The sequence below is a fragment of the Mytilus trossulus genome, chromosome 4, assembly GCF_036588685.1.
Source record: "Mytilus trossulus isolate FHL-02 chromosome 4, PNRI_Mtr1.1.1.hap1, whole genome shotgun sequence".
Lineage (NCBI taxonomy): Eukaryota > Metazoa > Mollusca > Bivalvia > Mytilida > Mytilidae > Mytilus > Mytilus trossulus.
Genome location: NC_086376.1, coordinates 88,723,688 through 88,867,866, shown reverse-complemented (window position 1 = coordinate 88,867,866; position 144,179 = coordinate 88,723,688). Strand labels below are relative to the sequence as shown.

Sequence of the window (144,179 nt, the reverse complement as noted above, 5' to 3'; positions counted from 1 at the left end):
AAAATACTTTAATTGTTCTGTTGTTTCTTAAATCAGATTGATCATTGCACTAACAATGTCATTGTGATGCAGTGCTTTGTTATTCAAAATGGGTATGCACGAAAATGCTGAACTCCACGATACATGTTAATCACAAATTAGGAAGTTTGAAAAACCTTACAGCAAAACAAAACACGTTAAAACTTAGAAATGTCCATTTCGTTAGTTATATATGCGATTAAATATGGCTATATAATAAAACAGTACACCGGAAATTTCACTCTACATACCTTACTTCATGCAGAATTTTCCTATTGTTTTAAATGTTTTTTTGTCGTAGATTTGCATAAATTATTGTTGGTTGCATAACATCCAGTGGTAAATGTTACATGAAGGTTCGGGAATATGATAAAATACATCAGGATAGTCCTGTCATAAAGGTCGCCCCAAACGAAAGTTTGACATATTTGGTCTGCAACTGAACAATGAGGGCAAATTTAATGTGGACAGCAATTTTACATTGCTACACGCCACTTACTGACCCATCAGAGGTGTTGCAGTTTAGGGTCACAAGTGTCCGGAATATGGCGGTTGTTTTCAAATAGTTCGTTTCTATTTATGTTTGCGTTTTTTTCAGTCTTTCTGTAGTTTTCCTGTTATAGTTGATTTGTTTCCCCTTATTTAGTTTGATACCCTGATTTATTTCTCTTACTCGATTTATTTCCTTTGAACAGCGGTTTACTACTGTTACCTTAACTTAAAGTCATATGATTTTTTTTTATTTTTTTTTAGATAAATGGATAGTTTTTTTTATTTTTTAACCTGTAAACATATATTTCTTTCTGGAGAATCACATTTAAAAGACAATGACTTTTTTTTAATTGCTTGCTTCCAGGAAGCAATTCGCAGACATATTTTACGTGTGCATGTGACCATAGCGTGACCCTCCTCGTAAAAATCGTTTGATCGCAATATGCAAGTGCAAAGGGGAAAACCAACATTGCAGAGTTAGTCAACAAAAGTGGAAGGAAATGTATACTTACTGACAAAGACATAAAGTACAGTCAAATGTAAGATTCTAGGATCTCTTTTGGAAGCGAGTTAAGTCGATGGAACGAGCTGAAAGCTGCACTTCGTTTGCAAACGAATGCCGAAGTAGCTTAGATTCTCCTAGACTTTGTAAGTTTCATTCAGCAGTTCAATGCTGTTATTAATGTTGTTTAATATAACCTTTTTTAATTGAATACACGACTTATATTGAACCAAAAAATAAGGAATTTTTTTTTTGAAGAATTAGTTGTTTTAAAAGATTTTTTCACTGGTCAAACAAGTAAAACTTATGTGTACATTCCTTTTTTGTGAACGAGCCGGAAACACCGAAAATGGGTATTTGAGAAAAGTATATTGGGAACAAGTAGAAAGTTTGCGCATTTAACGTATTAATCTGATTTTTGTTGTTGATGGTATATAATGTTTTATTTCTTTTTGCAAAGCATAGTAAAAATACGTAGGTGTATTATTTATATAAAAAATGAACGCAAAACAAATATGTAACACGTGAACAAACGACAACCATTGAATTACAGCCTCCTGACTTTGGAAAGGCACCTACATACATAATGTGGCGTACCATATAGTTATCATGTATAAGTTCATAAAAAATTCTTACCACCATTTATATAAAATAAAAGAATATAGATGAATTTTCTAATAGAATGTGCTACATACTTTTAAAAATAGAATTTCGTTGTTCATATACTATTATGGATCATTTGAAACGTAAACGTTTTGATATTATTATAGTAAAATCTTTATCACGAAGACTTGCAATACATAATCAAATATGGTCAGTTTAACACACCAGGTATTTCAGAATGTGTACTCTTGATTTTAACTCAGTACAGAACCTGTTCAGTCTTACAAAGTCACTCCATTAAAAGATTTCTGTTGTGGCCATATTTTATAGAAATGTTAGATGAGAACAGAAAAAAAAAACCAAATAATTAAATCGGGTTGAAATTTGATGAGGAACGTGGTGTAAATTGTTTGAAATGGAAAAAGATAATAAATTAAGTCATATGTACATGTTATTGAAATACAGTGGAGATCACTTCTAACCTCTCATTAGAACTGTCAGAATAATCTGTCATAGAACTGTTCTAACCTGTCCTAGAACAGTTCTAGCTAGAACTGTTCTAGGTAGAACTGTCAGGATCAGTTCTAGGTAGAACTGACTAAATCAGTTCTAGGTAGAACTGTCAGGATCAGTTCTAGGGTAGAACTGTCTAAAACTGTTCTAGGTAGAACTGTCCAAATCAGTTCTAACCGTAGAACTGTCAGCAGAACTGACTAAATCAGTCAGGACTGCAGAACAGTTCTAAATGTCGTCACTACAGTAAGGGCACTTTAGAATTTAGAAGAAATAAATCACTTCCAATTACTTTGCTATTTAATAGCAGATTTTCTATATTTTTTACTAATCAAACGTTACATGTACAAATATAGAAGTGAATTGAAGGTTATCCAACTCATCGGAGAAACATTTTTATAAGATTGCATAGAAAACATCATTGTTTAGGTGTCTTCGTTCCCCGTCTTTAACAGTCTCTTCATAAAACTCTGCATTTGATTCATGAAAGTTTAATCTTAATTTACCTTGATTACCTTGGATTTACATTCATGATTTAAGATTCTGTTTTGACAAATGTTCAAACGAAAATTGTACAGTGGATGAATAATGGGATATTATTTTAACGAAAAAAGTGTTGTTAAACGTAAAAAAACTATGTAGGCTACATTTGCATTATACATGTAAATAATCTGGGAGTGTGGAAGTTGGAACGTCAGAAAAATATACTCAATGTGAACATGAATGAAACATTTGCCACTGGACTTTAGGCTACAAACAAAACCAATCATGTTCCTCCTTCAAATTATTCCAAGAAGAGAACTTCTCATACATGTACTTTTCATTTTAAAATAAAGTATATGAATCAGTCATGTAGTGTTGGATGATGCCGTTAAATAGTTTTGTTTTAAAAAAAACCATCATGAACTACACTGACTTAAAAAAGTCACTTTTGTGACGATTCATTATTTAATAATTTAATTTTGGATGTAACAGGTCTCTGATTGGCTGACGTTATTTTGTTATCAGCCCATAGATAAAAGTTAGTCATGTGACTGTATCGTCATCAACGTTTTTTCATGGTTTGCCAAGGTTTAAATTGGAAGTTAGAATTAAATTTGAAAATATATTTGAAATAACATAAAAAAATGTGGTGCATGCACACTGTTAAAAAAACCTGCTACCCGCTTTATTCAGTGTGCACCAAATTTTTTATGTTATTTCTTCATAGACAGAAAAAATATTACAGTCATTTCTTTAATAAATAATAATATTATCGATACAGAGAGGAAATAAGGGCGCGCTTAAAATCTATTTTGAAATTTGGTATTGTCTTTATCATGCAGTATCTATCCTGACATAGAAATATTATTGGTTTACGATGAGGCCATACATGTATATATTTACATGATAAAGTATATATGTTCAGTTTTGGTTGATGCGGTCAAATAATGTTGTTATTAAAACAACTCAGTCTGATATATCAAAACTACTGAAATTTGTTAGCAATTCAATATTTTGAATATAAAGAGGACATGCTGTCATTTGAATTATACTATCCATCGTGATTGGTTGTTGTCTGCTCTTTGGTCGTGTTGTTGTCGCTTTGACACCTTTTGCCATTTCCTTTCTCAATTTTATAAGTGATTTACAATGCAGCTATATAATTATCTATATATTAAGATTTACATAATAAAGTGTAAATATGGTCAGTTTTGGTTGCTGCAGACACACAATTTTGTTATACCAGTTTGTCTTCGGTATGAAAACTACTGAAATTTGTTTATGATGCAATATTTTTATTAAAAAGAGGACACGCTGACACTGTTAATTGATGCAAAAGAAATTAGGTGTTCCAATATTTCTATCATTTGTATTATACAATCAATTCTTATATAACAATATAACAGATTTACTATGCAACTAAAAGAGTTACATAAAAAAGAGAAAATATGGTCAGTTTTGGCTGATGTAGTCATATATGGTCAGTTTTGGTTGATGCTGTCAAATATGGTCAGGTTTGATTGATGCAGACAAATAATTTCAGATATGAAATCTAACGATGTTTGTTTCTGATGCTATATTTTGAATAAAAGTAGGAAATGCTGGCACTCTCAATCGATGATTTTTTTTTTGTGGTCTTTAATTTCCAATATTGCAGTTATTTATATACTACAGTCCCTCTTGACCTAATTTAAAATTACAACTGAAGTACTGTGCAGCTATATAGACTTGCATAAAAAAGCAGATATGGTCAGTTTTAGTTGATGCGGTCAGTAGATTTTATTACACAACTCAGTCTAAAGTATGAAAACTACTGATATTTGTTTACGATTAAATACTTTGAATAAAAAGAGGACATGCTGGCACTATAAATTCAAGCGAACAAAGTTTTGAGGTCATTGTTTTCCAATATTGCTGTAACTTGTATATTCCAGTCCCTCTTGACCTAAAATTATATCTGAATTACTGTGCAGCTATATAGATTTGCAGAAAAAAAAGAGCAAATAAGGTCAGTTTAGATTGATGTGGTCAAAAGATTTTATTACATGACCCAGTCTGAAGTATGAAAACTACTGATATTTGTTTACAATTCAATACTTTGAATAAAAAGAGGACATGCTGGCACTTTAAATTCATGCGAACAAAATTTTGAGGTCATTGTTTTCCAATATTGCTGTAACTTGTATATTACAGTCCCTCTTGACCTAAAATTATAACTGAATTACTGTGCAGCTATATAGCTTTGCAGAAAGAAAGAGCAAATAAGGTCAGTTTATATATAAAAAAGAAGATGTGGTATGATTACCAATGAGAAAACTATCCACAAAAGACCAAAATGACACTAACATTAACAACTATAGGTCACTGTACGGCCTTCAACAATGAGCAGAGCCCATACCGCATAGTCAGCTTAGATTGATGCGGTCAAAAGATTTTATAACCCGACTCAGTCTGAAGTATGAAAACTACTGATATTTGTTAACGATTCAATACTTTGAATAAAAAGTCTTAAAAGAGGACATGCTGGCACTTTAAATTCATGCGAACAAAATTTCGAGGTCATTTTTTTCCAATATTGCTGTAACTTGTATATTCCAGTCCCTCTTGACCTAAAATTATAACTGAATTACTGTGCAGCTATATAGATTTGCAGATAGAAAGAGCAAATAAGGTCAGTTTAGATTGATGCGGTCAAAAAATTTTGGATAACAGGTCCGTCCAAGGTATGAAAACTACTCGTAAACAGATATCACATTTGTTTAAGATTCATTATTTTAAATTAAAAGATGACATGCTAGTATTATAAATTGATTGCAAATAAAATTTTGAAATCATTTAATGTTTGCCAATATAATTGGTATCCTTGCCTAAAGATAAACTGGATTCCTGCAGTGTGCAGCTAAATGTATATAGATTTATATGAAGAAATCAAATATGGTCAGTTTAAGTTTATAGTGGATCGATGGCAGATCCAGAGGGGGCGACCCCTTTTTTTGAAGATCAATGCATTTGAATGAGGACATATAGTTGGACCCCCCTTTTTTCCTGGGTTGGGACCCCCAACCCCCACCCCCTTTTAAAACTGCTGGATCCGCCGGAACAACGTATTAGTATTACATTATAGATGGTCAGATAATTTTGTTATTTAAAACGAGCCATCCTGACTCCCGGAATGACAAATGTAAAACAATTGAAATAACAATGCCCCCGCATATTAACGGCCTAATTTATCTTCAAAAATGAAAGAAAAACAAATAATTTATGTAATACATCAACAAAAGAAAATCACTGAATAACAGGCTCCTGACTTGGAACAGTCACATAAATCAATTCTAGCCGTAGAATTTATAAATCAATTTTAGCCGTAGAATTTATTAATCAGTTCAGTCAGTTCAGTTTCTTGCCGTAGAATTTTTAAATCAATTCTAGCCGTAGAATTTGTAATCAATTCTAACCGCAGAACTGTTCTAGAAGTAGAACTGACCAAAGATTTGGTCAGTTCTAGGTAGAACTGTCAGGATCAGTTCTAGGGTAGAACTGTCAGAATCAGTTCTAGGTAGAACTGTCCAAATCAGTTCTAGCTAGAACTGACCAAGTCAGTTCTAGCTAGAACAGTTCTAACCTAGAACTGACTAAAAGGTGTCAGGCTGACAGTTCTACGTACTGTTCTAGAACAGTTCTCCTGACAGATTCTGACAGATTTAATGAGAGGTTAGAACTGATCTCCACTGTACAATCCGGTTAACTCTATACTTGTAGAAAAGATCAAAACCTTACATTTAAAATTGATACTGATCTAGAAAGTGATGGAGATCCTGATATTGAAAATATATCAACTTATAGATACCAGAACCAAATTTTGTAGTAACGCCAGACACGCATTTCGTCTACAAAAGTCTCGTCAGTGACGCTGGAATCAATAAAAGGTTAAAAAGGCAAAATAAAGTACGAAGTTTAGCAATGAGGACCAAAATTCATAAAATTTTTGCCAAATATAGCTGAGGTAAAAAAGCCTTCAGCTAGTACTTCAAAAAAGTTAATCTATAAATATGACAATATACCAATGAATAGAAAAGAGGGACAGTCAAACTCATAGATCGAAAATAAACTGACAATGCCATGTCTAAAAATAAAAAGACAAATAAAAGTACAGAAGACACAACAAAGAAAACTTGAGACTAAGCAACACGAATCCAACCAAAAACTGGAATGATCTCAGGTGTTCCGGAAGGGTAACCAGATCCTTACCAGCCAGAAGATAAGTTAGGTACACACCCTACACGAGTTAAGACATATATAAACAACTTGTTAGAAGACACACCTTTCCACTTTCCAGTTTTTTCACAGTAGTTAAAGCAGCTTGCAAACACTTATGTCAATGCATTATTGATTGATTGTTGTTTGCTTAACGTCCAGTGGCAAATATGTCATGCATATACTGGACGAGAACAAGTTCACAATAAATACAATAGGTAGATCTTGTCACAATAGTGGACATCTGGGATGATAGTCGGTGAAATTTGAACTGCCAGACATTTTGCCTTCCAACAGGCCACCTACGGACCCCTCAAAGAGATTCCCCAGTCACTCTTCGGGGGTCAATGAATTATTAACTGTAAAGGGATGTCAACAAGAACTGTCAATAAAAACAGAAGTGATGTCGTCAGCATTATATTTGAATTTATTGCATACATGTATCAAAGAGCTACACAAATTATATATTCCTATATGATTAAAATTTTTTGTCAAAAGCAACATGGCAACATTTGTGTAATTTATTTTTCTTCATTTCTTATTACATTAAGATGCAGGTGGTGGTATATTACATGTGCGTGCGTTCCTGTTAATAAACTGTTAATTTTTTTTTTCTTTTTCTTTCATCAAACCTATTTTCAAAGTACAATGTTTTTAAATTTTGCTTATTTAATCTTATATCATTCTCTGTGTAACACCTTGGAAAATGAAATCTTGTTTAGCCTCCCTGTTTAATAATTTCAGATATGTACAAGGAACCCATCAGCCCACAGTTGGTGCTCACAGCCTATTCGAAAGGGAGGCTTGTTGTTTACCTCAACCTGTTACAGTCGGGAAGTAATTATCAGAAGATAAACCTGTTTGCCAAATTTCTGAAACATCCAATTTCTTTATTAGTTTCATATTTGAAGATTCAAAGATCATAGCTGATTCCAACAATTGATGAAATTTGGGTAAATGAACAAAATCAACTTTTTAAACATTTCCATAATAAGATTTTGTTTTATTATGCAAGTTCTTAATGTGAACATAAACAAATATAAAGAGACAGCAGACCAACAAAATAAAAAAGTAAAAAATATGATGATGATGAAAATTTCTTTGATTTTCTTTCATGTAATATATTACTTTACATTTTCATTTCTAGTTTTATGCGCCATACATGGATATTATGTTTTTTTGCCTGCTCTGTCTGCTCGTTGTCTGTCAAGCTATATGCTTAAGTTTTTGGTCAAGGTATTTGTTTATGAAGTTGAAGTCGTATAAAGCTTTCTGATTTAAATGCTACATTAAGAGATCTTACCCAAATTCCAGGGTCCACTAAACATCGAAAATGAAATATATTTCATAGATATCAATTGACGTAAAATTTCATTAGCTCGGTACTTTTCATACACCTTCATGGACATGGTATCCCAGATGATCCTCTGTGTTATCACTATGGACTTCAACTTCATCAAAAACTACATTGACCAGATACTTGAACTTGAACCTGAAGCGGAACAGAAACACTTCCTGACCTACACCACCTCATATCAACCTTAGTCAAACCTTTGCCATATATTGAACATATAAACAGTCTTTGGGACTTAAGAAAATTGTCAACATATAACTCACACTGTGACTTAAAAGATATTCACCATTTTGTATTTAGCAAGCAGATGAGAGAGTGCCAGAAATTTAAGAGCTAGCCACTGCAGTCTGAGCGATACCTGACCTGGATGTTACAGATGCCATACCTGACCTGGAAGTCCCATCAATAGTGGAAGGCATATCCCAAAGTTCAGCTCAATCGGGACTAACATAAGTGGAGATATTGAGAAGTGGATGTCGACTGGAAGGTATGCACCATTAAATTTTCAGTACAGTTCCTTATTCTGTTGATATTTTATAAATTAGGGGAATATTGAATGTAACTTGATATCAGCAACTTGTTTAATTTCAATAGAAAAAGAAACAAGCCTTTGACAAATATAATTATCATTTAATTAAATAAGAAGGGTTGATATACCATCCAATTTTTCTCACTACAAAATAATGGGGTATATAGAACGAACGGGCACACAGACCAGAACACATAATGCCCCTCTACTGTCATAGTTAGGGCATAAAAATCTTTTTCAGCTTCTGTTGCAAGGCAAGTTTATTTAATCAGCTTGTGTACATAATTAATACCTGCATTTCGTGGAACAGAACACCGATATTCATTTTAATGCAGTCTTGGTCGATATTTTTCTTCAGTTGTCATTCAAGTCAAAATTTAGTTTCAAACATAACTTTAACCTTCAAACGTAATCCCCCTCCCACCCAAACTCAAAATGTCATTGATTGAAGCTAGTATTTAATATTTAATAGTATTCTGTATAATTAAAATTCTGTTTGCTCAATAAACTTGTATTTTAGTATTGTTTAACTTATATTCAGAAACTTATGATGTTTTTTGGTGCAGATAAATATCCTTAACAAAATAGCCCTGATACACTATAATGGCCTAAAAGAAAATTGATGGAGCAGAACAGTTTACATTCAAAGAAAACAGGCAGAAACATTGTAGATGAACTACAGACGTATTGTTAAGTTTCCCCAGATCTATTGCGATCAACAAGCAGATTCAGTTCTACTAATAAACTAATATTAAAATTAACAGTACCTGAACTAACATTAAAATTAACAGTACCCCGATGGAGATATTTACCATCATTCAAAGGGTGATTTTGAATTGTTTTTCCCCGAGAAATCTCCTTTAAGAGAAACACACATAAAAAGGGTCATCTGTTTGAATCTGAATTGTATTAGTACGCTGACGAATTTTTATAGATGATTAATATAAGTATACATAAATATAAGAAGACGTGGTATGAGTGGTAATGAGACAACTCTCCATTCAAGTCATAATTTGTAAAAGTAAACCATTACAGATTAATGTATGGTCTTCAACACGGAGACTTGCCTCACACAGAATAACAAGATTTAAAAAGAAAAACAAATATGCAACACATAACCAAACGACAAACACTGAATTACAGACTCCTGACTTGGGACAGGCACACACCTAAATAATGTGGCGGTGTTAAACATGTAAGCGGGATCCCAACCCCCCCCCCTAACATGGGACAGTGGTATAACAGTACAACATAAACATAAAAATCTGTTGAAAAACTCATCAGATGGACAAAAATAAAAGTGGACGTGGCCGGGTACTTGTACATCCCGACGAAAAAGACACTAGGAACATATTTGAGAGTGCTCGCAGTTATCTGACTGCTAGTGCAAAGCTACTAACAACTAATAAAACAAATCATGCATCAAAACTAAACTATCAATCCGTACACATACAACATCCAATGGATTTAGTGCAAAGACGTCATAAACAGCTAGAGAAAAACATGACCTAGTGCAATGCCAAGTTACAGGTATCGACAGATTGTAGATCCATGAATGTGTATATGTATATATCATACTAGTTATATTTAGTTTACTTTTAATTCGCTGATAATATTGATTGATTGATTGTTGGTTGCTTAACGTCCAGTGGCAATTATTTCATGCATATTCAGGACGAGAACAAGTTCACAATAAATACAATAGGTAGGTTGATACAATAGAGGCCATCTGGGGCATGGGATGATGGTCGGAGAAATTTTGACTGCCACCGGAAAAGGAGGGTATATTGGATAGGGACAGACATTTTGACTCGCAACAGGCCACCTACGGACCCCTCAAAGAGTTGTTGCAAGGGTTCTTAACGTGCAAAAAGAGGCATCGGATTTAACGTCCCCCTTCTGACCGGACGTGACTGCGAACTTGATACATCCCGCACAGCCAAACGGACGCCCCACTTCGGCAAGCGTTTAACTGCCGGTCGGGAGAAGACCAAGTGACCATATTTCTATACCCCAGCCACCCTTGGGGATCGCTGATAATAAAATCAATATTTATACCAATAAAAATAATATTCAATGATCTTATTACAGTGTTGAATTGGTAAACTTTTAGAATAAGTTTATTTAAAGGAGAGAAAAGCCCATACCACATAGTTAGCTCTAAAAGGTCCAGAAATTAAAAATGTAAAACAATAAAACGAGATAACAAACGGACTAGTGCATGCATATAATGATGAACGAACAACAAATATGTAACACAACCAACGACACTCACTGAATTACAGGCTCTTGACTTGAGACAGTCACATACAGAATGTGGTGGGGTTCAACATGTTACTTGACGCCCAACCCTTCCCTAACCTTGGACAATGGTGTTATTGTAGAATCTTTATAAAACGGTTGAAAAAGTCTCAATTCGTCCGAAAGATACAAATAATAAAAAAGACTTAATTTTACATTCATATTGCATGGAAGTATTTAAGTCATGATTTCTCTTTAATTTAATTTAATTACCAATGCAAGTACGGCAAATTTGTTTGGGTATTTAAAATTGATTATTGACATAAACATCTTTAATTAATTTTTTTAAATTCTGTACTGAATAATATACTTTACTGGAAAGTATATATATATTAGATAGAAATAAAGTCTTTGCTATCAAAAATTAACTGTCAAGTTGATTTCTAATGTGTTTATGATTCTACCCTCATTAATTTGTTTAAAATTCAGGCGGTATGTTATTATCATCCGAAACACTTCAACAAAATCCCTGATAAGAGAAGCTCACGGTTACAATAATACCTTCAATGAGAGAATATTAAATTTCGAGTTCGTTTGGTTGTGCGGAATGTACAAGTATGCAGACACGACCGGTCATACTGTACAGGTACAGGATAATTTAAGAGTAATATATCGTTTAATGACAATACAGTACAATCAAAGTGAAGAACAGACAGCAGAGAGACATTTTATTTGTAAATAATATAAAAGTACATTACAACATGTAAACCGTAGATAATTAACAAAGGATATTTGAGTTTCATGACTCCTTCTGTGCCCTGTGAATTACGGAATTCTAAAACTGCAATAGTCTTCAAGGAGAAAAGACATTGAAAAATAAAGAATGACCATTTGGTACATTTACCATGGGGAATGTTTGTGCAAAGCATAATTTAATTTATACTGTTCTTGCCTTTAGTAGAAAAAGAGAATTTGGTAAAAATAAAACCAAGAGTTTCGTAGAAAAACCAGACTTTAATATAGACATTTTAGTAATGAAATTGTAAATAAATTTCTCACTTGGTAGTGCTAGAGTTTATTTAAAAAAAAAATCCTAAACAACCTTTTAATTCCAAAACACCTCGTGGTGAGTCACTAAAGTCGAGCACACCTTAGCAGGTGTAATCTAACTGGTCCATATTTATAAATGTTTCAACCAATATTTCAATTTACAAACTCGTTTTTAAGGACAGAATTGCTAGCACTGCATGTACTTATCTTCGATGTATCACGCATCGAATTGCCAAATATGAGAGTTGACGGTAAAAAGGCTGTTGATTTTCTATAAAATTTACATATGTTTAGCAGTGAATCTTCTTCTGGTATTCTTTTTCCGTCCACGTTGGGACAACCTCAATTGAGTACAGTTTTTTCTTTAGTCAATATCTACAGACAACAGTAATCCGTCATCACAATAATGTCAATAATATCCATCACCGAATTTATATACACTATATATATACAACATATATATACACAATATCAATCACGGTAAAATTAGCACTAAATGTTCCCCGCACACTAACAATATACTTATTTCCTGTTAAAGACGCACAACTATCTCTTCTTAATGTCCAACGTTCTATATCTAGCAACGTGAAGAGCATAAATCAACTGTCTTGATAAATCTTCTATCCTTTGAAGCAATGTATTATCATTTGTATACCGAGAAAGTAACACCGTGACGGTGCAGTCCAAGATAATTTGAAGTTGGTCATCAGTTGGTATGTCCCTCATTCTAAAGTTCAAGAAATCGGAGATAATTTCATCAATTTGGTTGAGATATCTTTCTCTAATGCATTGGAGTATTTTACACGTAAGCAAGAAATGAGAACGATCTTCGATATCTGTATCACATAATTTACAAGTAGGAGTTTCATTTAGATTATATCTTGATCTATGAGATTGTAAAATGTAGGTATCAGTAATAACCTTTAGTTTCACAGATATTCGGACAGCTTCTCTAGTTGGGTCACTTGTATTTCCAATGGATAATAATGTATGGCATTTTCCCGGTGAAATGTTCAAGGTTCTAAGGTATTTCAGCGATTTATAAGTACAGCTCTTTTGTACTAATACATTTTTCCAGTAATTGTCAATTGCTAAACGAACGGATTTCTTCCAAGAATATTTTGTTGGTGGATCGTTCAGAAGTACGATTGGTGATTGTAGATCGTATTTGAATAGTACTCTCTTGATCGCTATGAACCAGCTATTGCTTTCTTGATTTTTTGCGTTTAATTGCCTCCTTGCTATTTTCTTTTCTAAATGTTCTTCATTTTGGTTACAGATGTTGTTGAATAAATTTAATGATTTTTGATCAATTTGAGCTTCTATAGGTAGAATGCCAGACATGATGTAAATGCTTGGATCAGGAGCTGATATAGGTATGGATAAAATTTGTTTTAATATTTTCTTCTGAAATTTTTCCAATTTAAGTAGATTTTTTGAAGTTGGTAGTATAACTTCGAGACCATAAGTTAAGATGGGTTGTACAAAGGTTTTAAAAAGTTGAATAGCAGTACTAGGATCAAGTCCATTTTCTCCATGCATACCGGCTGACATTAAGCTGTACGCAGCTCTTCTTGATTTGGTGATGTTCTGTTCGACAGTAGCATTTTGTGTTTTTTGACTGGTTGTTGATCTTAAAATTCCCAGGTGTGGAGATTTGTCTGAAATTGGCATTGCATTGTTGTTTATAAATATGCTTACTGGATCCTCAGATTTTTTCCAGAATAAACACAAGGGTCAAAATCCTCAACGATACATAGAATCTTGAAATTTATACAATTGTATGGAACCCGATCCGAACATTAAATTTTTTCACAATACTAGTTCAAATAATTATGTTATAATGACAGTCTCTACATTCACTAAAGGCGGTTTAAAGTTTTTGTTGGGAGGACGTCATAAATATTTGGACTAACGAGGAAAATGAAAATTAATTCGAATATACAAATATTTCTATTGAGATCGTACCTATTCGTAATGGTGTAAAATTGAATTTTCGGAGTGTCAGTTTTTATTCTTTCTTCTTCGTACACTATTGTTCGAGCAGTTATGCGTAAGGAGGACACTCTTGTATCTGAAGTCCGTATAGCGTGACATGCACGAACAGAACGCACCAATTTAGAGTACATAAAAACTATTCGACGGAACAGAGGGTATGTTAATGCTGAGAAAATGCAAATTGATAATTTGGAAGTTGAATTCAGTCCGTTTTGTAATAGCTTTTCATCTTTTATATAAGCTGTTGATTTCAAATATTTTAGTTTAAGACGCTCTAGACTATACATGGCATAGTGCGTTTGGAACCCAAAATTAATATTTTGCATTAAATTTTTAGAATCTGATCAAATATTGGGAACTGGTTTGTGATAGTAAACAACGAGATTTGATTAAAAATGGACACAACATCTTATAATTTTCGTACTTCCGAACCGCTTTTCGGGATTAACATTTGTCAGAAAGGCACGGATGTTTAAAATTTGAAACATTTGTCGAGATTTACGAAAAAGGACCTAACTCTTATAATAACCAAATTCATGTAAGGTCAACTTTGCAAAAAGGGAATGGAATGCTTAAGCGTCTTGATAATTTTCAGATTTAGAAACGAGCAATTTAAGAAAGGTTTGTTAACAATATAACAGTGCCGAAGCCTGTCTTTTGAGCTGATTACACCTCCGGAAACTGTCATTCATGTTGATAATTGACTTGATAAAAGCCAGACCTCTTGATAATGTGTAGAGATTACACAGCCGCTTTGTCATTTTTTACAATAATATATATTAATGGATTTAAATATCTCATTTTTTTATAAATAAATAAAGACATCAGTACAAGGATTACAATAAGTTCGTCAGACGCAAAGTTAAAGAGCATTGAGGACCAATATTCCTTAAATAGTTATCAAAGGTACCAGGATTATAATTTAGTACGCCAGACGCGCGCCTCATCAGTGACGCTCATATCAAAATATTTATAAAGCCAAACAAGTACAAATACACTCATCATAGATACCAGGATTAAATTCTATACTATGTTTCAGACCAAAGAAGTATAGTTGTAACAAGCAATATTTAGAATAAAGAATATATGTGTTATTAAAAAAAAAGAACTTACATCATAGGTTTATTCCTTGCATCATAAAGTAGATCTGAATATATATATATATATATATTACCAAATCAGCCCAAGTTGTACATTGAATTAAAGAGAGACATCATTAATGCATGATGGAAAACCGATTAATCAGAAAATAGCTGGTTTCTTTCGTCTTATTTGACATTTAGAAATAGCACTGTATATTCCTAAACTGATGCATACATAAGATCGAAAACAGATAAAACCCCAGATGGGATTTTGCCAATGTGAATTTAGATTAAATTTGAATATCCTGTTCTTTGTCTGACCTATTGCAGCCAGTTTGTTCATTTGTATTTCTATAGCTGTATTCATAATGCCGAAAATCATATAAACTATAGAGCTAATGTATCGAGGGAATTTAAGTATGTTCTTTTCTGTGCACAATAATAAAGTTCAATTTTGAAATGAGAAAGAGAAAAGCCACAATCGTTGCGTTTATAATGACAAATATTACACTTAATGCGCAACTTTTGTCACTGCTGAGAGCTTTGTAATATCTCTTATATTCCCTGTTGTATTGAGTAGAAATAGTGGGAGCGGAAATGATATATGTAAAAGTATACAAACGAATGCTATACAATGATTATTGATCTAACTACTTTCGATCAATAGTTGTGCATGATGGTGTTTTTTTCTCAATTATTTGAATGACAAAGATTATCTGGTGCAGTAATTATGATTCAGTTAATGTAAATTCACAGTCAAATAGCACATATTTTAATATATTTTAAGTTAAGCCATGTATCTTCAGTCACGGTTCATAGACTTTGAATATTTGCACAACTTACATGTTAAAAAACAAAGGCGAAAGATACCAGAGAGACAGTCAACAGTTAAATAAAATTGTACAAAAATTGTTACTTTAATTTGAAATTTAATTTTCATTATCAACATTACAAGGCGAATAATCACTATGAAAACAGTTTATTTTGGCTAATCTTAATTTTTTTAAGGGGGGTCTGTTCCTTGTCAAATGGAAAGGATGTTTACTTTATGAAACAACTTGGGAACCAAGGAAGTATATTCATATTGAACAACTATCAATCCATCTATAAGTGACGAGTGTTTGAAGATTTGTGGTCAACTTTTTTAGGAAGCTATCAACACTATATTTACCTCGATTTAATGTATGGCAATAGTAGCATTTCCAACAGATGTAAATCAAAACCTGTTTGGATGTTTAAAGACAAAAAGTGTCGAAAAAACCGGCTTTAACAAATAACAATTATCTTGCCACTGTGAGAAAAAGCTGAATGTTCATGTTCAGGGTATTATATTAGAGTTTTCGCGCTAAGTTCAACCAACTGTAACATTCAAAAAGGTGTTCCTGCCAGATATCAACAGTGTAAAAGTATCAGCAAATAGATTCATATAGAGAGGATAGTTATCACATCATAATAAATCTCTTTCATCTTAGAAATAATAAACATTATATTGTGGCCAGAAACCCCATGCTTTGCTTTACACTTTGGTTCATCATTAACTTTTCAACTTAGTAGTACATTTATATTGAGATTGCTTGATACTGCTGAAGATACGGGATTGTCACTCATAGCAATAATTAACGCTCAATTGATATTAGTTCTCAAGTGTTTGCCTAAGTGATATAGGTGAGATACGTATAAATCGCCTCTCTTCAAATGTTTATACTGCCTACACGCGAAAATATCACAGTGGTTCAAAGAGATACCAGTTTGTCGGCAAATTGCACAAAATTACCATTTTTAAGTGTGAAGTCGAAAATGTATCGTCTTAAATTGCCGAACTCAAATTATTAAAAAGGTGGAACTTGACAAAAAATACAAAGATCTTTTTGAATTATTGTTAAGTGAACAAAATCAGAGTGCAGACATCGCTGACAATTTAAACACATGAATGACCATACAGAATACATTTTGAAGAGAATTTCAACACTGAACACGCATATCGATAACATCGCAAAAACAGCAGTACTCAAATAGTTGAAAAAAGGTTTGATCGAGTTAAAAACAAAGAAATCCTAATGTTGAAAACATTAAAAAGATATTTTGAAAAGGGCATCGAGTTTTGTGGCCACTTTTGATTTTTAAAAATTCTACGTAATATAATAAAACTGTATATATCAGATGCTAAAATATTTCAAATGAAAAAGAAAATCTGAGACAATTAGCAATTTTGTTAAAATAAATTTTGTGTTAGTAATATAGCGTATCTTGAATTTTCAATGTTGATTGATAACATGATTTGAAAATATATTGTTATGCATCGTGAAATGAAATAAAGAAAATTTTCACTTCGAGAGGTTACCCGAAAACATGCGACGGGAAATTGAATCGAGTCATGAAAAAAGCAAAATTTTCAGAATTTATCAAATGTTAACAAATAGATATTAAATTTTCAGGTGATGGTGCTCGTATAACATGTGTGAGCAGAATTTCAAACTTTCTATTTTTTTCGGTTCAGGTTTTATCAAGTGATAGTGCATGTAGCATGTTATATTTGTTATTCTCGTGGTGTTTTGTCTGATGCTTGGTCCGTTTCGGTGTTGTGTCGTTGTTCTCCTCTTATATTTAATGCGTTTCCCTCGGTTTTAGTTTGTTACCCCGATTTTGTTTTTTGTCCATGGATTTATGAGTTTTGAACAGCGGTATACTACTGTTGCCTTTATTTGTAATGATTTAAATAGATACTTTATTTAAATGAGCGAAAACCTAAGGTAAACTAGGAAACCTCTTTTTGAGTAGCTTAGTGTTTGTGTTAAGAAAAAAGTCATTTCAGCTGATGATCACAATTTCGATTGAAACATTTTAGTAGGTGGGGAAATGACTTTATTCTTAAATTTAAGGTCAACTGGTAATGTTGCCTGTCCCTTATGTAAAGTTCACAAATACAACAGATGTTTCTAAAGTAGGAGATTGTTTCCATGATGTCTATGTTTTGATCAATTAATGAAATTGTTACCCTGAGAAGTCATGTTTCGTTCAAAAGATGAAATTATAACACTGAGAAGTCAGAGTATAAGTCGGATGGTGTCAAGCATACACCATTATTAGACATTGGTGTTGATCATTATGTACCAGATGAAGTGTATCTAATTTTAAGGTAAATTGACATTTTGTTAAGAAATTTGAAAGATGATTGTAAAAACAAAGTAAAGATGAAGATCAGAAAAGAAAAAAAAATCAAAAGTGGTTGGACACCAGTAAATATTTGCAATATTGACGATTTGGTACAAATTTTTTTTCTTTCATATTTAGACACCGAATGATAGCAATGGATTTAGAATGGACCAGCTTATCTTCTTATAATATTGTTAAAAAAATTGCCAGAAAAAAAGTGAAATTCAGATGTTCTGAACACTGATACAATAGAAAAGGTTGTAAAGGTATGGCAGGATATGTGTTCCATTTATTTATATGTATGTTGCAAAGAATGTTAACATGTAACTGGATTAAATATATATTTTGTAAAATTGAGAGTTTGATGGATCTTTTTTGTCTATTGAAAGAAAAGGTTATCTAAAGTGTTATTCACACCTTATATGCACTGTATAATCTTCCATATACCTTATTTTATTTCAAGGTATGGTTTTTTAAAAAGGATTTTGGAACCAATAAGAAGAATAATGACGTTATTAAGACAATTCATCAACGTAAATTTTTCAAATGGGACGGTCCTTTTGAGGCTTTGCAAGTTAGAAAGAGGTTAGAGTTTAATCATGCAGTAACGAAGCTAGGCCTAAACGACAATATGTTTAAAATCAGAATGGTTGGAACATTTTATTCTCACTAGTAGACATGATAACAAATAGACGATATTTAACCTGCCGGTCATTTAGAAATGTCTAGTACTGTAAATTAGTTAAGATCTTGAGAATCTTAGTGATAATGATAATAAAGAATTGATTTTTAAGAAGAAAAAAAGAAATTTGTAGATATCTTGAAAAGTCTTATTTGATCAGTAACAGTTGACTTATTTTGTGTTATTGATGATTATGCCAACAATTTTTTTTTTAAGAAAATCCATTTTAATATATATATTTGACAGAAAACTATAATTGTTTAGAAATTTGTGTAAATGGTATCAGTGTTAATTTTTTTTTATGTATATTATTTGCATAAAACTTCGAACACTAGACGACGGGTGTATGCTACTCTCTGGACGCAACTGTCAATCAAAATTATCTAACACGTACAAGGTATGAGAGAAATCAGGATTCAAAATACTTTTTTGGGTCATCTGGTTAACCAGAATATTTTTTGTAATCAAATTTGGGATCAGAAAAAAATAAATCTCCTTTTAAAAGGTTAAATGATTTTCCCCTTCATGCTATTTTTCTTGGAAACCTGTTTGGATTAATAATCATTTAAACAATATACAGCACTTGATATTTAGTAGTTTTCTTTATTTCATGTTTTCTTCAGCTTTAGAGAATTCTACTCAATCATCAATATCATCTGCAAGACGAGGAACAAATTTCACAGATGATCCAACTGATTCTTCTGACATTATATCTAACAGCATTGTCCAGCATATTGTTGCAAGCCCAGATTTAGCACGTCTTCTACAGAGTATTATGTAGGACAACATAAACACAGCACGATCTTGTCAAATGGTACACCGCTGCAGTTGCCTTGACAGAACTGAGACGAAGACAGTGAGTGAAGTTCTTAAAGTATTGATATCCGTACAGTCTCTCAATCCTGTACATATTCAGGTTGTTGACGTTATGACAAGTAACACATATTCTATTCATTGATTGATTGATTGTTGGTTGCTTTACGCCTCATTAGCACAAAAAGGCTATATCGCGGCGAGAGCTTATTCGACTATTTTTACAATTTAAAGCATATTTTTAAAATAAGACAAATATACTAAAATTCTTGACTAAAGCAAATTGAGTATATACAAATAAAAATCAACAGTAAAATAACGTGATAAAAATTAAAATCGATTTAAATATAATAACAATTTTATGTTCTATAATAATTTCCAATTTCTTTTAAAAAAGCAACAATATTTGTAAATGGAACATTATTATATAAATCATGCATATTATTGACATTGAAATGCTTCTTACGAATATCAGCAAAGTCAATACAATTAATTAAAACATGTTTAATAGTATATTTGCAGTTGCAAGGAACACATTGTGGTTCATCTTCATTTTTTAAAAGATACTCGTGTGTTATTCTAGTATGACCAATACGGCATCTAGTAATAACACACTGATCTTTTCTGCACATAATATTATTAAAAGGTTTGCCTAAATTAGGTTTAATTTCATGCAATTTATTATCATCTTTTTTACTCCATTTATTTTTCAATATATTAAAAACATATTCCCTAATATTAGATTTAAAATCAGTATATGGTATATCACAGTTCGATAGAGGGTCACCCAGGGCATTCTTTGCCTCAAGGTCTACAGCTGTGTTTCCAAGGATTCCAACATGACTCGGAACCCATAGAAATATTATTTCTTTCAGAAGAATTTTTAAATTCCTCATTACATATAAAATTTTCAGGATTGTTGGGTTTTTAATTTTAGTATTTCGTATAGCTTGTAAACATGAAAGTGAATCCGAACATATAATAAATTTGGATTTATCTGAAGAAGCAATAAATTTCAAAGCCAAAATTATTGCTTCTGCTTCAGCAGTAAAGATGGATGCATCAGATGGCAAACGGAGGGTTGCAGCTCTGTCCCTGAAGACAGCAGCAGATGCAACTCTAACACCATCTTTTGATCCATCAGTATAGACAGTTGAAAAATCTAGATAATCGGCTTTAATTTCAGCATAGTGTTGCTGAATTAAAAGAGGATTTGTTTTATTTTTATTGTGTTCACGGAGATCAAATATCATTTTTGGTTTGGAAAGTTCCCATGGAGGACATTTGCAAGTTTGAACTTGAGCAACAGATTTTAAATCAAAAGAAGCTAAATGTGGTTTTAAACGTGAACCTAACGGAGGAATTTTATTTTCATGTTTTGCAAAAATATCTTCATAAATCGGATTAAAAACACAGCTGTAGGCAGGATTATCTGAATGGGCTTTTAGTTTGACAGCATATTGAAGTCCAAGCTTCAAACGTCTGTCAGTGAGTGAGTGCTCATCAGCCTCTACATACAGACTCTCAACTGGTGAGGTTTTAAATGCGCCAAGACAGAGACGCAAACCTTGGTGATGCACAGCATCGAGAATCTGTATGTAGGACTTCCTTGTAGAGCCATACACTATAGAACCATAATCTAGTTTAGATCTAACAAGAGATCTATATAAATTGAGTAAAATGTTGCGATCAGCACCCCAGTCAGTGCTGCCGACAACTTTTAAAATATCTAAAGCTTTTAAACATCTCGCTTTTAACATTTTGATATGGGGTAGAAAGGTTAACTTTTTATCGAAAAGTAAACCAAGAAATTTGGTTTCATCAACCTTTTAATTGGGTTGCCGTACAAAGTTAGTTCTGGATCAAGATGCAATTTTCTTTTGTTACAAAAATGCATCCCGACCGTTTTTGAAGTAGAAAATTTAAAACCATTTTCCTAGGCCCATTTTTCATTTCTTCCAAGACCTAATTGTAATTGTCTTTCAATGTTATTCATATTTTTGCCTCTGTAACATATTAAAAAATCATCAACGTACAATGAACCTTCAATATTACTTTTTAAAACTTCAACAAGGCTGTTGATTTTAAGACTAAATAATGTAACAGATAAAATACTGCCCTGAGGGACACCCATCTCTTGATCATACAGATCAGACATGGTCGAATTAACTCTAACATTAAATTGTCTATTAGAGAGAAAATTAGAAATAAAATTAGGCATATTGCCTTTCAACCCCATATCAAATAGATCTTTTAAAATACCAAATTTCCATGCAGTATCATAGGCCTTCTCAAGGTCGAAAAAGACCGACACCACATGTTCATTTTTCGCAAAACCATTACGGACAAATGATTCGAATCGAACAAGATGATGAAGAGTACTGCGACCCTGTCGGAATCCACACTGGATATTGGCTAATAGTCCATTGGATTCCAGGAACCAAACAAGGCGATCATTGACCATCCGTTCGAGTGTTTTACAGACACAACTGGTAAGAGCAATTGGTCGATAATTAATAGGATCCGTATGATCTTTACTTGGTTTTGGAATAGGCACGACGGTTGCAAGCTTCCAGATTGATGGTAAATCACCAGATTCCCAGATGTTATTCATGAGCTGCAAGAGAGCTTCTAGCGAGGAATCTGGCAAGTGTTTTAAGAGTTGGTAGTGAATATTATCAGGCCCACAAGCTGTATCATGGGCTTTTGACAGAGATGTTTTAAGTTCTTCAAGAGAAAATAGTTGATTATAATTTTCACCATTTTTTGATTTAAAGTTTAATTTATTTTTTTCTTTTTGTTTTTTAACTTTTTTAAAGTCTTCCCTGTAGTTGTTACAAGAAGAAGACTTCGCAAAAGTTTCACCAAGTTTGTTGGCAATATCCTTTTCAGATGTTAATAAATTTTTGCCGTCTTTCAAATGTTTTACAGTGGCTTTAGAATTTTTACCTTTAATTTTATTTACCATATTCCAAACTTTTGTCATCGGAGTGCGAGATGTAATCCCTGAGACAAATTTTTTCCAGGATGTTCGTCGGGCTTGCCTACAAGTCCGCCGTGCCTTGGCGCGAAAAATACGGAAATTACTCAAGTTGGTTGTTGATTGAACCGTCTTTCAGATTTTTTACGGTCACCAATGGCTTGATCACATGCGTCATCAAACCATGGTTTACTGGGATGTTTTGGATTTGCCGAGGTCTTAGGAATAGTTCTGTCAGCAATTGTCGTTAGAACTGTATTAAAAGTTAAAATTTGATCTTGCACAGTCTCAAACATCTTTGACTGAAGTTCCGCTCGACAGAGATTCTCAAACAAGGACCAGTCCGCCTTGTCAAGTTTCCAACGTGGTACTCTCTGTTGGGCAGAATTAAAAAGATGTTCAAGTACTATAGGAAAATGATCACTTCCACATAGATCATCATGAACACGCCATGAATAATCCAGAAGCAGAGAGGGATCGCATATAGTGATATCAATAGAAGAATAAGACCCGTTTCCAGGATGAAGATACGTATTAGATCCATCATTAAAAATGCATAATCCTTCTTGAGAGACAAAGTCCTCAATGATCTTACCTTTGGCATTATGAGTCTTGCTACCCCATAATGGATTGTGGGCATTGAAGTCGCCCATAAGTATAAATGGTGAGGGTAATTGATCAGTGAATTTTTGAGTTTTGCTTTATCGATAATTGAATTAGGTGGAATATATATCGAACATAATGTAATTGTTTTGTCTAATGATAAACGAATTGCAACTGCTTGCAGATCCGTTGTGAGTTGGACTGTGCTATGAATGACGTTGTCCTTCACAAAAATGGATGATCCGCCTGCAGCACGTTCATCTACCTTAGAAAATGTACTATACATGTTGTATCCTTTTAAAGATACGTTGTCACTTTCTTTTAGATGAGTTTCTTGAAGACAAAATGCAATAGGTAAAAAAGACTGAACTAGAAGTGTTAACTCAAGAAGATTTATTTTAAGACCTCGGCAATTCCATTGGATTATATTTGTCATTATTTAATAAAAGAAGGGGGAATGCTGTCGAGTTTGCCAGCATTCTTATTTCGCTCACCCTGAGATCGTGATCTTTCGGGTGGCGGAACACTTTCAGTTTCCATTTCAGTTTCGATGATAAGTGTTGAAAATCTGTTGTGCGAGGAGAGTCGTCGATTTCCAGGACTACGCGCAGCTGGTGTTACTCCGCCTCGACCCCTACCCCGCGACCTCGAATCAGAAGACTTCTGAGAGGATGTATTTCCTGGCTTCTTTTGGACATCCTTCTTTTCTTGAGAACAAAGAGGAGATGGGGCTCTGGTAGACTGTGTACTGGACGAAGAAGATACCTTCTTGGATGCAGATGAAGGAAGACTTTTGGAGGTGGAAGAATCATCTATGTCACTGGGAAGATCCTAGACAGATTCACCGCTCCAATTGTGTATTTCTACTGTTTCTTTTTTCTTTTTATTTTTTTTCTCATTTTTTTTTGGTGATGATAGTGAGCTCTGTAGGGAAGATTGAGTTGACTGAGTACTGGTTTGGAAGATATTGGTTTTCTTGGAATTAATATTCTATCGGTAGGTTCTGTTTCAACAGGCAGCATTTTAAAATTGTCCGCATCAATTGGCCAAGTCATGCGAGTTTGTGTATTCTCGTGACTGAATGAGCGGACAACTTTGCTGGCGTACGATGGTCTGTTTGAAACAAGGAGATCATTCGAAACAGAAGCTATCTGTTTAGCTTCTGGGTAACTAATGTTTCTTTCTGTTTTAATTTTAATAATATTTTTTTCTTTAAGGTAAACAGGGCAGTCCCTAGACGATGAAAAATGAGATTCACCAGTTTACACATTTAGAAGATTCAGAGTGACAGTTTGTTCCCTCGTGTCCTTCGTCAGAACACTTGAAGCATCTCTGCTTACCACGACATTGTTTGCTTCCATGACCAAACTTTTGACAAGTAAAGCATCGAATTGGGTTTGGGATAAACATGTCAACTCTGATTCCGAAGCAACCTAAAGTAATAGATGGAGGAGGAGTTGGAGTTCTAAAGGTCAAAAGATAAGTATTTAATTTGATTATATTTCCATTCTTTTTAATTTGAAATCTAATAACATTAGTTACACCTTGGCTTGAAAGTTCCTCACCGATTTCTTCCACGGTAAGGTCACCAAGGTATTGACTTCTGTCTCGAATGATCCCCTTACAGCTGTTCAAACTGTTATGAGGAGAGGCAGAAACAGGAAAGTTTGATATTGTAGACATTGTAAGTAAATTTGTTGATTGACTTTTGTTGTAACATTCAACCAACAAATTGCCAGATCTCATTTTTGAAACTTTTTTAACAGTACCAGCAACGCTTTGAATTTGTTTGTGAATTACAAAGGGCGATATTTTTGAAATTGGTTTTTCTTCTGTTCCTTTTATTACAATAAATCTGGGCCAACTGTCATCTTCCCGACAAGGCTCTGAATCATCACATTTTCTTTTCTTATGTATTAAAGCTGATTTAGAGGGTTTGTTTTGTTGTGCCATATGAAAGGAGAAAGATTCACCATTCTTGCCATCCACCCACCTCGGAGTGTCTACAAGGGCGATGCTGTGTTTCCGTGTCGAACCGGGATCGAGTGCTAATGCTGAAAACGAGCTCCAAATATAATGTAGCTGGTCCTCAAAATCAGCACCCAAGATCCACTGCGGAAAGCACCAGATGTTCCAAGAATAGTATACTCAAGCAGAGCGTATCCATCAAGCGAAAAAGAAAGCGTACCACTTGATTGACCCATGAGCCATCGCCTTCTTCAGTTATCCAAAATATAAATAGCTTAATTTAAAATACATGTGTATATTATGAAAATTGTTACAAGAAAGCTTATTGTTGAGGATTAACTGAAGGGCTCGACATGACCAGCCGATTGATCTAACCGGGTCCATCCGACCTCCCGTTTAGATGATTTCGAAGCCAAAGCAGCTTATTGAACTATAGTCTCGTCCGTCCGGGTATTTTCTGACCGTAAGGAGTCTGGCTATAGCCCTCATCCACAAGGATCTCGTCAACCACCGACACGGGTAGCAACCCACGGCAAACGGGTTGGAGAGCCTATATTATTTAAAACATCGGGCATCTCACGATGTTCGGATCACTTTAGTCTGGTCTCTACCCTTCGACCTGTCCAGCATGGGACCTGTCCAGCATGGGTAACCCTACCAGGAGATTAAGCTCCAGCTGGCATAGCTCTTGGGGTCACTGAGACACGCAAGCCCTCCGACCACGGCAAGGATAGCGATCCACCGGAGGGCATATTCTATTCATCCGCAGTCATTAAGTGCTCCAACATCAACAGAGACAAATCAAGTATTTCCTTTAGTACAATCTTCAGTTGAAAGCTGTATTCCAGAGTCAATATACAATACAAATATCAACAGGTATCTGCCGTCAACTATCGCTCATAAACAAACTAAACAACAAGTAAGAAATTCAAAACTATCATTGCTATCAGCTACAAATAGCAACATATTGTCAAGAGACATTTTAGCCGAACTGAACTGCCAGATGAACATTCCAGATATAGAACTAGTTGCACCATTATTCTCCACATTAGGACTGATTGACCCACAATTTTTATCTTTGAGTTTAACAAAAATTCTGCAACAACACCAACTTGCGGTTGTTTCAACCAGAACCTACCATTTCATCGTATAATCAGATCCCAGACAACGATCTGCAAGATGCCAAACTATCTTCAGATGATTCAAGTAGACGATTTGCAGTAAACCTTTTCAGAAATATTTGTTCATCGGAAGATGTTATCAACAAAAATGTTAAAGGGAAAGTTTTTCAAAGGAAAGCTTCATTTAAGGGACAGATATCCACTGTGAAAATAAATGCAATTCGATTTGCCTGTAAGAGTCATTATCCCTCATAACCATCAATTGCTGCGAAGAACTGGTCACATAAAATCTTAATTTTTTTCATTGATATTTCCTGACCCTATGTAATTCGAAAAAGTAATCAAACATTTTATTTTCGTGGGCCAAAACCAGGCGTTAATGCCCTATCATCATTTGAGGAAATTCATTCCAACCTTTTAAACTGTTTAAAGCACGAATCATTCAAATTGTTCCCAAGTTTCCAATTAAAACTTGTATTGATTTTGTTTTGTGCTTCTTTGCATTAAAATTGAATAAACGTTTAAAAGTTTGAATTGTAATTTTAGTAAGAAACTTGTTTTTAGATGGTGGGATACATTTAGACAATAATATGTTTTTGTTGTTGCAAATACTATTTAAGTTTTGAGGTGTGAATGTACTTTGGATCATGTTAACTTTATCATGACTCAAACCAAAGTTTACTTTTAATTTTATAAGAACAGGTCTGGTTTGACTGTTCATAGCAGACCTGTTAATAATAAAATTGAGAATGGAAATGGGGAATGTATCAAAGAGACAACTACCCGACCATAAAAAAAAACAACAGCAGAAGGTCACCAACGGGTCTTCAGTGTAACGAGAAATTCCTACACCTGGAGGCGTCCTTCAGCTGGCCCCTAAACAAATATATACTAGTTCAGTGATAATGAACGCCATACTAATTTCCAAATTGTACACAAGGCACTAAAATTAAAATAATACAAGACTAACAAAGACCAGCGGCTCCTTACTTGGGACAGGCGCAAAAATGAGGCGGGGTTAAACATGTTTATGAGATCTCACTCCTCCCCTATACCTCTAGCCAATGTAGAAAAGTAAATGCATAACAATACGTACATTTAAAATTCAATTCAAGAGAAGTCCGAGTCTGATGTCAGAAGATGTAACCAACGAAAATAAACAAAATGACAATTATACATAAATAACAACAGGCTACTAGCAGTTAACTGACATGCCAGCTCCAGACTTCAATTAAACTGATTGAAAGATTATGATTTCATCATTTGAATATCAGGCACAAGCCCTCCCATTAGAGGTTAACTTTTGTGTAGGAATGCTTGTGGCAAAGTTAACTTCGTCCAAAGTTAACTTAAATATTGGTCATGAACTTGTCCTGAAGTTAACTTTTTGAGCAATCATTTAACAGTCCTATTTCAAAGTCTGCTTTTTTTTGTTTAGGTTAAAACAAAGGACCGAAGTTTCCTAAGTTAACTTAAACCAGTTATGAATTAATTCGTGAATTAAATAAATCAGTTCGTAAATTCTGGCTATATAGAAGTCTATAAAAAAGACCTACAAGCATATTTAATATTTACCAAATCGTTGAGACTGCTTTTAATGATCAAGAATGTGTCCAAAGTACACGGATGCCCAACTCGCACTGTCATTTTCATTGTTCAATGGACCATGAAATTGGATAAAAAATATAATTAGGCATTAAAATTAAAAAAAAGATAATATCATAGGGAACATGTGTACTAAGTTTCAAGTTGATTTGACTTCAACTTCATAAAAAACTACCTTGACCAAAAACTTTAACCTGAAGCGGGACAGAAGGACGAACGAACAGACGGACCAACGAACGGACAGACAGACGGACGGACGCACAGGTCAGAAATCAATATGACCATCTACTATCGTAGGTGGGGCATAAAAATCATATAAGTCTAAAGATTTGCATAACGGGACTAATCTAATATTAGATGGTGATAAACAAAGATGATGTAACAGTTATCAAATGGTGTTTAAAGATATTTTGGCTTAACAAATAGCTTTCGTCAGTGTCAATACTTTACCATGACTGATTGTATGTGTAAACTAGCTCAGTAATACAGGTCAGTTTTGATTTATTGATTATCTTAAAATCTTGAATATCATAATATCCAAGAATACTCGATACTCATATATACGTGTATATTTACATCCTAAACGAGTGAACATAAAATTTGGTATTTCTTATTGATGTCGTTTGGATGATGTACATCTAGTTCCATTATCTAAAAGCTACTCCGAACCTGTCGCTGGGTATTACTCCAGTGAATGTTCTTTATATTCACTAGGATTTTCATACAGTTAAGATCATCAAATTTGTGATCCGACTGTCTGAAATCCTGTAAAATTTGGAGAAGTGGCTTCTTAGAGATATCAGTCGTATGACCATTAAGGCGTTTGTGTAACGTATACGTATGTTTTGACTCGTCAACATATTGGAGGCCTAAAACCGAACATTTTAAAATGTTAATAACATTCATTCTTTTGCAGCGTAAATTGCAAAATATCCTATAGTTATTTTCGGTTTTCTAATTACTGAGAAAAGTTAATGAATGATGCAGCATTTGAAGCGTTTGTCATCACACGAACGACATTCATCCAGTTTTTGGACAATAACTAACTGCTTAGACCGGTTTTCTTAAAGTTTTGGTGACTAGTTTATATCTATTAAAATAACCTCCCGTTTTTTTTATAATTTCTGATATGTCTTGGAGAAGTTATTAAATTGTTTAAAAAACCGATTGATTGATTGATTGATTGTTGTTTTCTTTACGTCAAATGTCAAATATTTCATGCATAATCAGGATGTGAACAAGTTCACAATAAATACTATAGGTAATCCCGTCATATTAGAGGCCATTGGGGATAATGGTCGGGGAGAAATTTGGGCTGCCACTGGAAAATGAGGGTATATTGGATAAGGACAGAAACTTTGCATTGCAACAGGTCACCTACGGGCCCTCAAAGAGCGTGGTACTCTCTTTACACGAAACATCAGATTTAACGTGACTTCGAACTTGATACATCCTGCACAGCCAAACGGACGCCCAACTTCGGCAAGCGACTTACTGCCGGTCAGGAGAAGACCAAGTAAAATTGACAATGAAAATGGGACAAGTACCCGACCTAAGAAAAGGTCGGGTACTTGTCCCATTATCCTAGGGGTTTAGTATTATACCATATATGAGAAGAACATAACCCGTGTCATGCCAACAACTGTTTTTTTTGAATAAATGTGTTTAGTTCCGATGCAAAGATCCTATAAGTGAATCAATATTAACGCCAAAATATGCAATCTTTAATGACTTGACAACAGTATCTTAACTATATCCCTTCTTAATAAGCCCATTTAAATGTTTTGTTAGTTTCTGCGATGAATACTGACATTTTTGTGCTTTATAAAGAATATTTCCATACAAAATTGAATCTGAAAAGAAGTCTGCATGTTGAGCTATATTTCTATTCCCCAGTTACTCTTTGGGGTAAAAAGCGACGGTCGTATCATGCTCTCATGGTACAGCTGTGTTGTTTATGTTTATAATTGTTGTCAAATTCCTTTCTTTGTAATTTAATTTGGAGTATCTATTTGTGCAAAATCATCCTTCGTATCAATGTTCCTGTCAAAGTCCTAAACTATTCATCTCCTAAGAATACCTCATTTACTTTTTTACATAACTTTTTGGAATTATCACTTAAAGCTTTATTCTTAGAATCGATGTCTGATCTTATTACTTCGGTCTAAATCCTTCTATAAAAGACTCAGACTGAATTGGTTCGCACTTTACATGTGTTTGAAATAGAAAAAAAATCGTGTATGCTGTCTTTAAATATCTGTTTGTTGACTTACTTTGACAATTAAAGCGTCATTGAAATCCTTTTAAGAGTCTAAAGTTAAACCTACAAAAGTTCAGCTGGTCATATTTCTAGTTTTAACATGTTTACCCCGGTGATTTAAGCTTCCAGTTTTCTAGTTAATTATATTATTTGGCTACCACGTATATTACCCATATATAGCTATCTGTTTTAGTGATAACATTTTTGTTCAAATTTTATACCAATTATAATTAAATAAAGTCGTCTCGCAGGCCTGCAGATTTTTTGGAAAATTTAGTGTTAATCCCAAGAACCGGTTTGGCCACCACATAACAGTTTCAAGTTCTTTTTACAATGTAAAGTGTGTATTTGTTAAGTATGTTTAAATGAACATATGTTCCCCTAGTTTATGACTTTATTCGTTATAGGTTGAAACATACAGCCAAAGTTTAGATGTTTATGAAGTGTCCTATATTTTGATTTTAGTGGAACCTTAAACTGTAAAAAAAATGAGCCTACCTAGCACTTGTCCGACCAAAACTAGAATATGCTTGTTCGGTTTGGAACCCTCATACTGCCGAACAATGCAATAAACTTGAGGTGATTTAACGTCGGGCAGCTAGGTATGCCTGCAAACGTTATCGCAACACCAGTATCGTTACAGACATGCTCAATACCTTAAATGGGCCTACCTTACAACAACGCAGACTTAAAACTAGACTCGTAATGTTCTATAAAATTATTCACCATATTGTCGCCGTACCATCAGACAAAAGAACTCGACAATTTCATCCACAAACTTACAGAAACATACATTCATTTACAGACTGTTACAAATATTCCTTTTTCATGTTAGTATTTTCGTATTTTTGGCACTATTCTTTTGTAAAAAAATATTTACTATTATCCTACGCATGTGCATCAGTTAATAATCATCAAAAATCTGATTGATAACTGGATACCACCAAAAGAAGAAGAAGAGGGTTGACTCAATAAACATGTAAAAGTACAAAGAATGGTTGATATAAATCACAAATTAAGCTTTAAGTTATAATTTCATCAACCGGTCACAGCTTGAATATACTTTGTCCGGTAAATATTATTTTGCTTTAATACTCATTTGATTTTGTTACGCCTATGTTATATAGACATAGTTGTTCAAATTTTCTTTGGTTGAGTTGTAGCACAATGTTGAGAAGAACAGACAGGAAGCGTAAAGTCAGAGGACAAGAACTTACTTTTTCAAGAAACACCACCACAATTGCCGAAATGCTCACAACTGCACACCAGACACATACATCAATCCAAACGGCACTTCATTCCATCACTTACTGAACCGACTTAGGATCTGTCATATCACAACATTTAGGCGCCATTTATGCAACTGTTAACCCATAGAGCTCTACATCAGCATATACAAACACAGTGTCAAGCTACCCGCACCACACAGTCAATAATGTACACGTGCATTATACAGGTAATCATTTCAGTTATTTGAAACCTACATGTACACCTAATACTAGTATACATACAAATGTATATTCCACAGCAAATGTACGGTATAAATACTGATATTGCTATTAATGTACCACAAAAAGATATAAAGTATAAAATTTATTCAAGTGATTAAGATATAGATATGGTTGTATTGTTAGCACTAAACATTCCATCAGATCCAAACACTCCAAACATAAGTGGTACAAAATGGGCAGCTTGTCTTGCAGTCTGCTCCAACCCAGTCAAGAATATTTGGTATTGAGGTGTGTACAACCGCTTTTACAATATTTACAATTATTTATTGTAATCTTCATTCCGGAAAATTTCAGGAGTATTATACGCTTAGGTGCAAAGCGTTGTAATGATTTAGGCTGGAAGCATTATGACAAACAATTTCGTTGCATGAAAATCCTAGTGAATGAAAAGAGGAGTGATGCCCAGAGACAGGTTCGGGGAAACTTTTGGATTAGGTACAAAATGTACATTATCCAAATCGATAAGCAATGCAACAGTTTTAGGCAATACTATTTTATGGTGCAAAAAAAAATTACAGCACAGGAGAATTTACTTTAGGTAACTGATATTACTTTCAGTTTATGTAAAAGAAAACAAATGTGGTATGTCATATCTTTAATCTGACATAAGATCCACATTCTACGGTGCATAGATTTAAAATAAAATTGTTTTAAGTAATACACCTGGCTATACGTAAGTGAATGTGCTTTGATTTAACCGTGTTAAATAAAAAGAGTCTGAACAATGATGAACAGGAAGTGTCAGTGAAAAAGTAAAATCACAAAAATACTGAACTAAGCATAAAATTGAAAAACGTAAAGGCCCTTACATAATGGCAAAATCATATGATAAATCACATCAAACGAATGGACAATAACTTTTATATAGCTGACTTGGTAAGGCAATTTTAAATAAAAAAAGAAAATTGTGGCTTGAATCTGGTTTTATAGCGCTAAACCTCTCACTTGTATGACACGCGTGATAAAAACCCTCACAAATAGGGTTATAACAACAACACGGACCCCACCAAAACAAGGGAAAGTTTCAGGTGCTCCAATAAGGAACGCAAACCCAGCTCCACATGTGGGACATGTTATGTTGCTGATTGGTTACAAAGCATGTAATTAGTCTAATTCTGTTGATCACAAATAGGAGTCCAACAACAACACAGACCCACCAAAATATAAACCTAAACTGTGTGCAGGCTTTGCATGATTTCAATTATAAAAAAATGGAAAGTTCATATTTTAAGATTTTCTATGTGTTCTGTCATATGATTTAGTTGTGAACTGTGAACATATTCAAGGTATCATAAAATTGATTAAAAATATGGGAAAGAAATGAAAATCAGCCAGTGGTAAATATTTCGTGCATATTCATGACAATACCGGATGCACACTTAGTATTATTATTATATGAGAATTACCAAACATATGCTTTGCAGGATTAAAAGTGATATTAAGAGGGAAAGCAGACGAATACGTTAAAGCGACAATAGATATGGTCAATGAGGCTTCAACCACTAATGAATTTGTTGGGAAATTAACAAACTGCATGACAGACAGGATTGCGACCGAGTTGAAATCCAACAAGCTACTTAGTGAACTAAAATCCGAGGAACTGCCAAATGACAGTGAACTGAATGAGTCGCAATGAGTATGATGGGAAGTTTAAGAATTTATTCCGAAATAAAGGCGAATTGTACTCTCATAATTTGATACGGTGTGTTTCGAAGTTATTTCATGGCTACAAATTTGGAGACCCCCTTTTTTGTAGAACATTTAACGTGAAAATGATATAGCGCATGTCCCTTTATTAGACTTTGTGTGCAATAGGTCCAATACTCTATTTTATAATGCTTGTGGTACGTTTTGCCTTAAAGATCTTCTGACCAAATACATAACTTCTTCAAAAGATAAAACGAATTTTATGCTCACATCTATTCTGCAACTATTTGAGAATGAAGTCATCACAGCAATAATACAATCTATTGGAATCATCTACATCAAAATTACTACTCCTTATTTATTTTTTTGGCATCTCAGAACAAATCTGCACTGGAAATGGCAACTACTTACAACACTTTGGTTGATGAATTAGAAAAAAACGTTAAAAATCCCGCTTTACACTTAGATACAGAATATATAATGTTTCCAGGTCATCATTCTGAAATTTTTACTTTTAATATGGCAGTTTTTAAACAACTGGTAGTATATTCTACAGTCATAGAATGCCATTGTCATTGTCTATCTTAAGTAAATGTCGGAATTTTTTCACAAATTATTTTCAAGGAGGAAAATTTAATAATCCATCTCTAAAAACAATTCATGAGTCATCAACATGTCCGTTTAATAATATTTCTTTAGAGAGATTGATGGGACAACTTGACCACCAAAAAATCGTTTGACCACAATTAATGCGAAGTTGATGTTAAAAAACAACAAGACAATGGCTTGGCTAGGGGGGAGGGGAAGATATGCGCATCCTAGGATATTGAGAAAATTCTTTGATCTGTCTCATTCCAACCTTTTGAACTGTATATTTAAGCACGAATCATGCAAATTGTTTCCCAGTTTCCAATTAAAACTTGTATTGATCTTGTTTTGGGCTTCTGTGCAGTAAAACTGGATAAACGTTTAAAAGTTTGAATTTTAATATTAGTAAGAAATTTGTTTTTGAGATGGTGTGATACATTTAGAGGTGGTAATGTACTTTGGGTCATGTTAACTTTATCATTACTCAAACCGAACTATACTTTTAATTTTATAAGAACAGATCTGGTTAGACTTTTGATAGCAAACCTACTCATAAGTTAACTTGTGTGTAGGAATGCTGGTGGCAAAGCTAACTTCGTCCAAAGTTAACTTTAATATTGGTCATGAACTTGTCCTGAAATTAACTTTTATAGCACTCATTTAACAGTCCTAGTACAAAGTCAGCTTTTTTTTTAACATATTTAAGTTAACACAAATTATGTCTAAGTACCGGTCACAGCAGTTAAACAACTGTTTTTAAGTTAACTTTAACAAGTCATGAATTAATTCGTAAATTAAATACATGAATTCCTAAAAGTCTGGCTATATAAGAGTATATAAAAAAGACCAATAAGCATATTTAATATGAACCGGATCGTCGAGAATATACGATACTGCACTGATAATGAAAAAATGAAAAAAACATATAAGTCTGAAGATTTGCACAACGGGACTTATATATGATGGTGAATAACGACGACGATAAAGAAACAGTTATAAAATGGTGTTTAAAAATATTTTGGCTTAACAAATAGCTTTCGTCAGTGTCAATACTTATACATTACTGATTGTATGTGTAAACTAGCTCACTAATACAGATAAGTTTTGATTTAATGATTATCTTAAAATCTTGAATATCATAATATCCAACAATACTCGATACTCAAATATACGTGTATATTTACATCCTTAATGAGTGAAAATAAAATTTTGTATTTCTTATTGATGTCGTTTGGATGATGTACATCTAGGTCCTATATCCAAAAGCTAATCCGAGCCAGTCGCTGGACATTACTTCTTCTTCTTCTTTTCTGTATCTTCCTCCTGCTAATGAGGAGCACATCCAAACGGATTATAAGAATTAATTGGCTTATTTACACGGGCACAAATATCAATATAGAATGTGAGGCTTATGTTACACGGCACAATATAATCCATTTTAAAAGTATTCCATGAAACTTTATTTTAAAACTTCTATCATAAGTTTTAAATGTTAATATATACAGATTAAAAATTTCAGACTGAAATCTTTAAAAGTTAAAAAGGTATCATATAAATGGTTTTGTAATCAGCATAACACAGCAAGACAAGGCCACTATATTTGCTACTGTTATTCTAGCAAGCAAGCCAAGCCATACAGATTAAGCCATTCAATAATGCTATAGTTAAGCATGCTAAAGTCCAAGCACACAGATGATATATAAACGATAGCTATTGATTAGTCACTATGGTTAATACTGAGTATATACATGTTCACTGTTGTTAATCTATGTTCATTGTGTTCAGACGCTTCACATGCATATCATAGCACATTTTGCGAGATGTTGATTCTATATTGTTCATAAGTTCTACATCATAAGGTAGATATTCTCCGGTGAGTTTCCTACAGTCTGTTATCAACTGGCATATAATGTCTCTATCACGAAACTTGCTATTCCACTGGGATCTTCCAATTTTGTTCACTATCTCTTGCTTGATAGTTCCATAGTGTTTTCTGCGGATACCTTCAAGAACAGGACATCTTGTCATTACTCCAGTGAATGTTCTTTATGTTCACTAGAATTTTCATGCGGTTAAGATTATCAAGTTTGACTGTCTAAAATCTTGTAAAAATTTGGAGAAGTGGCTCCCTAGAGATGTCACTCATATGACCATTGAGGAGTTTGTGGAAAGGTTGTTTTGACTCGACAACATATTGGAGGCCAAAAACCGAACATTTTAAAATGTAAATAACATTCATTCTTTTGGAGCGTAAATTGCAAAATATCCTATTGTTATTTTCCGTTTTCTAATTACTGAGAAAAATTGATGAATGATGATTTGAAGCGTTTGTCATCAAACGAACGACATTCATTCAGTTTTTGGACAATAACTCGCTGCTTAGAGTGGTTTTCTTAAAGTTTTGGTGACTGGTTTATATCTATTTAAATAACCTTCCGGTTTTTTTTTTAATTTCTGATATGAAATTGAGTTATTAAACCCTAAAAAAATCGATTGATTGATCGAATGTTGGTTGCTTAACGTCCAGTGGCAAATATTTTATGCGAGTTCAAGACAAGAACAACTTCACAATAAATACCTTAGGTAGGTCTTGTCACAATAGAGTCCATCGACGATGGTGGTCGGGGAAATTTGAACTGCCACTAGAAAATGAGGGTATATTGGAAAGGGAGAGAAATTTTGTCTTGCAACAGGCCACCTACGGACCCCTCATAGAGTTGTTGCAAGGGTTCTTAACGTGCAAAGAGTGTGGTACTCTCTGTACACGAGGCATCGGATTTAACGTCCCCATTCTGAACGTACGTGACTGCGAACTTGATACATCCCGCACAGCAAAACGGACGACCCATTTCGGCAAACGTTTTACTGCCGGTCGGGAGAAAACCAAGTGACCATATTTCTATTCCCCAGTCACCCTTGGGGATTACAGTGCTAGACAAAGCGTTGGTATATAAAGAAAAATCACTGTGTAAATTGTATAGTTATTGTAATTAATGGTATTTTTTGTTCTGAAACAAAAGGATATTTGTCTATAGGGAAAACGGTAGTATTACATTTTCCCAGCATTAGTTTGGCCTTTTGTGTACCCAAGACAGGTGAAGGAAGTCAACTTATGAGCGCTGTGATTGGATGTAAGGGTACAATATATTTTTTATTTATCTATGAATAACTGCAGTTTGTTTATTTACAATATAAATTTTAAAACCTATTGAAATATTTTCTAGAGAATTATTCGAAAAGGCTTCCAAAATTTCATAAATTTGGTGCAAAATGACGGTGGGCATGGATAACATAAACCAGCTCCGTTGGAAATTTGTCATAATACTATTTGGCTTCAATTTTTAGAATACAGTAATAAAGTACAAACACCACACATAACTGTTTTATCCAAGTTTTTAATATAAAAACTGGTAAATTTAGAAAATGTTAGAATTGTCGCCTATGGCAGAATAAATAGTACCGTTTTCCCTATAAGCATGATGAATGTCCTCATTCCTTTTTTTTTTTAATTATACACGTATATTATACCAGCCCGGTTGTCAGCCCTTCTGTATTGACATACATTATCATTGATATGGTCATACTGATAAATTAACTATTAACAAAACTTTGGTCTTCATATACTTTTGGTACAGACACATTGGTACCATTAATTTTATTGTACGAATTCATTTTGTAACAACAAACAAGGATGTAAAAACTAGTGAACTTTGAGTTATGTCTCTTTTAACGACAAACACAACTATTTATAATCTCAACTGCTTTGGTGACGCTGTTAGTATATGATACAGCATTTTACAATAGATCCATTTTGTAAGTTCGAACACGGACTTTGAAGGAGCAAAGGCTAAAATCTTCATTAATTGTAAATAGTATTTATGTTCTTGCTCGTCAACTCAAACGAACATAAACTAGTTATAAATAAACAAACAAACACCATTTTGGATATCAGCTCGCCTGGATAGTACAGTTAGCATGTTTATTCATTTTATTTGCAATATATGAATACTTGTCTGAACTCCCGTAGCCGCTGCTTCAAAATATCATTTTTCAATTATACACAACCTACAAAAGAAATATATTTGTTAACAATTTTTTCAAGCATGTATAATCTTAAAAAACATCCACATTAATCATAAGCATGAGTACATCAATTTACAATATTGACAAAATAAAAAGTGGGTGGGTTGGGTCCAATGACTAGACTGAATTGTCCGAAATACAAGCGTCGAATGACACATAATTACACACAGATTTACCGTTACAATTCTTCCTGCTTATATTAGCTCGTGAAATACTCATTGCTTTTATAGAGTATGCCTTAAAGCGGTATATCTAGTCATGTGACAAATGTCCCAACAAATACACGTGTTCTTTATAACATTGATCAACACATTGCTTAATGTATGTTTCTCAGTAAACTCTCTATCTACACCAAAAACAACTGGTGCTGAAAGTGGCGATAAAATAAATAATATGTTAAAACAAGAATCTTCGTATCTGAAAAATGGTCGCTAAAAATAAAAAAAAACATTTCAGGTAGAGCACTCTGAGTTTTTTTTTTGCCATGATGTTGTTAGTCTTTGACTTTTTAGTTTCCATATATCCCTTTAAAATCTTCTGACTCTCTTTTTCAATATTTGCAAATAAAGACTACAGTAGTATATCGATGTTCAAAACTCATAAATCGATAAAAAAAAAAAAAAAAACAAGTCCGGGTACCAAACCAAAACCTAGGGAAACGCATTAAATATTAGAGGAGAATGTCGACACAACATTAAAATGTAACACACAATGACGGAAGTTTGATGATTGTTCAGAGAAAGAATCTTGAAACTGATATGAGATTACCAAAAGGCAACACGGGTACATGTATATTAGACATATTGTTGTTATTTTCCCTTTAAAGATCGTTGTTATCATTAAAAGAAATTACATTAATTGTTTTTTTTTTGGTTTTGTCCGAAATTTCTTAATTAGGTTTCTCCAATGTCATGGAATAATTGTTGCAACGGTAACAAATTCAAAGGAGTAGGTCCAGTAAGACCCTGTTTTGGCCCCAAAATATAGCAGTTTTACAAAATTGTTAAAATGTAAATATTTAGTTATTTATTGGCCAGAAGAATGCTTTTGCTACATAAACATGGACGTTTTTTTTTTACAATAAAATGGACATATATCGGGTAGTATACGTAGCACCATTAAGTCATGCTAAATTACTGAAATCTTTACAATTCTAGCATTTTAGTTAAAAATTTAGACGGTTTCCATGTGAAACGAAAGTGGCCGCATTCGTGTTCATCCTTAATATTGAAATGTTAGTTGTACTTGATGATGAAACATAACATATATAAAGATTGAGGATGAACACGGATGCGGCCACTTTCATTTTTGACAAAAAAAAACCATCAGAAAAGTGACATTTTTCTGCATATTTGATAGATTTTTCATATTCGAACTTGAATCGGATCGTTTTTAATGAGTGTAATGAATTTAGTGTTTAAAAGTGGCCAAAATCTTTCGTCATATGAATCTGAAATTTGAGGCAAAAATCTGTCCTTACCTGACCTCCTCATTTGTGATACTTTCGAAATATAAGTCAAAAACTTTTTATTTTGATCTTTAAACCTTAGTAAAGTGAAGTCTCTTTTCAACAACGTGATCAGGGTGCTAATGTTGGAGGCTGAAAGGTCAAATTTCTGCCGTTATCGGGAATGTCACCTTTCTTAATAATATATGACGCTGGATAAACAATGAGTCGACCAAAACCTTGAAAAACACATTAAAAAATGAATTACAACATGTGAATAAACTCATCATAGATACCTGGACTTAATTTTGTATATACGCCAGACGCGCGTTTCGTCTACAAAAGACTCATTAGTGACGCTCTTATCCAAAAACATTAAAAGAACCAAATAAAGTACGAAGTTAAAGACCATTACGGTCCAAAATTCCTAAAAGTTTTGCCAAATACAGTTTAAGTAAACTAAACTATGCCTATGGTAGAAAAGCACAAGTTTTTCACAAATTTAAAATTGAAAATTCTTCTTCACTGACGTAGTTTGGTTAACGGTTTCCATTAATTGTTTTATTCTAAAAATCAAAGTAATACGTTGCCTGGGATTCTATTACCCTATTTAAAGTAGTGGGGAGAAATATTTATGTAAACTGCTGACAATATGAAAATATATACTACCTATGGTGTCCGCTTATATACTTGTATTTTTCAGAACAAAAAAAACAATTTTCTTGTTCGGGACTGGTATTACAAACTGGAGTTGCTGCTCTTAGGTCTAGTATTCAAATGATTTTTGTCGCAGCTGTATATATATAAATTTCCTATTCCTTATGGATTATATATTGAACTGTTGCTTTCTTAACATTCCTCCCTCCGATGGATCGCTATCCTTGCCGTGGTCGGAGGGCTTGCATGTCTCAGTGACCCCAAGAGCTATGCCAGCTGGAGCTTCGTCTCCTGGTAGGGTTACCCATGCTGGACAGGTCGAAGGGTAGAGACCAGACTAAAGTGATCCGAACATCGTGAGATGCCCGATGTTTTAAATAAAATAGGCTCTCCAACCCGTTTGCCGTGGGTTGCTACCCGTGTCGGTGGTTGACTAGATCCTTGTGGATGAGGGCTATAGCCAGACTCCTTACGGTCAGAAAATACCCGGACGGACGAGACTATAGTTCAATAAGCTGCTTTGGCTTCGAAATCATCTAAACGGGAGGTCGGATGGACCCGGTTCGATCAATCGGCTGGTCATGTCGAGCCCTTCAGTTAATCCTCAACAATAAGCTTTCTTGTAACAATTTTCATAATATACACATGTATTTTAAATTAAGCAATTTATATTTTGGATAACTGAAGAAGGCGATGGTTCATGGGTCAATCAAGTGGTACGCTTTATTTTTCGCTTGATGGATACGCTCTGCTTGAGTATACTATTCTTGGAACATCTGGTGCTTTCCGCAGTGGATCTTGGGTGCTGATTTTGAGGACCAGCTACATTATATTTGGAGCTCGTTTTCAGCATTAGCACTCGATCCCGGTTTGACACGGAAACACAGAATCGCCTTTGTAGGCACTCCGAGGTGGGTGGATGGCAAGAATGGTGAATCTTTCTCCTTTCATATGGCACAACAAAACAAACCCTCTAAATCAGCTGTAATACATAAGAAAAGAAAATGTGATGATTCAGAGCCCTGTCGGGAAGATGACAGTTGGCCCAGATTTATTGTAATAAAAGGAACAGAAGAAAAACCAATTTAAAAAATATCGCCCTTTGTAATTCACAAACAAATTCAAAGCGTTGCTGGTACTGTTAAAAAAGTTTCAAAAATGAGATCTGGCAATTTATTGGTTGAATGTTCCAACAAAAGTCAATCACAAAATATACTTCAATGTCTACAATATCAAACTTTTCTGTTTCTGCCTCTCCTCATAACAGTTTGAACAGCTGTAAGGGGATCATTCGAGACAGAAGTCAATACCTTGGTGACCTTACCGTGGAAGAAATCGGTGAGGAACTTTCAAGCCAAGGTGTAACTAATGTTATTAAATTTCAAATTAAAAAGAATGGAAATATAATCAAATTAAATACTTATCTTTTGACCTTTAGAACTCCAACTCCTCCTCCATCTATTACTTTAGGTTGCTTCGGAATCAGAGTTGACATGTTTATCCCTAACCCAATTCGATGCTTTACTTGTCAAAAGTTTGGTCATGGTAGCAAACAATGTCGTGGTAAGCAGAGATGCTTCAAGTGTTCTCACGAAGGACACGAGGGAACAAACTGTAGCTCTGAATCTTCTAAATGCGAAAACTGTAGTGAATCCCATTTTTCATCGTCTAGGGATTGTCCTGTTTACCTTAAAGAAAAAAATATTATGAAAATTAAAACAGAAAGAAACATTAGTTACCCAGAAGCTAAACAGATAGCTTCTGTTTCGAATGATCTCCTTGTTTCAAACAGACCATCGTACGCCAGCAAAGTTGTCCTCTCATTCAGTCACAAGAATACACAAACTCGCATGACTTGGCCAATTGATGCGGACAATTTTAAAATGCTGCCTGTTGAAACAGAACCTACCGATAAAATAATACTTCCAAGAAAACCAAAATCTTCCAAAACCAGTACTCAGTCAACTCAATCTTCCTTACAGAGCTCACTATCATCACAAAAACAAAAATGAGAAAAAAAAATCAAATAAAAAAGAAACAGTAGAAATACACAATTGGTGCGGTGAATCTGTCTGGGATCTTCCCAGTGACATAGATGATTCTTCCACCTCAAATAGTCTTCCTTCAACTGCATCCAAAAAGTTATCTTCTTCGTCCAGTGCAAAGTCTACTAGAGCCCCATCTCCTGTTCGTTCTCCAGAAAAGAAGGATGTCCAAAAGAATACATCCTCTCAGAAGTCTTCTGATTCGAGGTCGCGGGGTAGGGGTCGAGGCGGAGTAAAACCAGCTGCGTGCGGTCCTGGAGATCGACGACTCTCCTCGCACAACAGATTTTCAACACTTATCGACGAAACTGAAATGGATATCGAAAGTGTTCCGCCACCCGAAAGATCCAAATCTCAGGGTGAGCGAAATAAGAATGCTGGCAAACTCGACAGCATTCGCCCTTCATTTATTAAATAATGACAAATATCATTCAATGGAATTGCCGAGGTCTTAAAATAAATCTTTTCGAGTTAACACTTCTAGTTCAGTCATTTTTACCTATTGCACTTTGTCTTCAAGAAACTCATTTAAAAGAAAGTGACAATGTATCTTTAAAAGGATACAACATGTATAGCACATTTTCTAAAGTAGATGAACGCGCTGCAGTCGGATCATCCATTTTTGTTTAGGACAACGTCATTCATAGCACAGTCCAACTCACCACTGATCTGCAAGCAGTTGCAATTCGTTTATCATTAGACAAAACAATTACATTATGTTCGATATATATTCCACCCAATTCAATTATAGATAAAGCAAAACTCAAAAACCTCACTGATCAATTACCCTCACCATTTATACTTATGGGCGACTTCAATGCTCACTATCCATTATGGGGTAGCAAGACTCATAATGCCAAAGGTAAGATCATTGAGGACTTTGTCTCTCAAGAAGGATTATGCATTTTTAATGATGGATCTAATACGTATCTTCATCCTGGAAACGGGTCTTATTCTTCTATTGATATCACTATATGCGATCCCTCTCTGCTCCTGGATTATTCATGGCGTGTTCATGATGATCTATGTGGAAGTGATCACTTTCCAATAGTGCTTGAACATCTTTTTACTTCTGCCCAACAGAGAGTTCCACGTTGGAAACTTGACAAAGCGGACTGGTCCTTGTTTGAGAATCTCTGTCAAGCGGAACTTCAGTCAAAGATGTTTGATACTGTACATGATTCAATTTTAACTTTTAATACAGTTTTAACGTCAATAGCTGACAGAACTATTCCTAAGACCTCGGCAAATCCTAGACATCCCAGCAAACCATGGTTTGATGACGCTTGTGATCAAGCCATAGGTAACCGTAAAAAATCTGAAAGACGGTTCAGTCAACAACCAACGACGGAAAACTTGAGTAATTTCCGTATTTTTCGCGCTAAGGCACGGCGGACTTGTAGGCAAGCCCGACGAACATCCTGGAAAAAATTTGTCTCGGGGATTACATCTCGCACTCCGATGACAAAAGTTTGGAATATGGTAAATAAAATAAAAGGTAAAAATTCTAAAGCCACTGTAAAACATTTGAAAGACGGCAATGATTTATTAACATCTGAAAAGGATATTGCCAACAAGCTTGGTGAAACTTTTGCGAAATCTTCTTCTTGTAACAACTACAGAGAAGACTTTAAAAAAGTTAAAAAACAAAAAGAAAAAATTAAATTAAACTTTAAATCAAAAAATGGTGAAAATTATAATAAACTATTTTCTCTTGAAGAACTTATAACATCTCTGTCAAAAGCCCATGATACAGCTTGTGGGCCTGATAATATTCACTACCAACTCTTAAAACACTTGCCAGATTCCTCACTAGACGCTCTCTTGCAGCTCATGAATAACATCTGGGAATCTGGTGATTTACCATCAATCTGGAAGCTTGCAACCGTCGTGCCTATTCCAAAACCAAGTAAAGATCATACGGATCCTATTAATCATCGACCAATTGCCTTACCAGTTGTGTCTGTAAAACAATCGAACGGATGGTCAATGATCGCCTTGTTTGGTTCCTTGAATCCAATGGGCTATTAGCCAATATCCAGTGTGGATTCCGACAGGGCCGCAGTACTCTTGATCATCTTGTTCGATTCGAATCATTTGTCCGTAATGGTTTTGCGAAAAAGGAACATGTAGTGTCGGTCTTTTTCGACCTTGAGAAGGCCTATGATACTGCATGGAAATATGGTATTTTAAAAGATCTATTTGATTTGGGGTTGAAAGGCAATATGCCTAATTTTATTTCTAATTTTCTCTCTAACAGACAATTTAATGTTAGAGTTAATTCGACCATGTCTGATCTGTATGATCAAGAGATGGGTGTCCCTCAGGGCAGTATTTTATCTGTTACATTATTTAGTCTTAAAATCAACAGCCTTGTTGAAGTTTTAAAAAGTAATATTGAAGGTTCATTGTACGTTGATGATTTTTTAATATGTTACAGAGGCAAACATATGAATAACATTGAAAGACAATTACAATTATGTCTTGGAAGAATTGAAAAATGGGCCTCGGAAAATGGTTTTAAATTGTCCACGTCAAAAACGGTCGGGATGCATTTTTGTAACAAAAGAAAATTGCATCTTGATCCAGAACTAACTTTGTACGGCAACCCAATTAAAATGGTTGATGAAACCAAATTTCTTGGTTTACTTTTCGATAAAAAGTTAACCTTTCTACCCCATATCAAAATGTTAAAAGCGAGATGTTTCAAAGCTTTAGATATTTTAAAAGTTGTCGGCAGCACCGACTGGGGTGCTGATCGCAACATTTTACTCAATTATATAGATCTCTAGTAAGATTTAAAATAGATTATGGCTCTATAGTGTATGGCTCTGCAAGGAAGTCCTACATACAGATTATCGATGCTGTGCATCACCAAGGTTTGCGTCTCTGTCTTGGCAAATTTAAAACCTCACCAGTTGAGAGTCTGTATGTAGAGGCTGATGAGCACTCACTCTCTGACAGACGTTTGAAGCTTGGACTTCAATATGCTGTTAAACTAAAAGCCCATTCAGATAATCCTGTCTACAGCTGTGTTTTTAATCCGATTTATGAAGATATTTTTGTAAAACATGAAAATAAAATTCCTCCGTTAGGTATACGTTTAAAACACATTTAGCTTCTTTTGATTTAAAATCTGTTGCTCAAGTTAAAACTTGCAAATGTCCTCCATGGGAACTTCCCAAACCAAAAATGATATTTGATCTCCGTGAACACAATAAAAATAAAACAAATTCTCTTTTAATTCAGCAACACTTATCTGAAATTAAAGCCGATTATCTAGATTTTTCAACTGTTTATACTGATGGATCAAAAGATGGTGATAGAGTTGCATCTGCTGCTGTCTTCAGGGACAGAGCTGCAACCCTCCGTTTGCCATCTGATGCAGTCTTCAGGGACAGAGCTGCAACCCTCCGTTTGCCATCTGATGCATCCATCTTTACTGCTGAAGCAGAAGCAATAATTTTGGCTTTAAATTTATTGCTTCTTCAGATAAATCCAAATTTATTATATGTTCGGATTCACTTTCATGCTTACAAGCTATACGAAATACTAAAATTAAAAACCCAACAATCCTGAAAATTTTATATGTAATGAGGAATTTAAAAATTCTTCTGAAAGAAATAATATTTCTATGGGTTCCGAGTCATGTTGGAATCCTTAGAAACACAGCTGTAAACCTTGAGGCAAAGAATGCCCTGGGTGACCCTCTATCTAACTGTGATATACCATATACTGATTTTAAATCTAATATTAGAGAATATGTTTTTAATTTATTGAAAAATAAATGGAGTAAAAAGATGATAATAAATTGCATGAAATTAAACCTAATTTAGGCAAACCTTTTAATAATATTATGTGCAGAAAAGATCAGTGTGTTATTACTAGATGTCGTATTGGTCATACTAGAATAACACACGAGTATCTTTTAAAAAATGAAGATGAACCACAATGTGTTCCTTGCAACTGCAAGTATACTATTAAACATGTTTTAATTAATTGTATCGACTTTGCTGATATTCGTAAGAAGCATTTCAATGTCAATAATATGTATGATTTATTTAATAATGTTCCATTTACAAATATTGTTGCTTTTTTAAAAGAATTTGGAATTTATTATAGAATATAAAAATGTTATTATATTTAAATCGATTTAAATTTTTATCACGTTATTTTACTGTTGATTTTTATTTGTATATACTCAATTTGCTTTAGTCAAGAATTTTAGTATATTGAAGGACTTTTTGTCTTATTTTAAAAATATGCTTTAAATTGTAAAAATATACGAATTAGCTCTCGCCGCGATATAGCCTTTTTGTGCTAATGCGGCGTAAAGCAACCAACATTCCTAAGCATTTGTTGTACTCATGCAGGACCGTAATACATACATGTGCAATATATCTGTAAGGTAGGTTGTGATAAGTAGATGTAGTAATGTAAGTTTTAACACGAATTTTATTAGTAATATAGTTTGAAAGTATCTAAACTATTAGCTAATCAAGTTGGTTGCTATAACGGTAAAACTAAATGATTCATTTTACAACAAGCCTTGTACATCTCTTTATGATTTTAGTATCAAATTCAAATTCAGGAATTTATCAAGAATCTGATATATGTACATGAAATATACTTATGTCTATTGTCGGTGAATGCAAGCTGCCTTCGCGAGGACTTTAAAAGGTCATAAGCTGTAAGGCGACCTATAGTTGTTAATTTCTGTGTCTATTGGTCTCATATGGAGTGTTGTCTCAATGGCAATTATATAGCACTTCGGTGTTGACATGTATATCAATTATGTGGTCATTTGTATAAATTTTCTGTTACAAAACTAAGGATTTTCTTATCCCAGGAAAAAGGATTGGCATTTCGGGTCCTCAATGCTCTAACTATTTTGATCTGAGGGTCACTGATGAGTCTTGTGTAGACGAAACGCGCGTCTGGCGTATTAAAATATAATCCTGGTACCTTTGATAACTACTAATACCACATCTTCATTGTTTTGTAATCAATGAATTTTTGTAAAAAAAAGATTTAATGACTGGAGAATTTCATAAAAGGTACCAAATTCATAGGTACTTTGGGACAGGACAATTGTTTTTCTTGTCCGGCTCCTCCTTTTTTTTTTTTTTTTTTAAAGTTACCATTTTTCTATCAATTTTAATAACAAATGAATAATTTTAGCGCTTATCTGTATATAATAAACATTCAATACTATAAATAAAGTGTATTGCATTTTTACTTTCAGTTCTCAGTTCACAAATCGATCCACGGCGGTCATTGATTAATTAATTGTAGATAGTAGATGTTTTTGTGTTCTTTTAAATTGTTCCTTTTAAAATTGTTATACAATGATGACTGATGTACCCATATTTTGAATATTTTTTTTTATTGTGTCTGTTTAGTTAACGCATCAATGTAAATATAACGGAATTTGATGAGACTGTCATTACAGTGAGAAGGTTAGCGCTATAAAACCAAGTGTTATCCACCATTTTCTACATTTGGAAATGCCTGTACCAAGTCAGGAATATGACAGTTCTTGACCATTCGTTTTTGATGCGTTTTGTTATTTGATTTTGCCATGTGATTATGGACTTTCCGAGTTGATTTTCCTCTAAGTTCAGTATTTTTGTGATTTGACTTTTTATACAGACCCTCTCTGTTCAATTAACTCTGTGACCGCCATGCATAGTTAGTTACCTTGAAAATGATAGCAGTTAAAAAATACACTCTATTTGTAGTATATGTATGTCAAAGTATACAAAAAAACGCAAACCGGAAATCTAACCTGATTAAAAATTTCGTCGAATGACGGCTTTTTTTTCGTTTGTCTCCTAAAATAACTCAATCTGAACAATCTTGAATTGATGACAAATGCAACTATGCACTATGAATATAGGACAAAGAGGCATGATGATTACTTTATTGTGGAAAGAAGAGAAGCGACACACAAAATAAGGTCTTCTCGTTTAATAGTATAGATAGCTACTCCACATACATAAGAGACGTTTTTTTTAGATTTGAATTTCCAATAAACTGCTGCAACAATAATTAAATGTATCACTCTTGAATCTGCACAAGACTACAGTAATAAAATATTGAAGTAAGAAAAATCTGGTATTCATTAAAAAACTTGTATAACTGCTTCAAATAAACATAAGGACTGTGTGATATCAAAAATTTTCTATAACATTGATGCAGAAAAAGACTGAGTATTAAAATATAAATACCCATCACGTTAAACGCATTGCAAATTAAATTAAATTCTAAATGAAGAAAAATATTCCTTTATGTTTACCGAGTTTCTGTGTTCCTAGTAACCCAATTAAATGGAGGCACGAGTTATGCATCATAAATCAGTTGTATTTTTTTTTTTATCAAAAGGGATTATTCATAATGTAAACTTGATGAGCATTCTTTCAAAGCTAGTTTTTTTTAATAAAATATTCCAATGGATTTTTTATATAAACTTTTTGAATGTCTAACTTTGTACATACTTGCTAACAGCTCCCATGACGTTTTGTTTTATTTATCACATTAAGTTGACGTTAAGAAGACAAAACTCGTTAGCTTGAAAAGCAACTGATGTGTGAACTAGTTCCCTTTAGTAGAACATTATTAAATTTATTTCTTTGAGCAGGACCTGCAATTTCCCTGAAGATTTCAATATGCTGTAAAATATTTCAATATAGACAGAAACTTAAAAGTTACGGTCCAGAGTGTGCAAAAAAACACAATCGATGCGTCCTTAACAAAGCAAGTGCAGAAGAGAGACATTTGACACAACGTGTACACATTATGATCATGCACAACCATTGCACAATAAATATTTACTGTTGTTTGTCTATTGATCGTTTTCTGTTGTCCAATGACGTTGTCATTTTATTTTCAGTTTCTTAGTTTGAATGTTCCTATGGTATCTTGCGCCTCTCATTTGCACAATAAGTACATAAAGGCGATTGAAACTGCTTAATCTTAAATTCAGTTAGATTAATACTTCAAATCTGTTGAGTTCAGTCTTTGTTTTAGAAATATGTTAGCATAACAAACATAATAGAAAACATTGTAACGATTGCTATGTTATAATAGAATTTTAAATATTCAGATTTTTTCCCTCTCCATTAAAGTTAAAATAAAACCTCAAAAGAGTTGTTGCAAGGGTTCTTAACGTGCAAAGAGAGTGGCACTCTCTTTACACGAGGTATCGGATTTTACGTCCCCCTTCTGACCGGACGTGACTGCGAACTTGATACATCCCGCACAGCCAAACGGACGCCCCTCTTCGGCAAGCGTTTTACTGCCGGTCGGGAGAAGACCAGCCATCTAGTTAGAAAAGTTATTGTTAGAACGAACAGCATCCGTCTGAAATGAAAGTGTACATATGCGATGAATAACATGCAATCACAAGTGCATCAATACATTGATCATTTAATAACATTTGATTAGTTTTATTTTCGAAATCAATGTGTCGTTATTGTTAACGGATGCCCCACTCGCACTATAATTTTCCATGTTCAATGGACCGTGAAATTGGGTAAAAAATCTAGTTTGCCAATAAAATTAGACAGATCATATCATAAGGAACATGTGTACTAAGTTTCAAGATGATTGGACTTCAGCTTCATCAAAAACTACCTTGACCAAAAACTTTAACCTGAAGCGGGACAGACGGACGGACGAACGGACGCACTGACCAGAAAACATTATGCCCCTCTACTATCGTAGGTGGGGCATAAAAATTGTCATAATAATTGTCAATACTGAAGTGCTAACTACTGGTCTGTTTATACCATGGGGACGAACCGTCCACCAGCAGTGGCATTGACCCAGTGGTGTAAACAGTTATCAAGGGTACCAAGCTTAGAACTTAATACGCCAGACGCCCGTTTTGTCTACATAATGCCGGCGTCACCCATTGCCATATAGACCGAAGTGTATCAGAAGTACAGAGAAAATTTACCGCATACGTAAGGTGCATGTAAGAGAAATGCTAAGTAATCGATAAACTCGAGTTGCATTAGTTTGAAGTACGTCGAAATGCAAAGTAAAGCGCTTGGTGAACTCCAGGAAAGTTTTAAACAGCAGATCAATTGTCATCTAGCTCTAGCGTTTGTCGAGCGTATACCTGTTCGCTACACGCACGTAATATATACGCTACAAGCTCGTTAAACGATATATATAAGTTTAAGACCTGTTTAGAACTATACACCTCAAGATTGTTCAACCTTTACTTGGAAGTACCACGAGCGTGTTTTAACAAACACCCTATAGTAACACGTACCAGACAGGCACGGATAATCGTCCAAGATAAGACCGGGACGCGTCTCAAATACGTTCAATGGGCGTTTTTTCTTCGTAGCGTTCTTTTCAACTACGTTAGACATACGCCAACAAACGTTACTTGAACGCTAGATAAACACTTATGCACGCTTCTCGTACGCCCTAAAGCTCGTTGTGCACACGATACAGCTATGATTAACAAGTTGAATATGTTCAAAATTACTAGCGTATTTGACAGCATACACGTATACATTTGACCACGCCCGGCGTACGTCGGTACTATTCGCTGATGTGTGACGCTTGTACAAGATTCTCCAGAATTTCTTAATGTTTAGCCAAACACATCTTAGGTAATCTTTTCCTAATAAAGTTAAGCTTAAAAATTTCTAAAATTCAAAAGTTTTATAAACAGTTAATTTAAAATTATGACCATATCAATGATAATTTATGATAACACAAAAGTGCTGACTACTGGAAAATACTTCTTTTGAGGGTATTTGATTGATGATATATATACTTATTGTAGTAAAGCTGGTCGCCGAAATTGTTGTTTTTTTTTTAGACCCCTATATATTTGAATGCAGCTAGTCAGCGAAACATATCTCATGAATGGTGTCGAAATGAAAAACAATGTCGTGAATATTAACATCTTCCACATATAAATCTTGAAAACACAACGTACAAATTGTATACATATATATACTGAATAAGTATGTGTCCTGAAAAAGACAGGATGAAAGCATACTTCTGTTAAATAATTTATAACATGATGCAGCTTTTTTGTTCAAAACAAACAGCATAGAATGAGTTGATGATATCATTATTATCTTTCTATAGAGAATAAATGAAGTTTGACTGAAAAGTAGCTGCGAATCAGATAACATTGATATTATATCTTTTGATCCGTAAATGGTGTTTACATGTAACGTTTGTAATATAATATGTTAAAATGTAAGCACTGTGACATAATGTTGTGAACATTACTCTTTTTTCTCCATGGATGACACTAACATAATTTGATCAATATCGACCTGAATTATACAATATGAATTTATTACAATCATAACATCAAAGTCAATCCTGGAATTTTTTTTTCTGATAGTGATCTCAACCTTTGCTGCTATTATCTTACATGTATACGTTTGTTTTAAAATGACTCTTAATCGTGTATTTTTAAAAGTGTTTTAATTACACCGTATAACCTAAAACTTTCTATAACATACATATTCGTATGCTAATGAATTGACAGTTCTAATGTAATTAACTGTTCATGCTAACATGTGCTTACGAATAACAAATAAGCAAAATTTTCACATTTTGATGATTCAAAAACCATCATGTTTCCTTTAGTTGTGCTTTGTATAGTTCTGGTAAACCTTTTGAACTACAATATAAGTACATTAATTTTGTGTTTGCATATTATGTAACCATATAAATGATAATGGTAACTGAAACTAGAGGCTCTAAAGAGTCTGTGTCGCTCACCTTGGTCTATGTGAATATTTAACAAAGGACACAGATGAATTCATGACAAAATTGTGTTTTGGTGATATTGATGTGTTTGTTGATCTTACTTTACTAAACATTTTTGCTGCTTACAATTATCTCCATCTATAATGAACTTGGCCCAGTTAGTTTCAGTGGAAAATGTTAGTGAAAATTTACAATTTTTATGAAAATTGCAAAAAATTGACTATAAAGGGCAATAACTCCTTAGGGGTCAATTGACCATTTTAGTTATGTTGACTTATATTTAGGTCTTATTATGCTGTACATTATTGCTGTTTACAGTTTATCTCTATCTATAATAATACTCAGGATAATAAAAAAAACAGCAAAAAATCCTTAAAATAACCAATTCAGGGGCAGCAACCCAACAACGGGTTGACCTGATAAACAATTTTATCTCATGTCAGATTTGCTCTAAATGCTTTGTTTTTTTAGTTATAAGCCAAAAACTGCATTTTACCCCTATGTTTTATTTTAAGCAATGGCGGCCATCTTGGATGGTTGGCCGGGTCACCGAACACATTTTTTAAACTAAATACCTCAATGATGATTGTGGCCAAGTTTGGTTAAATTTGGCCCTGTAGTTTCAGAGGAGAAGATTTTTGTAAAAGCTAACGAAGACGACGGACGACGGACGCCAAGTGATGAGAAAAGCTCACTTGGCCCTGTGGGCCAGGTGAGCTAAAAATGAAACGGAAACGTGGGTGGTTTGAATGGAAACATGAGCACACAAAACCATGCTGTAGCACCTTATTCCATTATGGAAACCACAGATAAAACTAAAATAACATACCTACATGTATACAGTTCGTTTAACAAATTGAAATATTGTTCAATTCTGTTAGATATGCACCGTTTATTAAAATGTTACTTTCTTAATCATATTAGTTCAGGTTGTATAAATGATTTTGAAATGTTGGTTTTGAATTATTTAAACATTTTTTTACATTTTTCAGTATTGCTATTCAATAATTCAACAGCTACAGTTGTACATCAGCTAACACCTCTTATAATGACTATTTAAATATTTAGAATAACTCACGTTGCTTTAAGTACACTGTTTTTCAGGTGATTTATTTAGAAATTTGTTTTATACCTTGAATTTATAATATGCATTTCCACTGTGATAAATGACCCCTAAATAATTGACTGATGTGACAATAACCCCATTTAAAAGATCCTTCCAGTATAAATATGGATGGAAATTAACTGAAAACATCTTTTCAACTACCAATGTATTGTTCAATCAATGGATTGTATTGTGTCAATAATTATTTCATATATAAATACTTCAAATAAAGTTGACATATCATGTTTGTTTTTTTGTAAAAGTGGTGATGCAGACAAATAATTACGTTAACGATCATGCTTACCTTTCAACGCACGTGGGCTTGTGTTATGGGAACGCCATACTTTTTTTTTAATGATGATATAAATTGACTCACAAAAAAGATTATCGGTTTTCTACATTCTAAACTAGAATATTAGAATAAGTTTCCGAGCTAAAAAAAGGTGATAAAACAAAAAATAATGTTGTCTATTTAAAAGGCATTAAGCACTTAAATCGATAAGACATACATTTCCCTAACTGTGATTTCAACATTGCTGATGTATATGTAAATAGAATTTACACAAGTTCAATATCGTATTTGCGCTAATGTGAGCTTCAATTTACATATTGACCACTATCAAATACAATCTTTGCTGGCCGAAGGTCAAATTCAGTAAATAAATATATATTGGTCATCTCTTAAGCCGGAAATTTGATTTCAACATGGGAATGTGCATTTATATGAACGAAAGATATTTAATCATATTATCGAAATTGATGCCTTTGTAAAATCAAAAGTACCGCAGACTGTCTAAGAAAATAATTATTTAAGTAACATAGACAGACTATGATTTTTGTAAATTAAGAAGATGAGAAAAAGTTCATGAGTGGGTCATCTGCAACTCACTTAATAAGAAATAATTACCTCAGAAGATCCGACATGGCATTTTATCAAAATTGACATTTCCCGTAAATTAAAAGCATTATAGGTCTTTCCAGAAGTGCTATAGCTGGTCATTTTCATACATTTACATAGCAGACACATTGATATTTAGAAAGAAAAGTATCAAATGGTTATTAAGTTATTAATGCAATGTTGAAATGTCAAATAAAAAAAATCATAGGTTTTTTTTCTTCAGTTTATCAACATCTTAAGGCAATTACAATATCTTACCCTTATCATGGATATGTATGATACAATAGGATTTAATACTTTTACTCAATCGAGATTTTAACCCAGAGTGTACAAATGTATAAGCACAAAAGTGACTGGTGATTGTCACACAGTGGCGGATCCAGAACTTTTAGTAAAGGGAGGCTCACTAACTAACTGCAAAGGGTGGCACCAGTCATGCTTTAGTGATTCTATATAAACAACCATTTGTTTTAACACATGGCCGGGGGACACCAATGCCTCCCTGAATCTACCTATGTCAAACATGTCCGACATGATTTAAACCTTACAGAGAGGGTTAAGATAGATACCAAAGAAATATTCAAACTCATAAATTGACAATACAATGCAATGCCGAAAACAAACGACAACAAAAAATAAGACAAAACATTACACAACATATGGAGCTTCATGTTTCCATTTACACCAAAAACTTTGAATAATCAGTTATTAAATCTTATACAGTATATTCAAAAGATTTATGTGTTATATCATGTAGTGACTGTTCCAATTCCTGATTCGTAGGGTTAGGTAGTGATGTTATTCCATGTCTGTCAACCAAGTGGGACGGGGTGAGCGATTCATCTAACGCGTCAGATGATACTTATTAAGGTCTGTCGTTGGGTATAGCTTCACCTTCCGTAAAGATAATTCTGAGAAGTTCAATCTGAATTAATAAAAAAAAATCATGCCTCTAAGACTAAACAATCAATCCGTACACATCCAACATACAATGGATTTAGTGTAAAGACGCTATAAACAGCCAGAGAAAAACATGACCTTGTGCAATGCCAAGTTGTGTCCATATGTGGTTTTAACATTCAAGAAACCAGTTTAACCTACTCCGGTTACTGTTAACGGGTTGCTTCTATAAGTCGGTCTTTAGGAGAAGGAGGTTGATCTGGAGCTGATAATAGTCGACCAGCAAATCTCTTGCAGATCACGCATTTATGTATATTGCTCTTGATAACTTATCCTGTCAATGGTATTCAAAAGGTTAGTTGGAGTAATGTTACGGTTCTCGATAAACCTAAATGAAAATAAGTTACATGTGCGTTCAATAGTTGTGTCAATTTGTCCTTTGTGGGTAAGCAAAATCGGAATTTTTTTATATTCTTCAAAAGGTGCGTTATGAATGCGTCCGTCGCAGTGAATGTATTTGTCTTTCGCAATAATTTGAGTTTTTTTATACAAGGTTGTGTTTTTTTCCCTCTCCCGGTTTCGAATCTTGAATGATCCATAACAACAGCCATACTATTACAAATCATACGAAAATCTTTAATCCAAATCTACAAAATTGGCTTAACTAAATCTACCAAAAAATGGCTTATCTTAATCTATAACAATTGGTTTATCTGGAAAAAAACAAAAAATAATAATGAAGTACAATATGTGCATCATACATAACGTTACAGTACCCAAACTGCACCTATCATAAAGTGGAAGATAGGAATAAAAGACATATCGACTATTTGATAGATGTATTAGAGAGCCATAGCAACACGTCAAGGTGACTTGACGTTACATAAAGCGCGGTACATAGTTGACGTCAAGTGTATTTACGACAGTGTAAAGATGTCAGAAACGAAGTTGGTTGAAAACCTTTTTTTTTTTTGTAATTATTTTTAAAATGGATATAGTTGGAAATTATCCTCTAACTGCTGGCTCAAAAAACTTTGTTTTGTCTTCCATGAATTCTTTACCACCAGTGTACCTTGCAAAACCATTGCATTGCTGAGTTGCTTCTCTTTCTAGATTATATTTCGTCTTCTCCATAACCATTGCCGTACTAATACAAATCATACGAAACATCATTAACATCAGTCTACAAAAATTGGTTTATCTTTAATCTTAATCGACTACAATTGATTTATCTAAAAAAAATCTTTGTTTGGATTCTAACAAAATATTGAAGAACAGATTTACCACGAACACGCGTGCATGGTTATGGACTAATTTTGTAAGTGTATTATTAATTTTCTTTATTGATCAGTAATACATGTTTAAGTATTAAATGACTGAAATTTGAGTGATAAATGTGTTTTCTGTCTTTCGAGGATGCATCTAAATATAGCAACGTTTGAAGCATGTTGCGAGAATAATTCCTTTCTGCCAGAGCATAAACTAATTTCCAAAATGTTAGTCGAATTTGATAATATAGAGTAAAAAAGGATATCAGAAAAGCTTTCACCTGTCAGGTCTTTTGTATCAATCACCCCTTTACCTTATGATTACTCTTCAGTTTTCTAAAGCATGACGAAAAAATATAGTCGATTAATTATTGACAAGCAAGAGTGCTGAAAGAAATATGAACCAACCCATTACATTATAATAAAACAACAGCTAAAAACCAATCCTTCAATATTTCCGACTCTGTGACTACTACTGTTCCGTAGGTTTTATACCACTGTCTCCCCTATCACACAAGTTTAATTCAGTTATCTCTAATTTGTGTCATGTTTTTCGACGTTTACCGAAATATCTGATTTTAATTAAGATGCCGAATGCCATCATATCATCCTCATGAAATACTATCCAATATTTTTTTAAACAAAGTACAAAACAGTGTTATTAACATGCGATTTGAAGTGTGAAATGTAATTTAATTCCACTCCAGTAACTGTCAGACATCCTGACTTTTTGTTAGAATTTTTCTGCCGTAGGCTCGTATCGCTGATGATCATCCTAGGTAATAGAACGCGACAATATACTGTAATATTTCTAAAGTTTATCAAAAAAATACTACAAAAATACAATTGGATTACGACGCAAAAGATAAGACATTGACTTCTATGTACGGAACTAACATCAGTATATAAAGGTTCTGCTTATAACTAAATGATAAACATGGTTACCATATCAAACCTGTAAATACCTAAACATTTTACTTACTACCAAAAGCGAAGAAGGAACAGGAAGGGAATTCTTTTCACAAAAAGACAAATAAGATGTTAATATTAGAGCACTAAATTGATACTTTACTATGCCCAAATTAACTATAATAATTGGTCGTTCTTGTATGATGAGGGGATACGAGATTTCATGTTATGATAATGAGGGAAAGTGAAAGAGAGAAAGAAGTTAAGAGGTTTCTTAATAATAAGGATTGAAAGGACCTCCTCTTGACACACAATTTGCTGTCATTTTTTCCACGGTATGAAATGGGGAATACGCCCAGTGTGAAGTGTGCATATGTATGATAGTCTATCTGCTTTTAAATAATCTAGCAAATCATTAATAAATTTCCAACAGTGGTTAAAAAAATAAACCTTCCATTTTTTAAATATCTGTCGGACAAAACAGACATTTTAGAAAGTAATGATAGAAATGTAAACAGGTCTGGAAATGGAAAATTAATTTATTTTTAAAATATTATGTAATTACCTTATATATAATTGGTTTGATTATCTTTCATGCTCTATTGTCGACAAATTTGTTAATCCATTTCGTCAATTGCAACTTTGCAAGGAACTTCATACTTCACAATTTGATTCAACTGGTGAAAATTCAGTCAAACTGTTAGAATCATGGCTATATTGTCTGATAGCGGATTACATTGAAATCATTCGATGAATTGAGATGTAAAACATACACAAGAAAACAATAAGTCGTGTTTACAAAATATTATAAATTATTATAAATTAAGGAATGTATCTCTCTCATGCAAAGCTCTGATTCCTTTCACGCATTTGGCTATACTTTTTGGACCTTTCGGATTATAGCTCTTCATCTTTTATATAAGCTTAGGATTTCAAATATTTTGGTCACGAGCATCACTGAAAAGACATGTAGTGTCGAAACGCGCATCTGGTGCAAGACAATTGGTACCGTTAATTTTATTACATGTAACTGTTAAAATATCAGGTGATACTGAAAATATGAAATTTGGAAGGGGTTTAATTCAAATATAAGTTTAAACGGAACATGTATGTATTAGAAGTCGATTTAAGTTTCATTGGCCTTTCAGCATGCATGATGTGCGTTCGACTATAATCTTAATTGACAAGGATTATCAGTTTTCAAACCGGAGGTCTGTGTTTCTCTTTTATCTAGCAAACCACCATCCTCCACCAATAACACCGCCAGTCACGACATACCACACTTGTGCTGAAAGTTGCGTTTAACACCAATCAATACAGAACAACAATCTTTTGATACATGTGATCAAAGGTTCAAAACAAACGGTTATATGATACCAGCATGTTTCCATTTAAACTCAACAATTAATAATGGCTTAGAAATACAGCTGTTTTAAAAAGTAAACTTTATATTTATTGTAAAATTATTTTCCCATCATTAATATACATAGAATCAATATTTACAAATCAGTTAAAATATCTGTTTAATATTTTGTTATATGTAAAATTATGATAGTAATATTATATAACTTACAATAAACCCAATAGTAAGAAGTAACAGTATGGAAATACAATGCATGATTACTGGTTTAGGATATGAGCGCTTCAGGGATAGCACTTGAGACTTTGGCAACGGTAGCCCACAGCTTAAATTGTGTAGCCCCCATATATATAGTCCTATACCATAAAAGCAGAAATTTAAGTAGCCCACACCAAATTTTAGGGGTCAATAACCTGTGGACCCCTGCTGATTTCATACCCTGCTCAAGATATCGTATCTCTTTTATACATATTGATTGTTTGAATGAGGAAAAACAGGGATCATTTAGTCCAATATTTCTTAAACTAAGGGGTATGTCTCACAACTTGGGACTTGTCTTAATTCTTAGTTTGTTTCCCAAACCCTTCTCAACAAGTAATGTTAATGTATACATAGGTCCCTTATTTCATCATTATGATGTACTGTTCAAATAGTTAACCAAAATATATCTGCATTATAAAATTACATTTGACCAAAATCGAGGTATAAAATTAATTGTGAAAATTAAATTAACAGAGTATACGAACGAAACAGTTGTGTTCTGGTTCTTAATGAAATTGTTATCTTTTTTAGTTACATGTAAAATTTGTAGGCTTTTTTTTAACATTAAACTTAATGTACTGACATGATAAGATGTTATGAAAAAAAATATTTTTGTTTATCAATGATTCTCAAATATATATACAAAATGGATACTATACGTTACTAAGAGTTTAGTCAAAACCAGAAACTTCCATTCCAATTTAGTTTTTAACAAACGTATTCATTAAAAGCAGCTCTATGCATAATTCTGATGACTATCTTTCTCTTAAAAATGATCGATTTAACCTTACAGAACTGAAATACACTTATAGAAAACAACATCCTTTGAAATGTCTTTTTTTATTTACAAACGCTGAACAGTTTAAAGAAACGTCAATGGTACCTGTCAATGCATTCCATTTAAAGTAGATACAGCTTCTATCAATGTTTAATTTTTATTGTATGTATAAAAACATTATCAAATAATCAACTTAAAAATATAAACATTGACAGCAGAAAATTGCTTTGAAAACTCCTTTCGTTTGAAGTACAAAATATAGCATATTGATCCAATCACCAATTACAATGTAATCTACGAATCCTGACAATCATTTCTATTAATGGAATGCTATAACAGTAGAAATAAACAGAACTCGACAGATAAATAACGTATTACGAATGGTCGTATTCAAACAATTCCAAACCTGGTCCTCACAAATGCGCGCGATTTATTTTCTGCTTTGTTTTGTTATATAATGGCTCTAAAACAAAACTTCAATTAGCAAATTGTTTTCATTTTTCACCACAAAACACATGTTTTAAAAAACTTCCCTCATAAGGCACAAAACTGTTTATCCTGTTTAAATACGTCAGCTAAATATCTGAAATATTATAGCGAGTAACACTACATAGTAGCATCCTTGTATTCGGATTGTCCTGTTCCTATGGCCTTTCATCAGTTCATTTGCTACCTTCGTATGTCCTCCACCTAAAAGACAAAAAAATTATTTAAATAAAAAAACAACTAACATAATTAACCAGCACTAACGTACCCGCGTCAATTTAAACACGTATTGTTAAAGGCATTTCTAAAAATAGCTGTAGATAGAGCAAATAGAAATTAAAAACCATATAGTTTCTACAACATGTGTATTTCCATTGAAGTTTCATTAATATGGGTGAAATCAAACAAATAGGATGGATAAGAAATTTCTGCTGAACTTGCAGCCGTGGTAAGAAACTAAGGTTTTTTTCGTTGATATAAGAAAAATAACCTCTTAAAGTTATATGAAACTTCAAATTAAAACAGTTTTTATTTTAAAAACAAATTCAGTTTATCCAAATTTAGAAGAAATGAACTTTTTTTTAATTACTGGCTTTCTAAAAAAATAATTTGCCGTCATATTTTCCGTATGCAGAAACATTATTTTGACCTTTCTTGTAAAGGTCCAGTGATAGCAATACGTAAGAACGAAGGGTAAACCCAACGTGGCAGAAAGAGTCAACAAATGTAAACATTGCCTAGTCATCGAAATAAACAACACTAATTGTTACAGTAAAAAATGAAGATGTGGTATGATTACCAATGAGACAACTCTCCACAAGAGACCACAATGACACAGAAATTAATAACTATAGGTCACAGTACGGCCTTCCACATTGAGTAAAGCCAAAACCGCATAGTCAGCTATAAAAGGCCCCGAAATGACAAATGTAAAAAAAATTAAACAAGAAAACATACGGCTAAATTTTTATACAAAAATGAACGGAAAACAAATATGTAAATGATATACAATGTTTATCTTAGTATCCATGTTTTTTTGTTCATAATTGCTTACCAAGATAACAATCGGTAAACGTCGGCTTCAAAACACCACAATTAATTAGCTATCATAATTTCACATCAACACTGACCGAGTGAAATATTTTTTAGACGATTATACGATATGTATGGGTAAAACATGTAAAACATTGTGCACAGTTTATGATATATGCTTGCATTGGTTTTAGAATTGAATAAACATTATTATTCTACGTTCAATCGTTCCATATGACTTCAAATCACATCATTCTATTGTTTTAAAAACAGTGCCACTTGGCTTACTGCTGTAAAAAATAGAGGTTTTAAGACTGCCGCATCAAAATTGGGAGGTATAAATCATGTAGTGCTTATAAAAGTTCATGACAACAATTTACTGATAGACGAGTATTTGAGAAACTGAATTTTGAGCATTCGATGCTTATAGAAAACCGTATTTGTTAACTTGTAATTATTGCTTTAGATAAAAAAAAAAAAAAAAAACATTATTTAGGGCAGTATGCTGGTGCTTAAATAAGCGAAAGTACAAATGATTTATCGAGTAAACTACAGGCTGAAATGCTATTGTACTACTCACCTTCTCTTTTCTTCATGTGATCTTTTTCTGCTGCGAAATAAAATTAAAAAAGAATCAATATGAAATTCTAATTTGACATTTTGAGTACTATGGGTTTACTGGAATAGGAACGTTTGAGTATTATCAGGTTAACTGGAATAGGAACGTTTGAGTACCTATCAGATTTACTAAAATAGGAACATTTGAGTACAATTAGGTTTACTGAAATAGGAACGTTTGAGTACCTATCAGGTTTACTGAAATAGGAACGTTTAAGTACTATCAGGTTTACTGAAATAGTAACGTTTGAGTACTATAAGGTTTACTGAAATAGGAACATTTGAGTACTTTTAGGTTTACTAAACATCGGTATACTACTGTTACCTTTATTCACTGAAATAGGAACGTTTGAGTACTATCAGGTTTACTGAAATATGATCGTTTTGAATACTATCTTGCTTTTTGAAAGAGGAATATTAAATTAAAAAAGTCTTTAACTTGAAACACTTACTAATGAAAGCTAACATTCACATTGAGTATAAATTAGCACATTTGAAACAAATTATTAAAAAGATCAATGCATATATTGGCACTCACACCACATCTTCTTATATCTATATTTACGAATAAGTTATCATAGGCTGTGATGTATCAGTAACGTATTACATATTTGGGGTTGATAAATAACTATCTTAATTTTCAAGTCTATAGTAATCAACTCAACCAAACATATTAAGTATATTTTTATCGAACTTATAGTCTCTTTACGTATTTTGTTAATGATAATATTTAGCAAAATACGCTCAACATCTATAACGAATACAAGTAATACATATTTTTTTGTTTGAATGGAAAGGGCAATGCAATTCCTTATGTAGATGCTAATTTCCAACCAGAACGCACTAAATGTATATTATGTATGGTATATATATACCTGTAAGGTTGCAATTTGTTAAAAATCAAATATTTTCCTGAACTCGTTGGCTTTATACAACCTAGGAGTTCTTATAGTTTTTTTTTCGTTCAGTCCCAATCATTAAAAAGGACACAGAAACACTGACAATTTACCCATCGGTGCCATGGCAAAAAATATGATAATTTGACGCCTAGGTAATTTGTTTTCATTTTTTTTAATGCACGTGACGGATATAAGCAGATTACCTTTAAAAGCAACCAACATTTACTTTTAAAATTATAATTGTCTCATATTATCACTCAATAAACATTTAGATAAAATCATTATAGATACCAGGATTGAAATTTTGTTTGCGCCAGACGGACGTTTCGTCTACAAAAGACTCATATGTGGCATTCGAATAAAAAAAGTAAAAAATGCCTAGTTGAGTACTTAACTAAACAGCATTGCGGACCGAAAATTCAAAAAGTTTTGCCAAATGACGCTTAAGCCTGAGGTACAGAGTAACACCTTATTTGTTTTTTTAATTCAAAGTTTTGTAAACAATTAAACTATAATTATTTCCATATCAATGATTATATTCCTGTCAACACAAGAAGTGCTGACTACTGGGCTGGGGATGAACTCGGGAAATATAAACTTCATCAGTCATAAACATAATTTTAAAATTGATGCAACTTTCAGATACTGGTACATGGACGTTTCATTTAGTAAATCTTCGTCGAACAATAATCTCATTCCGAAGCCTTCATCTCAATCTAAATATCTAATTTATACTGTCAAAGTTTTAAAACATGCTATTAAATCTGCACTACAATTAAAATCAAATAACAGTTATTCGATTTAATTTGACTGGCAAACAGTTTTGTTATAATGAATATGTCAGTGATCTGATTGTAATCACGCAAGGCATATCGTGATATCACTACATTTAGTAAGAATTCTTGATCTTTAAAGAACCTCCTTAAAATTTTATGATTCTCAAATGTCCTTTTGATTTCAACATTTTACTTTTTATATGAAAGTCTTAATTAAGGTACAGCTTACAAGTTTTGTATGTTTTTTTATGAATTGATCAATTGTTTGAATAAAATTTCCTCTGTTTCACAATATTTCTTAGCATTCCAGAAAAGAAGACTTTTATTTTTTAATTTTAATAAAAATAAAATTAAAATATTTAAATTTAACTCCGATTAGACACCAATGTTTCACCTTTATCAAACACATTTTCAAACCTAGTACATACACAATTATTTTTTCAATTACAATGTATCGTGTTATGCTTTATTCATGTTTTAAACGAAGATGCTCGAATCTTTTAACTGAAAGAGAATACACTCAAATCTGATTCAACACATAAACGCTCAATACTATAGATGGATTGCGAATTGTGTACATATATACATTTTTTAACAGTGATTGATAGATGTTCAGTATGATTAGACATGTTCGAAAACGTTACAGCTTCGTTTCTGATGAACAAAAAGAATGTGACACTATTGGATACACATTTATTAAAACCAACAATACCAAATTTCGTTACCGAAAACTATTTGTCCGTTTGAACTTATAAAATTTAGAATGAAAGGGAATGTGTCAAAGAGACAACAACGTTAACCTGATCATAGAGCAGACAACAGCTTATGTCTATAACATATACCATAAAGCATTGTTCATTATAAAAACTATGTTCATCTAAATATATTCAAATGTAGATCAGGAACAAATATCACGCAGACTTCGCTACTGAAAAACAACATACATATTTTATGTAACAGTTTCCTGGTTTCTATGATGAGTTTATTTACAACCACTTGGTCGATTCCACTGCTGGTGAAGTTTTATTTTCCCGAGGTTATCACCAGCCAGTAGTCAGCACTGCACTTTGGTGCTAACATGAATTATGATTGATATGGTCATAATTATAAATTAACTGTTTACAAAACTTTTGATTTTTTTTATATACAAAGGCGTTTTTACTTCAGGAATAGATTACCTTGGCTGTATTTGGCAAACCTTTTATGAATTTTAGTCCTCATTGCTCTCCAACTTCGTACTTAATTTGGCCTTTTAAACTTTTTTTGTATTCGAGCGTCACTGGTGAGTCTTTTGTAGACGACACGCGCGTCTGGCGTAATATAAAATTTTAATCCTGGTATCTAGAATGAGTTTTACTTTTTATTAACACGAGGGAACCATACATTAATTCAACGAATTAAAAAAAATCCTTATAATTTGTATTTTATTGATCATCAATATTTACGACTCTTAAATAAGTAATAATACAAATCATGCAATCAATGTTAATACTGCGAAGGCATTGAGTTGCATGTTAAGTTAAAACGTACAGGATGGGTTTTTTTTTGTCGCTGCGTTGAAGACCTATTGGTCATTCCGCGTTTCCATTCTCAATTTTGATTTTGGTAATTGTTAATGTATATAAAAAAAAGAAAATTAGGGAAAATTGCTATTTGTAAAATTATAGTACTAACAATATATAATAATACGGTAATTGTACATACCATTTAAAATATGTACATTGAGGCTTGTTGTATCAACACCACTGTTGACACTAGGGGTCATACTACGACAAACGTATACACCGGCATCTTCAATTAGAACATGTTCAATTGTCAGTTGACTAATAAGTGAACGTCCAGGAACCTCTGGTTTAAAATTAAAAATCTGTGCTCTGTTTCTCCAAGGTTTTTTTCGCTCATCGATGAGATTCCCGTTATGAAACCAGTCTATAAATTCGGGGGCACGGCTTGAGCCAGTAGCATTACAAGTTAAGTTTAGTCGTTGTTTTGGACTTAGGTACTCTGATCCGCCAAGATGTATAGCTGTGAATAGAAATATAAATATTGAAATTTTTTTAATACAAAGTAGTAAACTTTGTCACTAGCCTTAATGCGTGTAATACGACAGTGAAAACGACCAATCGGAATCGAAAAGGAAGTAAAGAATTAAAAACATGTATTTGTCCCGTTTGCGATATTTATATGTTCTACCCCATTCACAGATTCCAGTTAATTGCTGTTATTTCACCCACTTATTACCCTAATTTAAATTGTCTTCAGCTTAAAAATGAGAATCGCTAGCGGAACAGGCCTTACCCTATTAGAGTATCACCAAATGTGGAAAGATTTACTGTTGACCAATCTTCGTTTTTACATTATCAATTTAATTTATTTACCTTATCTCCTTATAGAAATTCGAGAAGAAGCTATGTATTCCAACATGTAAGTCATGTACCTAACTCGTACAAATATATGAAATAAGCGTCGTACTAGGTTGCACTTTGTAAATACAGCTGTTTCTAAAACCACGCCTCTTTTGGGAGATTTAGAATATTCAAAGAAAATAATTTTGTTTACATACTGGTTCCCAGTTCGGACTTCTGCGTTCCATCTCATAGAGATATAACGTGGGAATATTACCAATAAATATATATGTGCAATTTGTTTATATTGAAATCTGTGGTAACCTTTTATTCTAGGTAGGAGTAGTTAAGAAAATTAGTGTTGTTTAAACTGTGAGAATTAAGTTCAGGGAATATAAACGTTGATAAAATGCCGCACTACTCTATATTTTGAATTTTGAAAAAAATGTATTGCATATGAATTTTCAATTCTAGGATAAGATTTTATTCAGTGTTTAATTCTTTGGGAAATTGCATTGTCAATATTTACAGAAATGCAACCTAAAAGTTCATACTGCCATATGGTTCTCAGTACTATAAATAAATCGTTGGTCGCGTTAAGCTACATGTATTTTCTGTCAAATACTTATGTATACACATAAATTTAATTATATCTACAATGCAGAATCACACGAACGTGTATACCTTATAGGTTGGTGTAATAATCATTAAAAATAAACATCTACAAACAATTGACAATCGACAACAGGACGATACTGTCTTCGTTCTCCTATTTTCGTCATCCACTATCACGTATTTGTACCAGAGCACTTTAATTTATAACGCAAAGTTTTTTTTTCTTTTCTGAGAAAAAAAAACAACTCCTCAGGAAAAAATTTACTTGAAAAGAGACGAATACACAAAGAACATCTAAAAGACAGCGCATTAAGCTTATTTTGATAAATTATACTTACACTCCTTAAACACAGGCCGTTTCTCTAAAATAAAAATCAACACTATTGATATTATTTTTTAAGTCATAAACATCGGTTTTTATTCTATAACACAAATTAAATTATTAGTGTATTGCATCTTAGATGTTAACAATCTGTGTGATAGAAATGGGAAGATGTGGTACGAGACGGAGTGCCAATGAGACAACTCGCAAACCAAGTCATAATTTATAAAAGTAAACCATCATAGGCCAATGTGCGGTTTTAAACACGGAACCTATGCTCACACCGAACAGCAAGCTATAAAGGGCCTCAAAAATATATTTTACTTTTAAAAATAAAAAAATAAATATAATCTATTTTTAGGCCTGAACAATGTATATAAGTTGAACTATAGATAATTCAATAAAATAATTTAATTAAAAGACGGAGAATAACAAGCGACAGGCACAAACCTCATGTATACAACATTAAGACTTAAACAAAAAGTACTTACTAAGAACAGTTAGAGACACGTGTTGAAGCTTAATTTCCGATGAAATTAGTTGACATTCATATTTTCCGGAATGGGATGGGAGTGTCTTTTTTATTACTAAATTTACATAAGTCATTTGACCATCCTGCTTATAATCTATGCTCATTTCATCATTTGGAGCATACATCATTCTGCCAACGGATATTGGGAAGTCTTCCGAAACCTTGCGCCAAGCTACCTTTAGAATAGCAAAAACGAAGAAATAAAGCTAAATGTCGAGAAATTAAACAATAGAAACTTATGATTATATACATTTGTCTTTAAATTTGTAAATAATATTTGTAATGCAATATTGTGTAAGTGATAATCACTGTAACTAAGCCTTAAACTAACGATTTTTATATTACTTTAGGGATTATAAAATAATTCCTGGTCATTAACTATTTCATCAGATTTGCAGTAATACATAACGAAAAGGAGATGTGTAAACTGTTGCAACTATTTTAAAAACAATCGATTTAATATAAACAAGAATATTTAACACCAACGCAAATGTCGTTTGATTAATATTAGTTGCTTAACAGCATGCTTCATTTGCACAACCATCCATAAGCGTTCGTTTAAAACATACAAAACATTCTTAAATGTTATATTTTATTGAATTTCTTGTTACACATTTTGCTGTGATGTGTTAATTCGCTGTATACATCTGTACATTAAATGATCATTTTTGATTGTTTTGTTTTGTTTAGTTTAAATTTGAATATAGTCATTTTTATTTTATGGTCCCTCTCTCCCTTTAAGTGATTAAGTTATACAATCATAACTTAGATTTTGTTTCTTAATTGCTCAAAGTCTTAGCGGGATAACCAGTTGAGACTTCTGGAACCAAAATGCCAATCGAAATCGTTAGTTTTATCAACCCAACAAACAGCTTATCTAGAATTTAAACTGACCACGCGCACGGTACACGTAGGACAAAACACGCATGCAGAATGTGCGTATGCAATATATCTGAAGATTATCATATTATTGTTTTGCTTGTAACTACCACTGTTTGTAATATGCTTGTTTTATCATCAAACAAATGAACTTTATGAAATGTTAACTACCAGACTGAGTGTGTTTATCAATTCCTATAAAGGATATCAAGCGTACAAGATGTTTGTTTATCACAGTTACAAAACATTCTGCACGCTACAACACCATTAAAATTAGATTACAAACGTAGGTTTCATAGGGTTCATTGTTTATCGGTTATTTTTGTGTCATTTCTTCATCCATTTTATGTCTGCATGAATTCGACCCCGACTTCAACCGTTACAATGTTCAATATTAGGATTTTTATATCAAATGCTATTAAACAAGTTTCACAATATCAAAGTACTTAAAGTATAATAAAATCATTGGCATGAACGTTACAGATAGCTTCAAAGAAGGAATAGTCACTAACAAAGGACACTGTGCAGCGCTTGCACTATCAAATTTTAATGTTCGGAGGACATCGAAATATGGAAAAACACAAAATCTTTATGCAAATAAAAGTTCACAAAACAGTGAACATGTGTTATTAAGTTCGATTTGGTTGACCACTACTTATTAAAAAATATCCTTATCAAAACTTAAGCCTGGTACCTCGGACTTATGAATAGACGAATTTTCGCACAGACTTGAAATCATTATCTTTTATCGTAAGTGATGCACAAACAATTAATGTTTTAAACTTTGATTTTGAATATAGCCTTATTAAATGTGTTAATATGTTGATCCCATTTTGATTTCTTGTGTGCAAACATATTCACTTATAAATACTAAACTCCTTTAATTGTAAAAACATTACAGTGTAATTGCTCTTAGTCGCTCGATATACGTAGTTGCTGTGTCTACTTACTGTCTTTGGGCCCAAATTTTGAATTCTACATGTAAGTACAGCTGTTTCTCCTTTATACACTGTCACGTGCTTGTTCTGTTCAGGTGTAAATGTTGTTTGACGATGCCTTTGAAACAGCTCACCTGAAACTTTAAAACATCGTTTGTCATTTATCATAAAGTAATCACTATAACAAATATTTTTTTCTTTAATGAAAATCAGCGAGCAAGTTAAGCAATCAAGTTTCTTGAAATCCCAAACAAGAAGAGCTCTAACTTTTCAAAATATTTGAAGTTCTTGAAGTAGGGTTTCAATTTAATTTTGTTTAACGTTAGTAAAAATATAAAAGTCTTCGTAATCACAGCATACGTTCAAATAAAATAAAATATCATAATTCAGCTAAGTTTAAATGAACGAATAACAGCTATATATCAAGCAACATATAACGTCAACAAAGTTGTACATATTTATGTGAAGTACATTGTACCATAAATATTTCTACACCGATGTATTTCTTTGTTGTTGCTTGCATGGTTAACATCAAGAGACAGAACATGTAAGTACCAACATAATTGTAACTCTACAATCATCATGATCATATGTACCAATAAATCGGCTGGTACATTAATCCGCAGCTTCGTTTAAATATCAGAATTTCTACATATAAGCTATCATCAGGTTTGTTCCACCTATTGATTATAAGATATACTCGATATTTAATAACCGGTTCTGATTGATGTTTGTCCTTATTAACTTCTATATAAGACGGAAAGTACAACTTTATAATGTACTTTACGTTCATTGAAGGAAACATGTTAACATGCTTTAAACGCTAAAAGGATTCCTGAAGAAATCAGATAGAATTGATTAAAACAAAATCTTCTCGTCTGATTCTCCTAGTTTTAAATGGGTAGCAAGGGAACTTGGTAACCGATACCATCAATTTATCAAACACATTTGGAAAACAACCGCTATTTGTTGAATTTGCAATATTACACGTGGAATTTGACTTCACTTCTCTAAGTGCAACAACACTTTAAAATTGTAAACAACTGTAATTGCGCATTGACACGTTTGTCTCCATGTGAATACATGTCATATCTCTTACATGTTTACGTTAGGCTTCGGAATTAATAAACTTTAACTTTGAAGATACTCTCTAGGGTATGCTGTAACTAGAGGAACCCGTAATAATTGGTTAATATAAGATGACAATGAGAAAGCCAGAAAGATCAAAATGAAAAGTCAATTTTACTGACGGAACATTAAGGTAATATACATTGAGGACTTCTAAGTTATATGCAAATGTTTAAAGTTATCTTATGTCTACTCAACATTCTTGCTTGGAAAATTAAGAATTTGTATAAGTATATCTCACATAAACTGGTTTTTTTAAGACAATAAAATTATCAAATATTATATAAGTATAACATCAAAAGAATTTTCATGAAAATGTATCTCAGAAGAAAAAAAAGAAATAAACTGAAAATCATTGTAAACAAACATTGACTGTTGCACGAACCGAAATTAATGATCGTTTCAAATGTAGCTATAGAAATGGCAAAGTGTGTTTCATAATATTTTCATTTAAATATAATCAAACTGATGTATCGATAACAAGCTTTGGCTATTTGACTTCAAAATACAATTCAGATAAGATCAATTTTACGTAAAATAGAATAATTATGATATTCTCTGTTGAGAATAATGACACAGCAAGATTAAACATTTGTAAGTGAAAATGGCACTAAAAGCAGTGTTCCATATAGGGGGGTTTCATTTATTATTTACTAACTCATTCCCCAAACTAGTTATTCTAACTTGTTCATTGTATTACTCCCAGTGCTTATATGTTGATGGATCAGTAATGTCAAATCAAGTATACATGTCAACTGTTCTAGTCATATGAACACATACATTTTTAACAATGTTTAAACCCAAACTATGTTTGGATCAATGGAGTGTCAAATCATGCATATCAATTCTTCGACTGAAATAAGCATTTTAACAATGTTTTCAAACTATTTGTGTGTCCTTACGTTGCATTACACATATAAGCCATTTCATGTTATTCATAAGATAGAATACTACATTAATACTGTAGATTCATTTATTTTCGTTGGTACCAAATTTCAAGGAATGAGGGAAACTTACTTTTTCGTGGTCATTTGATGTCGTGGTTTGGCAAAAGTTTGCATAAATTTTTATAGAAAATTTGTCATTCCTTGGAATTTGGATTGCATGGTACCGGGGTTTCCACGAAGTTCATGAAATTTGAAATCCAATGAATACTAATGAATCAACAGTAAGATTCGAAATAGAATCAACAGTTAGAAAATGAAAACAGTTTGAATTGATCAGACAATTTAAGACAGATACCGTGGTATATTTTCTGGTCCATAATACATCTGATTATTTCTATTTATTCTTGTAAAATTAAAATTCGCAGTCGTAAATAGCCAGTCATTAAAGTTAAAATGATTTCCATTGTGCTCACGATTTGCATATTGCATCCGGTTGTTATTGCAAATTATTTCCTGACCATGAAGGTGCAGCTTCTCTAAATAATATTTTAGGTATAGATATACTTGAGAAACTTAAGAACTCACGTAATTTGGATTTTGAACGATTGAATGAGAATCAAGTCTTAATACCATACATTTAACCAAACAAAAACAAACAACATCGGGGCTTAAATTACTGGGAATATTTCGATAAGCTTGTTTTAATGTGTATTGAAAATTAATATTTGGAACTGAATGTGCCCTCAACATGAATCAAAATCATAACTGTGTCGTGTTGACTCCATGAATATTCACTTTAAACAACACTTTAAGTCTAACGTGAGATCAGGAGAGCTTGAAAGTTAAGACAATCCTTGTACATATAAAATCAGAAGATGTGGTATGATTGCCAAATGAGATAACTATCCATCGGAGACTAATTGACGCTTTTATTATCAGCTAAAGGTCACTGTATGGTCTTTGAAAATGAATAAATTCACTTACACATATAGCAAGCTACCAGTTAAGTCTCGAAATGACAAAGTGTAAAAACTTCAAACGAGAAAACCCATGGGCTAATTATATACAAAACATTAAAACAAAAACAAAGTTTTGAACAACAACCGCTTAAGGATGTACACCTCTGAGGAGCCAAAAATTTCTAGAATTAAACTTTTTTTCTTAACCTGATTTTTGGGTTTATAAGATTGTAACAAAATAATTGGTGAAGAGAAAATCATATGGTGGTGCACTTCTTTTTTTGCTACGGTCTTTTGAAAATGCCCAATTTTGATGATTTTCCCATTTTTTATCGATTTTTACCTATTTTTGGGCTATTATCGTGAAAATATCACAGTTCCACAATTGAAACTTTTTTTCATACTTTCTATAAAGATGAAGTGGACCAATCTGAATAATTTTTACTTACAAAAACTATAGGTAGGTGTTAATATAAGAAAGTTTTATCAAATTTTGACGTTTTTTTGTGTAAAATTCACCATGCTGTCAATTTTGTATTTTTGTGATTTTTCTCAGTTTTAAGAACAAAATGCATATTATTTCAACTTTTTTTGTCATAAATGATTGAAAAGATACATATCTAAGAAATTAGAAAGACCAAAATGATATGGGATGAACATGATTCTTGTAAAATCATTTTTTGTATCCCTCACCCAGTTTCTCAAAATTGTGGCTAAAAATATTGACTTGATTGGTCGTAAAATTTTAAAACTGGATTACTCAAAAACCATTCATTGTACATACACAATTTTTTCACAGATTCATGTTTGATTATAATATTTTTAAAATTCATTGATATTTTCCACTTCTATCACATGTTTTGGAAATAATTCAAGAACGAGATTTCAACGGGACTGAACGAGACTGAAAAGTCAGAAGAATACATCCTTAATAACAGGCTCCTGACTTTGAACAGGCACTTACAATATCTTGCTGATTTAAACATGCGTGTGAGTGTCCAAATATTTACCTACGGCAAGACAGTGCCGTAACAGCAAAGCATATATTAAGACATTATATCAAATAAGCTAAAGAAATCGTTTGAAAAGGGCTCGAACCATCAGATCGAGACAAGGCACTAAAACCAACTTACATTAACACTAATATAAGTGTTTTCACTGTTACCAAAAGAGCCAATCCCAACCAATGACAATCATGTACCCAAAATAAAACTATTTGAAATATAATATTATATTGTACTATGATATATATGCATAGAGCCGTATGATCATAAACAGAGCTAAATTTAACGGATAAGAGTTTCTTCAAGTCTGAATGCCAACCTCCATCATACTTCTGAATTTTCCAATGTTTGTTCCTACAAGATTTCTGTAATATACTTGTATTTTTTGTATAAATGTTAGTAAAAGAGAATGCAACAGTATTTGCCAAATCAAAAATCTCTTTGCTTCATTTTTTTCATAAAAAGTATTATCGATTTAACATAGAATATGTGGGATGAATTCTCTTAAATCATAATTTTTCATAAAGTTTGAATACTACATATGGATTGCTTCGATATGGACAATGATTTAAACCATCATAAATTGTAATGTTTTGTCAAAGTGAATATTATGAATACAAAATATCATAATTGTATAAACTGTATATATTTAAAATCTAGTATCCAATGAGGTATTGATTCATATGTAAAATTATATATCTTTAAAATCTAACATAATCTAAACAAATTCAAACAAAACACAGCATAATCTATCTTTCCTTTAATTTAATTTGATTTCTGTTACACTTTAGAGGTGGAAAAACACTTTTTGTTCTTGTCTGGTGTATTAGAGGTGGCAAACATGGTTTGTTTTTATCTCATGGCAGATCGCGATCACTGAAACTGTAGATTCTGGTTTACATAATCTAAATGATAATCAGTTTATTTATTTTTTCATTTCCAACCTATTCATTTGCCGTATCTTGTAGCATAAATTCTAGAAATTTCCAATTTTTTTTTCGTTTTAAAACCACGACTGAAAGTTGTAATTTGTGAAAGGGACACCTTCTGATATCTGTTCGGTAAATAGTTCATGTGTCCTCATTTTAAAGATAAGTAAGTCGACTATGAGGATGTAATAATTCGAATGGGAATGTTAATTTGCCTTTAAAATAATACTTGAAAGATATTAACCAGCGAGTCTATGGTGCTACACATTCACACTGACAATAACTTTAATTCAGCATTGCAAATTTGATACTTTTTTGCATTAGAGGACGTCCAATAACAAAGATAATGCTTAAAATCCCCAGGGAAATTTTTGGTTTCTTCTGATAGAGCTATACGTATGATAAAAAATGTCCAAACAAATAATTCAGTAACGAAACCTTGTCAATCATAAATTAAAGAAAGAACCATAATGGTCTGACCAGTCTAGTCGTACTTTCCTCGCAGCAGAATGCAAATAGTGGAAAGTATTAAAAATCTTTGAGACAATTTGATTTACAATTCCTGTAAATTACTGTATTAAAATACGATTGACACTTACTAGGGAAAACGGTACTAATACATTTTCCCAACATAAGTTGGCCTTTTGTGTACCCAAGGTAGATGAAGGAAGTCAAATTAGGAGCGCTGTGATTGGATGTAAGGGTACAATATATTTTTTTATTTATCTATGAATAACTGCAGTGTGTGTATTTACAATATAAATTTTAAAACCTATTGAAATATTTTCTAGATAATTATTCGAAAAGGCTTCCAAAATTTCATAAATTTGGTGTAAAATGAAGGTGTGCATGGATAACACAAACAAGCTCCATTAAAAATTGGTCATGATACTATTTGTCTTCAATTTTTAAAATAGAATAATAAAGTACCAACACCACACATAACTGTTTTATCCAGTTGGTTTTTTTTTTTAAAAACTGGTAATTTTGAAAATGTTAGTATTTTTGCCTATGGCAGAATAAATAGTACCGTTTTTCTTATAAATTCTAATCGTTTGAGCAAGAAAGGATACTGCCGGAAATCACAAGACGACACGGTGGAAGTGAAAATCATACTACAAGACAGATATAGTTAAAAATATTGACAGTTGTATTATCTATTGATTCTGATTGTCTGTCAGTGTTTGGTAGAACATGACAGGTCCCTTAACGCATTTGAGTTCACAGGAATAAAATTACAATTTTAGTAATTATATCATTGTAATGTCAATACAAATCATTGAATAAACTAACCAGATCTGTTTGTTTCCCATCCGGTAAAATATAGATCACCAATATTTAAACAGTGGTATCAATTGAGTAAATAATTGTATCATTGTGTGTTAATGTGTCTCCAAAATTGTTTTGTTCCATATTTCTCACGGTTCTACAGTGCAAACGATAGGACTGAAGTGATATTTGAGACGACGAGAATGTTAAAGGTTTACGGGATTAAGTGTTCAGATTCAATTTTTATTGCGTATTTCTGCAAAATAAATATGAATAAAGCTCAATTTACATTTGATAGGTGAAACAGATCAAACATTTTTATTAATTTTATATGTAAACTAATACTATTTGTTTTATATTACAAAATCAAAACTGTCGGCTTTAAATTTATATAGCAGGATGCCATCACACTTTGTATTGGGAATCCTTGCATCAATGATAGAAAACTTAGTCTGATTGTGGGAGGTAAAAATAAGTACGATTTATTATGTACAACCACATGGTCGATACCACTTCGACAACTGAGTAGGCAGCACCCCTGTGATGGCATTATATATCGATACTGTCATTTTATATAACGCTTCTGTTCAAAACTTCAAGAACATTAACATTGTTAATACCCAAAAGCATAGATTTGCTTAGTCAGATTTTAAACTACTAGTAATATTTTTGTGTTCCCATTTCTTTTAAAAAATGTAAATAACTGTTACAGTTTAAATGATTTTTATGAATTTCGAAGCGCTTTTATGGATTTACCTTCCTCGGAATCGCTTATAAAAGCCAAACAGTTTAAAGTCAATGATGTAAACACACCCAAATTCACAAGGAGCTATATGACAAAAAAAGAAACTTTTGTTTTCTATTTGACGTGTAATGTGTTTGAGCTTTTAATTTTGCCGTTTGACTATCCGTTTTGGACTTTCCTTAAGGTTCGGTATTTTTGTTATTTTACTTTTCACAGCCAAATTAGGGTCAAGTAAGCCCGAGGAAGTTAATACCTTAGTTCCTGCATAAAGCTTAGTTAGCTTAATGTTTAATGGCATTACTATTTCAGAAATGAGCGTCTAGGGCACTGAAATATGCATCGTACGTGTTTATCTTTATTTAGTCCTTGTCAACAATGGGACACTGTGATCCCCAATGTGTATAATAACTAGTTAGTGTTCCATTATTGGCACGGCTTGTTAGGTAAAATTAATTTCAAATGTCAAAAGAAAAAAAAAATGTCATGCAACAACACTACCTAACAATTATAATCTACATCATTTTTATCAAAAGAATTATTTATTTTGTCCAATCTATAACTCAATTACGTACCAACCATGAGTTACTTATGAGTTATATCTACAAATTACAAATGGAAATATTTCCCGTAAATCATAGATCATAACAGGACAAAAACCAAAATTGAACAAATAAGCAATTACAGTTCCGGAAACCGGTGAAATTAGCTGAAGAATGTCGAAGAATATTGGTGCTAAATTTTATATTGTTACGTCAAAACATTTGATTAATTCATTTGTTATTGGTGTAAGATTGCCTTGATCCAGATAATTCGGTATTATTCACATAGAAGCTTGTAAGTTCTGTGATCTTCGGACTGATACGTCGCCATCTACAGGAAAAGACCAATTTATATTATATCGAATTACTTTTTCTAACTGTAACTGAACAACACTAATCAATGAGGAAATAAAGTAGAAACATTTAAAACTTTACACAAATGCCCAGAAACTTTCTTTGACACGCTAAATATCGTTTAAACAATTTAAATGATAATGATACTAACGGCTATAACGACATAATAACGTTTAACTTAATCATACATGCAATTTGTTAAACCATAAAAATTTAACAGTTAGGACTCATTCTAAATGATTGCACATCTAGTTAGTGTACTTTAAACTTAAATTATGCGATAAAGATGATGTTCTTTCACTAGATAATTCAGACTTTGTTTAATATGCTAACCTCATCCATCCGGCCGAACTTTAAAATAAAGGATCACTCAGATACCGTACAGTTCAGTCTGTCCCATTTTTGAAATATCAATTAGAAATTGTATATATGAGTGCGTAGGTTGGGATCAAATTGAAGAGTTTTCGAAAAAATGAGGATTTTATATGGAAAATATAGCTCCTTTTGTGACCATTTTTCAGAGCTTGCAATTCCTATCATGATTTTCTTCATAGAGAGTTGCTGTCCAATTTCTACATACACATGCAAATTAACAAAAACACTTTCTTTGTTATATTCAGAAATAAATCTAAATATGTATCATGACCGTTTAATGTTCTTGCTATCTTTAAAAACCTACAGTCATTATTAGTGCGTTTGGGTCTTTTATCATGCAATGAATTCAAATTTAAAAAAAAATTCAAAATGTCTTATCGACCACACTCACGATTTGTTTTCTTCTAATGTGAAAAACCTATGCAGACTTAATAAGTAACTTGTACTGACCTATAACAACACAACCGGTGCAAAAGAGAAGCCGAAAATTCTAACGGGATATTCAAACTCACAAGAGGAAAACAAACTGCAAATGCCAGACAAGATGAAAAACGAACAAAAACAAACACACTTGAACTAATTACAACACAGAAAGAAAACGACTGAGCATCAGGGAAATCATCTCAGATTCTCTAAAAGGTTAGGCAAATCCTTCTCCAGATGTAGTACCATAGTGTTGCTTTTTTAGTATAAACCCGGTGAGTCTTATTCGGAAGGTAACATCTGAGTAAAAGAGGACGGGATATGTGGTACATGTGAAACTTGTGAAACAGATTATCCAAAACTCGTGATGACGTTTGTGAAGTTTGCGAAGGAATAAGTTCAATTTTAATATTTTGAACTCCTAATTTAATAGAGTTCTTGGAAAGTAGCAACCCTCTATCAAAGACATCATAATAAAAAATACAAGAATACGACATAGCACTTGTTAACAATGACGATTTACATGTACTTTTATTTTGTATAGACTGTAAAGTATCAAACGACTATGATTCTCCTTGTGTCTGACTGGAAGACTTGTGTTAAATAGTGTAGCGTGAACAAGTAGCATTAGGGTAATGTAGTTCATGATGTGCTAGATTGTATTAAAATTAAGCGATAATCTATAGCTTTCATGTTACGACATTGCCAATTGAACGACTAAATTGAATATCACATTTTATTTAACCGTTATATTTTATTAAACTTTTGTAAATATTTATATTTGTCTTTCATTTTCTTAATTGAAAAAGTAACCTTCAGCTGTAATTGTCTTTGCGAAATAAAACAATGATTTTACATGCTGGTTATAACTTGTTTTTCACGAATAATACGATTACTTTCGGTTGAGACTGCCATTAATTGCATTAACGATAATGAATTTTCCAACATGGTATTTATGGGATCAAAGAAAATTAGTTTATATGAAGGGGTCAACATTTGTATTAAAAGTTAGTGTTAACTGATTGATGAAGGTTATCCCTAATTAATAGGTTCTGAGACAGGAAGTAGGAGAATGCAGAAGGGTGATTCTAAATTATTGCTTGTTTGATAGTTTAATTTGACAATTGTCGATGGCCATACCGAGTGAGTGATATTGGATACCCGTAACTAGATAGAATGAAATGAAAGATGTCATTATATGTGCTAAAGAAAATCACAAAATATTTTACGTTGTTGATTAATTGATTTATTTTATTATTATATTTCTTAAGCCCGACACAAAAAATATCGTGACCATTTAGATGTGTACAATGACGTAAGAATGAACCTAATTGTGCTACATTGATGTTGTGTTACATACTTGCACTAAGTTGGCTGAATTAATCGTATTTGAAAATGCCATCAGGAACCCGCCAACCAATTATAGGAACCAAAAAAAATGTCCTTTCAGAGTCTATGTTAAAACAAATGTGTGATCTGATAAATGAATAGTTTCGTGGTCAAGCAGTGTCTGGATCTGACGGGGGATATTGATATTGTGTCCAAAAGATCACAAATCCAGACAATGATATACGAGCAATGAATACTAAATTCTCTAAAACCAATCAAGATAGTCAATTAATCACACTATACTTTGTAGTCAACATTTTGGGATATAAAAGAAGAACACTTGGGTAAAATTACTCACAGCTAAATCATCACTTATCATGTTGATAATGCTACCATTATGTAATGTTAAAACTTGTCTACTGTCATTTTGTGAGGAACAAATGCGTAGGGAATAACAAATGTAATGATTCCCAAGGTCTTAGGAAATCAGTATCCATGTCTACTAGAAATAATTTAGCAAAATCATTACTAGAGCAACTTGTGAATGGTAGGTATATCCTGGCACTACAGTTTAGTTTTGGGGAACATGATTTATTTTTTAGTTGTAATTGACTTTGAACTAGTATTCTGTGTATGTAAGTTCGGTGCTTTTATGTTAGTTTCTTTTGTGCGTCGTACCGATCATTTGTAAGTTAAACCAACAGTAACTGATTACTACAATTTGTATTTTTGTGCTGTCACACCACTGTTCCTAGTTCTATGATGGCTTATCACTCTAACATGTTTACTACCTACACATGCTTTAGTACCTTACCAGGTGAAGAACACGTATTTCAGTGGTTGGCGTTGTTTCATATCTGTAATATTTTTGTTTTTTTCGAATTATTTCTTTCATAAACTTATCACGATTACATATGAAGGTAAACTGAAAACAGTAAACAGTAAAAAAGATTTATTATTAATAACAAACAAAATTCATAAAGTCGTTTCAACAACCAGATAATAGTTACTGTTACTATGTGGTGATTTTCTTGTTAATGTTCAAGCCATGTATTGACATTATATAAGCGACATAGTACGACTTTGAAATTACATGACGCGTGCTAACATGGTTGCAAATGTCATCAAAACCAGTCAACTAAACATTTTAGAGCTAGTTATTTAATATTACATATGCTAACCTTTTCCTTTTACCTTTAGGAAAGGTTAGATCAACAGTTAAAAGGGAAGCATGATACGCCCTTATCCGATTTGCAACTTTGAATCAAATGAATATCTAAATTATCAAACACAAATAAGGTCCATAGTCGGCTTAGATAGACGGTTAAGATATCGTATACATGTAGTTCTTTTAAAAACATTCACGTATATAAACAATTTACATAAACATGAAAAAATAGTTTATAAATATTAGTATAAGTATTGAATACAACAAAAATGAAAATATTTGTTTCTTTTTTGTCGACACATTCGCACGGGTATGTTGTCTTTAACTGATAATAAAAAGTTCCTACGAATATATCCTGCACCTAACGACGAATTGGAGATAAAGGATACTACAGATACAGTTAAGTCGGCTTCGTATCTTGACTTACATCTTTAAATTGACAATGAGGGTCGGTTGAAGACAAAACTTTACGACAAAAGAGATGATTTCAGCTTTCCAATTGTGAACTTTCCATTTCTAAGTAGCAACTTCCAACAGCACCTGCATACGGGGTATATATCTCCCAACTGATACGATATTCCCGTGCTTGCATTTCCTATCATGATTTTCTTGATAGAGGGTTACTGCTCACAAGGAAGCTATTAAACCAAGAGTTCCAAATGGTAAAGCTGAAATCATCCCTTCGTATATTTTACGGACGCCATCACGAGTTGGTTGATCGTTATGGAATAACCGTTTCACAAATGATATCGGATATGTTCCTAACGTCGTAACTACAATCTCCTTCCCTTTCATGAATTTGACCTACCGAATTAGACTATTTACCGGATTTGTAATCACATAAGCAACACGACGGGTGCATGCCGCATGTGGAGCAGGTTCTGCTTACCCTTCCGGAGCACCTGAGATCACCCCAAGTTTTTGGTGAGGTGCGTGTTGTTTATTCTTTAGTTTTCTATGTTGTGTCATGTGTACTATTGTTTTTCTGTTTGTCTTTTTCATTTTTAACCATGGCGTTGTCAGTTTGTTTAGATTTACGAGTTTGACTGTCCCTTTGGTATCTTTCGTCCCTCTTTTGGTAAATATTAAAATTTAGAGAGCCTTTGTTTAAATTGTAATTTCAGAACATTATAATGAGAAAGCTAAACAAGTGATAGGTTGAAGAGCATTGAGGACCCCAAATTTCAAAAAGTTATGCCAAATACGGCTACGGTAAATTTATGCCTGGGGTAAGTAAATCCTTATTTTTTTCGAAAAATTCAAACTTTCAAATGAGAGTCTGTTCGTATGACTCAACTATCGCACTCTTTACTATAGGTACATAACATGAATTATCTTTGATATGGTTATATTTATAAATTAACTGTTTACAAAATTTAGATTTTTTGAAAAAAAATAAGGCTTTTCTACCCCAGGCATAGGTTACCGTAGCTGGATTTAGCAAAACTTTTAGGAATTTTGGTCCTAAATGCTCTTCAATTTCGTACTTTATTTGGCATTTTTTTTTGTTTTTTTATTCGATCGTCACTGATGAGTCTTTTGTAGACTAAACGCGCGTCTGACGTATATAAAACAATTAGTCCTGGTATCTATGATGAGTTTATTGTTGCTTCTGCTTTGGTTCTGTCTTAATATTGCTTGCTATATTATTTCCAGAAATCCGTATATTAAAATATTCTATTCTTCATCAAGTTTTTGGTGAAAATCACTAAACACTGGAACTGAAGTTTCAAGTTCAATGCAACTGATGTTCTTGACCAGTCAGTAGGACAACCTATGAAAATAGCTTTTACTGACTGTATTGGATCATTTATTTTCTTGACCAAAAGGTTAATTATTTGTTATTCCGTTTAAAAAAACCTTAAGGCTACAGACTTTGTATTAACTCTGTATTTTGTTTACTGTGTATATGATTTAAGATATTTTCGAGATCTATTCTGAAATCCATTTGGTACTATGGTTGTCGCATATTTCAAACCTTCACGACCATTAGGTAATGGTCAAATGTAGCATATAAAATGTCTTTAATATAAACAGGATATATTCCAGGATTTTCGTTTGTTGGCTTTTAATATGTGCCTTTTCAAAATACATAATTCAATATAGAAATAGGGAGGTGATTTATGATTGGTCTATTATAGGTCATCATGCGTTCTTCATCAAAGAACACAAACCGTAACTGTATATTTATCTGAAATATGCCCGAAATTAAAAAATGTGGTACAATTGAAATTAGAAAACGATTGGTCTGATCTTTGTTAAGGGTATACGATACAGTTTTTATCACATTTTACGACAAATTGTATACAAGATTTAGTAATTTACTTGGAATATTCAAATATGTATTCAAAGTTATATAAGTTTTAGATTTAAATGGGTTTCCGACGACGACGACTTAATTCCAGGCTCTTGAATTCCTAAAACCACAAAGCAAATGTTCGGTGATAAACTTGTTTGTGATTGTTCAATCCTCTCTTTACTTAACATAATCAGGTCACTGAGGAGTGAACATTTAAAATTTAAAGATAGCTCAAACGAATGGATAACAAGTGTCATTTCATTTGGAACAGGTATTGTCTTATGTATAAAATGATATATTAAACCTGGTTGTATAGCTTGTTAAACCTCACACTTGTACGACAGTCTCATAAATTGCCATTATATTGACAATGATGTGTGAAAAAAAACCAGACATAGTAACGTGTTTTCCCACCATGTTTATGTTGCTCAAATTCCTTTGAAAATAAATAGTATTTTTATCTTATCTTATCCTTTGTAGAAGTTATTTCCTGACGTGGTTTTTATTCTTACAAATTTGATCCCTTCTCATTTCAACACGCTGCATAATTCACCTTAATTTTCCCAAGCTTATGTTTATCGGTTTGATGGCTTTGATAATGTCTTTTCCTGCATGTATGTTCACTTGATGTTTAAAGTCTTAAGAACTTGGTGCACTGTGAAACTATGGTCTTGTACGTAGATATTATCAGCTAAAGATTTCATTACTTATGATTCGGTTTAATACTTATATCCGAGTCTTCCTTTCCTTCTTTGTAGTATGGTGTTAATATTTTCTTTCATCTTTTGTATTATGTGTTGAATATATTCCTTGACTTTTATGTCGAACTTTCAGCACCAGGTTGTCATCAAAAGAGTTGTTTTGTAATACTTTGATTTTGTCTTTATTTATGAAATCCATTACCATTACTGTATATGTGTAATGGTATTGTGTGATTCCAGGAAACACGACAAAACGTCATGTTTCTGCACAAACATTTGTATGGCATACTAGAGAATATTTTTTGTTGAATCAGACTTCTGAGATGATATTAGAAAAGATAAAACTGTTTGGTGATTATTAACAAGTAAATAGTTTTCACTCGTGAGAAATAAACACAATGAACAGATAAAATAACTTGGGCTCGTTATGTGGGACCATGAAAGAAAATAAAAACCTTATAGTTATACCAGGAAATGTTAAATCATCGAAATTACAAGACAAAAAGAGTATCATAGCATGCATTTTAATAATTATCGAAACATTTGTGACTACTTATCATGTGAAAAATTCCATTCTCTGGTATACAATAACAGTTTCTCGTTTGGCTGCATAGGTCAAAATGTAACAGAACAATCAGATATTGAATACGACACTGTTTATAAGTATGGCTTGTCGTAGACCGGCGTCATTATGTACTTATGTCTACTTTGAGTTTTGTAAATTGAATGTAAAGTTTGTCTGATGTTGTCGTTATGATTATATCAGAGACACCTTTTTGTTGTTAAACCAAAAGTTAAAATCCCGTATTAGACATTGTTATCCTTTTTTTTTATTATTATTTTTTTTATTACTGTTGACATGACTATGCAAAAGAACTTATCGAATTTTCATGAAACCTCTTTTTCATTCTGTGACCATTTGTAGATTAATATATAGTATAAGATTTGTGTCATTGCTAAAGGACCTACAGTGGCCTGTCACTGTTCAATCTTTGTCGTTTGGTCTTAATTAGTCGGGGTCCCGTAGGAAATCATACTTCATCTCTTTTGTTTTTGATGTTTTTATTGCATTCTGTGTAGAAACTGTATGCTTTCTAATGATAGGTAATAAGCTGTAGCTGCTTCTCTGTCCGTCTTAAAAATTGCTATTTGATCAAGTAATCATGGCCAGCATGTTTACGGGATCAAGTCTAAAATCAAATTTAAAGTCGATAAACCGTATGTTCAATAATGCAAATAAGGAATTTCATTATTCCTGTAATTCCTCAATGTACTTTCAATTATAGGTACTAAATACATAAAAACTTGATATTTCTATGAAAATCGTGAGAAATCAAAATGCATATGAAATACTTTGATCATCATAAGCATGTTGTGTAGCCAATAAAGTACATGAAAAATAACAGATTGGAGGCGAAAAGACAACCAAATGCTCATCTAACCTAATCCCAGTTATGCACTAATCTTTATTTTCATGTAATTGTTATCGTACGTAATACTTTATCTATAAAACGGAGTATGGGCATGATGGTAGTCTAAAATAAAAATGATAGAATTTGTTCATACTTTGCCAAAACTTATTATCTATTGATACATGTTGAAAAATATAATAAAAATGAAAGGTCACCGTGCATTTTCTCAAGCTACAGGACTTGACAAAATGACAAATTGTGTATGGACTATACAGGAAAATACACAATTTTGTGATAAGAAACTAAACAAAATGATATAATTGTTAAATACTTGGGGAAAAGATAGCTTTCAGACAATGCTTTGAGAATATCAAAAGAAAATATATAGGGTCACCGTACATTTTTTCCGGCTAAAATACAAAATAGAAAAATTTCATGTAGAATCCTTCAGAAAATGCACTGTTTCAGAGTTACCTCCCCTTGAAATGCCAATTTGATTATTTTTTTAAAACCACCAAAACTAATCAACATTTGCAAAAATATTAATATTTGTAAGTTATATTCTTATAAATTGTTTCTTTTAAATGAAAATCACATTTTGCTAATTTGATAGAAAATATGGACCTTTGGTTCTCTGTTTCTTACAATCCAAGATGGAGGAAGACACCCATACCACCTTAAGGACGGCTTGCGTTATCTGATGAATTATTCCAAGTCTCGAAACAAATGTCATTCTATTGTAAAAAGCCAAAAACTCAATTGACTAGGCTACTTTTCAATCGCTTGTTTTTATTTCGGGTTTTGTTTTCTTGATTTAGTTCACTGAGAAAAATACGACCTTCAAAGGTAATTCTATTAATTGTCAGTGGTTCATAATGTACTAACTTCATTGTTACTTTATAATTACATGTGGTGTAAGTTTCTTTATAAAACGTTAATCTGATTGGCTAACTGCATATCACATGCTATTTCGTAAACAATTGCATTAGACAATAAAATTTATCATGCATGATGACACGAGGTCCTACAATAAAGTGCACAGGTAAATTAAATAAAACTGTATAAAAATCGTGTTTTCAAGATCCTAACTAAAAATGTAATTATAAGTATTGAATGCTTCTTTTTGTAACTTTATAGGGTTGTAAAAGCGTTGACCGTGCGTACATTTTTCGAATGAAGCGCTTCCGCGCTTCATACACAATGTACTTCGGTCAACGCTTTTACACCCCAATAAATTTACAAAAAGAAGCATTCATTTCTTAAATGAAGTTTAACAATCACGGAAAGTAAATCAATTGCAGCAACTTTACTTTGATTTATACAATTTTACCTATGAGTTATTATCCATTTTACATTAGTTTAAAATCGACTATTACTGGATACTAACGACAACATATCTTAATTGTTCATCAAGTTTTAAAAAAAAATCTCTTTTTGAAGAATGTAAAAGAAAATGATTTACTTGACTCTGATAGAACACATGCGTCAAAGCATATATCTTGATTGTACTAATTTCTGGACAATTTCAATGAAATATATGAAAATGTTTCGAAGATAAATCGTTAGTACAAAGAAATTAAATAAAAAGGCTCTAGTCATTTATTTTAATTTGATTGTTCTTAACTACATATTTTACGACCTGAGTTTAAATTTCTCAGGAGTATTCCAGTGTGCCATTTCATAATCTATACTATTAAACGAGAAGACCTCATTTAGGGTGTCGCTTCTCCTCCTTCCACTATAAATTGATCATTGTAACTGTATGTCCAATAGGTACCATGCATAGTCGCATTTGTCATCCATTCTTATGATTATTCAGTTTCGGTTATTTTGGGAGAAAAACGGAAAAAAAGAAGTCCGGATATGTGTCCGTCATCACCCCGGCTTTTATTCATAGACAACTTCCTCTTCCGTTTATTTTCCCAGAAGTTTTGTAAATTGACATTAGGGAGCTACCATTTGATTTTTATGGGGGGGGGGGGGGGGGGGGGGGGGGTACTAGGATGAAAAATTTTGTCCTGCATTTTTTCTTAAGCTGTAATCTCTGTCCTGCCTTTTTATTTTTCACTCTGTTCGGTCCTGCCTTCTTTTTTTTAGTTTATCCTGACTTTTTTTACCTAAATTATCGTCCTGACTTTTTTTTTTGCAAGTGTCTCATCCTGCCTTTTTTTTTACTCAAAAGCAAGTGTCTCATCCTGCCTTTTTTTTTACTCAAAACTCCTGTCCTGCCCCCCCCCCCCCCCCCCCCCCCACTAAAAATCAAATGGTAGCTCCCTTACATACCCTATATTATCATGTTTTATTTAAGATTCATTGACTGAATAGTTTTATAAGAATATTGTCCCAAGTGTAAACAACAATCCAGGCCGGGTGAAAATAAACAAATCATTTGTGTAATTCACTTATCGTCACGTAAATAACGACACATGCATAGCCTATATTATCATGTTTTATTTAAGATTCATGCAAGCCATTTTCACATTGACTGAATCGTTATATGTTGTCCCAAGTGTAGGCAACGAACCAGCCGGTGTGAGGCTGGTGTGAAAATAAACACATTCATTTTTTTCATTCACTTATCGTCACGTAAATAATGACACAGACATAGCCTAAATTATCATGTTTTGTTTAAGATTTAACGACACAGGCCCTATGAAAAACAAGAACGTGTCCATAGTTAACAGATGCCACATCCGATCGGCACTATCATTTGCTATGTTTTGACCGTGAAATGGGGTAAAATCTAATTTGGCATTAAAATTAGAAAGATCATATCATAGAGAACATATTTACTAAGTTTCGATTTGATTGAACTTCAACTTCATCAAAAACTACCTCGACAAAAACTTTAACCTGAAGCGGGACAGACGGACGGAAGAACAAACTAGAAAATATAATTCCCATAAATGGGGCATGAAAATTTATTGTTGAAAGTAAAAACTTTAACCTGAAGCCGGACAGAAGGACGGACTTACAAACGAACGGAGGAATGGGGCATACAAATTTATTGTTGAAAGTGAAAGTAGTGATTTGATCAAAATGGAAGTAGGGTAGAGATTAGCGGGAGGCAAGACTTATTAGGAACGTCGGGATCTGGTGCTTTTAAGCTCGGGATTTCGGAACTGATTTTTACGGGATGCGGGAATATTTTTTTTTTATTTCGGGACGTCGGGATATGAATTTCGTTAAAATACGCATCTCGGGATTTCATGTTTTTAAGCCCGGGATTTCAGAATCAGGGCCCCTCAGACCATCCCTCAAATGAGCGTTAGTCATTTATACGAGATTAAAATCCTAATAGGACTTTCAAATGGAAAAGCACTGATGAATTGTTCTACAAGCACATTTTATTATCTAATAATAATGGTATGTAAGCAGTTTCATTTGTTTCATGATTGAAGCGGTGCAAATTTTTAATTTAATTTGACTTTTATCAAAAAATGCATTGTACCAAAGAGGAAGAATAATTGTGGCATAAGGCCAAAAACACAAAAAAATAATCGAATTTAACAGAAAGGAAACACATAACGGAGGGCTTTTTGATACCTTATATGAAATTCTCCAGTCAAAATATCTTTTACAAAAAATCATCCTACAACAGTTTACAAGCTGTATATGCCCGCGATTTCGCGGGTGTGTTCTAGTATGAAATAATTGCAACAGTTTATTTTACATGAATCGATACGAGTTTGCCTATTAATCATAAATTTCAAAATATTACTCAAGAATAATTTCTATTTCATATTTCATACTTTCTTTTGCTATAATTGTTTATGAGTAATAATTATTCGATTTTACATTTTTTTCTCAAACAAATCCTCCAATTGACTAGATGTTGTAGCTTTCATAGAACTCTTTTTTTATACTGAAATTACTTTTAAATAAACTATCTGGATGCTTTCCTTATACTTGAAAGGGTCTTGATACAAAAATAAAGAGACGCATGACTAATAACTTCACACAGTAGGAACACAAAATTCAATTTTCAATTCTTGATTTCCCACTAACTCCGGTGAGTTCGATATTCTCTACCTTTTAGTTCCTTTCTTATTGCACCATCAACTTGTTTTATACTCAAGTACTCTAAATGTTATTATCTAGTCCTAGCTGGCTTTTATGTTGACAGGATAGTGACAAACTACATTAACGGAATCAGAAGATGTTATTCCTTAGTAGAGATAATCAACTTGAATAGGTCTTTTATAATTACGAGGACTATTTCGATTAAAGCAAAATAAGATAAACGTCCATCTATGGCATAGTTTATTGACACATACGATCATATTTGGAGTTCTTAATTGTCCACTTCCATGCAAAATGTACATAACCACAGAGTTATAAACCCGATTTGTATGTGATGTCTGTAACTAATTGCAAATAGTCAAGTAATTGGATACATAAAGTTTACTTATGACGTTTTTTTCCGTTTGTTGTTTATCCTCATTACATAAAAAAACGATTTTTTTATGATTTTGTTCTAAAGTAAAGGTCAAACGATTTTAAACAGACAATTGAGATCCAGCTGATCAAAGACTCGCATTCACAAAGTTCAAGCTAAATTTTTGCAGATTTATTCACAACAATATTGTTACTATCTTTCGTTAAAAACAACAGAATAAAAACACAATTACACATTAAAAACTTGCAACCCAAAGAAAAAACAGAGACAAACTGGCTAGAAAGAAAATCGACGAACAACAAACCGAACACACAGAAAATACTAATTTGAGAGTCTGAGTAACACGAACCTGGACTTTCATTGGTTCATAAAAACTTCCTGTCCACAATTATATTATACGTCCTGATTTTTTTTACTTTATATCATAATACTGTCATGCATATGAATGTGAATTATTTATAATCTGTAACAAGTTCTGTCACTTGTTGGTAAGCACAACTCGTCCTCAGAAGGTAGGTGTAAAAAAGGAAAAATCTTTATAAAAATAACAAATAACTGTCAAAATGACTTTTCGTTGACTTAAGCTTTGATTTACATGCTAACTCTATTAATTATTGATCTATTTATAGTAAAAACCGAACGTTTAATCACAATAAAAGAACATTTATGATGTATCGTTTTCCGATGTCCCAGAGATAGTGCAGATTTCGTATCTATTATAGACGGTTCTTAAAAGTTATTCATGTATGCATTGACCCAGAGTTCAATTTTCGAAAATGAGGCTAAGCTAGGCACCGGTATTATCAATAATGGCTTCTCCAGCAGCATCAACAAGTAAACAAAGAGATGAATACTGTTGTGTGCCATTTTGTAATGGCAATGCCAGAACTAATAAAGAGTTGAGTTTTCATCATATACCATCAGAAAAGAAAATGCTAACAAGAAAACAGTGGATTGTTGCAATCCGTAGAGATGAAGGTGAATTTTTCAAGGTAAATACTAGAAACACGTGCATTTGTTTACACTTTTCATAGAAGCCGATAATGTTGTTTTCTATGTAATACCTGTCCCAATTTTCAATAATTAATTTCAGACAGACTATAAGATTATGTTCAACAATATTTTTCTTTAACAATACTTTTATTTTAGCCGTAAAACATCTGTTTAAGTGTTACATGTCAAACTGTTACCACATGTTGATAGCGATTTTCCTTCATCCGCATATCTGTAGATATGTGTAATTAATTTATCCCATGTTGTTTTTATCACTGTGTGTATGAGACAGTTATAAATATAATATGCATTTTGAACTTCAAACACGTCTGTCGTCATGGTCATAGAGAATGAAAATAATGTGATGTATTCGTAAACAACACCGACAATTTCATTCTCAACATTCTTTTAAAATTATAATTTACCTATAAACACATTTGTAAATTGCAAATACTTTTATTTAATAATAAAAAGAATAAACTTCTTATTTTTTTCATAAATATGTTACTGGTCTACATTATAAATATGATAACTTAAGAACAATGTTATATAAATACAAGAACGAAACCTATTAATTTGTATTTGTTTTCAGATTGGAGGAAATACAGTGGTATGTTCCAAACATTTCAAGAAGGAAGATTACCGCTGGACTCCTAACAGAAAATGTCTCAAACCAGAAGCTGTTCCATCTGTCTTTAATTGGAAATTAAATGAAAGCAGCAGAAAGGCCCCCATATCAAGACAGTCCCTTTTCAAAAAGATGAAAGTTGACGATCGTGAAGATGAAGATGAAATGGTTGTAGAGGATAGTGTCTGTGAAGTTCACAATTCACAAAGTGTTGATCATGAAAATGACATGTAAGTTTAGTTATCAGAATGTATTAATTCAAAATAAAAAAATATTAAATGTACAAACCCGAATTTAAACTAAACTTGCATGTTTTTTTTATGTATATAATTATTTTCAAAATAATTGAAAAGAAAACATAAAAATATTTTATAAAATCAAAAGGAAACACAGTGTTCTTTAAAACTACTTCCCCTTTTTAATGTTAAGGAGATTATACCATTACTTAATACATTTATTTTATATTGACAGGAGTTGTGATTCTAACATTCATGCTGACTGTCTGGAGAAAATTGAGAAACTGGAACATGTGGTACAGCAAAAGGACTCTGAACTTAAAGACAAGACCTATGAGCTCGCAAGTTTAAACCAGAAATTACAAATGGAACGGTTCGGAGTAACAAGATTTTCTTACGACCATGAAATGATAGAGTTTTATACTGGATTTCCAACTTTTGATTTATTTTTAATTTTCTATTCTGCTATCAAGCCTACTGCAACAAGAATGAAAACTGTGTATTATAAGTCTTCTGAGGAACCCAGCAATAGAGGACGTCCAAAGTCAATGGATCCTATTGATGAACTGTTTATGTTTTTATGTAGGTTAAGGTGTGGTTTTCTGACTGAGGACTTGTCAGTAAGATTTAACATTCATGCATCAACAGTAAGCAGAAAAATAATAACTTGGACAAATTATTTATATTTCATATTGGGTGGCATTAATATCTGGCCTAGTAGGGGTAAAATAATGGAGCATATGCCACAGGACTTCAAACTTCTGTACCCTAACACGCGTGTGATAATAGACTGTACCGAAATTTTTACAGAAAGACCTTCTTCTTTAGCCTTGGCGTCAAAAACTTTTTCATCATACAAAAGTCACAACACCTGGAAAGGACTGGTCGGAATATCGCCACATGGTGCTATCACTTTCATTTCTGCATTATATTCTGGATGTATGTCCGACATAGAAATTACGAAGCATAGTGGACTTATTGACTTATTAGAACCAGGAGACCAAATAATGGCGGATAAAGGGTTTATTTTAAATAAATTACTTAAAGATACAGGTGTGTCAATAGCTACGCCACACTTCCTTTGCAGTGATGGACAGTTTACACCGTCACAAATTGAGGACAATCAAAAAATTGCATCCTTAAGAATACATGTTGAGCGGCATATAAAGCGGGCTAAAGAATATAGACTTTTACAGTATACAGTCCCACTTTCATTAGCTGGATCTGTGAATCAGTTATGGACTGTTGCTAATCTATTGACTCTGTTCAGAAGACCATTAATTAAGCAAAAAAACTAAATCATCACTAATTAAAAGTTGGCATAGTGTTTCATTTATACATGCATACATTGACATAATTTAGTTCAAAAAATAAGTGTTGAAAAACAAATCAAGTTTGTCTTTTGTAGCTTCCCAAAATTCACTATCAAAATAAACTGTTTCCAAATGTGAATCATTTTCAAGCCAAACAAAAAAGTCACACCAGTCTAATCCTGTCACGGCCATTTGCATTTGTATTTGATAATGATAGTTATCATTTTTTTTCAATTTTAGCTCCCCGTCGATTAAATGAAGACATTTGACGCTTGATAATTGGTCAGTGTTTGGACACTTTATTTCCAACAAACCATGTGGTTGATTTCTATCAGGTGCATATACTTTTCTGTCTGGGGTAGCTGCAAGCCAGTGACACCAAGGATTTACAATCACACCACATGGATACAAGTTTACATTGTCATTCATCACCTTGCTATAGGCTTGTGCTGCAGTAACCTCACATTCTATGCCACGTTTCATAGCTGCTGTCTGAACATGTCTAGTTGACCGCAAGCGTTCAGCAAGTTTAGCCCCATCAGCTCTTCTCTTGGCTATTTCTCCTGCATGTGATGCTGTGATACGATCACGTCTAATTTTATGCCATTTAGGATCATTCGATTGAAGACGTGTTCCTTCCTCAATCTCTTTACTTTCCAGCAGTGTAACCTTCAAGGAGTCATACTTTTTTAACTGGTCTTTCATGAGAACAGTTTCAAAATTGTTAATCATGACATTTTTCAATGGTAATTCTGGAAATGAATTATTATCCATTAAGTTGAGGAGGTAGTCACTTGCCATTTTTTGTTGATAACTGAGAATGCTTCCTTTAGGGAATTTACCAAATTCAGTTTGAACTAGTTCTGTCCTGTGTTCTGTCACCACAGTGTCAAACAAAATGTCCATATCTTTAACCTGGCCCAATAAGTCATTGACATTGATAGCTTCGTTCCCAGGAATAGGATTATATAGGGTAGACTTTATTCCCTTTGTAGCTCGTTGGGGATCCTCACGGTCATAACCCTGCACAACGATGTTATCAGCCTTTTCACCATGTAATTTCTGGCCTCGTGGAACATGCCACGTCTGTGGTAAAGATGTTTTAGCAATATCTGTTGGAATTAACTTCATTTTCAGGGATTTGTAGTGTGCAAGTTGGTAAAGAAGGGCTGACACATGTCCACAGTAACCACTTTGTCCAATTGTACATGTACAGAATGAATATTCAATCTGCCCTCCATTTAGCATGATCTGTGAAAGAATTTGAGATGTATTAGTTTAATATTTTGTTAATAATTTTATTATATTCATATGCATGTATTGATTAATATGTAAAGTTCTTTATTATTGTATGAAATTGTTTATTTGCAAAATATTTTTTTAGGAGGATATAAAGTTAATATTTATATTCTATGTTTAGTACAACAAGTGAAATAAAATGTATGCCTACCTTGACATCATGTGGAGACTCGTTTTTTCTTTGAGATCTAAAACATTTTCCTTTGACCAAACACCCAGTATCATCAGGATGCACTGTAAAAAAAATACATCTTTTTTATACTAAACACCTATAAAATTTAACATATAAAACTATGTAAACAAGTTTAATTATCTGTTACTTATAATAATATACTTTCTGTCAAAGAGGATTCATGCATGATTGCTACCCTTCACTTATTCAGCTGATTTATACGTGATTATCAGATTAAGATACGGAGTTAATTATCTAAATAAATCAGCAGTCTGCAGACTAAAACAATAAGAATATGAATAATGATTTCTACTGCACAAATAATGGTCAAAAGTTATAAATTGCTGGTAAAATAATGGTTTGTGTAAAGACAATATTTCTCACGTGCACCTCGTAAACAAACATAACAAGTGACCTTACCTGACACAGAATGTACGTATTCCTCGCTGTAGTATTTGAATCCTTTTGTCATTTGTTCTTTTCCTGAACTCTGGCTGTGTTTTCTTATAAATTCTTCCACAAAAGCAAATGATATATCTGGTAAATGTGAAAGATCTTTTGATGAGGTACCGTTTGTTGTTGATGCTGCCATATTGTTTACAAATAATTGCCTAGCTTAGCCTCGATTTCGAATTTATATGAATATTCATTACAATCTTATTAAGAACGGTCTATAGATGTTGATGCTTCCATGAAAAATTGAACAATGATTTGCATTAGAGTCCCAAAAGAACAATTGGGGAATAAATTGTATGCACTGAATACTTTATTGATCAACACCGGTACCTTTAACTTTGTTTAACGGGCGAAATCAATTTTCTTGTTCAATTACATATTCAAAGTTCGGGAAAAAACGACATTTTTAGGCCATAAGTGCGAATTAATTAGATTTAAACTTACGTAGAAAGTGTAACGAGTAGGTCGTTCAATAATTCAAGAAAAAAGTACTGTAACCAACAGAAAAACATGAATATAAAAACAAGTTCCGTATTTTATGTATCATCAATTTTGTGAACATTATCAAACAGTATTGCATTTTTAATAAGAGACGATATTACGTTTAGTAAGAATAGTCTAAAAGTCAGTTAAATAATTCATTGATACGAAATTTATTGCCGAAACTCGCATCTTGAGCAGACAAATTGGAACCGTCAATGTCATTACTATACCACTAGGTCGATGCTTCTGCTGGTGAATTGTTACTCCTGGAGTGTTTCATCAGCCAACTAGCCATTACTTTGGTACCGGTATAATAAAATTAACGGTACCAATTTTCTTGAAGATGCGCATTTCGACAATTCATGTCTCTTCAGTGATGCTCGTGGCAAAAATATTTGAAATCCAAAGCTTATATAAAAGATGGAGGGCTATAATCCAAAAGGTCAAAAAAGTATAGCCAAATCCGTGAATGAAATCAGAGCTTTGCATGAGGGAGATACATTCCTTAATTTATAATAATTTCTAATATTTTGTAAGAGCAAAAACACGTATATGTGCTGTGTTATCAAAATTTGCTGCATCATGAATACTTTTTTTTTTATCAAGGAATATATCTTCCTCATGGTTAGATCTGATTTCTTGTCCGTTTTTGGTTATAATTTATGTCCAGTTAGGTTTGTAAGTTCTTCAGTTTTTTTAAATAGTTTTCGGATTTTCAAATTATTTGGCCTCGATCATTTTAATTTACTGATGAGACATTTATTATTGAAATTCACATCCGTAGTAGATAAAAAATAAAATTAAACAACTGTACCGTTTATGTTGTTATTGACAGTATTATCACCAGTGTCACCATTTCCTCATAGGTCTAAAAAGTTTTCATTTAAATTGATATAACTCGTTTGGTGGTCTAAAATTCAACATTGCAAACCTCACTGCATTTTAATTGGTAGATAGGCTCTTATGGCAAATGATATAGATGAGTGTTTTCAATTATAGCAACTTTAGAATGCAAAAATTCTCAGGAATTGTCACATATCATTTAACAAAAATTAAGAATATATGTACAAAGTATAAATATAAGTTGAACTCTTAACAGATTCGTAGTGAAACAACTTGTTTTAGTTTCGAGTACAGTTTTACTACCCTTTTTCTCGATAATAAAAAGACAATAAAATCTGTTTACAATTCTATGATAATAATTACAGATATAACTATCTAGGGACATGCCATATCTAGATACAAATAATTCCGCGAAACCAAAATGTTAGACAATTGAAATGTCTATATATGTATAGTTAACCTACAGCTCAGGACCAGCTGTTGTTTCTCTCCCAAAGGCTGTAAATGAAAATAGAAACGTGTCAAAGAGACAACAACCCGACCAAATAGCAGAATACAGTAAATCTTTAACCAAAACATTTCAGATGGAAATAGTAAAACAAATGCGTGTGAATAGATTGGTTTAATAATGATAAGAAATCAAACATTTGCCTAAATTTCCTATGAGCATTTTAAATGATGTTTGCTAGAGATAAACATTTGGGGCATAAAATACACATTAGATGCACAGAAAAAAAATGCCATGCCATCTAGTATGATAAACTGTTTCTTTTACGAATTATTTATGAAAATGTTGTTATTTTGACAATCAGTAACAAACATCCTGCAAATCATTTACGTGTTAAAGTTGTTTTATTCTCTTAATTGAACTTCTTAAGAACCTCGTCATTAAAGACTAATACAAAAATCAAACAACCTTGAAACTATATCCATTCACACGCAAATTTGTGATTTGTTTTTAATTTTATTTTTGATTTTAACAAAATAACGATGGCATTGAAATTACGCACGTTTATATTTGAATAGTTATAGGAAGGTGTGGTATGAGTGCCAATGAGACAACTTAGTCTGGTTATCTGAAAAACACTCACGGTCCTGTCATCTGAAAAAGGACATATTTTGATTGTACATGTATACGTATATTTATCTTTTTACATACTAATAAGCTATAGTATCATTCTATTGTTTTTGTATCATTCAGACGGTTCCAATCTAGATATCACACAAAAAGGAACTAACAATCACTTATTTGTCCATCATGCAACACAAACTCTTGCTTTATGTTAACTTTCTTTATTCCAAAATGAGATTAAATTGAATTTAACCTGGAAGTAAAAATAATTAAAACATTTGTGGGAGTCTATGCATGTTTCTTCTGTGCAAATAATTAAAAACATCACAATCTATCTTATACACATTAATGTCCTCCTCCCGTTCAACATTGCAGACTTAGAACATTAAGTTTATCTCTTTAATTGCATTTCACCCGGAAGTAAAATCAATGAAATGTGTGGGAGTCTATACATGTTTCTTCTGCGCCGAATTATGTAAGACATCACAACCTTTTTATACCCATAAATGTCTTCGTTCAATTCAAATTTGCATTCTTGGAACATTTCGGTTATCACTGTCATTAATCATCTTTTGATTCCTTTAAAATTGATTAATTGTAATCACAAACTACAAACAAAGTATAGCCTGCAGTAAAGATGTTTCACAGATGAGGGTAATAATACAAAATTGGTCTGGTGTACAGTCTCCTGAAGTTATCAATTAAGCTTCCATTAAAGTATTGTATGATTGCCTGACTATTACAGTGCGGGAAACAATACAGAAACAGTCAGGTGTTAAAAGGATAAAATCTAATTGAGTGTTTTTGTTCAATAGTGCTAAAACTCTATGTCTGTGCCGAGCGCTAAAAAAATCATCAGAATTGCTAGTAGCGAATTACTGGCGACTTATTATAACGGAACACACAAAGTTCATAACAAGAATTGTCATTTGACCTATTAGACTTGCATTATTTCGTCAAATTAGCATTTTTAACTTTTTTTTTATTCGAGCGTCACTGATGAGTCTTTAGTAAACGAAACGCGCGTCTGGTGTATCACAAAATTTAGTCCTGGTATCTATGATGAGTTTATTCACTACCACTGGGTCGATGCTACTGCTGGTGGAGATTGATTTCCCCGAGGGTATCACCAGCCCAGTAGTCAGCACTTTTCTGCTGACATGAATTATCATTGATATGGTTATATCTATAAACTAACTGTTTTACAAAATTTAGAATTTTTGAAATACTAAGGCTTTCTACCTCAGGCATAGATTACCTTAACTGTATTTGGTAAAACTTTTAGGAATTTCGGTCCTTAATGCTCTTCAACTTTGTACTTTATTTGGCATTTTATTTTATTTTTTGATTCGAGCGTCACTGATGAGTCTTTTGTAGACGAAACGCGCGTCTGGCGTATATACAAAATTTAGTCTCGGTATCTATGATGAGTTTATTTACTACTTTTCTATTTACTATTTACGAAAGACAATTCTATGCATGTTAAATATCTCTATGAATACATCATGTTTCACCATCGCTGTGGAAAATACCATCATAGATACCAAGATTAAAAGTTATATGTCAGACGCGTTTGTGACAGAGGTAGACTTATTTGTCTGTTTTATTTATTCCATTGCATTTATAAATGTTACAGTAATAATATTATTCATATTTATTGTTCGTATATAGCGTCAGTAGTACTTTAAGTCGATTTAGTATAACATGAACAAAATATAAAAATGAACAAATGGAGTTTCTTTGAATAAAAATCCTATTTTTTACTATCAGCAACGGGTATTTAATTTTTTATGAACTATATAGTTTATTAACATAGGCCATATGATTTTTTGCAAAGTTCACATTATGCTTAGACTTGCATCCATTTGTTCATCATGTTTATTCGATAAGAAAAAAGAGCAAATACTACTGAACAAATGATTAAGTTTGATATAATATAACAAACAAGTATAGTCTTCTGACATTTGATCATCAAAACTGTTTGATTTGGAATTACCCTGCATTAGAAGTTGCTATGTTTGTTTACATCAGTTACCGTAACCTTTAAGTTTTAATTTTTTGGTTTATATGTACCAGGAAGTCCCTAACTAGAATGATTCAGCACCCTCTATCAGTCAGTGTTCTCTCGAGTTTTAGCGATCTATAGTGAGTCGGAGTATAACGACTGGATTAGTCGGGTTAGGAAGTCCCTATAGTTCTTCCGCGTTTAATGTACTTCTAAATTGTCTTCATTGTTGCACAATATTTGCTGTATTTCGACCAACCATCGCAGATAAGAGCAATCAGCAAACTCAGTGGGTTTTGTACAGTTATTCAAATTATTAACTTTACTGTGATTTCATTCAAGTCGGAAATATTACGCAAACCCAACGCATGTTGCACACAACTGTTGCATGTTTATCTGTTCAGGTTTTTTTTTTAACATTTGTTGCAAAATCAAGCAAACATACACTATCTTTTTCGCAATTGTTATTTTTTTTTAAATTGTGTTGTATAAAGACAAACACATTTTCAATTTTGTCACAGTGGTTCTTCATTTTCAACTATATTTTCCCGTCAACAGATTTTATTTCGTAACAAAGGAGTCACTGTGAGTTGCTATATTGACTTGCTGAAATCCTTAAATATTCGCTTAATGCAATATAATTAAGACCTAGAATCCTAGATCCTGGAATATGTGGACTTGAACTAAAACTGCATTTCGAGGACTTTTGCAGCTAACATTTAATCTACATTTATTTTTATTGGCATGGTCAATTTGAACTTGCTGGTATAAGTTGTCCTACTGAACAGTATAATTTGTCTAACCTTTCATGATCAGTAATATATATTGTACATGTTGTGGTACAATGTATGAGCTATTTGAATTTTCCTTCGAGACCGATGGTTATACCAATCCGTTGTAGTATGTTGCCTTGTCACTTGATATATGACGTTTTTTTAACAGACTTTCAACTCTTTCAAAGCCTGTCAAAAGGCATTCAAACGTAAAATATGGTTGTATGATCGTAACGACTACAGACACACTGTGTTTTATCTGTAACTAATTGGAATTCAATACCAGATTTAGACAGTTTTTAGAAATGACGTAAACAATCAAAAATACTATAATTTTAGATGCAGACAAATTAATCTAATTTAAAAGAATAACGGTTTGGAGTGGTCATCTCCATTGGCTAACTAATCAGGCAAAGAAAAAAAGAATAAAATATAAAATTACTTTTTTAAAGACGCAATACTAACGAATACAAAGTATAATTTAGTGAGGAAATCTAATTTTTAGAAAGAATATTTTAAAAATTCCTTTATAAAACAAAATTGTAAAAACAACTTTTCTAAGGTGGAAAATCGTAAATAAAATTGCAGTTAGTGTCAGTTGACAAAAGTATACCATCTCTAATAATGAAATATCCTGAGCTCTAATACAGTTTTTTTTTAAAAAGATATCAATAAGCAAATGCGTTTTATATGTTATCACGTCATAGTCCGATATAGATGACTCCCTCGTAAAAATACACGAAATCTGATTTAATGCTTCAGCTACAATTGACGGATTAGAACTTATAGAAACATTATATCCAGTGGAAGTCATTCTTAGTATAGGCTAAATCACCTTAAGCTTCAGCTTCGCAAATTGATAAATCCCAAAACTGTACAAAGAGGCGTTAAGATTTCTAAAATCCTTTGAGTAAATTATATAATCTGTCCATGCGTAATGCAATATATTATAAAGGGTAGAATAGTATAAACGCCCCTGTATTTAAATGTCAATCACCAGAGAAATACTATTGAAGCGTATAAAAGAATATGTTTACAATCACTTTATGCAGAGAAAATGTCTTTGAAATATCATCCAATCTTCACTTGTTAAACGACCGGTTAATATCTAAATGATTTTACTAATAGTAATGCTCTCGATAATTGTGAGGTAAAGAAAATAATATTGTGTTTTGTAATAAAAGTAAAGTAATTTTAATTGATTACTATAGTTTTGATTATTACGAAGCACCTGAAGAATAATAATCAATGCCCGAGTAATTTAACTTATTAACTTATGGTACATTTTTGTAATGATTACCGGTAAATATGGGGTCCTCTGTTGTTTTTCGTTTTAGGAAATGACATTGTCAAGGATATATGTATTCCCCGTTCTTCACTCAAAGGGCTTTAATCACAATGACGAAGACAGACACTTTGGTTCATATTATCTCTAAAAAGAAATCTTATCTTTAAGACCAAGAACTCAAATTATTTCAATAAGTTATTCCCCCTTTTTTCCCCAATATAATGAAACTCATTTTTGTTTTCCTATATCCAATGGACAGAGCATGCTTGAGGTATGTAGAATTCGTAATCGTGAATACCATTATGTTTGGAGACGTATTAAAATAAACAATGCTGCAAGTTTCTGTGAACGTTTTGTTTATATTGTATGATTTTACTGCACTATTTATATCATTCAATAACATATTGTTGAGACCAGATTTTGTGTTACTAAACTAAATATAAGATGTGGTATGAGTACGTAGGCTATATAGTACGAACGATAGGCGGATGATTCTAAGATATTATATTAGATAGATTTAAAAAAGGTACAAAATATCAGACATGCGAATAGAATTTCATAAATGAAATTTATCTTCATTGAAATATAAATGCTCATCTACAGATAAGGCAAACATTCGTATCTCTTTATATATATTTTAACAAGTTAAATCAATTATTTAGTTATCACTGAAACATTGATACATATGGGATATTTAAAATAGTAAATGAAATATTTGGTCGCAAAATTGTAGGTCATACACGGAAACGGAGAATAAAAGCAAAGTTCATTGAAAGCAAAATCAAAGCAGTTTCTTTTCCATACTTCCTAAATTGTAAGCTACTATGATAAAATAAAATGTGGTGACCTGCTTCACATTCGCCAGTGGACATTGCTGGTCGTGAGGACATAAGTTTAATTCAAAAGAACATATCAAAATGGAAAAAGTAAAATCACAAAAATACTGAACTCAGAGGAAAATCAATTTGGAAAGTCCATAATCACATGGCAAAATCAAAACGCATCAAAAACGAATGGACAAGAACTGTCATATTCCTGACTTGGTACAGGCATTTTCAAATGTAGAAAATGGTGGATTAAACCTGGTTCTATAGCGCTAACCCTCTCACTTTAATAACAGAACTGCATCAGAGGGACTCAAATTCCACATCGTGCGGCAACTACTTGAACTATAATTTACCACCGGACGTTAAGCAATTACCATGCAATCTAGATCTTCAAACTGCTCTTTAAGGTATTCTTAGCTGACTAGTTTTCTTGAAACCTTTACCAAGCATGTCATCTCGGTTTTAATTCAGTACTAAAATTTCTGACCTTAATCGGAGTCTATTAAAAATGCGGCGGGTACGAGAAAATGTGTACATACAATAATTATAAATTAGGTACATGTAACAGAAAGTGACTTGATCGAGAAGGTTGCAATCATGCATTTTTCTTAACAAAAAAATAATTCTATAATAGAAAACGATATAGACCTTTGGTTTATTGAGTGTATTATATTTATTGTTAACTACTGGACGCGAAGCAAATTCTAAGACACATGTCAGTCAACAAAGACGACATGTTTGCTTTAATTGTGTTGAATTCTGTCTCATAAAAGATCATCTTACATATTTTATTTACAAGACCACGACAGTTTCCGCCAATAAAACGTTTCTTCTTTTTCAATCCAATGTGTATGTATACAGTAACTTTCTTTAAACTATTCAAAAGTTTAAAAAAAAAGCATACATGTTTAATCCTAATTATCATGTGAAGGAGTGTTTCCACTGTTACATGAATATAAAACTATTAATAACAACTTCAAATGTACTCCTACAGTGCTTTCTTAGTGGAAAGCACTTCTATAAAGACAAGTTTATAAAGTTGACAAATTCCAATCCTTTCCCGAGGATAAACCGTACACTTCCATGAAAACGAAATACTGAATACGTTGAGGGCTCTATTTATCCAAGTAAAACCAGAATGTGTCATGGAAAGACAACTAACTAAAACAGCATGTGCCTTGACAATATTAATATTTAATGCGACTGAGCGCTGTTTTCTAACCCAAATTATATAAAATAAAAAAATATCGAATCATAATTATTATAACGCACATTTGAAAAAAAATATAGTTCATTTACTTTTAAAAACAAAACTTTATCGATAAAGTAAGCTGGCGTTTAGCTATTATAGTAGAAAAATTTACACGACTACAAGATACTAACGGGAATGAAATAGTACATAAAAAAGAAGATGTGGTATGATTGCCAATGAGACATCTATCCACAAAAGACCAAAATGACACAAACATTAACAATTATAGGTCACCGTACGGCCTTCAACAATGAGCAAAGCCCATACCGCATATAGTCAGCTATAAAAGGCCCCGATAAGACAATGTAAAACAATTAAAGCGAGAAATTACTATTTCAATATTTTCAAGTATATGACAGTCGAAGGAATTCTAAAATAAATGTTACATAGAATCATTATTATTAAGCCATAATGCCAAAAAATCAAGTAAGTAAAGTTTCATCAATTAAATAAAAGGGGATGAAGTTGCAAAATCGATAAAAAGAAAAAAAACTCTGGATTTACAAATCTTAGAACTTTTTAGTTTTAGCCAAGTTTATGGACCTCTAATGAAATTTGGTAACTAATTTAAAATCAAAAGGATCCTACCTTTTAAAACAACTAACAGACAGATCAATCCCAGGTGTTTGTAAAGTTTGTGAATAAATGCACTAATTTCCATGTCTTTGTTAAATCCATTGAATTAAATTTCGCTCCAAAAGAAGATGCATGGATTGAAAAGCAGTTAAACAAACATGCGTAAAAGGCATCACAGCCGCTATTCATTACTATATTTGTAACATACTGATGCTAGGAACATCGAAGTTCTGTTATATACAAGGAAAAACTATTGATTGATTTAAAGCTCTTGGATTTGTCTATTAAATACTATGAAAAAAAAGCAATAATTGATATTTTCATTTGAAAAAAAGTTGTTGGACGGATGAAAACGAGCACAGTTGTTAAAAATAAAAATCAAGGAGTTATTATTCTTTTTTAGGTTGCAATGTATATATTTATATAAAAACAAATTTAACACATTTTCTGCATACAAGATAGGTTCTGTGAATTGGCATTATCGTGAATAAAAAAACAAACTAATTTTCTTTCATTAAATTATTTTAAATCTGCATTTACAATGTAGCTTGTGAATGAGATGTCTACATATTCCATTATCATGATTAATGTTCTATTTCTTTTACTTAGATATAGGAAGATGTGGTGTGAGTGCCAATGAGACAACTCTCCATCCAAGTAACAATTTGAAAAGTAAACCATTACAGGTTAAAGTACGGCCTTCAACACGGAGCCTTGGCTCACACCGAACAACAAGCTATAAAGGGCCCCAAAATTACTAGTGTAAAACCATTTAAACGGGAAAACCAACGGTCTAATCTATATAAACAAAACGAGAAACGAGAAACACGTATATATTACATAAACAAACGACAACTACTGTACATCAGATTCCTGACTTAGGACAGGTACTGTATATTTATCTGTCTCATTTTGGTCTCTTGTGGAGAGACGTCTCATTGGCGATCATACCACATCTTCTTTTTTTTTTATATAATTATTGTATTTTTTTTTAAATGTGTGTCTACAAAAAAGGGAAAAAGTAAATCATAAAAATATTGAACTCCGAGGAAAATTTAATAGGAAAGTCCATAATCACACGGCAAAATAAAATGACAAAACACATATAAAAAACGAATGGACAACAACTGTTGTATTCCTGACTTGGTACAGGCATTTTCAAATGTAGAAAATGATGGATTAAACCTGCTTATTCTCATTACCAAATACAGAAACCTATTTACATCATTGTTTTCTACCTCAGTTTCGTGCTCACCTTGTATTTACATTTAATCCAAATGATAACAAAATCTGTCTTTATTTATTTGCTTTATTTAAATTTATTTCTGCACGAGGATCTATACGTAATGGTTTCTTGTCTTATACCGTGATGGTCTCTTAAAGTTCTTCAGTAATGAGGTGAACAGATAACATCAAGTTGTAACAAGACAAGCTACAAATTGGTACATGTATTTAGATATTTAAAGATAAACATCAGAATCTATATTTGGAATTCAATTGTCGCCATTTGTAAAATAAATGGGTTCTTTGTCAGAATAATCTTCCCTCGTTAGGGAAAGTTATGAAATTTACAACATAATTGTTGTTATTCAATGTTACGATGGTGCCATTCGAGCATTTGTAATCATGAATCAAATCGTACATGGAACCGGAGCGCGGACACGGGATCTCTATTTTAATCTAACTGTCATAAATCTTCCCTAAATATTTAATGATCGATCCCAAGGCATCGCCATTTCCTCACTGTAGATCTTTATAAAATCCATTTATTTTTATGCATTAATGACAGACAGATTAACATATCTCCTGATGATTCGAAACAAAACGATTTATTTAATATACTTCAAACTGGGACCGTTTTGCTGTTTCATCCAAATAATATATTGCTCTATCATAAAAAACGACCAAACAGAATTTTTTATATTAATATCAGAATTTATATTTGCAAATTCAATTGTCTCCAATACACAATAAATGGGTTCTTTGTCAGAATAGTCTTCCCTATTTAGGGAAAGTTAAGAAATATCATAATTATATTTTATTAGGGAAAAAGTTAGCAAACAAATCTTTGCAAAAAATGCAAAGATTTGTTGTAAAAATATGAAATTAGATATAGCATGTACAGTTACTATTTTTAAAAATCTTTGTTATAGTAGTCTCGATGAAATCTACAATATTATAATGTTAAAATCAGATCGCTTTCTCGCTAAATTAATTTTCCCCGACTATTATGAGTCTAAAATAAAACTCCCATACCACCTTAAAAGTATGAACATATTCTATCATTTTTATTTTAGACTCCCATACCACCTTAAGTTGGTATGGGAGTCTAAAATAAAAATGATAGAATATTTTCATACTAAGGTGGTATGGGAGTCTAAAATAAAAATGATAGAATATGTTCATACTTTTAAGGTGGTATGGGAGTCTAAAATAAAAAAGATAGAATTTGTTCATACTTTGCCAAAACGTAGTATCTATTGATATATGTTGAAAAATAAAATAAAATGATAGGTCATTTTCTCCAACTACAGGACGTGACAAAATGACACATTTTGTATGGATTTTTCAGGAAAAAACACCATTTTGTGATTTTCAAATTTTGCTTACTTGATAGAAAATCTGGACCTTTGTTTTTTTTAATGTTTAAGATAATTGTTTTTTATTATCTTCTTTGAAGAAACATGTATCCTGGGAACAGTATATCTAACAATATATGTTCCTGATGTATCATGTTAACTTGCAAAACTTTCAAAGCGCATGCCCAAACCTATCGTTTGCAGGAGTTAGAACACTCCAATCTATAGGAGACTCTCTCAACGTTCAAGGCAATTAACACTCTTATACATGCTGTGACTTCACTATATTTGTTGCTGTTTTATTGACATATTCAAAACCAACATCTATGATATCAAAATATATAAATCAAATAATCGAACGAACGAATAAAAATATAGGTTGAACCTCGGAAAGAATATGATATCCTAACGTTTAATTTTCTTTATCTGTTTGTTGTATATCAGACATATATCTATTGCTTCCAGTCTAAAGGTCCAGCAATCATCTATAATAAAACGTGTCAAAATAGATATTTATAAAACATCATGTAAAACTACTCCAACTTTTGACAGCTATCTAGATTATATCCATAGATTTATATGTCCAGATCGTCTACGGGGTAATTCAAACCATTGTTTTATGGATATACCATAACACTGATGTCTAAATGGATCATTTTTGATACAAACATTATTAATCAATATGAGAAATACATTGCAAGACATCATTATAGCAAATAAATGAAAGTATGTTTGTGTTTTTGATAGTATTGGGTGTGCGATAAAAAACGTTACAGAGCGTGGAACAATTTGCACAACAAGTAGACGTATGTTAATCCAATACTAGCAAAACTATGTCTGTTTACGACAGCTTTAAAATGATTGCGTCTGGCTTACTAAATTATAAAAACTATACCTTTGATGAGTCTAAAAAAAAATTGATGACTATTTTAGTTACATAGTCACGATGATAATAATTGGTAGTTTCTAACGACCTTGACTGGCAATATAGCCATTGAATGGTCGTCACGATGATGGTAACCTTATGCGATATATGTGGAATGAGAGCGAAATTCGAATCCCCATGTGGAGTTTACAGTCCTTAAATGTAACGTATTAACTCACAAGCACACTATAACAAAATGATCTTACCGACTATCTTTACATACAATTATGGTATTTAGACTAGTGGTATATTCAAGTGGCCCGAGAACACAGTTATTTCGTAGTGCATTTCTTTTAGACAATAAATTCAAATTAAAAAAATCGCATCTGCTCTTTCTCAAAAAGATTTTTACAGTGTAGTGTACTACAAGTGAGACAAATAATATCAAAATTATAGAAACTTCTACCAGCTCTAACTCAAAATATTGACAATTCTGTGTTAAGGGGGTGTAAAAGTCAGTTTGACAGCTTCAGACGTGATAAAATTTGATCTTTTAGAACTGGACCAATTCACTACTTAACATAAAGATTCAGCACCCAAATTTTTTTGACATGTAATAACATCCCCCTACTTAATATTCCATGCATTTAATATCAAGAAATAAATTGGGAAAGTGTATCAAATAAAACATGCAAGTTATACACTGTTTACACTAGGGACTATATTCGTAGACAACGAAAACCAAAGGACGATAACTGTGTCCTTGGACCAAGTGATCAAGTCTTCACAATTGGTCAATACAAAATCAAATGTCAACAATAAGTTGTTACATGTAGCTACATTACATAAATTATGTGTTTTATAAATTTATTTCAATCGTTCGTCATCAATTTAGTTCATCTTTTGAAACCTTTTTAAGTTTTTCCCTTAACACCGTGTTTTATAAAGGGACGTAACACCGTGTTGTTTTTATAAAAGAACGTAACACCACTACTAACCGTGTATAGGCCAGTTAAGGGATACGCTTTTCAGACGAATCTGTCATGTGACTTCCATTACCACGTGACAAAATTGTATGCATAACAATTTCCAACACATGTTGAACAAACGGGTCAAAAAGTTGTATTTTATACTGCACACAATATTTGGGAAATTAAAATCTAAAAGGATGGTCTGGTCACCATCCCTCACTCATACGGCAATCACGATAACGTACTTACGGAACATTAATTATTTCTATACTACCCTACATAATGACGATTGTGAAAGTTCTGGAATCTTTTGATAGAGTAGGGATACAGGCGAGCCTTCTCTCTGGTAAATGACGTCATACAGGCGTGCGAAATTGACGTTCTTTTCCGGTGATAGACATGATTCCAGAAATGACCTATTGAAATAATTCCCACCTTCTTACCCCATACGGGATATACACGGTCTTCACGTGGTTGTTTCAGCCTATCATATTCATAGAAATGAATAGGAGGCAAGATTAAGTAGTGTATGTGTTATTTTATTGAAGGGTTAACGACAAGTGACAAATATTTCGTAAATTTGTGTTTAATAGGTGTCATACCACCAATTAAAACTCCCTATCTGTCCAACTAAATTTTACAATTTTCACAGCTTTCTTAATATCAATTTAACTTCATAGAAACCAGGTATATCCTGAATTGCACATGTATCAGCTTTCTACATTCCAATTTTCAACAGATGATTAAACAAATGTTAAAATCATATTGTGGTAAAGCTATATGTTTATGTTTTATGTTAATTAAGATTTTATGTTATTCTAATATATACTGGATATATTCTATTTTCATTTATTATAATTTGTAGTCTGCTAGTTTATTCAGGTAGAACATTTCCTATTGTTTATATCTTTTCTATTGGTCACTATGATTTAGGTGGGAATCTTTTGTTTAACTATTCTTTGTTCTGGTCACTTGGCTAAAATATTTATATGAAGTGCCTCTAATACAACGCTGATGTTTGCTGATGGCAGAACTACAAAATGAAACTGTGACTTCCTGTCTTCTCCAATAGTAACTTCTCTGTAAAGTACACCATCTGTCATCTTGATGTATTAGAACTGTCGCAGTAGTGGTGTTGGTCCGATATCTGCAGTTGCCGGTTTCTTTCCTTCGATGACGTACTTCACAAGAGAAATGATGGTATGATCCATGGCTTGTGCAGTTGCCCAATCAACTGTTTCAGTAATTGGTATATCTTCTTCCTGTGATGGTATTCCAGCTGGGTTAACAGCAAGACTGTCAATGTATGCTTCTGGAAAAATAGAGTTACAAATGGTCTTTACAGATTCTATGGAGATAGTCTCTCTGTTGGTGGAATCCTTGATAGTTGGTTGTGGTAGACGACTAAGTCCATCTGCATCACCATTCTTCTTTCCTGGACGGTAAACGATGTTAAAGTTGAATGCGGCTAACGCAGCCAACTATCTGTGTCCAATGACACCAAGCTTTGCTGTTGTAAGCACATAGGTCATTGGGTTGTTGTCTGTAAGTACCGTTAAGTTGCTTCCATAGAGATAATCTTCGAACTTGTCGCTAACTGCCCACTTTAGTGCTAGAAATTCCAGTTTATGCGGTGGGTATCCCTTTTCCGACTTTGTAAGACCTCTACTGGCATAGCTGATTACCCTCTTAATTCCCTGTTGTTCCCGGTATAAAACTCCTCCTAGTGCTGTACCGGAGGCGTCTGTGTGAAGTTCATAGGGTAATTCACTATTGGTGTATCCTAGTATAGGTGCTGAAATAAGCAACTCCTTTAACCTCTTTAATGCTGACTCCTGTTCTTCTTTCCGTTGCCATGGTTTCTGTCGGTGTTTCTTTGATGATTTCTTTACAGTTGGATTTGGCATCAAATCGGAAAGTGGTTTGCTGATTTGGCTAAACTGTTTAATGAATCGTCGATAATAGCCAACAAATCCTAGAAATCTCCTGACATCTTCTGGGGCAGTAGGTTTAGGCCAAACTCACTACCTTCTCTGTCTTTGCTGGATCGATCTCAACACCATCTGCTGAGACAACATGACCGACGTATTTGACTTTCCTCTTAAAGAAGGAAAATTTATCTGGTGCTAACTTCGTGTTGTGTTGACGTATCCTGTCGAAAACAAGGCGAAGATTTTCCAGTTGTTCTTCGAAAGTGTTTCCAAAGATGATGACATCATCGATGAAGATACAGCAAATCTTGAGATGTAAGTCAGATAAGCATTCTTCCATCATCCTCTGATACGTGGCAGGTGAATTGGTCAATCCAAATGGCATCCGGTTGTATTCGAAGAATCCTAGTGGACCTACCGTAAATGCAGTCCTTTCTTTGTGCTCTTCCAGGATCTCCACCTGATGGTATCCACTTTTCATATCTACGCAGGTAAAAAAAGTACTTCCAGCTAGCAAATCGAGCAGATCTTCTATTCTTGGTAAATTGTAGCTGTCCTTTATTGTCAGGTTGTTCAATTGACGATAATCCACACACAGTCTCAGTTTCCCATTCTTCTTACGTACAAGTACCACGTTAGATGCATATGGACTGTGTGATGGTCTGATGGTACCATTTGACAATAGTTGTCGAAGATGTGACTTAACTTCATCGTACATAGCTGGTGGTGTTCTTCTATATCGTTGTCTGAATGGTCTGGTATCAATCAAATCAGTATGGTGTTTCACTTCTGTGTTTCCAATATCTTCATCATTCTTGGCAAATATATCTTCAAATTATTTGATGAATTCTATCCCTCTTTCTAGTTGATCTTCGGTTAAGTCACTTTCTGTAATTTCCACTTGTTCAAGTATTGATGATGTTGATGGAGTATCTGTTGGTTGTTGTTCAATGTTGACTGGTTGTATTGCACATAAGACAACTTTTGGTTGGATGGTAATAGTCCTTGTGGTAACATTTGCAATCTGAACGTATATCTTTCCGTTGTTCCTGTATCTGTAATCCAAAAGTATAGGTTCAATATCTAAATCTTTCCAATTCGGTTGAAGTTCAGATGAATGTAACATTGCTGCAGTTGTACTGTATGGTATCTCTTTATCAGTGTATCCTTCTATCTTTATGGTTGAATTTGGTTTGATGGTAACAGGTTTGTTCACAGCATTTCTGACTATAGCTAATGCGTTATTGCGGCTAAGTTCCTTTTCTCTAAGTGTGATGGATCTAAAAGTCAAGTACCATGGTGTTTTTAAGTTGCATGACTGTAGAAATCTTGTCCCATGTTGATATTTCAATGACTCCATGACTAATTGAAGAGTGTTAGTTACAAGAAGCAATGGTATCTGAGTGTTATAGTTGCTATCCGGTATCACTTCGTGTAACAGCAAGCATGGATAAGTGTTGGTCTGATTTGGGAGAATAATTTCAGTTTCTAGAAACCCTTCATATGGTAGTTGGTTTCCATCAGCACATTCAATATCAAATAGCTCGTTCATATGTAGTAAAGGTATATATGTTAGGTTGTTGTGGTAATATGTATGACTGATAGTAGGTACTGTTGATCCTGTATCAAGTATAGTCTTCACTGTTTTTCCATAAAGTACAACTTCAGTTTCTGTTGGTTTTCCATACAATCCTGGTGGTACTCTATAAGGACCTGATGCTGTTCCTGATGTACATACGTCTAGCAATGGTCCTGCTCCATAGACTTCTTGAAGTTTAAAGGTTTACCATCTTTATCCAGTTTCTCAATACATCCCAACTTCAAGTGACCTGGTTTTCCACATCTAAAACATCTTCGTTCATCCTGGTTGGCTGATGAAGCTTGTGGTTTAGATCGGTCTTGCCTTTATTTGCCATCTTCGTTGTCTGGTATCGGTATATCTGTTGTTATTCTGACCTCTGTAGTTAATATAGCCTCTGCCTCGTCCTCTATAATCGGTCTCCATTCTATCAAATCTTGTGGTTAGTTATTGAATAACTCCTTTAACTTGTTCAAATTCAGATGTATTGTTGATAGGTTCTGATATTGCTGCAGATTTGGCTGTTTGTGGTTTCTTTGATGTTTTCCTTTCCTCATGATCTCTCTCAATATGTCTCAGTGCTATTCTTAGTTCATCAAAGTCTTTGATGGTATCGTACTTATGTCCAGATATATCTTTAAGTTCTGTTTGAAGTCCTGACCATAGCATGGAATGTAGCATAGAATTGGCATCCTTGTGTTGTACCATTCCTTTCTCAATTGCTTTCCCAATAATAATCTGCAACTCCATTTAGTTACACTTTCATCAGCACCCTGTCTGGCTCTGTAAAATTGAACAAGTAGGACTTTCATATTTTTTTATAAGGTTGTATTATTGAAATAGAATGTAAACTAATTCAAATCAATCAGTTGGTGAAAAGACCTTTGCACTACATGTGAGGGTCATTTTGTTAGAATATTAAAATCAATTCTGATGAAATAAAGAACCTGACCTATCAAATAGTTTGTTTTTTATCTAAATACATTGGAAGCACGACTACAATATAAAAAGAACAGGTCTTCCGAATAGAGGTACCACTCAAAATAACTCCTGGTTTTCTGGAAATCTTAAATTAGTATACTATGGAGTGCATTAATCCTCAATTTTGAATGCAAACTCATAAAAAAGTAAGTTTTAGCTAAAAATGGTCTTAATATATTTCTCTTTCACCAAAAGTTGACATCAAATGCACTATATTTTGTCCGAGAAGGTCTACTTTCACATACGTTCTAAATTTGAGGGAGTAATTGGTGGTATGGCATCTAAAATTGAATCCGATTATATTATATTGGTCCTTCAAAGCGTCACGTCAAGTATCAAATGGCATTAAAAAAATATTGTATCTTAACTGTACCAACAGTGTATATGATATAAAAAAAAAAAGGATTCAAAGGAAGCCAAAAAAAAACCCAAAAAAAACCAAAAAACAAACCAATCAGATACAAACATATTATACTATTAAACCTACTATCTACAAATACAGCTGTTTCTCAAAACACGCCAATTTTGGGGAGAACTTGAATATTTATAGCAAATTTATTTTGTTTACATACTGGTTCCCAGTTATGCTCTCTGTGTTCCATCTCACAGAGCCATAACTTGGGAATGTTACCAGTAAATTTGCATGAGCACATTGTTTACATTGGAATATGTGGTAACCTTTCGAGGTAGGGGTAGTTAAGAAAATTAAACTCTAAGAAATTCAGAGCATATTAACGTTGAAAGTATGCCGCACAGCCCTATATTTTGACCTTTGAAAAAATTGTGGTGCATATAAACTTTCAGTTCTAAGATAAGATTTTTTTCAAAACTTCAAAGTAAAAGTTGTTAGTTTTAGCCGTAAAAGGAGTTACTAAGGGAAATTGCATTGTCATTATTTACAGAATTGCAACCTATAGAAATGGTTATATATATTCAAAAGCTACTTGTAGTGGCGAGTTAAAACTTGTTTGCATTTTATATTTTAAAGAAAAAAGAAGGTGAAATGACCAACACTTGTCTACACGGCACTATATATTAAAGACTTAATTTAAAATAAGGAGTTAAAACTTGCAGACAAACGGAGGACATTTTGTTGCTTTTTTTCTTCCATCATTTATCTTTTATAAGGTAGAAATTTTCAAACATGTCGTTTTAGTTAAATCATATTTAATCACCATGCCAGCAATTGCACCCCTGGGAACTAAAAGTGCACCAGCAACGGCACGGATTTATTGGTTTTTAAAACAATGGTTTTAGTGCCATCTTGCAATTGTCTGGCGTATCAAATTATAAGCCTGGTACCTTTTACTACAAAATGTAAATTCTAAGCGCGCAGGCACTACAAAACTTTTATTTTATTAATTTCGAGTGTATTCAAATTGAATCCTCCCACTACAATTCTATCGATCTAGGGAAAAAAACAAATCTTAACGTACAACTTATAATGTTATCGAGTTTATAGAATACTAAATCATTTATTACACTAGACTTAGTACTAAATCATACCGTATCAAAGAAGAAAACTTTTAAACATATTAAGACACGCGTTGGCAAATTTATTTCGAATATATATATATAATATATATACAATCTGTATCGTCCTCGGTTCATTCCATTTTACGATTTAAGAAACCTGTGTCGATATTGATGATGGCTGGTTTGCGTCCATCATTTAGGACCAAAGCATATTGATGTGATATAAATATGAACCATAATTTTTACTAGATCGGCACATTGGTTACTATTGTTAATGTGATTATATCGTTATTTATTAGTCAGAAAAACATGTAACCCTATTCGGACACACTACTTTGACCACCCATGCTCACACTCCTTAATATCCCATTTTTAGAAGAGAAGCAGCAAATAGGTACAAGAAGATGTGGTATGAGTGCCAATGAGACAACTCTCCATCCAAGTCACAATTTATAAAATTACCATTAAAGGTCAAAGTACAGTCTTCAATACGGAGCCAGCTTGCTCCACGCCGAACAGCAATCTTATTTTCATTTTGTTTGTTTGACTTTGTCAGGAACTGAAACCAGGACCTTGAGTCGAGCGTGATTTGACGAAGCCACAGGACAGTAACCTTCTTGGACATATGACGAAAATTCGGCTTCTAAGGTGTTAAAAGCCATTTCAAGTTGGTATCAAATGTCCCTGCTTCGTTACGATATTTGTCAATAAAAATGGTAACTCGAAAAATCAAGGAATAATAAATTCTATATTTAGAGTCATGGGTTTTAAGACGTTTTCCTTTGAACGATCGAAATGTTATTACTATGTTTAAATTTAGATGAAAAACAGGATGCCAATGAGACAAACATTGTTATAATTGCTCTGTGATACATAAGTAAAAATCATACGTCACAGTGGCTCCTTTAGAACTTACAAATAATATATGAAATGCCTACTGCTTCCAAATTTATTTCAAACTGTGAATACTTAAAACGATTTGCTTTTTGATTAAGTTGTTATTAATTTATCTTTAATTCTGAAAATCTAATGTTTTTTCTTGTCGCCTGTAGATTTTAATTGATAAGGATGTTTTCTTCTATAGACAGAACATTGGCGTCTTACCTGAGTTTGTTCTACTCTAAATACATTCATTTGCATTGAACTCTCAGTACTTTACACATCATTTATCATTGATTTGTTTTTTGTCAATTAAATAATCATTCCGAAATCATTTTTTTTAACAATTGCTGTATTACATGTTTTAGTTGAGTGTAACGGTTCAAGGACCAGAGATTTAGGCTTGCTATATTGCAGATAATTTAGAAAATAGAAAATAGTGTAGCTGCAATATTAATGCTGGTTAAAAAACATGATTGTTCCAAGAAGCTTATTGCGTTTTGAGAAGCAATCGTATTCTGTTACGAGTTATTTTTTTTGCATTTTTGTAAAAAAAAAAATTAAGATAATCAGAATAAAATTTAACACATTAGGGAACAACTATTATGGTTAATGTAATATAATTGCCATTTCTAAACGAGCTAGTCATAAAATCTCTCCAGTGATGATATGAACTTTATATGTACACATTTATCCTGACCAATCCTGATAGTTGATTGGATACCTGGAAAAGAAAAAGTACCATCTCTAAACGAGCTAGTGATTAAATCTCTCCAGTGATGATATGAACTTTATTTGTACACATTTATCCTGACCAATCCTGATAGTTGATTGGATACCTGGACAGAGTGAAGTCTATATCCCATGTGAATAAAAACGCAGACAGGATTTTTCTTTTAAATCGGATCATTCCTGAATAACATTATGGATATTCGGGTTTCAATGGGGATATCCCGAATAAAGTAGAATGTAAAAGAGATGCGAAAGTCACCAAAAGGACATTCGAATTTAAACTAGGTCGACAATAAAATGACAATGCCACGGAAAAAAAGAAAAAGATCAAAAGAATAAAAAACAACAGTACAAAACACAATAGAAACTACTAATATTGCAATATGAAAGTGTAGACCATTATTTTGTTTCATTTTTTTTAATTCTTTACAGGCATATTATTTATGATCTAATCATTGATATAATATTACATTGAACCATGCTTTCATCTGGACAGACGATAACTCGTTTTTTATTATTTTTACATTACGCAAGTTATTTAAATAATTTGAAAGCTTTTATTCCGTAGACAACCAAGATATACACTTTCCTGGTGTAATTATTCTTAACCCGCCTGACAGCTACAATAATAACAACAACTTTAATAACTATTATACAATATATATTGTCTACAACAGTAGCGGAACACGTCTGATTTACAGTTTTAACGCCATTAATTCGAGATTTATTATTATGTACATACAAAACTCTATAGTCTGTAACCACCAAATTGGTCTTTTGTCAGCTATAACGTGCATGCGTCAGTATACAAGTCAAACAGTCAAGACAAAAAAGTGTCTAGATAACGAGTCGAGTGTCTCCCATCTATTATAAGGAGGTTTTTGCCATGCCGTAAAGGAAATGATTGATTCTTACCATTAAACAGTTGTTGTTTTACTTTTGAATGACTGTACATATAACAGTTTACATAAAAAATACTTATACAGTGCCATCAATTCTAGTCTATTAAGTGGTTACTTATTTTTCACAAATGATAGATGTCTTGACTTGTGGTACTCATATAAAACAGAAGTGATTCAGGGTAACCGAATTTTTAGTATTTAGTAAACAACTGTCAATCTCCCGTCAGCGAAATAGCAAAAGGAACTTGGACGATGTTGCAGTGAAACCAGATCATAGAAAGCACCTTTGATATCTCTATTTATAATAAAAATATCCAGAAAAAGTTAAAATAACAAATTATATCGTTCCATCGGTCAGTGTTAGCTGTATACTGCTTGTTTTTGTATAGAACTTAGGGACAAAGCATAGGTAAGTACTTATTTCATATATATGATTAATTGATTATACATTTGTATATGTTTAACTGCACATTATGACAGAAACAGAGGCCGATGATACAGTGTAATGACAAACGATGCTTTAAGTAATTGCAATCACGATTTTGTATAACCTTTAATTACACAGTTCGTTTTTCTTGAAAAGCATGTTCCCTCAGTGAGTTAGCTAGTCATCAAAATATGATTACCTTACAAAACTATATTTTCGAATCCACTAACCCAAACTCTATTCAATTCCGTCAATGTGACCTCCCGAATTCAACTGATCAACTGTTACAGCTTTGTTCTAACACGAGCAAATAAACTCATCATAGATACCAGGACTAAATTTAGTATATACGACAGACGCGCGTTTCGTCTACAAATGACTCATCAGTGACGCTCGAATCCAAAAAAGTTAAAAAGGTTAAATAAAGTACGAAGTTGAAGAGCAATGAGGACCAAAATTCCTAAAAGTGTTGCCAAATACAGCTAAGGTATAATAATCTATGACTGAGGTAGAAAAGCCTTCAAAAAATGGTTAACAGTAAATATATAAATATAACCATATCAATGACAATTCATGTCAGCACAAAAAAGTGCTGACTACTGGGCTTGTGATACCCTCGGAGAAAAAAATCTCCACCAGCAGTGGAATCGACCCAGTACATTCAGTCATCAGTTTTATAAAAAAAAAAATTTTTTTTTTTTTTTTATCTTTTTGGCATTCTCTCTCTTTCATGGCGTTGTCAGTTGTTTGTTAGAGATTGCCATATGTTAATGTACCAGTCCGAAGCATCCAACCTCATTAGTACTTGTCTTTATTCTTACTGTCAACTATATAATTTTGTGCATAATATAGAATACTGGAAAATTACAATTATTTGGAGGGGTTTAACTTCCAGAAAGTAAGAGTTTAGTACGGTAGCTTTGTCTATTGATGAAGATCGCTAAACACGTGTTACCACATGTTGTTATTAAGAAAAGATATTTACTTAAAAGAGGGACGAAAGATACCAAAGGGACAGTCAAACTCGTAAATCTAAAACAAACTGACAACGCCATGGCTAAAAATGAAAAAGACAAACAGAAAAACAATAGTACACATGACACAACATAGAAAACTAAAGAATAAACAACACGAACCCCACCAAAAACTAGGGGTGATCTCAGGTGCTCCGGAAGGGTAAGCAGATCCTGCTCCACATGCGGCACCCGCGGGAAGGGGATTGTAGTTACGACGTAAGGAACATATCCGATATCATTTGTGAAACGGTTATTCCATAACGGTCAACCAACTCGTGATGGCGTCCGTAAAATTTACGACGGGATGATTCCAACTTCACCCTTTGGAACTCTTGGTTTAATAGCTTCCTTGTGAGCAGTAACCCTCTATCAAGAAAATCATGATAGGAAATGCAAGCACGGTAATATCGTATCAATTGGGAGATATATACCCCGTATGCAGGTGCTGCTGGAATGTTGCTACTTAGAAATGGAAAGTTCACAATTGGAAAGCTGAAATCATCTCTTTTGTCGTAAAGTTTTGTCTTCAACCGACCCTCATTGTCAATTTCTAGATGTAAGTCAAGATATGAAGCCGACTTAACTGTATCTGTAGTATCCTTTATCTCCAATTCGATGGGATAGATGCGATCCACATAGTCACCAAATTTTGAATTGTTTAGTGAAAGAACGTCATCTATATAGCGGAAAGTAGAGTTAAAGGATATTGCTAACTTCTTATCTTTCTTCCTAAGAAGTTCCTGCATGAAGTCAGCCTCATAATAATAAAGAAACAAGTCAGCAAGTAGAGGGGCACAGTTTGTTCCCATTGGGATGCCGACAGTCTGTTGAAAAACACGTCCTCCGAACGTAACAAATATGTTGTCAATCAAGAAATCAAGCATCTTGATAATATCGGTTTCAGAAATTTTTTTGTTTGAATCAGAATGATTCTTTACAAAGTATGATTTATCCCTCCCTAAGACAAGATACTTGTATCTACGTTGGCCATTCTTTTTTATGAAGCAAAGTAATACCAACTCTTTTAATTTGTCTTTTAGTTTGGAATGTGGAATACTTGTGTAAAGAGTAGAAAAGTCAAATGTTTTAATACTGTTACAAGATGAAAGAGAGTTAGATTGTATGTACTCTAAAAGATCTTTGGAATTTTTAAGTATCCACATCTGATTCACGCCACCTCTAGAATAGGCAGTTTCACAATAACTTTGAAGCCCGTCTTTGATTGCTGATAAAATGGATGTTAATAATTTAGAAAGGGGTTTCGTGGAGCACTTGGAAGACCAAGCAATATACCGTTGTTTGTAAGGACACTTATGTAGTTTAGGTATCCAATACAGTGATGGAAGATCCAGTTCTTCATCTTTGGTTGAAATACCAAAGGAACAAAGAACAGACCTATGATTATCCAGATTTCCTCTTCGGTAAGTGTCGTGAGGGTATATGTTGGGTTTCCAAGTGAATTGTCTATACCTAATTCGTTTATCAAGCAATTAATGTAATGACTTTTACAGATAAAAACGATGTTATTTTGGGCTTTGTCTGCGGGGACAATAACATATTCATCATGGAGGTCAGATAGGTGTTTAGCAACATTTGGATCTTTGAAGATTGACGTAGCATGGGCATTGATGGACCCATTCAGTTTCTTAATTCTGATTTGTATTAACGACCTCACTGCCTTAATCCATTCGGATAGAGTGTCTACGTCTTCCTTCTCGCGCTTAGCCCATTGCCTGGCATAATCCTCGACTGAATCCATCAAAATTTTAAAGTTGTGTTTCCAATTGATGGATTTAGATTCACGATATTTCGGACCTTTCGATAACACGTTTCGTAGAGAAGTGTTATTGACAATGTTAAGGTCACCGGTAATAACGTGGCCAGCAGGATTATATGTGAATTGGGAACTAGCACAAGTGCAATCAGGAGGTTTAGACTTGAAGTCGTCAATATCGAGATCCTGTAAAACGCGTTTGTAATTGAAAATTTTAGTTGCAATAGGTTTGGTATAGGTATAAGAAATTATTGGTACAGACTGGTCTTTGAAATAAGGAGGTATTTTCGATTGAACTAATTTATGATGAAGGATAAAGGATAAAGTAGACATCAAATCTCTATTATATTTTTACTTCTTTACATAAAAGATTCCAGTATAAATTTTTTGTTAAGTGTTGTGTATATTGAAGGTATTTTTATAACATCCACCTTTAGATAAATAAACTCCTTTATAGCTTGTTGTTCGGTGTGAGCCAAGGCTCCGTGTTGCAGGCCGTACTTTAACCTATAATGGTTTACTTTTCAAATTGATATTTGGATGGCGAGTTGTCTCATTGGCACTCACACCGCATCTTCCAATATCTATCATCATAGATACCAGGACTAAATTTACCAAGTACAGCTAAGTTAAGGTTCCACTAAAGTCAAAATACAGGACACTTCATAAACATCTAAACTTTGCTTGTATTTTTCAACCTATAATGAATAAAGTCATAAACTATGAGAACATATGTTCATTTAAACATACTTTACATATACACATTATGTAAATTGTAAATAAACTTGAAATTGTTATGTTGTGGCCAAACCGGTTTTGGGGTGAACACTAAATTTTCAAAAAAATCTGCAGGCCTGCAAGACGACTTAATTTGCTTAAAATTGGTATGGACGAATACTGTTACATGTAATGCAGGGCAGACGCATGGTGATTTGTCACATACAAATGTTTTAATGGCATATTTGTCCAATTTCTGTATTGTACCTTCGATATTCGTTCACTTAGATACATGAAATTAACTGAAACTCGAAAATCAATACATTTTATCAAAAAATCAACATGCGCTTGCCCTGCATTACATGAAATAGTATTCGTCCTTACCAATTTTAAGCATATTAAGTCATCTATCAGGCCTCCAGACTTTTTTGAAAATTTATTGTTCACCCCAAGAACCGGTTTGGCCACAACATAACAATTTCAAGTTTATTAACAATTTATACAGTGTGTATATGTAAAGTATGTTTAAATGAACATATGTTCTCATAGTTTATGACTTTATTCCTGATAGGTTGAAAAATACAGGCAAAGTTTAGATGTTTATGAAGTGTCCTATATTTTGACTTTAGTGGAACCTTAATCTATGACTGAGGTAGAAAATACTTAGTGTTTCAAAAAATTCAAAAATGTGTAAACAGTAAATTTATAAATATAACCATATCAATGACAATTCATGTCAGCACAAAAAAGTGCTGACTACTGGGCTTGTGGTACCCTCGGGGAATAAATCTCCACCAGCAGTGGCATCGACCCTGACATATTGTTTCGGCGATAGAAAAGCATGCTTAAAAAAACCGCACATGAAACTATTCAAATGATTTTAAAAGAACTCACTGAGTCTTTTATTGGTATCAGAAAAAGCACAATGCTCATAGTATTTGTAAAATATCTTACCTCCTATACAATTCTAGGAATATGATTGGTTAAAGCGACCTCGTGTTGTCCGTGTATATACCAAATTAGGTTAGTAGGGAGGCGGGGCTTATTTCAATACACGGTTAGAAGTGGATTTACGACTTAGGCACTGTTTGATTATTTAAAAGATCTGTTGACTGTTGTTATATCGAGGTTGTTGATAATGGATACTTATCGTTTACATAAGTTTTTTTTAGTGCAGACCAATTGAAGAAGGTTCTTAAAATTGAACACTTGAACACTTTAAAACAGAAATAAGATGATGTCGGTAAGATACATTCGTTACATAGTGTGCTAGTGACCTAATATGATATATACAGGGTAAGTAAATTCCATATGGGGTTCGAGCGAAATACAGGGTAAGTAAATTCCATATGGAGTTCGAGCTTCGCTCTCGCCCCATATGGAATTTACTGACCGTGTTTATATCATATTAGGTCACTAACACACTATGTAACTAATATTATCGCTATTTCGTGCATTTTTCCTTTCATCTTTTTTGTGATAATTTTCATATCATGCTTCTCGCTTGATATGGAAATATAATTGCTAGAAACTAAGGAGACCACGTGGCGTTGCTAACGAAATTGACATTGAAATTGACAACGTCATCATAGTTAAAATAGCGATAAACAGATTATCATTGGTCATCTCAACTCGATTACTTTTCTCACTTTCGCTGTTCCAGCTCAAGCGAGAAAATCAATCTCGGTGAGATGATCAACGATAATCTATAATTATTACGATACAGACAACATATATTACATATGTATATTATATTATAAGATATGTACGGCATATATCAATAATAGTAACACTGAAAGATGCAGGGAAAAAAATCTCCTTCAAAACCTACAGAGGCTTCATTTTGATTGTGTTTGTCTTTTATCTACTGGTAGATTGTTCCCTCGTGGCAAATTTAGATCAAATGCATGTATACAGGACACACTTAGAAGTATAAGAGGACGACCAGTTTATCTGAAATAGGGTGGGTACGGTATTTTTGTGCGGATTCATTTGCATATGTTGTTACGCATGGGTTTTTTTTATAGCTTCTGAACACCATAATCGCCTGTAGTTTGTTTAGCTTGACAATCTCTTTCATCTTCTCATAGACACAGTTTTTTACCAGGCCTAGATATTTTTTTTCCAAATTACTCCTCCCTTTAGAAAATCAAATGGTTGTCTACTAACCGCGGATTTGTTTTCATATGTTGCTACGCATGTTAATATTTTTCACTTCTGTATACAATAATTGAATGTATTTTGTTTTGCTTCATTCACTTTCACCCTTTCATAAGCTCCAGATATTCATGTTTAAATTACTCTTCTCCGTTGAAAATTAAATGGTCGTCTTCTTACATGTTATTTTATCCTAATGTTCATAAGTGTATATTTTTTTTTTATATAACTTGTTTATTATCACGTATGTCCTATATAAGAAATGTGTCCAAGTACACAATCTTTGTCTATACCTTAGATTAGTAATGACATGTACAAATGGGTTTTTTCTTATATGAAGAAGAAAATTTCAATCAGAATGAAGGTAATTATTCCATTAACGGAATGAAGACATCAACTTATTACAAAAACATTAAACATAAAGCTCAATATTGAATTATTAAAACGTTAATTAAAGGCAGCATTCTAATGTAGTCCCTTGATGCAAATCCTGTCTCAGAAATGCATTAATAAGTAAATGTTATTACTTATTTGCTTTTTCTGGATGACATACTTACAAAATGTACCCAATAAGGTGAATATATATAATAATCTATTAAAAGAACGCCAACCGGCATCATATGAGTCCGTGTACTAATTATTGATATGAAGCTCTAAGTAGAAGTTCTCATATACCAATATATTTACTTTGTTATAGATGTGCAATACTCTAATACTTCAATATATTACAAGCTCTTTAAATAAACTACATGCCAATACAATTGATTTCAATTCAGTTCAATATATATGTATTTTATTTCGTTTGAAATAGGGTTTTTCCCGTTTGCTATTTGTAGTTAATATTTACAGATGGGAACTAGTATAACTAGTTCGGATACTGGTTTTGTAACAGTATGTACTATTTATAAGTTTGATGTTAGGTGCAGGAGGCACGAGGAAAGTTTTGGCGGTTTTTATGGGTGGTGTTTAAAGGTACTATATAAAGTTTGGGATTTAAATGTATTAGTATCGAAGGTGCTCGCAGTTACGTCGGATTGAAGTTGGTCACATAGGTATATGTGCAGTTGCTGCTATGTTTATTGTACGTACAGGCGTTGGAGGCATTAGCCGGGGGAAAAGAAACGATGCGAAAGAGGAACAATGTTATATGTCATGTGTTTATATAATGTTTCGATTGAAGAAATATGTACAATTCAGTAAAATAAAATATTGTATCGCAAGAGAAAATAAGATGTTACTGCGAGCAACTAATCCTATATCTGTGTTTGTATTGTTTATAGCCTATTGAATTAGAGATTAAATACTTTAAATTCGGACGAGCAGGGCGAGGGAGAATTTAAACACATTTACACAAGATATCAAATTTATCATCAACAATCTGACCGAAAAATTAAATGGCAGCATATTCATTAAATTAAATCCAGCCTTGCAAACGGATGCTAATCTAAATCATCATGAGCTCTACTGTCCTACATGTATATGAGAAGTCAATGTGGCTATATATCTATACCACAGTCGTTAAAACTGCTTCACCAGTACAGATGTATAGATTAATCATTGATATTTAATTATATTTACAAAGACATATTCACATAGGAAAGAAAGGATGAACGCGTCAAACAAGTATTTACAGACGTCAAACAAGTATTTACAGATACATGAATATAAAATAATCGAAACGGACACCAGCATAATTTTCCTGGTTTCGTTCATTCATTTTTCCTTTGAAAGTTGAATTTTAATGTTGCATGTATATAGGAAGATGTGGTATGAGTGCCAATGACACAACTCTCCATTTTAAGTCAAGGTACGGCCTTCAACACGGAGCCTAGGCTCACATCTTTAAAATTTACGTTTGATATTAAAACGTGGCACATTATATTTAATTCGTCCGACTATATCCTGTCTACGGATATTAGAGATCTTAAGTCTTACTGCGAAATCTTCCAATGGAATTAGAAAAGATGTAAACGTACTCACAAATACTTTGTATTCTGTCAGATACTAACACGCACAATTCTCAATATTGGAAATATCGATTTTCTATTCCTGCGTGCGGATTTATTGGCTTTAGTAATCATGTCATGTTTGTTAAGTGGTCACAGTGGAAATATTTTGATTTAATATTTGATAGTTAAAAGGAAGTAAATGAAGTCTTGGTTAGGGTGAAGAAACTGACATAATATATTTAGTTAAAGAGTCTGTAAATTAACGACCACAGGGCAAATTTCGAAAGTCATATAAATGGTATTGTTGATTGTATACTATAATGGATTTCACAGATGACCACACAAGTAGATACGTTTCTCGTAGCCACAATCCTAACATTGTGTAGCTTATGATATTTACGGAATTAACTTGCATTGTCATGGGTTTTTTACTTGTCATGATGAAAACGGGCAACGGAGTTCATCATAGATTAGACGTTGTTCTTTGTGCTCTTCTTTTTTTTCTATTCTATATGAAATTTATCGACTTCCAAATGCCTTTTAGTCTTAGTATTGTCTTTCTTCAATTCATGGTGTTATCGCCTTACCTCCGGTATAATTTACTTTCATGTTTAGAAATTGATTGCTTGTTATTTGCTTATCTTCCAGTAGGAAAAATACCAGGCATCCTCTTCTTAGCACAAGCTGTAACTTATTCTCATATGCATAAACAGCAAAGAAGGTCTAAATAACAAAGCATTAAGACTGCCACTGGAATATGTAACTATGCTTTAATGTTGCCCTTCAATATACAAACTAACATGTCTCTTAATGAGTTGATGCATTTGCGTTATAACATGCGGGGTTCCTGACAATTCCTTGCAGTATGCATTAGATATATAATTCATCATCTGAACGGACATAGCTGCGTATTTATATACATTCTGTATACGCCACCTATGATAAAGACTGCCTCTTGAAAAGAGACAGGTATTTACTATTGCACATTGCACAAGCAATCTACTTAGCTTTCAATTGAAAGGGTTCTAAAAAAACCAAATTACTATAATCTTAACCCCAGATACTGAACTAAATGTCCCCATTCTGTCGGACAAGCCTCGTCTTCCTTTACATTAAAAAGACTACTCCATATGACAGGTCTAATTGCTGAACAGAATAATGTTAACATTGCTTGCTCATGCTTGTTAATCATGAAAGCATGACTAGTATATAACGTAGATTAATTTAATAATACCAAAGCCGTCACGTACAATTTTATCTATATATTCTTGCTTTCACTTTGTTCGAATTCCGATGCGCCTGATAGTCCAAATAAGGTGAAAATTCCTCATTATCATGTAAACAGGCAGACAAATGTATGTTTTACTTAGATTTATGGTTAAGTTTCGTGTTGACTAGAACAGATTAATGACTTTGCTATTTACTGTCGTGATTTTTTTTTAATTTGTTGTGAATTATATAGGAAAAGGAACTGTAACATTTAATGGTAAAACAATTTCTGCTGATCTGATTGTAAACATTCATCGTGAACAATACTAATGAATTTAAAACTTAACAAATTTATCTTCATAGGCGACATTTTTGTACTAGGGAAGTTAATCTCTATAAACCAGTGCAAGGAAAATGTAATCACACTTTTTGGGCACTGTAGACATTTCAAACTCCGACTGCTTTACTTTTTAAGATATACATGTACCAACAATAAATGATAAGTCACTTGAACATGCAACCATATTGCTTGTTGTTACTAGAGCGTTAAGAAAATAATATACAGATAAATATAAAAAAAAACCAAGACAACACATTTCAATTGATCATTCTCAATGGGGCAGAGCAAACCACACATTCAAAAAATCTAAACGAGAAAATTAGTGTTAGTTTTAACTCTGGTAAGTTTAGGGCATATAAATTGAAAATATGTCGCACAGCCCTATATTTTGACCTTTGAAAAAAATTGTAGTGCATATGAACTTTCTATTCTAGAATAAGATTTTTTTTTTAAACTTCATAGTAAAAGTGGTACAGTTTTAGCCACAAGAGGAGTTCCTATGGGAAATTGCATTGTAAATATTTACAGAAATGCAACCTTTAACCGACTTCATTAATTTTATTTAGCAACAGAATCGTACTCACCAAACACTGCAAAGTCGTATCTAGCTCCAATTGGTTTCAAAATGAAAATAAAGAATGTAACGGATACTACGGATACTTTTGTTATAAAAAGCTATTGGGTGGAATGACAAAAAAGTATAAAATTTTTGACATTCGCAAACCAATTACTATTAAAATATTTAATTAAATAGCTACAGTTTTACCTAACGTCTGTTCTTCTGTAAATACGAGGCTAAACTTTATTAACTATAATGCTTGATCATTTTTTGCATTTTTGATAATTGGTGAAATAGTGAAACTGATGAGTCTGGTCCAGGCAATCACGTCCTAAAAATTGAAGATATAATTATGAATAAAATTGAAGAAAGCATTATAATAATGATTAATTCTTCAAAAACTGATCAAAATGGGCGTTAAACTAAGTTAATTGACAATGCTGTTGTTGTGTATACAATTATGGCAATTTATATGGCAGTTCGACCTCATATTTCAGGGTCTTTATTTTGTCATTTTAATCATACAAAAGTTACAAGAAATCAAGTTTGTAAGAATTTAAAATCTAAACGTTAATTTGAAACTGAGTACAACCGTCATTCTGTTAGAACTGGAGCCGCTACAAATGCAGATAAAACGGGAAAGTTTGATGACTAAATCATGTTAATGGAAGTCTCAAACATACAAAAGATCTTGATACATCTATATGCGTTTGCTGCACAGTGTAATATATATTGTTTTTGTTCTCTCAAAAATTCCATTGACTAGATGTACATGTATATGGATTCTGGGATACTCTATAATTACAAAAGCTTAAGCCCATACTATTTCATGATTTTCAGGACAATTTGGGATTTGAAAGTTTAGGTCTTTCAGATTGATTGTTGGTTGCTTTACGCCGCATTAGCACAAAAAGGCTATATCGCGGCGAGAGCTAATTCGAATATTTTTACAATTTAAAGCATATTTTTAAAATAAGACAAAAGGTCCTTCAATACACTAAAATTCTTGACTAAAGCAAATTGATTATATACAAATAAAAATCAACAGTAAAATAACGTGATAAAAATTAAAATCGATTTAAATGTAATAACATTTTTATATTTTATAATAAATTCCAATTTCTTTTAAAAAAGCAACAATATTTGTAAATGGAACATTATTAAATAAATCATACATATTATTGACATTGAAATGCTTCTTACGAATATCAGCAAAGTCAATACAATTAATTAAAACATGTTTAATAGTATACTTGCAGTTGCAAGGAACACATTGTGGTTCATCTTCATTTTTTAAAAGATACTCGTGTGTTATTCTAGTATGACCAATACGACATCTAGTAATAACACACTGATCTTTTCTGCACATAATATTATCAAAAGGTTTGCCTAAATTAGGTTTAATTTCATGCAATTTATTATCGTCTTTTTTACTCCATTTATTTTTCAATATATTAAAAACATATTCTCTAATATTAGATTTAAAATCAGTATATGGTATATCACAGTTAGATAGAGGGTCACCAAGGGCATTCTTTGCCTCAAGGTCTACAGATGTGTTTCCAAGGATTCCAACATGACTCGGAATCCATAGAAATATTATTTCTTTCAGAAGAATTTTTAAATTCCTCATTACATATAAAATTTTCAGGATTGTTGGGTTTTTAATTTTAGTGTTTCGTATAGCTTGTAAGCATGAAAGTGAATCCGAACATATAATAAATTTGGATTTATCTGAAGAAGCAATAAATTTCAAAGCCAAAATTATTGCTTCTGCTTCAGCAGTAAAGATGGATGCATCAGATGGCAAACGGAGGGTTGCAGCTCTGTCCCTGAAGACAGCAGCAGATGCAACTCTATCACCATCTTTTGATCCATCAGTATAGACAGTTGAAAAATCGAGATAATCGGCTTTAATTTCAGCATAGTGTTGCTGAATTAAAAGAGGATTTGTTTTATTTTTATTGTGTTCACGGAGATCAAATATCATTTTTGGTTTGGGAAGTTCCCATGGAGGACATTTGCAAGTTTGAACTTGAGCAACAGATTTTAAATCAAAAGAAGCTAAATGTGGTTTTAAACGTAAACCTAACGGAGGAATTTTATTTTCATGTTTTGCAAAAATATCTTCATAAATCGGATTAAAAACACAGCTGTAGGCAGGATTATCTGAATGCGCTTTTAGTTTGACAGCATATTGAAGTCCAAGCTTCAAACGTCTGTCAGTGAGTGAGTGCTCATCAGCCTCTACATACAGACTCTCAACTGGTGAGGTTTTAAATGCGCCAAGACAGAGACGCAAACCTTGGTGATGCACAGCATCGAGAATCTGTATGTAGGACTTCCTTGCAGAGCCATACACTATAGAGCCATAATCTAGTTTAGATCTAACAAGAGATCTATATAAATTGAGTAAAATGTTGCGATCAGCACCCCAGTCAGTGCTGCCGACAACTTTTAAAATATCTAAAGCTTTTAAACATCTCGCTTTTAACATTTTGATATGGGGAAGAAAGGTTAACTTTTTATCGAAAAGTAAACCAAGAAATTTGGTTTCATCAACCATTTTAATTGGGTTGCCGTACAAAGTTAGTTCTGGATCAAGATGCAATTTTCTTTTGTTACAAAAATGCATCCCGACCGTTTTTGAAGTGGAAAATTTAAAACCATTTTCCGAGGCCCATTTTTCAATTCTTCCAAGACATAATTGTAATTGTCTTTCAATGTTATTCATATTTTTGCCTCTGTAACATATTAAAAAATCATCAACGTACAATGAACCTTCAATATTACTTTTTAAAACTTCAACAAGGCTGTTGATTTTAAGACTAAATAATGTAACAGATAAAATACTGCCCTGAGGGACACCCATCTCTTGATCATAAAGATCAGACATGGTCGAATTAACTCTAACATTAAATTGTCTGTTAGAGAGAAAATTAGAAATAAAATTAGGCATATTGCCTTTCAACCCCATATCAAATAGATCTTTTAAAATACCATATTTCCATGCAGTATCATAGGCTTTCTCAAGGTCGAAAAAGACCGACACCACATGCTCATTTTTCGCAAAACCATTACGGACAAATGATTCGAATCGAACAAGATGATCAAGAGTACTGCGACCCTGTCGGAATCCACACTGGATATTGGCTAATAGCCCATTGGATTCCAGGAACCAAACAAGGCGATCATTGACCATCCGTTCGAGTGTTTTACAGACACAACTGGTAAGAGCAATTGGTCGATAATTAATAGGATCCGTATGATCTTTACTTGGTTTTGGAATAGGCACGACGGTTGCAAGCTTCCAGATTGATGGTAAATCACCAGATTCCCAGATGTTATTCATGAGCTGCAAGAGAGCTTTTAGCGAGGAATCTGGCAAGTGTTTTAAGAGTTGGTAGTGAATATTATCAGGCCCACAAGCTGTATCATGGGCTTTTGACAGAGATGTTTTAAGTTCTTCAAGAGAAAATAGTTTATTATAATTTTCACCATTTTTTGATTTAAAGTTTAATTTAAATTTTTCTTTTTGTTTTTTAACTTTTTTAAAGTCTTCCCTGTAGTTGTTACAAGAAGAAGACTTTGCAAAAGTTTCACCAAGTTTGTTGGCAATATCCTTTTCAGATGTTAATAAATTATTGCCGTCTTTCAAATGTTTTACAGTGGCTTTAGAATTTTTACCTTTTATTTTATTAACCATATTCCAAACTTTTGTCATCGGAGTGCGAGATGTAATCCCCGAGATAAATTTTTTCCAGGATGTTCGTCGGGCTTGCCTACAAGTCCGCCGTGCCTTAGCGCGAAAAATACGGAAATTACTCAAGTTTTCCGTCGTTGGTTGTTGATTGAACCGTCTTTCAGAATTTTTACGGTCACCTATGGCTTGATCACATGCGTCATCAAACCATGGTTTACTGGGATGTTTTGGATTTGCCGAGGTCTTAGGAATAGTTCTGTCAGCAATTGACGTTAGAACTGTATTAAAAGTTAAAATTGGATCTTGCACAGTCTCAAACATCTTTGACTGAAGTTCCGCTCGACAGAGATTCTCAAACAAGGACCAGTCAAGTCTTGTCAAGTTTCCAACGTGGTACTCTCTGTTGGGCAGAATTAAAAAGATGTTCAAGTACTATTGGAAAATGATCACTTCCACATAGATCATCATGAACACGCCATGAATAATCCAGAAGCAAAGAGGGATCGCATATAGTGATATCAATAGAAGAATAAGACCCGTTTCCAGGATGAAGATACGTATTAGATCCATCATTAAAAATGCATAATCCTTCTTGAGAGACAAAGTCCTCAATGATCTTACCTTTGGCATTATGAGTCTTGCTACCCCATAATGGATTGTGGGCATTGAAGTCGCCCATAAGTATAAATGGTGAGGGTAATTGATCAGTGAGGTTTTTGAGTTTTGCTTTATCGATAATTGAATTAGGTGGAATATATATCGAACATAATGTAATTGTTTTGTCTAATGATAAACGAATTGCAACTGCTTGCAGATCCGTTGTGAGTTGGACTGTGCTATGAATGACGTTGTCCTTCACAAAAATGGATGATCCGCCTGCAGCACGTTCATCTACCTTAGAAAATGTACTATACATGTTGTATTCTTTTAAAGATACGTTGTCACTTTCTTTTAGATGAGTTTCTTGAAGACAAAATGCAATAGGTAAAAAAGACTGAACTAGAAGTGTTAACTCGAGAAGATTTATTTTAAGACCTCGGCAATTCCATTGGATTATATTTGTCATTATTTAATAAAAGAAGGGCGAATGCTGTCGAGTTTGCCAGCATTCTTATTTCGCTCACCCTGAGATCGTGATCTTTCGGGTGGCGGAACACTTTCAGTTTCCATTTCAGTTTCGATGATAAGTGTTGAAAATCTGTTGTGCGAGGAGAGTCGTCGATCTCCAGGACTACGCGCAGTTGGTGTTACTCCGCCTCGACCCCTACCCCGCGACCTCGAATCAGAAGACTTCTGAGAGGATGTATTTCCTGGGTTCTTTTGGACATCCTTCTTTTCTTGAGAACGAAGAGGAGATGGGGCTCTGGTAGACTGTGTACTGGACGAAGAAGATACCTTCTTGAATGCAGATGAAGGAAGACTTTTGGAGGTGGAAGAATCATCTATGTCACTGGGAAGATCCCAGACAGATTCACCGCTCCAATTGTGTATTTCTACTGTTTCTTTTTTCTTTTTCTTTTTATTTTTTTTTCATTTTTTTTTGGTGATGATAGTGAGCTCTGTAGGGAAGATTGAGTTGACTGAGTACTGGTTTTGGAAGATATTGGTTTTCTTGGAATTAATATTCTATCGGTAGGTTCTGTTTCAACAGGCAGCATTTTAAAATTGTCCGCATCAATTGGCCAAGTCATGCGAGTTTGTGTATTCTCGTGACTGAATGAGCGGACAACTTTGCTGGCGTACGATGGTCTGTTTGAAACAAGGAAATCATTCGAAACAGAAGCTATCTGTTTGGCTTCTGGGTAACTAATGTTTCTTTCTGTTTTAATTTTAATAATATTTTTTTCTTTAAGGTAAACAGGGCAGTCCCTAGACGATGAAAAATGGGATTCACCACAGTTTACACATTTAGAAGATTCAGAGTGACAGTTTGTTCCCTCGTGTCCTTCGTCAGAACACTTGAAGCATCTCTGCTTACCACGACATTGTTTGCTTCCATGACCAAACTTTTGACAAGTAAAGCATCGAATTGGGTTTGGGATAAACATGTCAACTCTGATTCCGAAGCAACCTAAAGTAATAGATGGAGGAGGAGTTGGAGTTCTAAAGGTCAAAAGATAAGTATTTAATTTGATTATATTTCCATTCTTTTTAATTTGAAATCTAATAACATTAGTTACACCTTGGCTTGAAAGTTCCTCACCGATTTCTTCCACGGTAAGGTCACCAAGGTATTGACTTCTGTCTCGAATGATCCCCTTACAGCTGTTCAAACTGTTATGAGGAGAGGCAGAAACAGGAAAGTTTGATATTGCAGACATTGTAAGTAAATTTGTTGATTGACTTTTGTTGGAACATTCAACCAACAAATTGCCAGATCTCATTTTTGAAACTTTTTTAACAGTACCAGCAACGCTTTGAATTTGTTTGTGAATTACAAAGGGCGATATTTTTGAAATTGGTTTTTCTTCTGTTCCTTTTATTACAATAAATCTGGACCAACTGTCATCTTCCCGACAGGGCTCTGAATCATCACATTTTCTTTTCTTATGTATTAAAGCTGATTTAGAGGGTTTGTTTTGTTGTGCCATATGAAAGGAGAAAGATTCACCATTCTTGCCATCCACCCACCTCGGAGTGCCTACAAGGGCGATGCTGTGTTTCCGTGGCGAACCGGGATCGAGTGCTAATGCTGAAAACGAGCTCCAAATATAATGTAGCTGGTCCTCAAAATCAGCACCCAAGATCCACTGCGGAAAGCACCAGATGTTCCAAGAATAGTATACTCAAGCAGAGCGTATCCATCAAGCGAAAAAGAAAGCGTACCACTTGATTGACCCATGAGCCATCGCCTTCTTCAGTTATCCAAAATATAAATAGCTCAATTTAAAATACATGTGTATATTATGAAAATTGTAACAAGAAAGCTTATTGTTGAGGATTAACTGAAGGGCTCGACATGACCAGCCGATTGATCGAACCGGGTCCATCCGACCTCCCGTTTAGATGATTTCGAAGCCAAAGCAGCTTATTGAACTATAGTCTCGTCCGTCCGGGTATTTTCTGACCGTAAAGAGTCTGGCTATAGCTCTCATCCACAAGGATCTCGTCAACCATCGACACGGGTAGCAACCCACGGCAAACGGGTTGGAGAGCCTATTTTATTTAAAACATCGGGCATCTCACGATGTTCGGATCACTTTAGTCTGGTCTCTACCCTTCGACCTGTCCAGCATGGGTAACCCTACCAGGAGACGAAGCTCCAGCTGGCATAGCTCTTGGGGTCACTGAGACACGCAAGCCCTCCGACCACGGCAAGGATAGCGATCCACCGGAGGGTTTAGGTCTTTCAGTTATATGGATTTAAATGCCAGTTATGCACTAGAAGTCACTTGTATGTTTGGTGCACGCATTAATCAATTGTTTTGGTGTTCCAAAAATGATACTTATACATTGTGGTGGAAATGACATTGGACAAGTCTCGTGTGGTCAATTACTATTTGATTTAAAATTTGATATTTATACTATCAGCAACATGCTTCCAGGCTCTATGGTGTTTTTTTCATATTTTTTTACCACGACGCTCATGTCGTTACTAAAAAAATCATGTTGCTATTGCAAAAACTTGAAAACGAATAAAACAGGGGTTTGAGATATTTCATGTTAAAGCATTGTGCATATTTTGTTACGCGTCCGTATTTAATGATGTACTCACAGCTCTGGTTGATGAGGATGGTGTTCATTTATCATTTTTAGGAAATGACATATTTGTAAATGCATTACAAGAAGTATTGCTGCAGTTTTCAAGTTTCAATTTCCAAGTAAACACGTTTACCTATTTGAATGTTGAACATGAATTGTGTTGTTGAGGAATTTGTGATGAATTAAAGTATGTGTTGATGATGAATATGAGTATCATCGTTGAAAATTTATTTTATTTTATGATTAAAATGAATACTTTTGTTAATTAATCAACCTTTGTTGCTTATTTGTTTAGTCGATACATTATTTAGCTGATTAACATGATATTGTTTAATACCACCATGGTACTTTGTCGACATTCACTGCTTCAGTTGACCCAGCAGAGACTTTTGTTGTACACTGACTTATACACCCGTTAGTGTTTGATAGTCAAGTTGACAATTTATGTTATTAACTTGAAGAAAATTAAATTGCAATGACAAATAAGCAGCCAAAGACTAATAAAGTTGTTTTTTTTACAATGAATAATGTGAACCTACAATTCTTAAAAATTATCTTTGCTAAGTTTGATATTCAACTTTCATTCTTAATCAAATCAATCAAACGTACTTCCGTAGAAAAAGCATCACACAATTTCTTTTACACACATCAGTTATATACAATAATTGGTTTTAATGTACTGTCACAATCGTAAGTTCGTATTTTGAGTGTAAATGGAATCAAAGAAACTGAATTTTCATGTTTGTTAATACATTACTAAGTACTTGAGGACATCGTACGTGTGGTGCATTGTTCTATCATAATACATAAGCATAGTATACATCAGTATTTGTCTTTCATTTTTCTAATGTCTTTCTTACATTTTAAAAATAGTCGTTAAAACAAAATATTTAATAAAATCAATACTATTCTAGTTATGTTTAGATGCATGTAATGTTAATTAAATCATTACTGTATTTCCCCCATTTTGGTTTACTTTGAAGTTTCTGTTTTTCACATTTCAATAACAATTTGTAAGTAAATTCCTACCCATGAGTGTAAAGCTTATATTAAATATATTTATTTCTTCATTACACATTCTCCGTTTTCCCATGAGCATACATCCTTTTCTGCCAAACATGACATCGTAATTTATAAAAAGGACTCGCAGGATCGGTCCATTAAAATTATTCCTTCACATAAAATGCAGAGGAGTTATCTTTTTAGTGTTAAGGAATGGTGAGTCATTTCCTTAATTAATAAATAACGCTTTAATATAAAACCTGACAAAAGATTTCAAGTTAAATGGCACTCCCCTGATGACAACAGTGTATGATCAAAATAAGAGACATGAATTGGAACTTTGGCTTCATCAAAGTGGACCAATACACATTTAAATTTCTCAGATAATAAATCACTTTGATATTTTGTTTAATAATGATGAACAGTATACATGTACTGTATACCCACAAGAATCAGCTGACTTTATTAACAAACTTTAATTTTATTTCAAAATGCTTTTATAGAGTACAACATGGATGTATTATATTATGTCAATTTAATACGACGACGATTACATAAAGTGTATCAGGTCTTTTTAAACCACTATTTTTTAAATATTTTTGTGTCAGAATATTTAGACTTATAAAATGTAAATATGATATCAATGAAACTATGAGTTGATGGTGTCGCAAGTGTGGAAAGTTAATGTTTCAATTCTAAGTCGGGTCTTAAAGAACAGAACAAAAACATCGTCATTACATCGGCTTCATTATTTGCAAGAATAAAATTGAGAATGGAAATGGGAAATGTGTCAAAGAGACAACAACTCGACCATATTAAAGAAAACAGCAGAAGGTCTTCTTGTAGAGATACTAATACGGTAGACATAATTTTCAAGCCGAATGCAAATGATCGTTTCCCTATACCACATCATGCATCTTCATATTATACTCAATTTGACTCAGGTCAACATGATCTTTTAAAACTCTACTTAAAACCTTTCAAATTGAATTATTATTTAATTTGTCATGTTTCTCTTACTGAGAGATCATTGCTCACCGCGCATCTTTCTGTAAGTTGAGCTAAGGGTACTAAAAAGTCCGGCTGATGCTGGTTTATTTATAACACGAAAATTGCGTTTAAATTGCAAGTACTCTAAGATTTACTGTTAAGTATAGTTTTTGCGCTGCATGCTTCATCTTTGATATCTGAACTTCGTTTTGTAGATTCGGGTTGATTAAGAAATTGAACATGGTAAAGCCACCTGTCTAATGTAAGCGATTTATATTTGCTGTATTATTTGTTATTTGTATGTGTTGGTTGCACAAAGTCATGCTGTTCAAATTGTTTATGTCGTCTCAAGATTTAATATGTTGAATGACTACTTGCTTTAATATTTAAGTGTTGGTAAACCTAGTTTTTTAATCAGACGAAAATGGCTTTGAATTTGCCAACACTTATAAACATAGATCGGAACTTTGTGTATTGGTTTAGTAAGTATAGTTCTTGAGCTTCGTACAAATGTATCCTCTTCTAACTGACTTCTACATATTTGTTTAATGTTGTGCTGCTACACTGCCGCCCAATGTTAGTGGATATTAAACGTTTTTTTAAATATGATGGGCGACAGATTTCCTCATCGTTCTTTGGTACTTTCTACACATCTACTTATTTTTGTTATGTATATCAAACTAAATACAGCATAGAAAAAAAGAGAAAAAAACCCAATATGAAATTTAAAAAAACAACTATAATGTACATGGGTGTTATTTCCTAATTTTCAAAATGTCATAGATTATAATAAGAATTAAAATTCACGTGACCTTTGTAAACCGTAACTAGGAAGAAATAACAAATGATCGGAACAATAAACACAAATTGAGCACAAAACCAATTGTGGTGCATATTGTAAGAAAATCAAACTAAAGTTTAAAGACCAATACATTCTTAACTCAGACAAGCACGCACCACAAATACTTGCAAATTAGTGTAATTTTCCAAAAAAAGAAATATTAAATCCTGATCTGTGAACATTTAACATTTAACATTATTCACTTAAATACAGAACATATTCTTTAAAAGGGTATCACACTGCTATGTATGCGTCAACCGTTACATGATCCAATATTCATAGCCAATAATTGTTTCGGAACAATTGTGATACATATTTTCCTGTGTAGTGGTAAACTTAGACGCCATGATGACCATAAAACGTCTTCAGTGAAGATACAAATGTCAATAATGGCTATTACCATAACAAAAATTGGTCTTTCTTACACAAGAAAACCTAATACATTCCATTTTATTTCTGCATCCACTGAATATTTTACTACTCATATTTTGATTCCTCAGATTAGTGCTCCAAATGATTTAAGTGCCTACATATAAGACGAATCGCTTCGATGAGATAATTGATACAGTTAGGTGATAGACAAATAAAGTGGTGATCCGGAGCGCTGGTAATTCCATTACATGAGAAGGGAAGGGTGTTTTTTCACGGAGTTTTAAACTAGAATTGGTACTGTTGGGACTTTAAATTGTCAAAGTTACTTCGACGTTGACCTTGAAGATTCTGCAGTTAATTTAACAAAACTTCGTTCGATTAAGCCCTTTATGACATGTTTTTTTTTGCATTTTAGTGGAACAATAGTAGAAAAATACGTTAGGTAACGTTGAGACAAAGATGAATCGTTTCTGACAACTAAATCTTGATGGTGAGCGTAAAACTTACAATCATATTAAGTGTCGATTTGAGTCTGTTCAGAGCCAAGAACCTGGTTAGTGGTTGTCTTGTGTTATATCATAATGGTTTTTTTTTTTTGTTATTTAGAGAATTTGGTGCTTTTGGAAGATTTTCGTTACCTGATTTGCTTTTTTTTTTTTTTATGAATTTGGGATAATTAAGAGTTCAACATAGTACCTGTCTATTATAAGAAACGAATATAAAGTTTATTTTAAATATTAATATTTCTTATTTTCATAATCTTCCTTTTGACATGAGCATATATTTTGTTCTGCGGAACATGACATCGTTATTTAGAAAAAAGGACTCACAGGATTGGTCATTTAAAAGTATTTCTTCACATAAAATGAAGACGAGTTATCTTTTTGGTGTTAAGAAAAGTTGAGTAATTTCCTTAATATAAAAACAACGCTTTAATACATAACCAATAACCTGACAAATGTTTGCAAGTTAAATGGCACTCCCCTGATGACAAGAGTGTCTGATCAAAACAAGAGACATGAATTGGAATTTTGGCTTCATCAAAGTGGATCAATACACATTTAAATTTCTCAGATAATAAATCACTTTGATATTTTGTTTAATAATGATCAACAGTATACACGTCATGCATACCCACTAAATACGGCTGACTTTACTATCAAACATTAATTTACTTTCAAAATTGCTTTGAAATAGTACATAAAGTGTAATAGGTCTTTGAAAACCGCAATTTTATAAAAATATTTGTGTCTAAATATCTAGCATTGAAAAATCTTTGGTGTAAATGAAATATAGCAAAGGAAATATGAGTTGATAGTGAAGCAAGTGTAGGACGTTAATGTACACATTCTTAGTCTGGTTATAAAAATAACTTTGACTCATTTAAAGAACAAAAATATACGAAGTGGACAAAAAGTCCCTAAATCGGCTTCATTATTTTCGAAGAAGTCTTCTTGTATAGAAACTTATTCAGTAGCCACGATTTTCAACCACATCAAGTAGGTCGTAATATATTTAATTTGACTCGGGTCACCAAGCTCTTTGAAAATTGAAACCTTTTAAATTGTATTATTATCTAATACATTGGTTTTATTTGAGAGAGTATAGCTCACGGCGCAAGCTACCTTTCTGTAAGTTGAATTGAGGAGATTAACAAATCCAACTCTGCCTGGTTTATTTATTAGACGAACATTGCTTTGAAATTGCAAGTACTCTTAAATCGGAACTTTGTGTACCGTTTTTTGTAAGTATAGATTTGTGCTACGTGCTTCATCTTTGACATCTGAACTTCTTCTTTTTTGTAGATTCGGGGTGATTAAGAAATTGGACATGGTATAGCCACTTGTCTATTGTTAGCGATTATTATTTGCTTTTTTTTTGTTATTTGTGTTGTTTGGTAGCACAAAGTCATGCTTCGCAGACTGTTTACGTCGTCTTTAGATTTATTCTATTGAATGACTATTTTATTAATATTAAAACCTGGTTTATTCATTAGACGAAAATGGGTTCGAACTTGCGAGTACTCATATATCAGAACTTTGTGTGTTGGTTTTGTAAGTATTTTATTTTGCTTAGTATCCTCTTCCAACTGATTTCTGCAGATTTGTTTTATGTTATACTGCTACACCGCCGCCCCATGTTAGTGTTTTTTTTAAGACTGTACGGTGACCGACATATTCCCCCATCGTCCTTTGGTACATATAATTTGTGGATAGTTGTCTCACAGTCAATTGTAAACCCATCTACTCATTTTTATAATGTAAATAAAACTGAATACAGCACAGAAAACTGGAGAATAAAAACCATCACGAACATTAAAAGAACCTATAATGAACATGGGTGTTATTTCTTTATTTTCAAAATAGCATAGATTATATCAGAATTAAATTAACATGACCTTAACAAACCTTAAGTAGTAAGAAATAGCAAATGATCGCGGCAATAAACACTAATTGAGCACAAAACCAATTATTGTACATATTTTAAGAAAATAAAACAGAAGAATATGAATAAAGACATACATGCTAAAATAAGACAAGTACGCATAACAAAGACATGCTAATATGTGTACTTTTTCAAAAAAGAGATATTGAAACCTGAACACCTCACATTTGACATTATTCCATTAAAATACAGGAAATATTCTTTGAAAGGGTATCAAATTGCTATGTATGCGTCAACCGTAATATGATCCAATATTTATAGCCAATAATTTGCAACATCTGTAAATGAGTCAAAGCAGGTGTGATAAAGCGATAAAAACGTATGTTTCGAAACAATTGTGATAAATATTTTCCTGTATAGTGGTAAACTTAGACGCTATGATAACCATAAAACTTCTTCAGTGAAGATACAAATGTCAATAACGGCTATTACCATAACCATAATTGGTCTTTCTTACCCAAATTCCCTAATAAATTCCATTTTATACCTGCATCCACTGAATATTTTAGTGCTCATCTTTAGATTTTTCAGATCAGTGCTGCAAATAATGTTAGTGCCTACACATAGTACGAATAAAATTGAGAATGGAAATGGGGAATGTGTCAAAGAGACAACAACCCGACCAAATAAAAAACAACAGCAGAAGGTCACCAACAGGTCTTCAATGTAGCGTCCTTCAGCTGGCCCCTTAACAAATATATACTAGTTCAGTGATAATGAACGCCATACTAATTTCCAAATTGTACACAAGAAACTAATATAAAAATAATACAAGACTAACAAAGGCCAGAGGCTCCTGACTTGGGACAGGCGCAAAAAATACGGCGGGGTTAAACATGTTTGTGAGATCTCAACCCTCCCCCTATACCTCTAACCAATGTAGAAAAATAAACGCATAACAATACGCACATTAAAATTCAGTTCAAGAGAAGTCCGAGTCTGATGTCAGAAGATGTAACAAAAGAAAATAAACAAAATGACAATAATACATAAATAACAACAGACTACTAGCAGTTAACTGACATGCCAGCTCCAGACTTCAATTAAACTGACTGAAAGATTATGATTTCATCATATGAACATCAGGCACAATCCTTCCCGTTAGGGGTTTAGTATCATACCATCATAACATATATGAGAAGAACATAACCCGTGTCATGCCAACAACTGTTTTTAGAACGAATGCCTAGATGATACATACAGTGAGATAATTGATTTATATATTTATACAATTAGGTGATAGACAAAAACAGTTGTGATCTGGGGTGCTGGTAATTCCGTTTCATTAGAAGGGAAGGTTTTTTTTATCCTTCCCTCACGCATCTCAGGTACCAGAAACGGAGTTTTGAACTAGAATTGGTACCGTTGGGTATTGATTTGTCAAAGTGATTCCGACTTTAACATTCAAGTATCTGCAGTTAATTTAATAAAACTTCGTTCAATCTAGCCACATATGACGGGAAGACCTTTTTTGGTAACTGTATCGTCAATGTTGAAAAAAATGTGAGGTTGCGTTGAGACACAAAGACATATCGTAGTGTATCGAACAACCAAATATTGACGGTTACCGTATTGTATTTAGGGTCGATTTTAGCCTGTTCCGAGTCAGGAACATCGTTAGTGGTTGTCTTGTGTCATATCAGAATGTGTTTTTTTTTTTAGTGTGTTTGTTATTTAGATAGATTGGTACTGATGGAAGAATCTTCGAAAGCTTATTTTTTGGTAAATTTAAAAACATTTAGAGTATGGAATTTTATACAGACACCTGTTTATTCTTAGATAATATTTGGTGTTTTTTTTTGTTGTTGGTTTGCCGTTTCACTGATGTAAATCCAATATATATTTAGAATTTCATTCATACGGCCATACAGCACGCATGTATAGATAGATGGTCACGATTAATATGAATATTTTCTCAAGCCATCAACCTTTTACTAATATCTAATCATCAACCTTCAAGAAATGAAAAACAGAAGACGTTCTTAAATCATTAATTTGTAATAACCCTTCTAATCCCTTTGCACCTGATGAATATAATTCAATTAATTTTTGTACTGTGTGTGCTTCAGGGCTCAAACACCATGTTAATCAGTGATTTGAAAGTCAATTATTATTTTCTATTTTTATATGTATTACTTCTATGCAGAATCGTATACCTTGACCAACTTTTATTGTGTTTAAGATGTTGTACAAGTGCAAAGAAATGTTATTTGTACTTGTTTTCAAATTCAAAATGGGATTACACAACATTTCTGTTGCATTTTTAATTTGTTCTTAACCTTTCATCCAGTTCATATTTGTTAGTTGAAGTACACTAGTTCGAACATTCATGCGTTAATTACTGAATAAAACATGATAAAGGTTATGCAGTTCCTCTATTTTTGTCACTTGTTTTTTCTTTAAAATCATAAATTTCGAAATTGTTCATCCCAATCTATACATACATCATCTTCCTGGATACATTTCATAGAATACATTCAATTTCGTTTCAACAATCGATAAGCAATTTTCAGTTATGGGTAAGTATATTCACAGAGCATTTTAGTATTTAATGAAAATCAGGAACGGAGCGTAACCGTCTTGTTTGAATATTAGAACTAGCAAAATGAATACGATCATGTAACAGCAATATGCTAGACGTTTAATATTTCTCTGAAGTTGTTTAATACAGTTTATAAATTTTTAAACGAAATACCAGAAAGTACTGATCATCTAGAAAATCACATTTTTAATTTGCAACTTCTTTTGGTGATGCAAACACATACTATACGTTTTCCACCAGTATGCCACTGCAAATAAATGCGATCTGTTAAATTTCCGTTTTTTAATAATGTTAATGTCGTTTTTTATAACCTTGCATGGTGTGTTATGCAATGATAAAAGTCTAGGACCTTAAATAACATAAAAGATGGTTTCAAGAAAATATGCATTTAATACATTACCGATCATCAAATAACGATTTTATGTGAGGAAATAACAGTCTGCATTTTGAAACGAGACGGGTATTAGTGAACAACAATTGCGAATTATGTAAAATTACAATAATTTTAATAAAAATGACCAAGAAGAAGTATCTGATTCTAATTCAGTTTAGCTGAGCAAATATTAACAAAAGTACACTTTTGGGAAATGAATTGGTCCTTTAGAAATTTGGAAAGGCCAATTGTACATTGAATATGATAAATGCGGATTATTTTCCAACTTATGACATAATTTTATGACCAATAGGTATACAAATGTAATAGGCTTCTAAGAATAGCTCACATTACATAATAAAACAAAACATATTCAGACTTAAAAAGAGTACTTAGACATTCCATTCCTGTTTCCATTGTGCTAAAATAATACAAACAGCCAAAAGAGAGTGAATTATTCTCGAGATAAGTAACCTATGCATTTCAATTCTTTAAGATCTTAACTTTAAAGGAATCCGTTTCCTTTTTTACGTGTTGTAATTAAAGGATTAAAAATATTTCTTTTTGAAATAATTTCTGGAAATACTTTTTGAGTCGGCTTCAATGAGAGTTAAAAGGATTTGTCTTTGTATTTTAAATATAACCTTAAAACAGGTGCATTGATTGTGTGCTTTTGTGAAACATTTACATATTACATGTATGCTATTTGTATATCCTACTGTCTATTTTAATGTAGACCGCAATTTATTATTTCACTAAATTTCACTGCAAATAACTTTTACCCATTGAAGCTGATTTTACTAGTACTGAGATTCATTCATAGTATACTTTATTTACGAGATGCTTTATTTGCTCTATTATCAGTCATGTTCAGTTACAACCAAAAGAAAGTAAATTATTCTCGAGATAACGTATGCATTTCCATTTATTCGGTTTCATACTTTTTTTTTTAAATTTTACGTGTTGTAGTAAAGAGGATTAACACTTTTTTCCCTTGAATTGCTTTATGGTCGGCTTAAAGACTTAAAGGGAAATCTTCTTTTTGTTTATATTATAAGATAACAAAAAGTGCACTGGTTATGTACCTGGGTAATACATTTACTTATAATGCCTAAGTATGTTTATTTTTAGATCCTGCTTCAGCTATTCAGATGCTTTCTGGAAGTAAAGGGATATCTGTCGTACAAAATAAAATACATATATATATATTTATTTTACAATCAAAATTATTTATGCATGCTTTTGTGCCTAATATATGCGATCCTTTAATCTTTGCACTATTGTCAATTCGTACACTAGTACTCTTATGGGTCATTCTGTGACTTTTAAAATGTACTTCTCGAATTGCAGTTTATTCCGTTCTACTTCCGATTAAGATGCTGTTTAGAAACTACAAAAGCATTAACTGTAATTGCATCATCGACGGAAACAATTTAATAAGACATAGGTCGAGATTCGTTAATACTTTACCGTCTCCATTTCTATAATAATTTTGCTGAATTTAATCAAATTTTCTGACACGACAAAAATAACTACGTGAAAAATTTTCTTATTGTAAAATATGCATTATTGAATCTAATACAGAATCAGATTAAAAGATATACAATAAATTATATTGTAATTTGTTTTCAGAACATCTTTTGAAATTCAGGAAAGAATGGTTTTGAGGGATTTCAACTTTTAAAACATTATATAATGTATTGTACTTTGCTACATTAAATTGTTTATTAAAACAAATTTATCAAATTGTAAACTACCATGTGTAGACGAGGGTTTCCAGTTTTTCACAGACAGTCTTGTAAAACCAATTAAAAGAACCAATTTAACATGGTCTTAAATGAAAATTGGAGTTTCTCAATAATTTCTTATTTTATATGTTCAGCATTTAAATTTGTAGGTGAGGTATTTTTTGTTGTTGTATTATTAAGCAAACCAACAGAGTCCGGACTTCTGGTTGCTGAACGCCAGATTTTCATTGCCACTAGGACGTTTTGGTTATTTTCACCTTTGATTGTGCTATTTAAATAGAGAATTCTATGGTTAATCATTAGTCTTTCGTTGAATTAATTTACAC

General features: G+C 32.9%; 3 protein-coding genes across 3 annotated transcripts; 1 reads left to right on the top strand and 2 right to left on the bottom strand.

Annotated features, from left to right (window-relative positions):
• Window positions 1-58,630: 58,630 nt before the first annotated feature.
• On the bottom strand, window positions 58,631-103,278 carry LOC134714279 (protogenin-like). The gene is made up of 7 exons (XM_063575515.1): window positions 103,105-103,278; window positions 68,969-69,096; window positions 67,099-67,315; window positions 66,624-66,647; window positions 65,030-65,350; window positions 61,613-61,642; window positions 58,631-60,204 (listed from the first exon to the last, which is right to left on the bottom strand). Exons 1-7 carry the CDS (start codon window positions 103,175-103,177, stop codon window positions 60,086-60,088), a joined length of 912 nt encoding a protein of 303 aa, XP_063431585.1. The 5' UTR covers window positions 103,178-103,278; the 3' UTR covers window positions 58,631-60,085.
• On the top strand, window positions 89,686-92,031 carry LOC134714354 (uncharacterized). The gene is made up of 3 exons (XM_063575593.1): window positions 89,686-89,868; window positions 90,462-90,727; window positions 90,969-92,031. The coding sequence occupies exons 1-3, from the start codon at window positions 89,686-89,688 to the stop codon at window positions 92,029-92,031; spliced, it is 1,512 nt and encodes a 503-aa protein (XP_063431663.1).
• LOC134716244 (uncharacterized) lies at window positions 92,092-94,187 on the bottom strand. The gene is made up of 3 exons (XM_063579120.1): window positions 93,938-94,187; window positions 93,497-93,579; window positions 92,092-93,297 (listed from the first exon to the last, which is right to left on the bottom strand). Exons 1-3 carry the CDS (start codon window positions 94,107-94,109, stop codon window positions 92,092-92,094), a joined length of 1,461 nt encoding a protein of 486 aa, XP_063435190.1. The 5' UTR covers window positions 94,110-94,187.
• Window positions 103,279-144,179: the final 40,901 nt, after the last annotated feature.

Coding starts and splice junctions, on each gene's coding strand:
- LOC134714354 (XM_063575593.1), top strand. CDS start 89,686: ATGGCTTCTCCAGCAGCATCAACAAGTAAACAAAGAGATGAATACTGT. Junction 89,869..90,461: donor ATGAAGGTGAATTTTTCAAG/GTAAATACTAGA, acceptor ATTTGTTTTCAG/ATTGGAGGAAATACAGTGGT. Junction 90,728..90,968: donor GTTGATCATGAAAATGACAT/GTAAGTTTAGTT, acceptor TTATATTGACAG/GAGTTGTGATTCTAACATTC.
- LOC134716244 (XM_063579120.1), bottom strand. CDS start 94,109: ATGGCAGCATCAACAACAAACGGTACCTCATCAAAAGATCTTTCACAT. Junction 93,580..93,937: donor ATACGTACATTCTGTGTCAG/GTAAGGTCACTT, acceptor TTTTTTTTACAG/TGCATCCTGATGATACTGGG. Junction 93,298..93,496: donor AGTCTCCACATGATGTCAAG/GTAGGCATACAT, acceptor ATTCTTTCACAG/ATCATGCTAAATGGAGGGCA.
- LOC134714279 (XM_063575515.1), bottom strand. CDS start 103,177: ATGGAAATTAGTGCATTTATTCACAAACTTTACAAACACCTGGGATTG. Junction 66,648..67,098: donor CGTGTCTCTAACTGTTCTTA/GTAAGTACTTTT, acceptor TTTTTATTTTAG/AGAAACGGCCTGTGTTTAAG. Junction 61,643..65,029: donor CAATGTACATATTTTAAATG/GTATGTACAATT, acceptor TTTATTTCGCAG/CAGAAAAAGATCACATGAAG.